The sequence below is a fragment of the Arabidopsis lyrata genome, assembly GCF_000004255.2.
Source record: "Arabidopsis lyrata subsp. lyrata unplaced genomic scaffold ARALYscaffold_4, whole genome shotgun sequence".
NCBI lineage: Eukaryota > Viridiplantae > Streptophyta > Magnoliopsida > Brassicales > Brassicaceae > Arabidopsis > Arabidopsis lyrata.
The window spans coordinates 11,778,146-11,917,082 of record NW_003302552.1 but is presented as its reverse complement, the minus strand read 5'-3'; the positions used below and the strand labels follow the sequence as shown (position 1 = coordinate 11,917,082).

The 138,937-nt window shown below is 33.7% G+C and overlaps 16 protein-coding genes and 3 long non-coding RNA genes across 39 annotated transcripts in view; 14 read left to right on the top strand and 5 right to left on the bottom strand.

The window, feature by feature from the left end:
• LOC9317007 (receptor-like serine/threonine-protein kinase NCRK) overlaps positions 1–2,379 on the top strand; it is a 4,336-nt gene extending 1,957 nt beyond the window's left edge. For 4 of the 5 annotated variants that reach the window (XM_021028137.1, XM_021028134.1, XM_021028135.1 and 1 more), the window contains exons 4-11: positions 12–104; positions 181–285; positions 362–616; positions 700–944; positions 1,024–1,320; positions 1,394–1,636; positions 1,718–1,951; positions 2,036–2,379. In XM_021028137.1, coding sequence (XP_020883796.1) covers positions 12–104; positions 181–285; positions 362–616; positions 700–944; positions 1,024–1,320; positions 1,394–1,636; positions 1,718–1,951; positions 2,036–2,194 — 1,631 coding nt within the window. In that variant the 3' untranslated portion in view covers positions 2,195–2,379. The remainder of the gene's footprint in view (positions 1–11; positions 105–180; positions 286–361; positions 617–699; positions 945–1,023; positions 1,321–1,393; positions 1,637–1,717; positions 1,952–2,035) is intronic. The other variant, XM_021028138.1, reaches the window with a different exon arrangement.
• Positions 2,380–5,322: 2,943 nt separating this feature from the next.
• Positions 5,323–8,787, top strand: LOC9315175 (putative cyclic nucleotide-gated ion channel 15). Its single transcript, XM_002880893.2, has 6 exons — positions 5,323–5,967; positions 6,045–6,564; positions 6,640–6,852; positions 6,994–7,286; positions 7,579–7,927; positions 8,010–8,787. The coding sequence occupies exons 1-6, from the start codon at positions 5,939–5,941 to the stop codon at positions 8,640–8,642; spliced, it is 2,037 nt and encodes a 678-aa protein (XP_002880939.1). The 5' UTR covers positions 5,323–5,938; the 3' UTR covers positions 8,643–8,787.
• Positions 8,788–25,273: 16,486 nt separating this feature from the next.
• LOC110229525 lies at positions 25,274–27,077 on the top strand. The gene has a single exon (XM_021029979.1). The coding sequence runs from the start codon at positions 26,211–26,213 to the stop codon at positions 26,970–26,972; it is 762 nt and encodes a 253-aa protein (XP_020885638.1). The 5' UTR covers positions 25,274–26,210; the 3' UTR covers positions 26,973–27,077.
• A 1,833-nt stretch (positions 27,078–28,910) lies between these two features.
• LOC9317006 (F-box/kelch-repeat protein At3g16740) lies at positions 28,911–30,542 on the bottom strand. The gene has a single exon (XM_021028015.1). It carries the CDS (start codon positions 30,524–30,526, stop codon positions 29,288–29,290), a length of 1,239 nt encoding a protein of 412 aa, XP_020883674.1. The 5' UTR covers positions 30,527–30,542; the 3' UTR covers positions 28,911–29,287.
• Positions 30,543–30,615: 73 nt separating this feature from the next.
• LOC9317005 (chromatin structure-remodeling complex protein SYD) lies at positions 30,616–47,229 on the top strand. 7 transcript variants are annotated; one of them, XM_021028014.1, is made up of 35 exons: positions 30,616–30,713; positions 31,150–31,288; positions 31,380–31,441; positions 31,826–31,941; positions 32,056–32,445; positions 32,584–32,639; positions 33,149–33,309; positions 33,398–33,462; positions 33,545–33,937; positions 34,050–34,210; positions 34,898–34,995; positions 35,224–35,409; positions 35,523–35,703; positions 35,789–35,980; positions 36,061–36,104; positions 36,306–36,362; positions 36,458–36,554; positions 36,663–36,835; positions 36,915–37,128; positions 37,255–37,380; positions 37,483–37,572; positions 37,694–37,810; positions 37,890–37,970; positions 38,073–38,180; positions 38,550–38,719; positions 38,899–38,977; positions 39,067–39,141; positions 39,448–39,545; positions 39,626–39,733; positions 40,130–40,187; positions 40,262–40,492; positions 40,581–41,550; positions 41,630–41,827; positions 41,912–43,252; positions 43,607–47,229. In XM_021028014.1, exons 2-35 carry the CDS (start codon positions 31,184–31,186, stop codon positions 47,017–47,019), a joined length of 10,014 nt encoding a protein of 3,337 aa, XP_020883673.1. In that variant the 5' UTR covers positions 30,616–30,713; positions 31,150–31,183; the 3' UTR covers positions 47,020–47,229. The 7 variants fall into 7 exon arrangements, with proteins under 7 accessions (XP_020883673.1, XP_020883668.1, XP_020883670.1 ...); XM_021028009.1 differs by having other exon boundaries at positions 41,912–45,631; positions 45,722–47,229; XM_021028011.1 differs by having other exon boundaries at positions 41,912–46,102; positions 46,193–47,229.
• A 7,449-nt stretch (positions 47,230–54,678) lies between these two features.
• On the bottom strand, positions 54,679–56,820 carry LOC110229266. Its single transcript, XM_021029023.1, has 2 exons — positions 56,790–56,820; positions 54,679–55,022 (listed from the first exon to the last, which is right to left on the bottom strand). The coding sequence occupies exons 1-2, from the start codon at positions 56,818–56,820 to the stop codon at positions 54,709–54,711; spliced, it is 345 nt and encodes a 114-aa protein (XP_020884682.1). The 3' UTR covers positions 54,679–54,708.
• A 1,424-nt stretch (positions 56,821–58,244) lies between these two features.
• Positions 58,245–61,855, top strand: LOC9317004 (cytokinin riboside 5'-monophosphate phosphoribohydrolase LOG1). Its single transcript, XM_021028856.1, has 7 exons — positions 58,245–58,508; positions 59,535–59,632; positions 59,795–59,825; positions 60,519–60,618; positions 60,725–60,795; positions 61,203–61,346; positions 61,430–61,855. The coding sequence occupies exons 1-7, from the start codon at positions 58,404–58,406 to the stop codon at positions 61,520–61,522; spliced, it is 642 nt and encodes a 213-aa protein (XP_020884515.1). The 5' UTR covers positions 58,245–58,403; the 3' UTR covers positions 61,523–61,855.
• Positions 61,856–62,628: 773 nt separating this feature from the next.
• On the top strand, positions 62,629–65,260 carry LOC9317003. The gene is made up of 13 exons (XM_021029898.1): positions 62,629–62,757; positions 62,916–63,016; positions 63,137–63,245; positions 63,321–63,434; positions 63,544–63,648; positions 63,741–63,824; positions 63,915–64,030; positions 64,114–64,215; positions 64,293–64,406; positions 64,494–64,550; positions 64,638–64,704; positions 64,803–64,856; positions 64,941–65,260. Exons 2-13 carry the CDS (start codon positions 62,997–62,999, stop codon positions 65,142–65,144), a joined length of 1,146 nt encoding a protein of 381 aa, XP_020885557.1. The 5' UTR covers positions 62,629–62,757; positions 62,916–62,996; the 3' UTR covers positions 65,145–65,260.
• A 570-nt stretch (positions 65,261–65,830) lies between these two features.
• Positions 65,831–67,855, top strand: LOC9315172 (UDP-xylose transporter 1). The gene is made up of 7 exons (XM_002880889.2): positions 65,831–66,176; positions 66,293–66,477; positions 66,562–66,629; positions 66,721–66,853; positions 66,936–67,097; positions 67,260–67,529; positions 67,616–67,855. Exons 1-7 carry the CDS (start codon positions 66,056–66,058, stop codon positions 67,703–67,705), a joined length of 1,029 nt encoding a protein of 342 aa, XP_002880935.1. The 5' UTR covers positions 65,831–66,055; the 3' UTR covers positions 67,706–67,855.
• A 3,407-nt stretch (positions 67,856–71,262) lies between these two features.
• LOC9317002 lies at positions 71,263–72,615 on the bottom strand. Of its 2 annotated transcripts, XM_021028915.1 has the most exons (6): positions 72,467–72,615; positions 72,351–72,389; positions 72,218–72,273; positions 72,015–72,042; positions 71,866–71,945; positions 71,527–71,790 (listed from the first exon to the last, which is right to left on the bottom strand). In XM_021028915.1, exons 1-6 carry the CDS (start codon positions 72,584–72,586, stop codon positions 71,556–71,558), a joined length of 558 nt encoding a protein of 185 aa, XP_020884574.1. In that variant the 5' UTR covers positions 72,587–72,615; the 3' UTR covers positions 71,527–71,555. The 2 variants fall into 2 exon arrangements, with proteins under 2 accessions (XP_020884575.1, XP_020884574.1); XM_021028916.1 differs by lacking the exon at positions 72,351–72,389 and having other exon boundaries at positions 71,263–71,790.
• Positions 72,616–76,019: 3,404 nt separating this feature from the next.
• On the top strand, positions 76,020–81,024 carry LOC9315171 (protein ENHANCED DISEASE RESISTANCE 2-like). Its single transcript, XM_002880888.2, has 22 exons — positions 76,020–76,277; positions 76,404–76,586; positions 76,664–76,738; positions 76,822–76,875; positions 76,971–77,036; positions 77,118–77,176; positions 77,335–77,465; positions 77,538–77,584; positions 77,684–77,781; positions 77,922–78,017; positions 78,090–78,154; positions 78,247–78,318; positions 78,683–78,829; positions 78,914–79,206; positions 79,279–79,342; positions 79,428–79,624; positions 79,712–79,813; positions 79,896–79,946; positions 80,033–80,176; positions 80,275–80,370; positions 80,505–80,606; positions 80,723–81,024. Exons 2-22 carry the CDS (start codon positions 76,425–76,427, stop codon positions 80,813–80,815), a joined length of 2,214 nt encoding a protein of 737 aa, XP_002880934.1. The 5' UTR covers positions 76,020–76,277; positions 76,404–76,424; the 3' UTR covers positions 80,816–81,024.
• Positions 81,025–81,330: 306 nt separating this feature from the next.
• Positions 81,331–82,163, bottom strand: LOC9317001 (cyclin-dependent protein kinase inhibitor SMR11). The gene is made up of 2 exons (XM_021028514.1): positions 82,108–82,163; positions 81,331–82,019 (listed from the first exon to the last, which is right to left on the bottom strand). The coding sequence occupies exon 2, from the start codon at positions 82,006–82,008 to the stop codon at positions 81,577–81,579; it is 432 nt and encodes a 143-aa protein (XP_020884173.1). The 5' UTR covers positions 82,009–82,019; positions 82,108–82,163; the 3' UTR covers positions 81,331–81,576.
• Positions 82,164–87,990: 5,827 nt separating this feature from the next.
• LOC9317000 (putative GATA transcription factor 13) lies at positions 87,991–91,982 on the top strand. Of its 2 annotated transcripts, none has more exons than XM_021029181.1 (3): positions 87,991–88,105; positions 89,092–89,344; positions 91,050–91,982. In XM_021029181.1, the coding sequence occupies exons 2-3, from the start codon at positions 89,099–89,101 to the stop codon at positions 91,764–91,766; spliced, it is 963 nt and encodes a 320-aa protein (XP_020884840.1). In that variant the 5' UTR covers positions 87,991–88,105; positions 89,092–89,098; the 3' UTR covers positions 91,767–91,982. The 2 variants fall into 2 exon arrangements, with proteins under 2 accessions (XP_020884840.1, XP_002880933.1); XM_002880887.2 differs by having other exon boundaries at positions 89,089–89,344.
• Positions 91,983–104,810: 12,828 nt separating this feature from the next.
• On the top strand, positions 104,811–107,755 carry LOC9316999 (auxin response factor 10). The gene is made up of 4 exons (XM_021028740.1): positions 104,811–106,258; positions 106,346–107,211; positions 107,293–107,358; positions 107,444–107,755. The coding sequence occupies exons 1-4, from the start codon at positions 105,176–105,178 to the stop codon at positions 107,520–107,522; spliced, it is 2,094 nt and encodes a 697-aa protein (XP_020884399.1). The 5' UTR covers positions 104,811–105,175; the 3' UTR covers positions 107,523–107,755.
• Positions 107,756–112,003: 4,248 nt separating this feature from the next.
• LOC9316998 (defensin-like protein 149) lies at positions 112,004–112,911 on the top strand. Its single transcript, XM_002880885.2, has 2 exons — positions 112,004–112,166; positions 112,602–112,911. The coding sequence occupies exons 1-2, from the start codon at positions 112,103–112,105 to the stop codon at positions 112,769–112,771; spliced, it is 234 nt and encodes a 77-aa protein (XP_002880931.1). The 5' UTR covers positions 112,004–112,102; the 3' UTR covers positions 112,772–112,911.
• Positions 112,912–116,959: 4,048 nt separating this feature from the next.
• Positions 116,960–117,650, top strand: LOC110228825. Its single transcript, XM_021026996.1, has 2 exons — positions 116,960–117,168; positions 117,250–117,650. Exon 2 carries the CDS (start codon positions 117,265–117,267, stop codon positions 117,595–117,597), a length of 333 nt encoding a protein of 110 aa, XP_020882655.1. The 5' UTR covers positions 116,960–117,168; positions 117,250–117,264; the 3' UTR covers positions 117,598–117,650.
• A 2,681-nt stretch (positions 117,651–120,331) lies between these two features.
• On the bottom strand, positions 120,332–120,996 carry LOC110229555. Its single transcript, XR_002332965.1, has 2 exons — positions 120,753–120,996; positions 120,332–120,642 (listed from the first exon to the last, which is right to left on the bottom strand). It is a non-coding gene; the product is annotated as an uncharacterized LOC110229555 (long non-coding RNA).
• Positions 120,997–130,876: 9,880 nt separating this feature from the next.
• Positions 130,877–132,896, top strand: LOC110229547. 9 transcript variants are annotated; one of them, XR_002332956.1, is made up of 5 exons: positions 130,879–131,337; positions 131,855–132,298; positions 132,447–132,511; positions 132,611–132,669; positions 132,792–132,896. It is a non-coding gene; the product is annotated as an uncharacterized LOC110229547 (long non-coding RNA). The 9 variants fall into 9 exon arrangements; XR_002332953.1 differs by having other exon boundaries at positions 130,877–131,337; positions 131,855–132,171; positions 132,249–132,669; XR_002332954.1 differs by having other exon boundaries at positions 130,878–131,337; positions 132,447–132,669.
• Positions 132,897–133,377: 481 nt separating this feature from the next.
• Positions 133,378–134,312, top strand: LOC110229546. The gene is made up of 2 exons (XR_002332947.1): positions 133,378–133,867; positions 133,986–134,312. It is a non-coding gene; the product is annotated as an uncharacterized LOC110229546 (long non-coding RNA).
• The last annotated feature ends 4,625 nt before the right edge of the window (positions 134,313–138,937 follow it).

Genomic DNA, 138,937 nt, shown 5'->3' with positions numbered 1-138,937 from the left:
TTTTTTGTTAGGTGTAAGCAACTATACGTGTACGTGTTTCTCTTCGGGCAATCGAAGTGATATCCTGGAATCTAACTGTTCGACATCATGTAATTGCAGACCAGGTTAGTTTTCTCTTTACCAACTAGGAAATTTTCAAGATTGTTAAGAAAACTAAGTTTGTAACTTTCTTTATGTTAGCAGAAAGAGACCAATGGGTATGTTTGTGTCCTGCAAATGGATTTCCAGTAATAGCCATTGGCGGTTCCAATTCTTCATGCTTCACTTCCTGCAACTGCTCTGCTGGTATTGTACTCTATCCATTGTTCTATGGAAAGATCAGTCGATTATATCATACGTTTGTTTGCTTACTTGTTTCCAGGAGCTTCAAAATCTTCAAAGAGGCAATATTTATCGAGGAAACTCGTTATAGTTATAGTCCTCTTCTGTGGTGTACTCACTTCACTAGCATTCCTTGCCTCTATGATTTGCTACATTTGTAGAAAGAACAAATTTTCTGGAGAAAGCCCTTCAGTTTCTTCAGATAGAGAATCAAGTTGGCATAGCTCTGCCAACTTAATAAACCGTAAAAGCTCGGTTTCACAATCGAAAATTAGCATCAGCTCCTCAGTGTCAGGTGAACTATTTTTCACCCCTTGAAAACTCTTTGATACATTAAACAGATGAGGAAAAATGAACTTGTATTTTTCTTTTCTTCAGGTTGCTTCTTTCAGAATGTTTCTTTGTTTTGTGTGAGCAGACCTGAAACAATCCATGGATCGATTGTTCAGTTCTCATATACAGAATTAGAGCAAGCAACCAATAAATTCTCCAGTAACAGTGTAATAGGACATGGAGGAAGTAGCTGTGTTTACCGTGGACAGCTCAAAGACGGTAAAACCGCTGCGATCAAACGTCTAAATACCCCTAAAGGAAATGACACTGACACTCTATTCTCAACAGAGGTATTAATCTTCTTTCTAATGCTTCTCATTTGAGGATTACGTATTTGATCCTGTGTTTTCTTTATTACTGTTTTCACAGGTAGAGTTATTATCAAGACTCCATCATTACCATGTGGTTCCGTTAATTGGATATTGTTCGGAGTTTCATGGCAAACATGCAGAGAGGCTTCTGGTTTTTGAGTACATGTCTTATGGAAGTCTGAGAGATTGCTTAGATGGAGAGTTGGGGGAGAAAATGACATGGAACATTCGAATATCTGTCGCTCTTGGAGCTGCAAGAGGTCTTGAGTATCTTCATGAAGCTGCTGCTCCAAGAATCTTACACCGAGATGTAAAATCCACTAATATTCTCCTTGATGAGAATTGGCATGCAAAAGTAAGTAACACTAACATTTTCAGTGTTATAATGAGTCTAAATTTGAACTTTAATGCGTATAAAATTGTTGCAGATAACCGATCTTGGGATGGCTAAGTGTTTGAGTAGCGACGGTTTACAAAGCGGTTCAAGCTCTCCCACCAAAGGACTACAAGGAACATTTGGCTACTTTGCACCTGAATACGCAATTGCAGGATGTGCTTCACAGATGTCAGACGTTTTCAGCTTCGGTGTTGTTCTACTCGAGCTTATAACCGGAAGAAAACCGATACAAAAACCAAGCAACAACAAAGGCGAAGAAAGCCTCGTTATTTGGGTAAAAACACTAGTTAATGAATCTCTCTAATTGGTTGCAGCTTTAACCATTCTTAAACTTATTTGTTGTGTGTTGTGTTAGGCTGTGCCGCGTTTACAAGATAGTAAGCGGGTGATCGACGAACTGCCTGATCCGCGGCTAAACGGGAAGTTTGCTGAAGAAGAGATGCAGATAATGGCGTATCTTGCTAAAGAGTGTTTGCTTTTAGAACCAGAAGCTAGACCAACAATGAGAGAAGTTGTTCAGATTCTTTCAACCATCACACCAGACGCATCATCCAGACGTAGAAATTTCCCCATTAATTATCTTTTCCAGGTATGTTTTACGTGAAAACAACGCATATATATATTAGCGTTTGAAACAACCGAAACCTTAATATCGGTGCACTATTTTTCGCAGAGCAACGAGAAGAAGAAAGAAAGCAAAGTGGGATGGTCAAGAGGTGGGAGCAAGAGTGGACATGAGGATGAAACAGTGGACTTGACTGAGCCACGGTTCGAGTCCTTCTGCTTGCCGAATGTGAAGCCGGTCTTGCTTGAACCATCTGCACATATTTAAAAAGTAGATAGAAAAGCACAGAACAAAAACAGCCATCTCTCACTGTGTAGATAAAAGCTCACTAAGAAGAAAGGTAGTGAAGTGTTGAGACTTGAGAGTTTTCTATAAGTGAGAGTGTCAAGATTTGTTCTGAACTAGAGAACTTTTAATTTATAATCTTAATAAAATATTTTTAACAAAATTTATATAATAGTTAAATTTGTTAGTTTTTCTCTTTGGATGAGAAAATGTTTAAGTTAGAAGGACTGATTGTTGGAAGATCAACACCTATGTACATAGAATGAAAATGTAGAAATAAATGATACAATACAAAGATAATATAATCTCTTTGTATGAGAGCTTCAAGTTCTATTCAACATAGTCTTATATGATTTGCTCATATGGTGCTATAAACTTTCTTGTATAGGTTTGATTAGTATTCAAAGGAAAGAAGTTTTCCTATGCTATGAGAATATTGCATGTGAATAATCTTCCAACCACATATACTGATTGTGTTCCAATATAAATTTAAAAGAACTATCTTGAATCGTTTGCAAAGATTTTAAAGATAGTCTAAAGTTAACCAAAATCTTTGATCGAAGAGAATCGTACGTCATTCCATATGGTGAGTTTATACGTTGTGAGTTTGTGACTGATTTTACAAATGTCTAATTAATTGAGTAGTAGTAACATTAGCATTTGTTGGATAATGGAAGAAAGAGAAGGTGGGGGATGATGGGATCAATCAAGAAAAGCCCATATGGTGTGTTCCACAGACTGGACGAACCAAACCCATTTATTCCAAATGTAACCGTCCATTAATTGCCAACCCAAGCTTTGTCTCTTAATTTATTCTTTACCCTATAAAAATGAACCAAATAAAGATATAAGGAAATATATCAAAAATGTATACTCTTACTGCATTGTTGCCAAAGCAATTACAATATATAGGGGGTGTCTCTTTAGTCAAGTCGTTAAAGTCCATTTGACTCCACCTTCTCTACCAGAATTCGACTCCATTAAGTCGTGTTACCCCGCGTAGTATGATTTGGTTATAGATCGGGATTTGTCGATCCAAAGATATAAAACTATATTACTTTTAGTTAAACTGAAAAAACGTCGTCCGTCCGACCAAAAATAAAAAAAAACGTTGTCCAGGGCTAAAATTTTTTTAGCAAAGTGAACAATGTATTATACGATTACTAATTCTTTGTCGATATATAAAACTTATAAACTTGTGAGTTTTATTTGCAATTCATTATGAATGTATAAATATGTGAGTTTTGCAGTAGAAAATAATTAAAATGCAAAACTAGATGGAGTTTTTTTTATGTATTACCAAGTGGTGGAAGGTGTATCCAACTTGTTTTTAGTTTTTAAAATCTGTCCTTTTGCTACTTCGAGACTACATTAACCTATTCATATTATACTAATTTTAACAGCTTCAATCTCAATATAATATATTAATATGTAATATATATTTCAAACATAAAGAAATGCAAATAGCCTTCGTATTTTGAGGGGTGTTTGATAATTTTCTAATATATTCTTATGACACGTTAATAATCTAACGAAAGATACATTGGTGCAATTAAAGCAATCTAATCCAATGAGGAAATGCGTCGAGATTTGTGACCAAATTGTCTAAATTGTAGAGGTTATTACACACTACATGTCTGTAATTTGAGATAAACATATGCGACGAAGCAAGTATAACACTTCCACGAGTAAAAAACTCATTGGTTTGTCAGCTTCAACATATGTATATTAATCAAAACATCATCAAATGCATGTATGTATCAAGGGCTTAGGGATTGATTCAATTCACCAACACGTACAAAGGGACATCTAAAACATGAGAGAAACTGGAACCTAACTTTAGCGTGGACTAAAATGCTCTATAACAAGATGTATCTAGAAAGAAAACAAACAAATTGCAAAACTAATTAGTACTTAGTAAAAATGGAAACAAATATAAAGAGAAACTTGAAAGTCAAGCAGTGTGGTCCGTGCAAGAACTGGTACAAACACATGGTTGGATTTTAAAACTAGTCAACTCCTCGGATCTTACAAAACCCACCATCTTATTAATTGTTTTAACTCTACATGTTTACTACTATTACTTACTATACATGTAGTAGTGACACTCAAACTCAATATCGAGTGTAAATAAATAAGTCTTTCTTTTAATATCTATAATGTAACAAATCAATCACATAAGTCAACACAGACATATTATCTTGTGACTTCACTATTCACAATTTTATAGTCTAAAACACACCTCATGACGTTATTTTTTTTGCTAGTATTACATTAGTTTCCAGCTTAAACATTCAGATTTTTTCGAGATTTGGTTGTAACTTGTTTTTTTATTGATTAATAAATTAACACTTCAACAAGAAAAAACATAAATATTAAAGCTAAAGAAATACGTTTTTCTTTTCTAGTGATTGGCTTTTTTAACCTTCAATCATTCTCTTTTTCTTTTGCTATAGGCTTTTAATCTTGGCTTCATCTTAATGCAAGTTTCTCAACATGAGGTGGCTATTTCATTACATTAGTCAACAAACAATTTATGGAGAAACTATAAAGCAAGATATCTTTCTATTCAAATTTTTTTTGTAATCCAAAAAGAAACCAATGTAACGCCCTGACCGCCATCTCTCTTAATGAGTTCTACGTCATTTGTCGGACCCGTGGGCCCACCATCTTCCGACGGTCGGTCCGCTACGTCCGGAGGCTTTGAAGACTTGTTTACCGACCTTACAAATCACCACATGATCTTTCCCTGTGTTTTGTCCTCACTCACACAGTTCCGACAATCACTTCCCGGAAGATCACCCATTCTGAAACTACTCCAGCCCAAACACGCTTAACTGTGGAGTTCTCTCAGGACAGTTGACCGAAAAGATAAGTGCACTTTGGTGACATAGGTGGCCAAACTAATTCTTTTAAACCTCTCTGCATGCACCACCATATCTCTGAAACCAAGGTGTTACAACCAACTTGTTTTTGTCATTATAATTTAGCTTTGTACTTTATATAAACTACATATGTGTAAACAAATATATAAGTACCACAGTAGCTACGTTTAAAAGTGTATAAATCATGTGATCCGTACAAGAAAAGTTCCACTTTGTCCACACACACCACTGCACTAGAAACTTTTTTATTTCTATATCTCTTTGACTCTTTCTCAAACACAAAAGCTAATTTTCAATCTGCAGAAAGCATATATGAACAGAACAGTTCACGTTACTTTCTTTTGTTCTTTTTCTCTCTCACCACATTGTCTCATTTCTGGTCCTACTTCTTATTCTTACAGCTTCTTTTGTTTGTGTTCTTGTGTCGGTGCCTTAATATTCAACTTCACTTTTTTATGTTTTCACATCGAACATTTCTCCTAAAAGTAGTCTCTGTATCTGTTGGAGGGTTTTACGGCTTCTTTTGCTTGTAGTCTAAGCGACTGAAACTTTTTCCGTAAACCAGATTCATCTCATCTAATTTCTCTTATACATAAAATTTCAAGCTTCTCTCTTATTGCTAATCATTTCTTGATATTATTATTATTATTCGAATTTGATCTTTTTTTCGTATAGTTGTCTACAAACACACGTGTCTGATCCAAATATAGGTTTAGTTTTCTTCCTTTTTTTCCTGGGAATTTAATGTTCCCAAGTTGTCTTAATTGGTCACTTCATTGATAAAGTCACGGTTCAAAATATCAATTCTCGTGAAGCAAGAGGATTTGATAAAGAAGAAGCCATGGGTTATGGTAACTCAAGATCTGTGAGGTTAGGACTTGTTGTCCTCTGTTTTAATCTTTCTCTCTTCTTTTATCAAACCATAAATAAATTTTTTTATGTTATAGATTTCAAGAAGATCAAGAAGTTGTTCATGGAGGAGAATCTGGAGTTAAGCTTAAGTTCAAAATCAATGGAACTCAAATAAAGAATATGAAGATGATGAGTAAAGGAAAGTTCTTGAAAGATAAAGTACTCTCAAGAGTGTTTTCTGAGGATCTTGAGAGAGTAAAAACCAAAATACTCGATCCTCGTGGACAAACGATAAGAAAATGGAACAAGATTTTTCTCATAGCATGTTTGGTTTCTTTATTTGTCGACCCTTTGTTTTTTTTCTTACCGGTCATGAGAAATGAAGCGTGTATCACTATTGGAGTCAGACTTGAAGTGGTTCTTACACTTATAAGATCTTTAGCTGATGCTTTTTACATCGCTCAGATTCTTATACGTTTTAGAACAGCTTATATCGCACCTCCTTCTCGTGTATTCGGTAGAGGTGAGCTTGTGATTGATTCAAGAAAGATTGCTTGGAGATATCTTCATAAAAGCTTTTGGATTCATTTGGTTGCTGCTTTACCATTACCTCAGGTATAAATGATCCATATCCTCCAGCTTCAACGATTCTTCAACTCTTTAAGAATCTTGGTTTGTTACATTTTTCAGGTTTTGATTTGGATCATAATCCCAAATCTAAGAGGCTCACCAATGACAAACACCAAGAATGTTCTTAGATTCATCATCATTTTCCAGTATGTTCCAAGGATGTTCTTAATATTCCCGCTATCTCGCCAGATCATTAAAGCCACCGGTGTTGTAACAGAGACCGCATGGGCAGGAGCCGCCTACAACCTTATGTTATATATGCTAGCAAGCCATGTAAGTGACTCAACTCTTAACTATAGGGTCTACTGTATATAGCCTAGGACTAAATGTAGCAGATTAGAGCTGTTGTGAGTTGGTCAGAGCAGTTTATTCTGTTTATTGCAAAGAACTGAAAATGGAGATAATTGTTTTCAGGTTTTAGGAGCTTGTTGGTATTTGCTTGCGGTAGAGAGGCAAGAGGCTTGTTGGAGACATGCTTGCAACATCGAGAAAGTGGTTTGTCAATACCGATTCTTTGAGTGTAGAAGACTGGAAGATCCGCAAAGGAACTCTTGGTTTGAATGGAGCAATATAACAACAATATGCAAACCAGGAAGCAAGTTTTACGAGTTTGGTATATTCGGAGATGCAGTAACATCAACTGTTACTTCATCAAAGTTTATAAACAAGTACTTTTACTGTCTCTGGTGGGGCTTGAAGAACCTCAGGTGAATTTAAACAGTTTTTGCACATTTTGACTCCATTTGGTTATCCATAAGACCATGATTATCAATAGGCTCTTAGAAGAATCTTAGGTAAATCTTAAGTATTAAAAAATATTTAATTAAATGGCAAATGGTTATTATTGGTAAGAAAGGTAAGAAAGGTTTCTTACCTAAGAGCCAAAAAGATATAAATCTTAAGTATTAACTAAAACTTTTACAATTTTAATACTAAAAAATTACTAAGAACCAAAGTTAACAACCTCCCAATAAATCTTAACATGTATTTATTCTTTAGCTCTTTGGGACAAAACCTCGCTACGAGCACTTACGCTGGCGAAATCCTTTTCGCCATCATCATTGCGACTCTCGGGCTTGTTTTGTTTGCATTGCTTATTGGGAATATGCAGACATATTTACAGTCAACAACAATGAGACTGGAAGAGTGGAGGATAAGAAGGACAGATACAGAACAATGGATGCATCATAGACAGCTTCCACCAGAGCTAAGGCAAGCCGTAAGAAAATATGATCAATACAAGTGGCTAGCGACACGAGGAGTCGATGAAGAAGCTTTATTGATAAGTCTTCCTCTTGATCTCCGAAGAGATATCAAACGCCATCTCTGTTTCGATCTTGTTCGCCGTGTAAGCCTCCCTTTTGCATTTTTATCAATTCTTGATCATTAATTAATTTCTCAAATCTTGCTCTGAGAGTTCTTTAAAACAGGTACCATTGTTCGATCAAATGGACGAAAGAATGCTTGACGCGATCTGCGAGAGACTAAAACCAGCATTATGCACGGAAGGAACGTTTCTTGTAAGAGAAGGCGACCCAGTTAACGAAATGCTCTTCATCATTAGAGGCCATTTAGATTCCTACACAACCAATGGAGGCAGAACCGGATTCTTCAACTCTTGTCTCATAGGACCAGGCGATTTCTGCGGCGAAGAGTTACTTACATGGGCACTAGATCCTCGTCCTGTTGTGATCTTACCGTCTTCCACACGCACCGTTAAAGCCATTTGCGAAGTTGAAGCCTTTGCATTGAAAGCTGAAGATTTACAATTTGTGGCTTCACAGTTTAGAAGACTACACACTAAGCAATTGAGACATAAGTTTCGGTTTTATTCTCATCAATGGAGGACTTGGGCGGCTTGTTTTGTACAAGCTGCTTGGAGACGGCACAGGAAGAGGAAGTACAAGACTGAGCTGAGGGAAAAAGAAGAGTTTCACTATAGGTTCGAGGCTGCGACGGCTAGGCTAGCCGTGAACGGCGGGAAGTATACGCGTAGTGGTTCGGATTCTGGTATGATGTCTTCGATTCAAAAACCAGTAGAACCAGATTTTTCTAGTGAATGAAATTGAGTGTTTTAGTACCTTTTTTACTTATACTCCCCTATATATTATAGGATAAAACATATAAACCGTTGAAAACAAAATAATGACATGTAAGTATGATAGGGTTTTTTAAGGAATTTTACCATGGTCGACCCTCAAAATCTCATTTTGACCATCTATGATCATAAACTAAGTACCCTAAAAATGTCACAAATCTGACTCCAAAAATCATAACGAAACCTACTAACTCTGTAAGTCCCATAACGACCCCGAATGTTCATAAAGGCCTCAAAAAGCTCATAAATTTGTGCATCTTATTTTTTTTTGGGAAATTGTTAAAAATACCCCTTTTCAAAAATGCCCCTTTTATATATCTATTTTCAAAAATGCCCATTTTTAAATCTGAAATTTTTATAAAGTTTTATTAGGTTTATAAGGTACTTATGAATTGTAACTACTACTTGAAGACTCGATCCAAGTATTTATAAGATTTTATAAGGTGTTTACAGGTTTTACAAGTTATTTTAAAGGATTTTTAAGGTTTTTCAAAGGTTTTACAAGATATTTTAAAGGTTTTTAAAGGTATTTAAAATGCATTTATAATGTATTTATAAAGTATTTATAAGATTTTAGATACATAGAAATGTAATTTGTGTTTGTTTTAATAATATTACATACATATTTGGGTAAGTCTTATATTTTTAAGAGCATTTTTTATAAGGTTTTTAAAAAGGGGTATTTTTGAAAAGTGGCATTGAAAAAGTGGTATTTTTGCAAAAGCCCCTTTTTTTATTATTTTTTTTTTGTTGAAATGTTAAATCTATATATATAATGAGAGAGTTTTCTCTCCATCTAGCCTATCCACCTAAGTAACACTATTTATTGTACATTAAAATAAATTTTAAACATTCATTTAGTGCATATTTATGTTACTTATAATTAATATAAAAAATAAAATAAATAGAAACCAAATTATGTAAAAAAAATGAGATGTTAATATAATAAGAAAATAATACTATTAAAATTTTATTAGTTGTAACAATATAATTCAACTTTTAACAGATAAAAATTAAAAATGATCATACTTCAAATTTCTAAATGTGTAATATTTCAATTTAAATGCATGGTAGAATAAAAGTATAAAACTAAATTTATGCAATTTTATATGTAAGATTTTAAACAACAAGACTAAATTTATAGTAAAGCATTAGTTTCTAAGAACGATATACTACATATTTTTATTTATTATTAAATTTTTACTTAAAAAATAAAAAAATTATTGATTCAACTTAAATTTATAATTTAAGCAGAATATATTGTAAGATTCACATTTTATCTTGTAAAATTATAAAAACAAATCTTGAAAATTTTAAAACATTATCATTCATCTTTTAAAAAATAAATAATCAATGATCACATTATTCATGAATTCTACAACAAAATATACAAAAAATAATATGTAAGCTGTTAACAAAAAAGTGATATATAATTTCTGTAGCATATTCTCATGTGGAACTATAACTTTATAACATGATAGAAACAAAAGTTTGATTTTTATATCAATTGAATCCAATGCTTTTAACCCAAAAAACTGAGTATTGAAAGATACGAATTAAGGAGAAAATAGTTATGATATGTCTTGAAAATTAATTTACAGTCCAATATATATTATATGTGAGTCAATAGAAGGTGAAAAGAAAGTCCATGTTAGGAGCCAACGAGTTTATCATAGAAGATGATGAAATAATTGATAGTTAAAAGTGTGTAAAAATAAATTTCAAAAACTTAGAAAGATAATGCACATGACTAAAGTAAAATATTAATCAATGATCACATTATTTATGAATTCTACAACAAAATATACAAAAAATAATATGTAAGCTGTAAAAAAAAATGATATATAATTTGTGTAGCATATTCTCATGTGGAACTATAACTTTATAACATGATAAAAACAAAAGTTTGATTTTTATATCAATTGAATTCAATGCTTTTAACCCAAAAAACTGAGTATTGAAAGATATGAATTAAGGCAAAAATAGTTATGATATGTCTTGAAAATTAATTCACAGTCCAATATATATTTTATGTGAGTCAATAGAAGGTGAAAAGAAAGTCGATGTCAGGACGCAACGAGTTTATCATAGAAGATGACGAAATAATTGATAGTTAAAAGTGTGTGAAAATAATTTTCTAAAACTTAGAAAGATAATGCACATGACTAAAATAAAATCTTTGAGATCTCATTCATTGTGTGAAACAAATGAGTTCTTAGAAAAATACATGACATACATTATTAAACAGATTATTAGATTCAAATTTGGGCTTAACCGTTTAGTCATATAAATCATAGAAAGTAAGATAAGATAGACACAATGATGACTTACTTAAGAATTCTCTTATGACACGCTGCACTTGCTTCGATGGGTAAAACAAGCTCGCTAAAGCTGTTTTAGAAAGATGGTATTATATATGTACCTTTACACTAAATAATGTTCATGAAACTCGTATTTTATATGGAATGATGTTATGTTCGTATCAACATTTAATCATAAATAATATATACAATTGAGTCAACAATCAATAATTAACTTCAACACTTTTAAAAAAATGGCGCGGGGTATAAAATCTAGTTGATTTAAAATGTGAGAATGAAATTTACAAAGAGTTTGGCACTAGCCCACAAAACGTGTTAACCAGGATATAGAGCTAAAAACAGAGTTTGGCACTAGAACGAACTAAAAACAGAGTGTTAAGCCGTTGGTGACGATTGGTTGATTCTCGACCGAAACCAAATCTGAAGAATTAGATAAATATCAAACTTCTCAGTAAGTTTTCTGGGCTTTCTTGACTGATTCTAATATAAGCAAAACACTGAGTTACTTTTTTTTTTCATAATAAAACTTTAAAATACTTATCTTATCTGTTATAAACATTTAATAACATAAGTATTTCAAAGTTTCACCCTTAAAAAAAGCTACTCAGTTTTTAACTTATACTAGGTTGTTTAGCCGCGATTATCGCGGCTTGTTGCATAATTCTTATGTTTTGTGTAAACAATAAAAAAAGTTTTAGAAAATATAAAAATAAGACAAAATTATATATTAGACAATATTTTCAATAAGGACATTGGTATCACATCTAATTAACATTTTTGAAGTACAAATTTGCTCTTGCTAATCGGGTCGGGTTTTTTGTGATTTTGACCCGGAAATAATTGATTCGGATCCTTCCTTATTTGAGACTTTCTTTAAAAAAAATCCGAACGAAATTAAATGAGTCATTTTAATTCTATTTTGATACACTAGATATTCACGAATATCTTCTCATTGAATCTTCCAAAACAATTATGACGATTTAATGCGCTTCAAAAATAATTAAACAAAATTAGGTAAGATTTTCCTAAAACAAAAGAGAGAAACAAACAAAAAACAAGTTTTCTTGTTCTGAAACAAACAAATAACCGGAACATAAAAGAACTGCAGGTCCAAAAACATACATAAAAACAAGCCATGTCTTATCCTACATAACATCAATCTCATACATCTTAACTTGAGCATTCAAACCATGATCTCTAGCCTCCTCTTCTTTGTGAGGTCTGTGGTGCTTGAGAGGGTTCCCACTGGTGTCCTGCTGTCTCTGCTGGTTGCGTCTGTTGTGCTGCACTCCTTTGTGGACTTTGGTTCCTCTGTGGTGGCCGCCTCTGTGATCCTTGAGAGGCTTGTGATCCTCTCTGTGAAGTTCTAATTGAACCGAGTGATCCTTGAGTTGGTTGTGATCCTTCCCATGTTTGTCCTTGGCCAAACAGGGCTCACAAAAGGGGATCTAGGGTTTGTGATTTGGGGATTTCTGGGAATTGGAATCGAGCTTAATCGAATTTGGGGGTTTTCATTTGATTAAACAACGTCGTTTAGCTTATTAACGAATATATTAAACAGACAGATAACAGCGTCTTAATCCTCCGTTTGTCCGGTTAACAACGTGCCTCAATCGGCTTCGTCAACGAAAGTTAGAGATTAAATTGAAAGTCAACTAGAAATTGAGGATTAAAAGCACCAGGCTCAAAGTTCATGCTTTAAACATCCATAAATGGCAAAGTGACGATTTAAATGACATTTTTCCCGAAATGAAATATTTAAGTTGGACGGAGAAAGTGACGTCAAAAAACAAATTGGATTGAGAAGGGCGTTCCCGTAATTTCAGCTTGTTGAGCACAAAATATCCAAAACAAGTGACAACTGACTCATTTTCTACATGATATTTTAATTAATTACTTCTTTTGTTTCTATATAAATATAGTTTAAAGATTTTTAATTTTTTCCCAAAATAACTGTTGTTTTCAACTTTCTATGCAAATAATAAATGTATTTAATACTTTTTAATCAATTATATTTAATCATATATTTTTTTGTTAGTTGAATTGGTTATAATTAATGATGTTTTTATAGTATAAAAGAGGTAGATTAAATGAGATTTTTATGATTTCTTAATATGTGTGTAAAAACCTTAAACTACAACTAATCATCATGGTCTCTGTCACTTCATTGTAGAAGGTTAGCCGCTTCCCGTAGAATCTTACAATGATGTCTCCAATTAACAACGTCTTGCAATAATTTCCTTCCCACTTTGAAGGCCTAAGCCCTGAGATCTTTGTCTCCCAGGCCTGACTTATTAGATTCAGTGAGTACTTAAGGCAAATACCAACATAGAGTCTAAAAGAGTGAATCAAGGAACGAGAGTTCCAGTATGTGTAGGGTGACTACTTGTCTTGTGTAAGAGTCTAAGTAATAGAAGTCATCATTAGTGTCTTAGTAGTGAAAGTAGTATAAGTGTGTTGTGTGAGGAATAAGGATCATCCAAGTTAATCAATGTAGAAGATTAAAGAGTAAATCGTTTCTTGTTTTTGTCTTTAGAACAAAGAAAAGAAACTAAAAACCAAACAAGAGATAGAGAGATTGTGAGAATTACAATACATGGTTTAGACAACGGCTTATGTTATAAAATTGTCCTACGAGTTTTACTTTGGATCATCTCTTGAGCACAATTTGTACAAATATCACATCCTGTTTATGTGGCTTTACTTCCAACATGCACCTTAAAGCTCCCAAATACATTGGATGTGATGATTATCTTAACAAAATAATGTGGCCTAATAGTCACTAAAAGAATAAAATTTGTGGCCTAAAAATCAAAAAAAAAAATTGGTGGCTTAGGCAATTACCTTTTTGCTAACACCATAAATACAGCACTAATTCGAGTACACCGTATCTTTTTTTTTAGGTAATTAACGTCATATTGTTGCCAATTCGAGTACCTCTCTACTACATCAAACCAGACATCAATTTCAATTTTGTGTCCAGTTTGTTCAGTGGTGAGTTATGCTTCTATAGCCTCTCCTCTTGTATGGAAGAATACCATCATCTCCCCAAATTCGTTCCCACAGTTGAAAGTCTTGACGATATACAGACTCGTCTTCTCCATTCTCTCCCCTAGTCACAAAACTTGTAACTTTTTTATATTTCTTCCTCAAGTTCATAATCTTTTCTTTTACTTGGGCTTTCGTAGGTTGGCAGGGAATGATCTTTGGCTTCAAGTGGTCACAAATGCCAGACAGATCGTCTTTATAGGTTTTCCCTTTGACCGAGTGAAATGTAATTATCTCTTGAAGTATTACTAAGGATTGGTCCTCAGAAAATATCCTATCCTTCACCAGCTTGTTCTTATTTCCCTTTGGTTTTGATAGCCTTGCTTGTTTCGTCACCTTCTTCCTTTCAAGAGTACCCTCTGCTGGTTGTTTTCTTCTAACAGTACCCTCTGTGTAAGAGATCTGCTTTCGTTTCCTCATATTACGCAGAGGAGGGTAAGAATCCTGCTGTGTATTGCTCTTATCATCAAAAGGAGTACCACCAACATCAACAGTATCAATAGGCTCATCAAGAATATTATGTGTCTTGTTTTGTTCCATACTCGTAGAGGGTTCTTGATAGCTCTTTGAAACTGATTTGTCTGGTGCAGATTCTAATGTACCTGTTTTTGGTTCTAAGACCCCATCATCAGTATTCTTCATCATCTTTCTCTCACCTTTCTCAGGTTTAGTCGATTCAGCATTTCGATCACAATGAAGAGACTGCGCCATAGCAAAGTCACCATCTGGCATCCTATTCTCTCCCAATGTGTTTTCCCTAGAGGCCTCTTCCTCGTTACAGTCCATTTTCTCATTATTATCCTCAACAGTATCAGAATCATCAAGATCAATAATGTCAATGGGCTTTCGTGTCTTGTTTTCTTCCTTACCCATAGAGTGTGCTTGACCACTCCTTGAAACAGATTCTGATGCACTCATAGAAGCATGGACACTTACTGTCGTCGAATCCCGCATGAATTTGCCTAGACTTTGAAAAGGAGAGTTTGGATCACCAGCAGAGCGAACCATTAGGTCTATCCCAAAATGATCATCAATGGCATACCAATAAAACATTTTAGAAGCAGTGAACGGTCCCCGAACGATTCCATAAGGATCATCCAAGTTAATCAATGTAGAAGATTAAAGAGTAAATCGTTTCTTGTTTTTGTCTTTAGAACAAAGAAAAGAAACTAGAAACCAAACAAGAGATAGAGAGATTGTGAGAATTACAATACATGGTTTAGACAACGGCTTATGTTATAAAATTGTCCTACGAGTTTTACTTTGGATCATCTCTTGAGCACAATTTGTACAAATATCACATCATGTTTATGTGGCTTTACTTCCAACATGCACCTTAAAGCTCCCAAATACATTGGATGGGATGATTATCTTAACAAAATAATGTGGCCTAATAGTCACTAAAAGAATAAAATTTGTGGCCTAAAAATCAAAAAAAAAATTGGTGGCTTAGGCAATTGCCTTTTTGCTAACACCATAAATACATCACTAATTATATCCCGACAACTCGAACTCCTCTAGTTTGTTTTGTTTTTTCATCTATTGTTAACAACTTTAGCAAATTAACATTTACTTAAACTAGAGGATAATCCGGACTACGCCCGGGTATATATTTGATGATTAAAATTTTCTGAATTAGTTAACTTAGTTTTATTAAAAAAAAATTATTATTACATGGAAAAATGAAATGTGATATATTTAAAAATTTTAAAAATGTGTTTAGTACTATCAATTGTTTAGTGTAATTTATATCTATAATTTATAATTTATTTTTTGTTTTTTAATCAACTTCTTTGGCAGTTGGGAACGAGCTATTTCTTGATATTTCTCATGAAGTTTAATGTAAATGTTACTGTTGTAATTTTGCTCGCGACGAACACTTGAGTGTTCATACGACAAGACCTCTACTTTTAAAAAATTAAATTTTTACCATCTTTTTTGTCGTATTTGAAAATTAAGCGTTTATGAGAAATTTTAATTTTTTATATTAGTAGCTGTGATAGTTAAATGGTGTTAATACTTAATACATATGTATATTACATTTCTTGTCTATATAACTATTAAAGCCACCCTTGCTATATATTAATGGTATAATTTGTACTTTGTAGGCTTCTAGCTATTTCTTTTGCCATTTTATTCGCAGAGGGAGCACAAAGAAAGAATCCTCCCCTTATGAAATTACAGTGTGATTTTCACACGATCTTGTAGATGATTAGCAAGACTTGGCCACTCTTATGGTTATGGAGAGCTTCATACAAGTATCTATAGAATTATGCGTTTTTCATAAACATTCCAGTGTTCATTTCCAAGTAGGGGTAGTGACTTATGGTAAAGTAAGCATGGCGATTATGGTAAACATGGACTCCAATATTTTTATTTCTAAAGATCGAGACTGTATCTTACAAAAGTTGGAGTGCATTATATCGGAGAAAACATGGTTAACGATGTTCTTACAATAGGTTAAATTGCAAGGTGGACACATTACGGGGAAACCATGTAAACAATGCCACTGAATCCTACGACTACTGACAATCATTTAGATAAAAGATATGACCCGTAGTGCTCTTACCATCGTCTTCATCAACATTGTGACTACTGTCACTGAATCCTACCAACCTTGTCTCATCCCTCCGGTTAAAGCTAAGGCCATACGACTGAGTTCCTTTTAAGTACCTAAGGATCTGTTTCAACGCTACTCCATGTGACTCTTTTGGCTCATTCATGTATCTACTTAGGACTCCAACGCTATAAGAAAGGTCTGGTCGCGTGTGAAGCAAGTAACGAAGACAGACAATGTTTCTTCTATACTCCTTTTCATCAATTCCCTTTTCTCCGTGTCCTTTACACATCTTTACATTTGCGTCCATAGGTGTATGAACTGCGTTGCATTCTTGCATCCCGGTTTCTTCTAAAATCTTGCTAGCATACCTCTCTTGTTTTAATACAATCCCATTCTCATGTTGAATCACCTCAATACCTAAGTAGTATGTCAACTTGCCTAGATCACTCATCTCAAATTGTGCTGTCATTCCTTTCTTGAACTCGAGTATTAAGTGTAGACTCGATCCTGTAACAAGCAAATCATCTACATAAACCGCCACAATAAGAAACTCGTCATTCTCTCTCTTTTGGTACAGTGAAGGTTCTTTAGAGCATTTTTTGAATTTTAACTCCAAGAGAATTTTATTCAGCTTGTTGTTCCAAGCCCTAGGAGCTTGCTTAAGCCCATAAAGTGCCTTGTTCAACTTATACACCTTTTCTTCACTGCCTTCTTTCACAAATCCTTCAGGCTGCACAACATAGACTACTTCCTTTAGCTCACCATGGAGGAAGGCTGTCTTTACGTCTAGGTGATGCACTTCCCAACCATTTGAAGCAGCCAATGCGATTATGAGTCGAATTGTTTCAATGCGAGCCACCGGAGCAAACACTTCATCATAGTCAATCCCATACCTTTGAACATATCCCTTTGCTACGAGCCTTGCCTTATGCTTATTAATGCTTCCATCTGAGTTTCTCTTGATTTTAAAGACCCATTTTAGTCCTATTGGTTTTGCACCATTAGGAAGTTCAACCAAATCCCATGTTCTATTTTTTTCTATTGAGGAGATTTCTTCAATACATGCTTCTCTCCATTTTCTTGATTCTTTAGCCTCATTGTAATCCCATGGCTCATCATTTACAGCAAGTAACAAGCGTTCACATTCAATTTCAGCTAGCAGAACATAGTCATTCAAGTACCTAGGCCGTGTAGTTTCTCTCCCGGACTTTCTTAGTGTAGCTTGCGGTTGTAATTGCCCCTGTCCTTCAGCTATTTCTATGTTATGAGTGGGAGAAGTAGCTGCATTTTCTTCTATCGGTTCATCATCATTGTCATCACTAGTCTCTCTTTCTCCTTCGATGTTCTCTGTTTCTCCGGTGATGTTTTCTTCTCTTATTCCGTTATTTCCAAATTCACCAAAAGTAAGACCAAACATTCCCGGTTCACTAGCTGTTTCATTTTCACCATTGCTCCATTTCCAGCCTTTATTTTCATCGAACACCACGTCCCTGCTTACCACAATTTTCCTCTTTGACGGGTCTAGTAACCTATAAGCTTTTGATCCAGGCTCTGTTCCCAGGTGAACAAGCATCCTTGAGCAATCATCTAGCTTCTTTAAATGAGCAGCCTCTGCTTTTGCGTACCCAATGCAGCCAAAGATCCGTAAGTGTGCCACATTTGGTTTCTTGGACTTAAAAACTTCGTATGGAGTTTGTTTCAACAATGTTGTTGTTGCTACTCTATTGATGAGATATGTAGCATGTATCACAGCCTCTCCCCAGAGGTAATTTGGTACACTCATATGCTTCATAAGACTTCGTGTCATTCCCATCAAAGTTCTATTACGTCGTTCAACTACTCCATTTTGTTGAGGAGAGTATGGTGCGGTTAAGTGTCTCTTTATACCATTAGTGTCACAAAAATCTTGAAACTCTTGTGATACAAACTCTCCTCCTCTATCTGTTCTAAACGTTTTGATTGTGACTCCGGTTTCTTGTTCTACACAAGCTTTAAAGATCTTGAATTTCTTGAAGGCTTCTCCCTTCTCTTTCAAGAGAACTGACCACATATACCGTGAGTGATCGTCGATCAAGACAAAAATATACCTGTTTTGTGCTGTAGTAGGAGGTGTTATAGGGCCACAAAGATCCCCATGAACAAGCTCAAGTATATTTGTTGCCCGAAACGAAGTTGCTTGAGGGAATGATTGTCTGACTTGTTTGCCAAGTAAACATGATCTGCAGGTTTCCTTTTCAATATCAATGTTTGGTAGTCCAGCAACTACTTCATTTTTCATCATTCCTTTCATGGTGTCCACTCCTATATGCCCTAGTCTTGCATGCCACAATTTTGAATCGCTTGACACTACAAGTTGCAAACACTTCGAGGTTTCTACTTCCATGATCACTTTGTAGAGTCTGTTTCTAGATCTTTTTGCCTTCACAAGTAGCTTACCGTTTCTATCAAATAGTGTAAGATAGTCTTCTCGCATTTGAACATCACACCCGGCTTCAGTAGCTTGTCCAAGACTCACGATGTTACTCCTTAACTCGGGTATGTAGTAAACATCTGGTAAGGATCTCCGTTCCCCATTTTTGGCTATGAAAGTGATCGAGCCTTTCCCTTTAATGTCGATTCGAGAATCATCTCCAAAGCGTACCTTTCCCGTGATATTTTGATCAAGTGACTCAAAGTAGCTCAAATTTCCCGTCATGTGATTACTTGCTCTGTTATCCAAATACCACACATTTTCCACATCTAAATTTGTCTCAAAAATATTTGGTATTACATTCTTTTCATTAAGGTACACCACTTCATGTACCATCAATGCATCCGCCTGTTTTGTGTCGTCGTTCTTGTTCTCTTGAGTTTCTTGAAGCTTAAGCAATCTATCGGGGCAATCCGATGCATAATGACCTAGTTTATCACATCTAAAGCATGTGATTTTGCTTGCATCTCTGTATCCCCCATTACCCTGTTGAAAACCATTCCCTTTTGAGTTTCCATACCTACCGCGTCCTCTTCCTCTTCCATAAACACGTCCACCTTGGCCTCTTCCTCTACTCGTAAACCAATTATTCTGATTTTGTTGATTTTCAGATTAGTTTTTGAGTTTCAGAATTTGCATACATTAGCTTTCCTTGATCATCTTGATGATCTTCATCATCGCAAATTCTCTCCTCGTAGACCTTTAATCGACCAAAAATATCCTCAAAGCTAGTAGTGTTTAGATCAAGGACTTGTTCTAGTGCAGCTATTATATGAATGTATCTTTTCCGCGGTAAGCCATTGAGAAACTTCTTTACCAGCTTTGGAGCTTCAATATCATGCCCAAGGGATGCTGATTTTGTACAAAGTTCAGAAAGCCTACCAGCAAAATCGTCAATGTTCTCGGCCTCTCTCATCTTTATCCTCTCAAACTCTCCCATTAGCGTCTGAAGCCTTGCATCTTTCACTCTAGCAGCTCCTAAGTGTCTTGCTTTGATGGCGTCCCATATCTTCTTTGCAGTCCCAAGCTTCCCGACTTGTAAGGTTAAGGCTTCGGGAATAGACTGAAGAAGAAGAGCACTCGCCATGTTGTTCTTGTCTTCATCCTCTGACCCGGGTTCAACTGTTTCCCATACCTTATGGGCTTTAAGTGCCATCGTCATGCGTATAGTCCAAAAAGTATAGTTGGTTGGACCTAGCATTGGGCATTTAATGGACGAAGAACCTCCCCCTTCTTTGTCGTTAGTCACCGGAATCACGTCACTCATGTTTCTTCACCGGAATACCTTCTCGTGCTCCGGTTGTCTAAGTATCGTGGTTGTGTTTTAATCAACTCGCTCTGATGCCAATTATTGATTTAAACACAAGAACACGATTATGAAATATAAGAATCACTCTTTATTATCATAGGAAAATAACTCAAAACCTAAGCTCTCACAATCTCAATCTCTCAAGACTCACAAATCTCTCAAATCACATAGGATTACCACACCTTGGTACCTCTATTTATATTAAACTCTCAAGACCTAATCCTAACTCAAATAGGACTTACAACTTCTAGAATATTCTAGATAACTCCTAGAATAACAAACTATATCTCTAAAACTTTATCTCCAAATAAAGACTTATTTCTCAAGTCTTAAATTCAAGCTTATACAACAATATATTTTTAGACCTTCCATTGAAATTAATCTCTATAGTATTTTCCTCGGGAAAATTAGAAATAAAGGAGCTCTAAAAAAAAGTTTGACCATATACACTTTTTTTTTGAGAATGTCACTTTGGACTAAAATACCCATACTCTCTATTTTAAGCATTTTTTGAATTATTTTACCAAAAAAAACATGTAGATATACAAGATTATAGTTGATTTGAAAGAAAAAAAAATTGATGATTTAGTTGAAAAAAAGTTGATTTTTTGATGGATAAAGTTTCCTCTAAAATTATTAGAATACGTTTTCTAGCGTTCTACGAATATCAGAATTTATATTCTAAACTTTTGTACATGTTCTACGAAAATCAGAGTTTGTATTCTAAATTTTTGTACATGTTCTACGACTTTTAGATTAGATACATGTTCTAACAAATTCAGAAGACCGGAATACAATTTCCAAAAGTCCTTAGAACATGTATTCTACGCTTTTCTTCATGTTCTAATTTTAGTCAGAAAATCCATTCTACGATTTATAACATGTTCTAAAAACGTTAGAAAACGTATAATTATTTTAGAATCCGTTTTCTAATATAATATAGATTTCAATTTCTGAAAAGTTTTAGAATTCCTAAATATAGAAAGTGAATCTTTCAAAAAGGAAACTGAATATTTATTAAATATTACTTTTTTATTGTTTAGATTACGATCTGAGGATGGTTAGAATACGTATTCTAATATTCTCAGATGAAAAAAAAAATAAAAACGAAAATCTAGAGGGTGAAATTGTTTTTTAGCCCTAATCGTCAAAGTCTTCTTCTTTCACCTCTTCCTTTTAAGTCCACGTTGAAAGAATAGACTAATTTGGTAGATTTGTCGTTGTTTTTCCCCGTTCTGTGCCACGTTTTGTCATTTGGTATATACCCATATGCTGATGATGTGTATACAACTGCCACTTGGAGATCATTATATGAGGAAACTATTAATCCAATAGGTGTTCCTGAAGATGAATGGCGCGTCCCAGAGGTTGTTGAATCTGCAAAAGTTTTACCACCAGAAACAAGAAGACAACCTGGTAGACGAAGAAAACGAAGATATAAATCAGCTGAAGACAAGATAAAAGCATCACAAGAGTCACAATTATCAAAAAAGCATAAATGCGGTCGTTGTGGTAAAGAAGGCCATAATCGAGTAACATGTGATGTAGCAATATAAGGTTTGCGATCGTGATCTGACTACTAGTTTAAAACTTAAGTATAGATTCCCTACTTTTATATTTTGTTTTGATAATTGTTTTCTTTATCTTTTTCAGGATTATGTTGCAACTGCTCCCATTGAACGTTTCTAGTTACCACTATATGGATTTTGAACTTCTTTCTCATTTCATGATTATTTTCGCATTTTTTATTTCAGATTTGAATTTCCTAGTACTCTATGTTTGAATTTTTGTTCTCATAATTGGAATCCCTACTACTCTTATGTTCGTGGTTTTGCTTTGAGTTTCGGATTGACTTATCACTAAATTAAGTATATACAGCATAAGTTCCAAGAACAATTTAACATAATTTAAAAAGAAACGTAAGAACCATAATCTCAACCTACCAAGTAGGAATTTTCATTTAGTTTATTGTTTATCGATGTGGGAAGTTGATATGTTGTGTTTTTATCGGTTTTGAGTCATTGTTTTCTTTCCTACATCATATGTTTTATAGAGTCAAAGTGTGTTTTTAGAGTATTTTAGTCTTTTATCGAGTCTTTACAGGTTTTAGATTGCTTTGGAGGAAAACGAGCTGTTTTGGGTTATAAACACACTTTTGGAGATGCATTTTCGTTTAGAAGTGTCATACGTTTGGTCTCAGATGGAATACTTCACACCGTTAGATCTTTCTGAATTTTTGACACAAGCTAGATGAAGATGTTAGCTTGATTTTCCAAGTAGTTTGAAGGAAATCTAACGGTAAATTTAAGAGTTATACCCAAATTAGTGAAGACTGATCAATCTGGCGAAAGAATGAGGGTATCTGAATTATGTAAATAAAATAGGAAATAATTTTTTTAAAATTTTTTTAATTATATTTTCGAAAATATGAGGGTAAATTTGGGTTTTGATTTTTAAAAAACCTATTTCACCAAACTTTATATATAAAAGTATATATGGACATTTATCCATTAAAACATCCTTTATTTCTAATTTTCCCTCTTTCATCTTAATGACCGTTGCAATCTCTTTCATTTATTGAGTTTTTCAATACTTACTTATTTTTCATATTCACATTCATGTAAATCATGCTGATGCAATAATTTTCAAATTCTCAATTTACCATTTCTATTTCTTGTTTTCACGTATCTTTCATTATTTCCATCTTTTCCTTTCACGCATTTATATTTTTGTATATTTCTTTGTTTCTGTATTCTTTTATATGCTTTTTGTCTCATCTTTTCTTCTCTGTTTTTGATATTTTGTGATCTCTTAAATTCTTTATTAAATGTTATTTTGTGTCTTATGCTTTTCTAGTTTGATTTCTCTTCTTTAGTTGTTTACAACTTTCTCAACCTATTGTTTCGGTTTCCTAACTTGTTTTATTTTTACCTCACTTGCACTGAGATTAAATTATCTTTGTTAATTCGAAGATGACGATTAAAATGATATTTATATGTTTGTGTTGTGTTGTTTTAAAATAAATTTGAGCTTCATTTATTTTATGGTTATGCTTCAATACTTTTTAACATAGTTAATTTCAGAATAAATGGTTTTTATATGCAGTAGTAATTGGATACATGTTAATTTTTAATTGCTCTTACATGATGGGTTAATCCCTAAAAATTTTCTTCATCTATGTTAGAAGTGATAAACGAAGAAGAAGAAGAATCGTGAATTTGTGTTAATCTTCTTAATCCAATCTTATTACATGAGAGGCTCTTATATAGCCGATACAACTGATTTTACAATGACTAAACCAATATAAACCAATGCTAAACCAGTACATATTTGATTACTCTAATACTCCCCCTCAAGATGAGAAGGGAATCTCATCTTGGACATGAAAACGTCAGTCCAAAAATGCCAATGTCCATGCTATGTTCTTGTATGCAGAGTTAAGGCAAACTCTGTGTAAGCTTCATCTCATGTGTTGCATTCAAAGCAAACACTTCAGCAGCAAAGATTTGTACTCTGCCACATCCAACAATAATCACTCTTGGCATCAAGAGGATCAGAGGATCACCGAAAGAAATGTATAGGATTTGTACTCGAGAAGCTAGTAACTGGAACAACAAACCAGTCAAAGTAACAACATGCCGTGGACAACCACAAGACATTAACTGTTGTAACTTCTGCAAACACGAGCCAAATTCAAGAACATTTCCTAAAGCTAATCGTTTAGAACTCTTAAACCAATTGAGAAGTGGTTGTAGCAAACTCTGTGTCATCAGCAACTCATGTGTTGCACACAAGGCAAACACAACATCATTGTGAAACTCTGTTATACTACATCCAATCACAACAAATAGAAAACACTTCAACCAGCCAAACAACTCTTGCATGAAGCAAAATCCCTTTCCAGCAAAAATACAAACTGCTTCATGGATCAAAGTAGCCAACCTTGACCAGATTTTCTCATGTCTTGAGACACAACTCTGTGAACCAATTATGACATGTAGATCTAGCCATTTTGAGGAAAAGCTATTAACCTTTGTCAAACATGACAGCAACATGACCTCCATAACATCAATTGATGGAGACCTTTGTTCCATTAGTCTCATATGTGCTGAAACATAAGAGTGAAACTGCAGGAATCTTTCAACGGCAAAGTTCTCAACACCTCAAAACAACAAGCTTCTTGCTTGACAAAGAGGCTTAAGTGCTGAACCATCACACCATTTTTAGTGACATGAAAATCAGTCGATGAACCATCATAAGGAGGAGCTATCATTCGCAACCTCCGAAGCTCATTAACATCTTCACATTATTTTCATAAACCAGTGATTCCAATTGCAGAAAGCTATAGCAATCATTTCCATAGAGGTCTAAGCCGCATATAACAACAACAGACTTAAAATTCTCCCCCTGTCTTAAAGGATTCTGATGCCTAAAACCACTTTCTGAAACTATATCTAGGGCATGAACAACACCACACCATAAGGATGACTCAACAAAGAATCTGAACCTTGTGAATTGTTGTAAACTTCTTAAAGAAATCTGCATCTCTCTAAGAACACATCGACATTCCAAAAATCTCCATATTGAAACAACATCATCAATAGAGATATATCTTGAAGCTATATGTTTAGAGAGAGATTTCAGAAACTGTACCAAACCAGTAAAATTGCATCGTTGAAGCAAAACAGAACAATTCTCCGGTGGCCGAGATAGAGATCCAAAGATATAACCATCAAATCCAGAAGAAACACGATTGATAATAATCGAAGAAGAATCACGACACGGAATCTCTCGATATGAAGAAGATCTACTACCGCGAGGTGAATCATTCTCTGGATCAGAAGTTGAGTTGCGATTTCTAAGTTTGGATCGTTTCTTTGTCATCGGAGGAAACACACGATCAATGGACAGAAGAAAGATGACTACAACAAGCTGAAATCGCATCATGAACTCAAATCTTGACGAAAATCGAGCTCAAATCTTCGAAATTGACCGTACGACTCCGTAATCTTCGAACGGACGCTGTCGCATTAACCGGAATCGAGATCGGAGTTGAATCGCCGAAGAATTTAGGTCATGAATCGGTTGAGCTTGGGCTCAACGCTCTGATACCATGTTAGAAGTGATAAACGAAGAAGAAGAAGAATCGTGAATTTGTGTTAATCTTCTTAATCCAATCTTATTACATGAGAGGCTCTTATATAGCCGATACAACTGATTTTACAATGACTAAACCAATATAAACCAATGCTAAACCAGTACATATTTGATTACTCTAATAATCTACTCGCCACAAAGAAGTCATCTACTCGACTCGAAATTGGCCGCTTCTGTTTTGTTTCATTATTAGGTGATGTGGCAACTTAAGAAAAATGTTTAGGATCTGATGTAGATATTCTTAAAAGACTCAAATTGTCCCTTTATTAGTATAGATTTCTTCCCAAACTTAGAATTATTTCCCACAAAGTTCCATTGGTCACGTTAGTAGCATTAACCCTTACCTAGTCATGATCCTCACAACCAAAAAAGGTTATAAATTATGGTTTTTCTTATTCAATGGAGGGTGGAGAAGATAAGCATTGAGTAGAAGAGACTGACCTAGTTAAAACCCTATATATAATATATTCCCATGTTGCTAATTAAATATGATGTTAATTAGAATATATGTTTCAGCATCTCAAATTTCAACTCTCTTTTATAAATATATACCTTATATAGTTGGCTAAGTTACAACTTGGTCAATAACTTCAGTTTTTGGTATTTATAGTTTCCAATGATATTCTCCCACAAGGCCTCAAAACAACCAAAATCACATCAAGAACATAATGGGTTCAGGAAAAACTAGGGCTAAACCGACTAACCGTCCATCAGTGAGACACCCGAGTCACAATCATCCGTTGCGGGTCTTCAAATCCAAAGAAGAAGATGAGATCATTTGCTCTGGATGCGAACGTGATCTAATTGGGCAAGCTTTCAAGTGTACAAAGTCAGAGTGCGATTACTTCTTGCACAAGTCATGTTTCGACCTTCCCGGTGAGATCCATCACAAGTCTCACACAAATCACCCTTTGACCTTGCTCCATTCTCCACCGAATGGCCTATCCACTTACACGTGCGATGCGTGCGGTGAATACGGATCTGCTTTCACTTACCATTGCTCGGAGTGCAAATACCATGTTCACGTGGGATGTGCGTTTGTCCCTGAGAACGTGGAGCGTGAAGATCACGAACACCCACTCACACTACTTTACAACACACCATGCAAAGGTCGTAAGGACGGAGTGATGTTCATATGTGATGTTTGTGAAGTAGATATGTCGGAGAATCTTTGGGTGTATTACTGCAAAGAATGTGACTATGGGACGCATGTACATTCATGTGCGACATATGAAGATAATGAGCCAAAGAAAGGAGAACAAGAAGAAGGAGAATCAAGCGCATTATCGGCTTCAAGGATAAAGTCACTAATGGAGGCTGAAAAAGAGATGAGAGAGATGGCGATAATACATCAACTACAGTTAGATGCTCTTGACGCGGCGGGTAGTTATGTCGGTTCATGGGAACCAAGGAGAAAATATTATTGGTGAATGATGAATGTTGGGAGGACCATCAAACTTTGTATAAATTTTTCTCTTTTGTGAAATTTCGTTTACGAAATAAAACCAAGTATATGTTTTAGATTCTGATCTCGTTCTTTCTTTGTATGGTTTGCAAATTATTATTTTTCATTGTGGCTTGTTGTAATGTTATGAAATATAAATAGTTATATATATTTTGTTGTTTGATTTACATATATTCACCGATTTCGATTACTTAGCTTATTACTTTGTTTCTATAGCTTCTAAATGTCAAATGATAGTATTCTAAACTCATATATAGCAATTGAGATCACATGCTTAAACAAAAACAAAGGCATTTTTTTTGACGAATCCAATCTAATTATTAAGAGGAATAACAATGAATCAAGAAAAGCTTGTTAGAGAGAAGAAGAAACAAAATAATTCTCATTCATCTTAATTGAGAAAACATTACATCGGAATCTCTTATATATAGTAAGAGGGCCTAACTCCTAAGAGGGTTTTGGTTTACAAACATTATTAAACCAAGATTGTATATACACGGTTAACATAAACCAACTTAATCAAATTCTAAAAAAAATACTTGGGTTCATTCCTAGGTGTAAATCTTTTTATTCACCCTTTTTTTTAACCAATTGTAAAATCTAATCTGCAATCAAACCGAAGTTATATATCAGTTTGAGTTTATAAGGGAGGGTTAGTGTTTAGATTTATAATAAAAAAACGAGGTTAAATATAGTTTGGGTTTATAAATGAGGATTATAGTTTCGATTTTATAATTAAGCGAGGCTAATATATCGGTTTGAGTTTATAAACGGATTTAGTCATTTAGGTTTTACAATTAAACGAGGTTAAATGTCGGTTTGAGTTTATAAAAAAGGATTAGGGTTTAGATTTTGTAACTGAACGAGATTATATGTCTGTTTGGGTTTATAAAATAGTGGTTAGAGTTTAGATTTTAACATTAAATGAATTTGTTTTTTTTTAATTAGGTGGTAGATTCTGATTGCGTAGAATAAGAGGGGTTGAGTTGGACAATAACATGATGAACAAAACAAAAATTAATAGATTAGGTTGTGTTTCGAATTTTCACCGAGCTTGGAACATAAGAGCACAAAAGTGGGTAACAACACCCTTTGTCTCTTGATTTGCCAAGATCCACTTTTTTCGAGATTCCATTATTTCCAATGATGTAAGAAATGTTGCGACCGGAAGGGACATTTATCTCTCTCTTTATCAAGAACCACGGCGACATTCTTCTCTCGTCAACAAAGAAACTCCCAACGACATTAGTAAACCCAAGACCAATGACTGGTTTCATATCAACAGCTATATAAGTACAAGTTGCTCCACGACATTACATTGGGCTCAATCTTATTAGAAATCCATATCTTGACGGTGGACGATGCACCTAGTTTCTGAAACAGCACCGCAAGCTGCTCTTCTCTAACACTAGAAAGAGTGACAGTATCTCCAAAGAGAGCGTGGAAAGGCAGAGGCAGACGCGGTCCAAATCTCTCTCTTGTGAAATCAAATAATAGTAGGAAATTAGGGTGATCTGGTGATATCCGACCATCAAATGGGATCTTCTATTGAGCATACCAGTAAGTGTCAATGTGGTTAAACGAAATACGCCAGTCCTGAGTGAAATCATTAATGACACATTCTATGAATTGGAGTTTAAAGTGTACATCTCAAACTCACAAATTTGGTTGCCACTGATCCCGTCGTACTCATTCACAAATCTCAAGACTTTGTACTTCTTCTTCTCGTATCCGAGAGCGTACTTCTCCCGTATGTGGTAAGAAGAATTGCTGGGTGATTCGATCCACCTTGTTTGTCCCAAATAAGGATTCAAAACAACAACCCTAAAGGAGTCTTTTTGTCTTTGTCTTTGTTGATGATGCATAAGAATAAACAAAGTACATGTTTTAAATTCTGATATCGTTTTATCTTTGGGTCATTCACCGATTCTGATTGATACCATAACAGAGTCATGATCCAAAACAAAAAATATAGATACTTTCTAAACTACATATAACATGAAGAACAATAACTTTCTTTTCAAATATTTTTCTTCTTCTTCTTCTTCTTCTTCTTTTTGGTCTGCATTCATATATGTTCTGATCTGGGACATGCTAGTTTTCCTTGGATCTGAATGTTAACATAAAATTTCGAGGATATGATGCAAACATCACCACTACAAAGTCCACGGTGTTTCGGACCAAGAGAGAGAGTGAGAGAGTCTAAGGTTCCATGGATTAGTAGAGTCCATGATGAGAAAAGAAAACAATAAATAAACACCACAATACAAAATTAAGAGATTAGGGTGTGTTTGGGATTTGCACTGAGCTTGGAACATAAGAGCACACAAGTGGGAAACACTTGTTGTCTGTAGATTCGCCTAGATCCACTTTATTCAAGATTCCATTATCTCCAATGATGTAAACTATGTTGTGAGGGTGACATTTATCCTCTTTATCAACCACAACCGCGACCTTCTTATCCTCGTCAACGAAGAAACTCCCAGCGACATAAGGAAACTGAAAACCAGCGACTGGTTTCATATCAACAGCAAACAACAAGTTGCTCCACGACACTGCATTAGGCTCAATCTTATTAGTAATCCATATCTTGACGACGGAATCAAGTTCATATCTTGACTGAAACAGTACTGCAAGCTGCTCTTCTCTAACACTAGAAAAAGTGACATTATGTCTATAGAAACCGTGGAAAGGCAGAGGCAGACGCGGTCCAAATCTCTCTTTTGTGAAATCAAAGGATAGTAGAAAATTAGAGTGATCTGATATCCGACCATCAAATGGGATCTCATCTTGAGCATACCAGTAAGTGTTTCCCTTTAGAGACACGCCACTGTATTGATACGAAATATACCAGTCCGGAGTGAAATCATCAATGACCTTCCATGAATTGGAGTTTAAACTGTACATCTGAAGCTCACAAATTCGGTCGCCACTGATCTCGTAGTACTCATTCACAAATCTCAAGACTTTGTGATTCTTTTTCTCGTATCCCAGAGCGTACTTCTCCCGTATGTGGTAAGAAGAATTTCTAGGTAATTCGATATACCTTGTTTGTCCCAAAAAAGGGTTCAAAACAACAAGCCTAGAGGAGTCTTTGTCTTTGTCCTTGTTGATGCATAAGAATAAACCTTGGCAGTGAAAGATTTTAGATATTTTGATTCCATCTGCATCGAGATTACCGATACGCTCTATAGACGGATAGAGTAAATCGACGGTCATCAAGGAAACTCTAGATTCCACCAGCATCACCACCTCAATTCCATTCTTCTTTAAAAAGCTCTCACCTTTCGTTAAAGTGTTCCACTTTTTACAGGTCAATCGCAGTTTCCCCAGAGATGTCACCGGAACCCTAGAGAGCACCTCCTCCTCCATATCACTTGGAAGATCTAACATCTTCGGATCCAACCCTAACCTCGCAAATCTCTCTTTTCCGTGTCTATCAATCCACCATCTCTTGCGGGTCTTTGGTGATATAAGCTCTTTGAATTTGGGCTTTATAGTAATGGGCTCAAGGCCCATTAAGGGGTCTCGTTTAGAACTTGATGATCAATGGCTGAAATGCGACAAATGAGTCTTGCTTGAGTACATTTCATTTGGAGAGTCATTTCGCAGAGACGACGCATAGCTTCTTCACTTGTCAGCTCTCAACGTTTCTCACCTGAAATTTCACTTCTGCTTCGTCTCCTAGAGCCCGATCTCTAATTTGGTAAAGCTCCCTCTCTGTTCCTTCTTCTTCATCTTCACTGATGGATCGTTATTTAGCTATTTAGGGTTTTGTGGGTTGCATTAACTAGAGTAAGTCGCGAATTCTTCTCCTTTTCCTTACGATTCTACGAATTTTCAATCTCTATCAGCCAATTTTACAAATTTGTATGTATCCCGTGGATTAATAACATGAATTTTTGACCTTTGAGTTTTTTTTTTTTTTTTTTTGTTAGGTTCTCGCTTTAGTTTTGCTTTTATGTTCATAAATTTTGCTCCTTTGTGTTATTTACTTTCTCTTAGGCTATTTTTTTTTATCTGTTGGTATAGACTCTAGAGTTTAGGGTTTTTTCTTTTTGGGGCACCATTTCTTTGATTGGAAATAGTCTCGTTTAATTCTGAATTGTGTAATCAATATTTGCATGCTTGTGGTGATGCAGGGAGTTCTTATGCGATGGTGTAATTTAATTTAAGATGACGCCTTCGCATAATATTGAGTTGGAGGCAGCTAAGTTTCTGCATAAACTTATTCAAGATTCTAAAGATGAACCTGCAAAGTTAGCAACTAAACTTTATGTGGTAATGTGGCTTAACCTGGTGCATGCTTTACTTTGTAATTTTGAGGTTTATCCCTGTCTTTTAACTTTTTTTATTTTTTTTATTACTCTAGATATTGCAGCACATGAAAACCAGTGGAAAGGATAACACAATGCCGTATCAAGTCATATCTAGGTATTGTTTTCCGTAGATATCACTAGTTATTTGTTAATGAATTACTGATTAGGTTGATTAAAATGAGATTATTTTCTTATGCTGTGAGGACGTGGGGTTGCTTCTTGCTGAATAAGATGCTGTAGTGTAGCCTTTATCTAACTCAAGACTTTGATTTAGTTTTAAAAAGCACGCCCGAGGCTTTTTAAAAAGATGATTTGGGATTTCTTACTCTATACTTCATCCTGTCTTGTATTTTTGTCTCAGAAGACTCACTTAATTCATTCGAAGCTTTTTCTACTGTGTCTTTCAGCCTCAAGCTGTTTCTCATGCTTTTGAAAATTATCACTCTTGGTCCTGTTTTTCATTTTAGTTCTACTGATATAATCTTTCTGAAACTCCAAGGGCCATGGACACTGTAGTCAATCAACATGGTCTTGACATTGAAGCCTTGAAGTCATCGTGTCTTCCTCATGCTGGTGGTACCCAAACAGAAGATTCTGGGTCTGCACATTTGGCTGGTATATCCTTCTCTCCTTTGTTTCAGTTGATTTTTTTGTTTATTATGTGGAAAATTTGGTTTGGTTCCTTTTTTTTTTTTTATGTTAAACTTCTTGCATCAATGTGGAATACAGGGTCTTCCCAAGCGGTTGGAGTTAGCAATGAGGGCAAAGCAAGTTTAGTTGAAAATGAGATGTCAAAATACGATACATTCACTTCTGGTAGGCAGCTTGGTGGATCAAATAGTGCGTCACAAACCTTTTACCAAGGGTCTGGAACTCAAAGTAACAGATCATTTGATCGTGAAAGTCCATCCAACTTGGATTCTACATCGGGAATTTCTCAATCTCACAATAGGAGTGAGACAATGAATCAAAGAGATGTCAAGTCAAGTGGAAAGAGAAAGAGAGGTGAATCATCACTTTCATGGGACCAGAATATGGATAACTCTCAAATATTTGAAAGCCACAAGATTGATGATCAAACTGGAGAAGTAAGCAAAATAGAAATGCCTGGTACTTCAGGTAGGGATATTTGCTTCAACGTTGTTTCTTACAGAACAAAACATATCCTTAATAATCTAGAATATAAGAAGCACCTTACTATTTTTTATGTATGCTTTGGTTAGCTTATTTGTATACATTGTTGCCATTAAACCTCAGGTGACATTAGGAATTTGCATGTTGGGTTGCCATCAGATGCATACACGACTCCCCAGGTACACATAACACTATTAAGTTTCCTGAATCCCTCCAGATTAAATATATATTGGGTACATACATCTTGTTTATGAAATCATTTTGAGCCACCCTGACTCTGCCAATTTCTAATATATTGGGACTTTGTGCTACACATATCTGATGCACAAAAACTTTTTAAGAATGTATAAGGAGATACAGTACTGGCACATGGTGGCTTATTTTCCAAAACATTTGTCTCTCCTTAGAAGGATTTTGTATTGGTTTTGTTTCAGTATTGGAAATATGAAAAAATGCTTGCATTTCCGTGATGATTTTCTTTTTCTCAAAAAAACTTAGATTCCACTAAATCCATTATTTCAAAAACGTGATTCGATTAATCCTTTGCCTTCTATATGATGTTTTGAATCTTACTTGCATTTAGTCTGACTTTGGCTCTGCAAAATGTCCTTTCCCCTTTTATTTCCTTCCAAAGATACCTTGTTGGAACTCATCCCCTCTATATGTGGCATCTTATTTTCTATGGCAGTGTGGCTGGCAGAGCAGTGAAGTCACAGCAATCAGGCCTCCAGTTCATAAAGAACCTGGAAATAATGTTGCAGCAGAGGGATTACTGCCTTCAGGTTCACCTTTTAGAGAGCAACAACTAAAGCAACTCAGAGCCCAGTGCCTTGTGTTTCTAGCTCTCAGGTATTTTACAGTCACCTAGCCTCTTTTATACTCATTTTGGTGTGGCAATTGTAACTCCGGAAATCTCTGGTTGATTTTCATCTCGTAGAAATGGTTTGGTGCCGAAGAAACTGCACGTAGAGATCGCCCTTCGAAATACTTTCCGCGAAGATGGTAATGTTGGTTCTCACTGAAGTTACTTTCAAATCCACTTTTTACATGCTTTTCCTTGGATCATAATTGGCCTTCATTACAGACGGTTTCCGCGGAGAACTGTTTGATCCGAAAGGGAGAACACATACGTCCAGTGATCTGGGTGGCATTCCTGACGTCTCCGCATTGTTATCAAGAACAGACAATCCCACTGGAAGATTGGATGAAATGGACTTCTCATCCAAAGAAACTGAGAGATCAAGATTAGGGGACAAAAGTTTCGCAAGTACTGTATTTTCTGACGGGCAAAAGCTTCTAGCATCGAAAATTCCCGGCTCTCAAGCACAAACTCAGGTTGCTGTTAGTCATTCTCAACTGACGTTTTCTCCTGGTTTGACCAAACACACACCATCAGATATGGTGGGGTGGACTGGAGTAATCAAAACTAATGACCTCTCAACTTCTGCTGCTCAACTCGACGATTTTCATGCTTCTGGTTAGTGGACTACCTTAGATAAGTTTGTTTTGATGGGTCTTTCCCTTTTGGAGTGTAGTATTGTGAACTAATTTGATTGATAACTCTTCGAACATGGATATATGGCACATAGCAGATGAAGAGGAAGGTAATTTGCAACCGTCGCCTAAGTACACCATGTCACAGAAATGGATTATGGGTCGACAGAATAAGAGACTATTGGTTGATCGGAGTTGGTCCCTTAAACAACAGAAAGCCGACCAGGCAATTGGTGCACGGTTCAATGAGTTGAAGGTCTCTCTATAGCCCCCTCCCTTCTTTCTTCTTGTTTTTCTTTTAGTTGGTGATACCTTTTGTTTTCACGAGTGATTGATTTTTCCTGTTGTCAACTTTTTTGCATTATGCTATTGCTTGTTGTCTGTGGTGGTTCTTGCTTTTCTGTGTTCTTGATCTTGTTATTGGAACAGATCAATGATCATACAGATATAGGCGTACCTGACATTGTGATCGGGTAAATTTTTTAGCTATTCCATCTTCGGCTCTGCCCACTAGAACCTGTCGGACTGATCCCGGGAATAATTTTAATTAAGCCAATATATTAAATTTGATCTCAGTGAGATGACATAATCGCAAGTTGTCTTAGGCAAGCATGGATAACCTCTTTTATGTATTCGTCTTCCAATAAGGAACACTGATTTTCTTCAGTTTACAACATTCACTAAAAAAACCTTCCTGTGATGTGGTTCTTATTTTCGCTTTTTCAAATTTTAAATAACTGCGAAGTTAGCTGTTTTGGCCTTGGGGTAATTTTTTGAAATGACCTTCACATTTGACGTAATACTGAAGAACTAGTTGTATTTCACATGTGTAGAAACACTAAGGAACTAGTTGTACTTCTGTCCTTACATTATAAGGTTCTTACTATTGTATATTCTGGAATCTGGATCTGGATAACACTGATTCATGTACCCTAATCTGCAGGAATCTGTGAGTTTGTCTGAGGATATATCTGCAAAAACCAAGAGTGTAATAGAACTGAAAAAGCTTCAGCTGTTAAATCTACAACGGCGATTGAGGAGGTAGGTGTATGTTATTTGCTTTAAAAAATATTAGGAAGGAGATGTTTCGCCTTCTTATATCTATCATGCTAATAAGTCGAACTAACAGGGATAGAACTAGATATTCTGTCTTTGTTATACTACAGAGGACGCAAACTATTTGTTATATCTGTAAAATATGTGCATATACATATTCAACCTGTTGTATCACCTCTCAGCTGCTATTGTTTTGTTGACTTGTTTAAGCAGTGAGTTCGTTTACAACTTCTTCAAACCTATTGCAACTGATGTTGAGCATCTAAAGTCATATAAGAAACATAAACATGGCCGGAGAATTAAGCAGCTTGAAAAGTATGAGCAGAAGATGAAGGAAGAGAGACAAAGAAGAATTCGTGAGAGACAGAAGGAGTTCTTTGGGGGATTAGAAGTTCACAAGTATGTGCAATTAGTTTTCTGACCTAATTCATTCTCTTATTAGGTGAATCGAATAGTAGACGATATTTTTTATATTGCTTTGTACTTAATCCTTGTTTGAAACCTTGCTATAGGGATAAACTAGAAGATTTGTTTAAAGTTAGGAGAGAAAGGTTGAAGGGTTTCAATAGGTATGTGAAGGAGTTCCACAAAAGAAAGGAACGGCTTCACCGCGAAAAGATTGATAAAATTCAACGTGAGAAGATTAATTTGTTAAAGATAAATGATGTGGAGGGTTATCTCCGAATGGTGCAGGTTTGGTCTCTGAACTATGGAAGTTTTAGGTTTATGTTGCTTCTTAGATACTGGTGTATATATATGAATATTGGTGAATATGTAGGATGCCAAGTCAGATCGAGTAAAGCAACTACTCAAAGAGACTGAAAAGTACCTTCAGAAACTTGGATCCAAGTTAAAGGAGGCTAAATCGTTGACCAGTCGATTTGAGAATGAGGCAGATGAAACGCGTACGTCAAATGCTACCGAAGATGAAACTGCGATTGAAAATGAAGATGAGAGCGACCAAGCAAAGGCAAGTTCTATTTCCCAAGTATTCCTTTTTTCTTATGGTGAGCTTTCTTCCATCTGATGGTTACAATACATACTATACAGCACTACCTGGAAAGCAACGAAAAATACTACTTGATGGCTCACAGGTAATATTCTGCATCCTACAGTTACAGTCTAAACATTACCCTTAATGACATTATAACATTTTAACTTTCTGTTTCGTATGTGAGTTGTCATCTTTCTTACCTCTTTATTTTTTCCCGAAAAGGTGGTTATGTTGTTTGTAAATAGAGTCATATGTGGAAATCATTCCTCATTCATCTATTCACAAGAGTTTTTTTTTGCAGTATAAAAGAAAATATTAACGAGCAGCCATCGTGCCTAGTGGGTGGAAAGTTAAGAGAGTAAGTGAACCATGCCCCGCTTTACTATACATTTGAGAACCTTTTGGTAATAGTTTTGCGTGGGATGTTTACAACTGCAAAACCTGACATTTTAGGTACCAAATGAATGGCTTAAGGTGGCTACTTTCACTGTACAACAATCACTTAAATGGCATTTTAGCTGATGAGATGGGTCTCGGGAAAACTGTTCAGGTATTTAATGCTATACCATTTGTAATATAGACACACATGTTAGATTTTCTTATAAGATGCCTTTGTTCCATAAGTTAGAACGTTTTTTTTGTTTTTTCGTTTTTGTAGGTTATTTCTTTGATTTGCTATTTGATGGAGACAAAAAATGATAGAGGTCCCTTCTTGGTTGTTGTACCATCTTCGGTTCTGCCTGGTTGGCAGTCAGAAATTAACTTCTGGGCCCCATCGATTCATAAAATTGTCTACTGTGGGCCTCCTGAGGAAAGGCGCAAACTATTCAAGTAAAGATACGCAAATTTTGTTTTTATTGTCCTTTATGTCTCAGATTTTAAGGTTCACTTATCTCCTTTTTCATTGTAGGGAGCAAATTGTTCATCAGAAGTTCAATGTCCTTCTGACGACATATGAGTATCTAATGAACAAGCATGATAGACCTAAATTAAGCAAGATTCACTGGCACTATATTATTATTGACGAAGGACATCGCATAAAGAATGCATCCTGCAAGTTAAATGCAGACCTGAAACACTATGTTAGCTCCCACCGACTTCTGTTAACGGGGACTCCATTGCAGGTACTGTTTCTTTCTTTCTCCTTCTATCCTCATCTTGTTATTGACGCATACTCTTTCCCGATCATGTTTGTTGCTATTTTCTGCTGTTGGCATTGCCCACAATCTCATTATTTACATCTCTTATAGAACAACCTAGAAGAATTGTGGGCGCTGCTTAATTTCTTGCTGCCTAATATATTCAACTCATCAGAAGACTTTTCACAGTGGTTCAACAAACCATTTCAAAGTAATGGAGAAAATACTGCCGAAGAGGTAACATTACTGTGTTTTTATTAAAGTACTAACTAGTATACAGTATACACTTCTTAAGACATTGTGGTTTTAACTACACACTTATGGTTGCCATCTGACTAGGCGTTGCTATCAGAAGAGGAGAATCTACTGATCATCAATCGACTTCACCAAGTGCTTCGACCATTTGTGCTGCGTCGGCTGAAACATAAGGTTCATAACCTAATATCTCCTTTTTGTTACTTAAATATGTCTGAGATATGGAAGGATACTTTCCAATGCAATTATCTCAGTTACTTTAAGTTTTATTTAACGTACTAATTTATTTTGGTAGGTTGAGAATGAGCTTCCTGAAAAGATAGAGAGATTGATACGCTGTGAGGCTTCTGCTTATCAGAAGCTGTTGATGAAGAGGGTTGAGGATAATTTGGGTTCGATTGGAAATGCGAAGGTGTTGTTTTATGCTCCAGGTGTTGGCAGTTTTGCAATAATGTTGAGTAATTTTTTTAGTTATTTTCTTTTGTTTACAGTCTCGTGCAGTGCACAACTCAGTAATGGAGCTTCGGAATATTTGCAATCATCCATATCTAAGCCAACTGCATGCAGAGGAGGTAATGATTTTCATTTTATCTGGAGTTATTTATGTAAATGCAGTGAAGCGTTGGTTAGCACACTATGGACAACCCTAATGAAGGGCAGTTCACTTTTATTAGGTCAATAACAAAATTCCTAAGCATTTTCTGCCCCCAATTGTAAGACTGTGTGGGAAGCTTGAGATGTTGGATCGGATGTTACCTAAACTCAAAGCAACAGACCATCGGGTAATGATTTCTCCCTCATGATAGAATAGTTTTGATAATTCAATGAAGTTGGACAAAGTGTTTTCAAGTAGTGTGCTAGAGTACCTTGCATTGCCTTCGCCTTTGAAGGATTAACATGACTATCACGAAAAGTTTTTGAAATTTTGTTTTGATTGGATGAAGCATTACTGTTTTTTTTTTCCTTTATTTGGTTGCTTCCCTATCGCTTAACGCAGAACTTCAAGTCCTCACCTATAAAATTATCTGTTATTTGTGAAACGCACATATATATCATAATTTCTAACTTTTTTGCATGCTTACCTTAAATTTAATACAGAAGCTTATAAATGGGTTGTTACTTTAATTTTTGGTATGCATGAATTCCCGCAGGTTCTTTTCTTTTCTACAATGACGAGGCTTCTTGATGTTATGGAGGATTACCTCACCTTAAAGGGGTACAAATACCTTAGGCTGGACGGGCAGACATCTGGGGGTGATCGTGGTGCTCTTATCGATGGTTTCAACAAGTCGGGTTCCCCATATTTCATATTTCTGTTGAGGTAATTCATCATATATTTTGGCCTGGGTTTCTGTAGCTCTAATCTCTATCGGGATGATTCAAGTTCAGTCTTAATAGATTTAGTTATGTTCCAAAATAGTACAAGTTGTAAACTTTTGGACGTTCACTACTACTAGTATGTATTTGTATGTGATTGCTAAATCTTTTATGGAATTTCAGCATACGGGCTGGTGGAGTAGGAGTTAATCTTCAAGCTGCTGATACTGTGATATTATTCGACACCGACTGGAATCCTCAGGTTAGACATAACATTTCCTTCTATTAAGTTATAGTTGAATACTGTGGACATTAGGCCGGATTTGAAGCAGCATTTATTATACATTTCAGGTTGATCTGCAAGCTCAAGCAAGGGCTCACAGGATTGGCCAGAAAAAAGATGTGCTTGTTCTTCGTTTTGAAACGGTTAGTTTTTCATTTATTGTGTTCAAGGAAATTAAACATCTGAATAAATGGGTTGATTTGTGAATGGCTGTAACTTTTGCCTTGGTGATTTAGTTTCTGTTGTTTCGTCATTGGGCTACATAATGTAGTGTTGCTGTCCTAAATCTATGACTGTTCAACATGACTAATGGGGCAAATAGAACAGTGCAGTATTCTTGGGAGATACTAACTGTTTCTTGGCTTGTTCCCTTTCAAGCGACGTGTTATTATATATAATCAAGCTGCCTGAAATGTTTGTTTGTCTTTCGTCCTTTATTGTATCCTAAGGTCAATTCTGTTGAGGAGCAAGTCAGAGCTTCAGCTGAGCACAAACTTGGAGTTGCTAACCAGAGTATAACCGCTGGCTTCTTTGACAATAACACAAGGTGAATCGAGAGACATTTCTTTTATGCTTCAACAAGTTTAAACTACCAATTCTCAAAAAAAAAAAAAAACTTTGTAACAGTGCTGAAGATCGTAAGGAATATTTGGAATCCCTTTTGCGTGAATCAAAGAAAGAGGAAGATGCTCCAGTATTGGACGATGATGCCTTAAATGATCTTATAGCTCGAAGGTGGCTGCTCTTTTTCGTATCATTTTTTATTCAGAATAATTTACTTGTACATATATTAATTTTACAACAGCCTATGCATACATGGTTTTTAAATTATCCTGATAGTTTGGTTCGTTTGCTTGTGCACTGTGATAAATCTAGCAATTCTACCAAGATTACTGCCAACAATTTGTACAAAATATTTGTACTTTCTAAGTACAAATAGTTATCTGCTATCTTATCTTTACATATTATTTTGTATATGCATAGCATCTACAGGGTTTTTTCATTTGTTCTGTGTTAATTTATAGCTTGGCTTCCTTTCTTATTCTTAGCTGACAATCTTTTAACATTTCCATGCATCTCGATTTTTTGTCAACTTTCTTGCAGATCTGACATTTTTTGTTGTCTTTCTAGGGAGTCAGAGATTGATATTTTTGAGTCCATCGACAAACAAAGGAAAGAAAATGAGATGGTATGCTTCTTATAATTTTATTTTTGGGTTATTTCGTTTTATGATGTTTATCTGAAAAAGATATGCCCCTGCAGGAAACATGGAATAACTTGGTACATGGGCCAGGGTCAGATAGTTTTGCCCATGTACCACCTATACCCTCTCGGCTTGTTACTGAAGATGATTTAAAACTACTATATGAGACAATGAAACTAAATGATGTCCCGATGGTTGCAAAAGAATCAACTGTTGGCATGAAACGGAAGGATGGTTCGATGGGAGGCCTAGATACTCACCAATATGGAAGAGGGAAACGAGCAAGAGAGGTTTGTTGACTTTTCTCTTCGTAATATGATACTTCATGTAGCATTTTTACTTACTACTATAAAATGACAAATATTGCAACTTCATTAGGTCCGGTCTTATGAAGAGAAATTAACAGAGGAGGAGTTTGAGAAGCTGTGTCAAACCGAGTCACCTGATTCTCCCCAAGGCAAGGGCGAAGGAAGTGAAAAGAGTTTGGCAAATGATACATCAAATATTCCGGTTGAAAATTCTAGTGACACACTACTCCCTACATCTCCGGTACAGGCAATAACTGTACAGCCAATGGAACCTGTAAGGCCACAGCCACAGACACTGAAAGAAGAAACACAACCTATAAAACGGGGCCGTGGTAGGCCGAAGAGAACTGATAAAGCCTTGACTCCGGTATCATTATCAGCTGTAAGCAGGACACAGACAACAGGGAATGCACTATCATCGGCTGTAACTGGTCTTGATTTTGTTAGTCCAGATAAAAAGCTAGAAGCATCTTCTCATTCTAGTTCGTCTCTTGCCCTGACTTCGCCTGATTTATCTGTTCCTCCTGGTTTTCAATCGCTGCCAGCATCTCCTGCTCCTACGCCAACAAGAGGTCGAGGTAGGGGAAGAAGCAGGGGGCGTGGAGCAGGAAGGGGAAGAAGAGTTGAAGGTGTATTGCATGGTTCCAACAGTTCTATCACTCAGAGAACTGAAACCGCTACATCTCTTGCAAGTGATCCAGACGCCACAAACTTTACTCTTCCTCGTTCTGCAGCTGAGATTGTTTCTAGAGTCCCTAAAGCTAGTGAAGGAAGTACTTCATATCCTGACCCAGTACCTCCCGTGCATTCTGCTACTACTGCAGTCCGATCAGACAAAGCAGCAGATAATGACCTAGATGCACCACCTGGTTTTGATTCAGGATCCCATGTTCAGACGCTAAATGTACTTGAGAATTCATTTGAAAGAAAAACAGCTGCTGTAATGAAGAGGCCTTTGATTCAAGGTGTGAGCCCCCAGCATCCAGGACTTAATAAACAGCCACTTGACTTGCCAGTCTCCACTAGCTCTACTTTGTCGGGTAAATAAATCAAACATCATTTTGTAGTTTTCATATTCATCTAGGAGGTGTAGTTATAACTTGCATGATATTTTGGCAGGTGGTGGCCCAGTGCAAAATCAGAGTGCTGTCTCTTCTGTTTGTGATGGATCCAAAAGTCCTTCAGTAGCCTCTGTAGAGGCTGGAAGAAATAAAAATTCAGAGGGTCGAACATATACAGCTTTGCCAGGTGTGAAAACTGCACCTTCTGATGCTACTGTGCCAGTGACTTCTCAACTTGTTGGTTCTACGGTTGTAGGTATAAATCTATAAATCATCGTAACTTTCTGGAAACTGCTCTGATTTCTAATTTTTTTCCGTGTTGTACATATCATCTTTGTAGCTCAAGAAGCCAATGTTCCTACTCTTCCTGCAGCCCTGCCTGCTAAGAGGCGAGGGCGCAATTTGCCAAGCAGAGGAGAAACTCCTAAACGCCAAGGAAAGAGGCGTGGCCAACCTTCACCTGCTACTGATGGCTCTTCTGCAAGGAGTACAGGATTAACACCACAAATAGAGGTCACGGTTGGTAATTCATCAGGCACCAAAGCTAAGTTTGATGCTGTTGCCAAAGAACAACCCCAATTCAGCCAGGCAGTTGCACCAGATATTCACTCTTCTGGCAGTTTGAGTCAGGAGAGTAGAAGAGACATCTCTGGTACTGGTGGTTCTACTAGGAAACAAACTGCTGATGTAACTGATGTTGCTCGTGTCATGAAAGAGATCTTTTCAGAGACTTCCCTATTAAAACATAAAGTTGGAGAGCCGTCTGCAACAACGAGAACAAATGTGCCTGACGCACAATCCCCATGTGAGATGAATTTGCACACAGTTGAGACCCACAAGGCAGAGGATTCTTCTGGTCTTAAGAATCAAGAAACTCCATATAACCTGAGCAAGGCAGAAAAACAGGTCTCTGATGTTCCTCACCCTGTTACTGGTGATCTGACAACTTCAGGATCAGTTGCAAACAAGGATGGTGACACTGGGTCGTCTAAGGTTGCTGCCGAGAATGACCTTGTCAAGATTCCGGGTGGTGAAGTAGATTCTTCTGTAATACAACTCTCTTTCGGAAATGCTTGTGCTGCTAAGTCGTCTTTGGAAAAGTGTACTGCAGATCAGCTTGTGGAAGAAAAATTGTCTCAAGAAGGTGAAACCACGCATGCTAGTCATGGTGAAACATGCCACGTGGGTGTAGACTTGATAACAGAAACAGCATCTTCATTGAGTTATGATCGATCTGAGCCTATTGCATCTGCGTCAACAACTGCAAAACCTCTACCTACTGAAAAGTTGGAAACAAATATTTCTTTTCCAGATGAATGTAAAATTCTCAATGCTGATAAAGGAGGAGCTATCCTCCTAAGTCTGGAAGAACAGACGAATGTTAACTCCAAGATTGTGACAAATTCTAAGGAACTTCAAGCCAGCAGAACAGATGAAGTTACACATGTGGATGGAGAATCTGTTGATATTGTAGATCAGATGGTGAAAGAAGATGAGGCAAAAAATTCTGTTGAAATTCAATCGTCTATGCTGGAGACTGATGAGCTGTCAAATGTTGGACAAAAGGGTCACAGTAGCATTGCCATGCAGGCATTGGTTTCAGTTACAAGCAGTGAGAACTCCATGTCTCTTGACCAGAAAGATGATGATCCTATATCTAAACCTGCTGATACAGAACAAGATCCTGAAGAATCTGTTTCGGTACAAGGTGATGATAGGCCTAAAGTTGGTCCTGATGACACACGGATGGAGGATACTGATGATGCCAAACATCTTGTGGGTTGTTCAGTTGAGAGTGAGGAAAAGGAGAAAACTCTTCAATCCTATATACCCAGTGATAATGCTGATACAGAACAACGTCCTGAAGAATCTGTTTCGGTTGATGGTGTTGATAGGCCTAAAGGTGGTACTGCTGACACACAGATGGAGGATACCGATGCAACCAAACTTCTAGTGGATTGTTCAGTTGAGAGTGAGGAAAAAGAGAAAAATCTGCAATCACATATACCCAGTGATGATGCTGATACAGAACAAGATCCTGAAGAATCTGTTTCGGTACAAGGTGATGATAGGCCTAAAGTTGGTACTGCTGACACACAGGTGGAGGATACTGATGATGCCAAACTTCTAGTGGGTTGTTTAGGTGAGAGTGAGGAGAAAGAGAAAACTCTTCAATCCCATATACCCAGTGATGATGCTGATACAGAACAAAATCCTGAAGAATCTGTTTCGGTTGAAGGTGTTGATAGGCCTAAAGCTGGTACTGCTAACACACAGATGGAGGATACCGATGATGCCAAACTTCTAATGGGTTGTTCAGTTGAGAGTGAGGAGAAAGAGAAAACTCTTCAATCTCATATGCCCAGTGATGATGCTGTTAGCCATAACCCTTTTGAGAAGATAAAAGACAATGAAGGAGATGACTTACATGGAAAGTCTCTTGTTTCCTGTCCAACAATGGAAGTGATGGAACATAAGGGGTTTGAATCAGAGACACATGCTCATACAGATTCAAGTGGTATTGATAGGGGAAATGAGGTATCAGAAAGTATATCTGCTGGCGAAAAAATGAATATTTCATCTGGGCAGGTCCCAGATGCGTCACATGATTTAAAAGTATCACTGGATCAAACAGACATTCCCCTAGTTGGTGGGATAGACCCTGAACACTTACAAGAAAATGTGGATGTACCTGCATCACCTCACGGAGCAGCGCTGAACATTGTGGTTTCCCAGTCTGAGGGAAATCAGTCTCCAAGTATCTTACCGGACGATGTGGCAGGACAACTAGCAAGTATGGCTAGTGACGAAAAAATGAATATTTCATCTGAGCAGGTGCCAGATGTATCACATGACTTAAAAGTGTCTCAGGATCAAACAGACATTCCCCTAGTTGGTGGGTTAGTCCCTGAAAATTTGCAAGAGAACGTGGATGTGCCTGCATCACCTCATGGAGTAGTGCCAGGCATTGTGGTTTCCCAGTCTGAGAAAATTCAGTCTCCAAGTATCTTGCCCGACGATGTACCAGGACAACCAGACGATGGCAACTGTGAGCAAATGGATTCCATGCAGAACAGTACCTATATCGATGTTGGCAAAAATTCAGGTAAGACGTGTCAGCCTTCGTCTTCTATCCAGTCTGAGGATGAGAACAGAAATAGCTTATCACACTGTGAACCGTCAGAAGTAGTTGAACAAAGGGATTCAAGAGATCAATTTTGCATAGGGTCTGTGGAATCTCAGGTAGAGATCAGCTCTGCTATGCTGGAAAATAAATCAGCTGATATCCAGCCCCCGCAATCCATTTTGGTTGATCAAATGGATATTGAAGAATCGAAAGAACCTGGTACCGAGAGTGCTGATGTGTCTTTACACCAATTAGCTGATATCCAGGCCGAGCCATCCATTTTGGTTGATCAAATGGATACTGAAGAATCCAAAGATCCTTGTGCAGGTAATATTTGCAAAACTGATATAAGTGCTGATGTGTCTTTACACCAATTAGCTGATATCCAGCCCTTGCCATCCATTTTTGTTGATCAAATGGATACTGAAGAATCCAATGATCCTGATGCCGATCATATTTTCAACACTGAGATAAGCGCTGATGTGTCTTTACACCAATTAGCTGATATTGAGCCCTCACTGTCTCTTTCAGTTGTGCAAAAGAGCATTGAGGATCAAGATCAAAGTCAAGTCGAAACTACTGGATCTGAGTTAGTTGATGTCTCTGCCGCATGTTCGACACAACCTCAAGTTCAATTACTGCCATCTGCAGAGCCAGTGGGAGATATGCACGTTCATTTAGGGGCTAACAAATCAGAAGTAGTTGCCGAAGATACTGACTTCTCTTCATCTCTCCCAAAGACAGAGGAAGAAAATGCCAAGAGCCAAGTAGCTGACACTGAGCCCTCATCGTCTCTTACAGCTGTGCAAAAGAACATTGAAGATCAATCTCAAGTTGAAACTGCTGGATGTGAATTTGTTGTTGTCTCTACCGGATGTTCGACAGAACCTCAAGTTCAATTACCGACATCCGTAGAGCCAGTGGTTGCTGGAGGTACAGAATTCCCTTCTTCCCTCCTAATGACTGGGGTAGAAAATGCCAAGACCCAACTCGCTGATATTGTGCCTTCATCGTCACCTACAGCTCTGGAAAAGAACATTGAGGCTCAAGATCAAGTTACAACCGGTGGATGTGGGCTAGTTGATGTCTCGACCGGATGTTCGTCAGAACCTCAAGCTCAACTGACACCATCCGCAGAGCCAGTGGTTGCTGAAGGTACAGAAATCGCTTCACTCCCATTGACGGAGGTAGAAAATGAGCCCTCATCATCTCCTACGGTTGTGGAAAAGAACATTGAGGATCAAGATCAAGATCAAGTTAAAACTGCTGGATGTGAGTTAGTTAATGTCTCTACTGGATGTTCGTCAGAACCACAAGTTCAATTACCACCATCCACAGAGACAGAGGGAGATATGCACGTTCACTTAGAGGAAACAGAGAAATCTGAAATCATGGTTGCCGAAGGTACAATATTCCCTTCATTTCCCCCAATGACAGTGGAAGATAATTCTGAGAGCCAATTAGCTGATATCGAGCCCTCATCGTGTCTGACAGCTGTGCAAAAGAACATTGAGGATCAAGGTCTAGTTGAAACTGCTGCATGTGGGTTAGTAGGTATTTCTACCGGATGTTCGTCAGAACCTCAAGTTCAATTACCGCCGTCCGCAGAGCCAGTGGAAGGTACGCACGTTCACTTAGAGGAAACAAAGAAATCTGAAACCGTAGTTACCGAGAGCCAATTAGCTGATATCCTTCCCTCATTGTCTCCTATGGCTGTGCAAAAGAATATTGAGGATCCAGTTCAAATTGAAACTGCTGGATGTGATTTAGTTGACGTCTCTGCTGGATGTTCAACAGAACCTCAACTTCAATTATCGTCATCTGCAGAGCCAGAGGAAGGTATGCACGTTCACTTAGAGGCAGCAAAGAACTCTGAAACCGTGGTTGCTGAAGGTTCAGAATTCCCTTCATCTCTCCCAATGACAGAGGAAGAAAATGCTGAGGGCCCATTAGCTGATGTCGAGCCCTCATTGTCTCTTACAGTTGAGGATAAAGATCAAGTTGAAACTGCTGAATGTGAGTTAGGTGATGTCTCTACCGGATGTTCATCACAACCTCAAGTTCAATTACCGCCATCCCCAGATGCAATGAGAGGCATGCACGTTCACTTAGAAACCATGGTTGCTGAAGGTACAGAATCGCCTTCATCCCTCCCCAAGACGGAGGAAAAAAATGCCGAGAATCCATCAGACAGACTTGACGGTGAATCTGACGGTACAAGTGTTGCTGTTGCTGTTGTTGAAGAAAGTTGTGTTGAGTCGAATTCATTAGTCACCGAAGAGAGCAAAGCAGAGGATTCAAAAGACAAGGAAGATGTTTAGTTCATTTCATCTAAGATTAAGTTGTAAAACTTTTAATATCTAATATCACAAACTCTTAAGCAACTTTATTTTCTTGTATCATTTTCAAGAATGAAAGCCGTAAATCTAGACGCTTGTATCGCCTAAAAAGATATCCAATGTTGAAGATGTATTGACTGCATCTTAGTGTTCATAAATATCTATAAGAGACTCCGCATTTTAAATCTGAAATATTGTCCCTTGCGTCCAAAGATCGAGTGTACTTCCTGATCAGGAACAATGTCGGCACATGACATGTTTTGGTTCTTTTCTATTGTTTCAACGACCCTTGTATTCCGACCAACGGCTCGGCTTTAACTTGAGACAATCAAAGTGAAACACTCTAAATGCTACAATGAGTTCTTTATTTCAATTATCTACCATTTCACACGGTATCTTTCCCTTATTCAAACCAACTTTCACATTTAGAGATCAAAATTTTGTTTAGTAACTTAATTTTCACCGAAGAAGAAGAGTAAAACAAAACGTGAAAGTTTGGTTATATAATGCGATAAAAGAATAAGACAGAAAAGTATAATATGTGATAGTGCAGACTGAAGATTGTGACTCTTGCTTTGAGGACCGCATTAATAACCAAAAATGATGAGTGTAACAGATGTGGATAGTTGAGACAGTGTCCACAAACTTAGAGAAGAGACGTGGGCTAAGAGAGAGGTGGCTTTGATATATTTTATTTTTTTCATTTTGTATGACATTGGAATATTCCCTCCCTTGTTGTTCTTTTCATAGAAATCAGAATAGATAATATATAACTTGTTTTTATTTTTCACTTAATATATATATACTGTATAGATATATTATTTTTTACTCCAATCAAATAGATAAAAAAAAAATGAATTGATCAATAGAGAGTCAGAGACGATCGCCTAAATTGCTCTATAAAATATTTTGAAAATTCCTTTAAATACTTCAACCAAAAAAAAAAAAACTCATTTCCAAGTTTAATAATTGAAAATTATGTCAAAAACTTTGTTTGGATAAGATTAAAAATAAAAATAAAGGCAATATGGAGTGGAGCAATGGCTCCAACAATCCACCGGAAAAAAGTAGGTTAGTCCATCTAAAGCACATGCAAATTAAATGGTGAGAGAGATTTCAATTCCCACACAAACATAAGGTTAGTGACTTTACACAAATATATAACAGTGGATTTAGAGACCCATGTTACATCATCATTAGTCTTTTGGTCGACATACGTTATTTTATAGGACACAAAAGTGAATTTTGGAGAAAGGAAAATAAAAGTCAATTCTCTTCTTAAAAATGAGGATAAGATCCAATTCAAAATTAATATTAGATTTTGACATCTACAAGGAAAATTAGAGATAGTGAACTAGAAGTTGTAGATGGAGATGTGAAAATGTCTCTTACAATGACACATATCTATTAATTTCATTTAACACGTCTCTTTAATCTCTCCATTCACTTTATTGTCTAACGAATATTAAGTTATTGAATTGTGTATCATACCTCTTATTAGAAAAATTCATCTACTATTGGCTCTTTTTTAGGCTGGTTGTTGATCAATCACTATGATGTTGCTAGCTACAACTTTCTTTGTTACATTTTGTTCCGTGAGAAAATCATCTTTCTAAATTTCGGATAAGACGACCATTAAAAAGGACAACACTCGTTAAAATACTTCAAATAGAAATCTTAGAAAGGTCATGTAATTAGGTACTTCGTCAATGGTTTCACAATAATTAAAATTAGAAATCATTCAAAATATAATTTAGTGTATAAATATCACGAATTAAATTTTCTATCAATTTATTTCTATAAAATAATTTGGGTTTGGTTTGGTAATCTAAGAAATTATACAATTCATCAACTTTAAAATATATTGCCTTAATTTAAAGGATTAAATATTAAATTCATATTTAGTGTTATGAGTAAAAACATTTTTGTGATGAATCTGTATGAGAATATGGATATTTTGGTATTGATTTGATTCAACTTTTTCCACACAAATCTTTTGGGATAAATCTTCTTTTTTTTTTTCAATTTTGTTTTAAGAATTTACATTGGTATACAAGAAATGTATGGAGGATATAAATAATTGTTCTATCTTCTTTCTAATTAATAAATAATACAAAATTTCAGAAAATAATTCAGACATATTAGCTCACAAATATTTTACCACTATCGCACTTTCTATTTTAACTTAATATATCCAATTTAATGTTGAACTGAATTAAACCGAATGAGAAACCAGTAATTTTAAACTGTATAGAATAATAAACTGTGCAATAATAAGAGCAAATTAGTCAGCTACATAATTATTAGGGAAGCCAATTATTATTTTCCAAAAAAAAAAGCTGGAGGATAATAAGTGAAGATGATGGATGATGTTCCAAAGGAAATGAGGGACAAGATGTGATTTGCAAAGAGATGTAAAAAGATGTTTCATGTGGGAACATGTCTTAGTGAAAATAACCTTAAATAGAGACAAAATTTTGGATTAAGGCCTATTTTGCCCATTGCACCCTACCAATTCTTAATAATACTGTTTCGGTGGCTTCGTAGTTGGATTCCCACCAATTTCACATAATTTTTGGGTCTGCAAATAGAAATATCTAGAGACTTATCGATTATTCAACTTGATGATGAAGTGTTGTACATTGTGTCATTGTGTGTGTGCAACTAATTTGACGATGAGTGATTTGACTTCAGACAAAAGAGCAAAAATAGAGATGGTAACACGGGATTTCCACTTCTTCTGTCTCTATGGTCTCTTACACATGTTCCGTTTTATTCGAATCCCATCGTTGGAACAACTTATCATTGTACGTACGTAAAACATTCATATAAGTAGATACAATGTGTTTTTGGTGTAGTTAATAACTAATAAGGAGATAACCTAAAAGGTAATTAAGTCGTTGCAAATTCATCACTTAGCAGAGAGAAAGAAATCTGCAAAGTCGAGGTAAATTTATCATAGACGTGTTGTAGATTTGTGATGAATTTTTTGTCGCATAATCTGGAAATATAAAATTCTATATCGTTCTCACTCTATTTCATATATATAATTAAAATTTAAAAGAAAAATATTACAAAACAAAAAGAAATAACATGTTGATGAATTCAAGAAATTACATGTAGAAATGAATAGGTGAGTTTGCAACGGGATAGCTGGTTTTCGGAGTTCTTACATGGCTTTAAATGGTAGGGGTGATTTTTACTGCATCTGTGCATCATGCAAATCGAAAAAAAGTTTTGATTGGTTAAAAAGTTTGCAGTAGTATAAAAGATCTATGCCCATTGGAGCAGTTTAAGGTTTGTGAGAAGTCAAGACATCGTCACGGACTAATAAAAACATTATTTAGTCATATATGGTATTTACAAATAGAGAAATGGTTAAAAATACCCCTTTTTCAATACCCCTTTTCAAAAATGCTCCTTTTGAGAGTTTACTTTTAAGTTTGTCCTCTTTTAATTTTTAATGATCATTTTACCCTTATTTGAAACAAAATTAGGTCCACAAAATACAAAATATCTTTTGGCGGGAAAAGTGATCCCGCAATTTTCCCGCCAAAACACTTGTAAAAACCTTTAAAATACCTTGTAAAATTTTCCCGTAAAAATTTTTTCCGCCAAAAAATTTTCCCGCCAAATTTTTTTTTTTGCGGGAAAAGTGATTCCGCAATTTTTTTGGCGAAATTTTTTTGGCGAGAAAATTTTTGGCGGAAAAAATTTACAAGGTATTTTAATGGTTTTACGGAGTATTTACAAGTGTTTTGTAAGGTTTTACAATGTATTTTAAAAGGTTTTACAAGGTACTTATAAGGTTTTATAAGGTATTTATAACTTGTAAAACCTTATAAAAAACTTGTAAAATCTTATAACTTGTAAAACCTTATAAAATAGCTTGTAAAATCTTATAATATCTTATAAATACCTTATAAATACGTTGTAAAACTTTTTAAAATACATTGTAAAACCTTATAAATACCCTGTAAACACCTTTAAAATACCTTGTAAATTTTTCCCGCCAAAAATTTAACGCCAAAAAAATTGCGGAATCACTTTTCCCGCAAAAAAAATTTTTTGGCGGATAAAAATTTTACGAGAAAATTTTACAAGTTTTTACAAGTGTTTTGGCGGGAAAAATTGCGGGATCACTTTTCCCGCCAAAAAATATTTTGTATTTTGTGGACCTAATTTTGTTATATTTCCTTATATATTTGTGATATCTTTTATTAAAAGAAGGGTAATTTAGTCATTTTGTACATAAAAAGGGGTATTTTAAAAAATGGACAGCCAAATGGGGCATTTTTGAAAAAGGGTATTGAAAAAAGGGCATTTTTGTGAGTCTCCCTTACAAATACTAACACGGACTATATTAATTTAGAAAAACTTCATCGTCTACGAGATGGTATGTTGAACATTTTTCACAATAAAATAAATTATATCACTCACTAAATAATAGGGGACACAAGTTTACATTGCTAAAAAAAAAAAAAAAGTTTACTTTGCTTAAAGCCGTGAAAAAACAAATCTTTTTAAATATGTATAAATGGTTTAAATCTTTTTTGACGTATGGCTATGTATTTACTAAATCATCATGAAATTGAAATACGATTTTGATAGCGAATATATTACAGTTGGTAATGAGTGGATTAGGAAACAAAATGCAAATAGATGAACAAATTTAACAAAAAAATTACGTTCAGCGATTTTTTTTTTAATTTAAAAAAAAAAACTGTTTTAATTAAGCAGTTCTTTCAAGAAAATGCAAACATCAAATCTAAATAATATTTTTGTCAATTGTACTCATAAAATCCTACTCTCCGGTGAATTAGTGCGAGAAGAATTCGTGATAACTGACCAATAGACGGTTGAAAGGAAATATAAGTGGTAAGAGACATTGTAGCAGAGGATGCATGCAGTATTGTAGTACATAGGACAATGATTCAATTTATTATAGTAGATTTTTGTAATCAACCAACGTAATTTAATGATATAACAATGTACCAAAAAAATGTAATCTCGTAAATATACAAATAAATATATTTTAGGAAAAAAAAAAAATCAACTCTGCCTTTTACAGGACAGCCTCCACATGCAAAAGAATAATGATCTAACTTTTATTCTTCAACTCCTCAAGTACATCATTTTCCTGTATCTGAACTGTGTCTTTGGGAAAACTTGAGATGTCAAAGGTTGTACATAAATATGAAGCAACAAAAGTCAAAGTTATAAAACATTGAGAGCAACAATTCATGTAAAATGTTGAAACTTGATTTGCTCAATAGAAGATAGTGTCACAACTCTCACAAGCACTTAATAAAACTCATTATAAATTGAAGACAATGACTCTGTCGAACACTAAGAAGATAGAATAGGGGTCCCTTACGACGTACTCTGTACCTCCCTCTCCAGCTCTCCTTCTTCCTCCATGTGATACGTTTCTTACATTTTTGTAGTTTTGTATTTTCCTTTTTTTCACAATCATGCATTCTTAATTTTGTACATATATTGTGACATTTGTTTTGAATTATATATCGTGGGATGATTCAGCTCCAATAATGAAAATCATACCAAAACCGGACTAGTTTTTTTCCTTTTGTATTTAGATTAGTACAAGATATTCGGTTGAGGCACCCGCCACCCGGCTTTGAGTCCCGGCCACTGCACAATTTACCTGCGGAGCGCAGCGTCCCAGACCACCAGTTCTAGGGGGCCCTTAAATGGAGGCTTAAAAATCTCAGGCACGCGGACTTAGGCCCAGTGGGCTAGTCGGATCACAGTGTGGTCTGGACACTAGGTTATTAAAAAAAAAAAAGATATTCGGTTGCCGACCAGTCGGAGCTAAGGACCACTACTCATTGAGGTGAATAGACGACTCTTTGGCAAGAGTTTTCCGCAAACCTACCCACAAGTTAATTATTTAAGCTTCAAATCCAGAAGTTCAAGTTGTCCAAACAAAACGACTTAGTTTGTAGTGGAAATCGAACTCAAACACACTATAGTCAGAGGATGTTATCCCTTTCCCCTAGCTCATGGTCCAACGACCACTGCACCATTTTGCTTGGGCTAAAACCGAGTAGTTTTAGTTTGATTGAAATAATTAGATTAATTAAGTATTTTTCGGTTATCAAAAAAATTAAGTATTTTTCGATAGTCATATAACAACAATGAAAATGAGAAATCTGATATATTAACTACGAATTAAACTGTTTCTTCATTTCGATTAATAAAAATAAAATAAAATAATTAAAAATACGATTTAAAAAAAACTCGGTTTTAGTATGTGCACACAACGTTTTCTCTTTATTACCCTCCTCTCACTATTTTGGAGAGCACTCTCAGCTTGCTTATAATAATGGAAACGTATCTACATGCATAAGTAGGATAAGTTTCTTTTAATAGTCAAAAGTTTTTTAGTCCAATAAATAATCGAAAAAATATAGTTCGTTGGTTTTTTAATCGATCGTACAGTCAAGTCATGGAGCCGGTAATATACTACTAAAAGAATTCATACATTTACCAAAGAAAATAAATTCACCACTACATTGAACAACACACATAAATTATCATCGCTAGTTTATTTCCATGCCTAAATGGTGATAAATAAGGACGAACGTAAATTCAACCATAAATCACAATACATTGACAAAGTAGCTAAATTGCCATAAAATTAAGAAGACTCTAATTTTTCGTTAAACTGTCAACTATAGAACTTTCATCACTAAATTGCTATTATTTGGTCGCCATATTCCTTCGTTAAAACGTAGCTTTTAAGTTATGTTCAATATAGGGACTTGCTAACACTTTGATTGCGCTTTGTAGCATATAAATATATACTACATTTCAACATTTGTTCATGATATTCATCTATTGAGCTCGTTATATATCCTGGCCATGTGATGGTAATTAAACCATTTTACTAGTTTTAGACAAGTTATATTCAATGCTATAGTTTTACGTACTAATTATACTCAATGCATATAAACATAAATTCGAGACAGATTCTATCATTTATATGAACTTGGACCCTTTGGTGTATCTACTAAAATGAATTTGATGGAAACAAGGTGGTAGACCATACTTTCCTAAAATGGGGAGGCCACAAATGGTTAGTGTATGAGATAGGTGTCGTTATATCTTTGGTTCTTTGGCAATTAAGGAATGTCCATCTATATTGAAATTGTCTTAAAATAGAAAAGGCAAACCGTCACTAATCACTACAACAAGTGTGTTGTAATTTTTTTCAATGTTTATTAATCTTTGAATTGCATTTGTTATGTACACCGACGTTTGGATTTTAGAGTACTCAAATATTTTGATGTCCTATATGTACATATTAAGGTGAATCATAAATCATTTTTTTGGTGAAGAGGTGAACCATAATCCATAAATCATAGTGAAGGTGAATTTCAGTATCAAATTTCAGAAAACATCAGATTTCTGGGTAAGTCTGATGTTTTCTTTCTTTTTGCCAAGGAACCAAATATTTTTGGTAATCAACATGTAATCCCAAAAACATTTCATTTATATGATATTTACTCACTTAGCAAAAAAAAAAAAAACATGTAAATATCATATAAAATGAATAGAAGTTTTACAAAAGTAATATCTAAACAAGAGTAACCAAAGCAAAAAAAAAAAAAAAACAAGGTTACAATAAAAAAGGGAAGATAAGAATAACTATCGAATCCAGAGAAGCATGAGATCACGCCACCACTTTCGCTTTCTCCTAGCAGAAATGATATTGCGAACTTCATGATCAATCAGCTTAAAGACAAGAGGAGGAGACAAACGCTGAGAGTTATGTAAAGCATTGTTCCGCTGCCGCCTGATGTTGTAGACCACCACTTGAGCGATTTTCTTTCTGAGGATAGAAGGAGCCGTGGGGGAAGCTTGACTTCTCCAGGAAAGGAGTTCCGCCCAGGAGCAGAAAAGACGTTGGCGAGGGGAGATTCTGCTGAAAACCAAACTATCGAGTTTTTTTAGATCAGATTCTTTTATCAAACATTAACTTCATCATTTTTAAAATACTCTTCAACTCTATATATATATAACTGCCAAAAGTGAGTATTCAAGTCTCTTGGTCTATTTTAAGATAATGTGAATCAATTTCGTCCAATGGTTGATTCGCTATCTTAAAATTTTGACAAGTTTTATTGTTTTTGTATGACCCTGTAAATCATTGTCAAATAAATCATCTGCTTATTTTAGAATCTGTTTTTGGGTCAAAACACTTAATTATTGTGTGGCCTAACAGAAAATTTTCTTAAAAATACAGATTTTATACAAAATATGAGCTAAGACTTGTGAATTTATTCTAACTTTTTAGTTAGTCATGATCTTAAATTTTCCATATTACATTTCCCCATGGCATTTGCAATTGGTACACTCTATAAAAGTTTTGAATTAAACGATTTTTGTAAAAGGGAGCATGGATCACCTTCAAGAAATAAATAAATAAACAATTGATGCTAAATACTAAGGAAAATTAAATTCATCCAAAACAATATGCTAAATACATGATTTACTATTGAGGAAGTGGGAAATTTACATATATACTTCAACCTAAATTTGGCTGATTTTTTCTAAAAAAAACTGGATACTATACAAACTAATTCTGACAAAAAAAAAAACAAATAATTTAAAATAGTCGGTATTTATAAAAGAGAGTGTTGTTCGCATCAATTTAAAGCATTCATTTAAACCACCATGTTTTCACATGTTTAACTCTCTCTTTTTTTGCTTTTCGAGTGTCCACAAATTTGGACCATACATCTCCTATCGACTTTCTTAAAATGAAGATTAAATTTGTAATGTTAGCCAAGTAGTCTTCTCTTGGGATTTATTAGTCACTTTTGCAACGTTAAGACATTAAGTGGCCGAAAGAAAAAATTAAGAGAACTTCGGTTAGGACATGGGGAATAACAGTACTAAATGATTGCAGTAGATAAAACATTACAATCTATAGGATTAGTACGAAACAAATGAGGTTATTGTGTTTAGTACGGTTGGTGGAGGATAAATAAAACAATCAAAATATTACTCCAACAGTTTGCATATTTCAACAATAGTTTAAAAGCAGGTTAACCCAGCACATTTGATTTGCCACTGAGTTTTTTTTTTAATGTTACGAATTTATTACTTTTCAATAAAATTACAACTTAAATTACCCATTAGGCCATTACAATAACAACTCAAAATAAACCAAATGTGGAATTATATTGTTGATTTTGAGACTTTTACCAATTGTTCCCCTAAATTTTGCGGTCCTAATTATATTTTTCTGTTATTTAAGTTATATTGAAAATCATTATTGTTTAGTGATTTGAATAAATAAAATATCGTAAACATCAATAATAATAATAAATAATTTGCTAATATTATCTTAAATTTTTATTTTCGAGACATTTTTTACACTATTAAGAATCATATTAAATTTTTTATATAAAAATAAGTAACAAAAAAAAATTGTTTCTTGTATGTTATGCAGTAATAATTAACAATGAAATCTAGTTTATTGATTTATAACAATTTTAGTTTTGACTTATACAATTTTCTATGCAGATAGAAATTTTTACAAATTTACAAACTTTATGTACTAAGCTACATCAATATTATATATACATAAATGATTTTCTTAGATAAAAAAAAATATTTTTTGCGCATGGCTTAGGTTATTTCTAGTATACATGAATTGGTAACATATGTGTCTATTGTGATAGAGCCTCATGTTATTTGTGTTTTCCATTTGTGGTACGTACGAAATTTAGTGCAGTTGATCGCCTCATCCATTTTTATTCAATGAACTGTGGCTAAACAAGATTGGTTAGGATCAACCCATACAATAAATTTTCAAGCAAATGAATAGAGCTATGCTCTTTTCGCAGTTGGGATAGTATTGCGCTGCAACCAGCACATTTTATAATTTTGTTGTTAAGAGTCACAAAGACGTTCTTTTTTCTTTTGAAAGTAGTTTGGGTGATAGATTCTATTCTAAAACGGTGACCCACAATAATCATTTTCTTATTTTTCTTTTAACATATCATATACTCCTAACAATTTTGTTTCTTTTTTTTCCAAAATTCGGTAAGTTATATATTATATCAAAAAATTCGGTAAGTTATTATTATTTAAACAATTCTCTCCTAACAATTTTGTTTCTTTTTTTTCCAAAATTTCAAAAATATTTAATATTTTCTTAGATATTATACCATTTAAAATCGATGTTCAAACTATGTCAACTTGCATTTGTTTCGTTAGTTCTAGTTTGATGTTTTCATAGGGTTTCAACAAAACTTTAACTAGATGATTACATGGAGAAAATATGTCGTCCCGATGATGAATTATGACTTTTATTTTATTTTATAATTGTGCCTTGTGAAAGGTTGTTTAAGTATCCTTGAAAAAGGATCAAGCCATCCATAGTTCGAATTATAAATGTGGTCTAACTCGATGACGAGCTGTTTTGTATGTGTATTTTCTATGCATTTTCAATGAATTTTCTTCTATTTATATGCATACTAAGTCGGTTTATTTGATCTAGGATTTACTTTTTTCCTAGCGGTTTTTTTTTCTTTTTCTTAAGTTGGTGATAATGTCATGGGCCGAGTTCCGTGGATTTTATGAGCTTGGTCGACAATAATCTTAATTCGGATCGGGCTAGAGTGAATACAACCTATCTCAAACACTTATTTTGTTTGCTCAACTCATTTTCTAACCAAAATGTTGTGGGGATAGGTCCATAGTTTCTTCGGACTGAGACCAACATAGGTTAATTTAGCCCCTTTTTCGTTTGCGTGCTCAAACTCGGGACATTTCTAACTCTTCTCTTTAATATGTGTAGGTGATCCGTCGGTTAGGCTATCAAAACCGGATTTTTCTGCTTGTTTTATTGCTTTGTAGTTTGTACTAAGTCCTCTGATATCACAATTTAAAATCTTAATCAGTGGGAATCAGTCGGCAACTTTTAAACATTACGCATCCACACACACCGTGTCAACAAGTACTTTGTAATATTAAATAGAAAGTGATATATAATGAATGTGAACTTTTTTTTCAAGACATTAAGGAATAAGACAATTTCGATTCTAAGTTTTATTTTTTCTTAACCATTTCTAATCTATTTATTATGGAAGAGTCAAACTCGTGTTATAAAAAAAAGAATGTCAAACTCATGTAGCCACTATTTATTTATTTATTTTAAATTTTCTTTTTGAGATATTCTTATTAGGAAGCGTATGAGCTAGGGATATACCCCACCGCCCAATATTCTATATATATGAGCAAAGAACATTCATACCAACACACAACGAGAAAAATAGATTCATCTTTCAATCTTTTTTTTCCTAAAAACGAAACTTTGTGTGAAGAGAGAGATGGAGATAGAACCAAAATTCAAGAGAATATGTGTGTTTTGTGGAAGTAGTGCTGGTAATAAATCCAGTTACAAAGATGCTGCTATCGAACTCGGAACTGAACTGGTAAATTTTCATTTTTATTTCCTTTGTTTTTAGAATCTTGTTTTCTGCCTTATGAATATTTTTCTTAAAATTTCGTTTTGAATAGAAAAGAAAATTGGTCTTTTCATTTATTCAAAGCTTAAGAGCAACCCAGAAGAAAAAAAAAGTTTTTTTTCTCCACTTCCAGTTTGAAAACAATTGAGAATTAGCAGTTCCAAGTTTTTGGGAAGACTCATATCTTAGACCTAATTCTCCTATGAGTTATATAGGACTTAGATTCTTTTGTTTTTGTTTTTTAAAGACTTAAGATTTCACGTCTTGGTAGTAAATTTTAAAACCGTAAAAATACAAAAACTACATGAATAACATAATATAGTTAATTAAACCTATTTTTGAGGAACATAATATAGTTAACAAAAAGAATTCATTATCATTTTCTTTTTGACTAATTGACTTCTTGTGAATACCTGAATATCAAAATGTTGGATGGATCTCTAATAATTTAATTTTTTTCCGTTGACTCAAATAAAGGTAGTATTACAAGTTGCTAGGAAATGGGTTTAATCATTTGACTTGTCATAACTAAAGCATTTTAAGCCATTTAGAGTTAGTGGAGTTCAACTATTCATATCAAAACATTTCCCGTTATCTTCTTTAGATGATTATTGTTTGAAATATCATCTTCAATCTGTACTTACTGTGGTCAGAGGTAGAAACATAGTTCCAGAGCTGAAAAAAGAATGAAATTCAAAAGTAATTTAGTTGAATTTTTGATGGGAAAGTTCATACTTTATTTTTGTTTTACCATCTTTTTTTTTTCATGTACTTTCGTGGGTACTTTTACCAGAAAATGTAATTATGGAGTTTCCACCTTTATAGTTTTTCTACAATCTTTTATCCACTACTACTATTTGATAAAATGCTTTGTTTTTTTTTTTTTTTTTTCTATTTTGTCGACACAATTCCATTCCTTTTTTATCAATTAACTATGACAACGACCACTAAATTAACACCAAAAATTACTAAAACCAAATGCTGTTTTTGTAGGTATCGAGAAATATCGATCTTGTCTATGGTGGAGGGAGCATTGGTTTAATGGGTTTGATTTCTCAAGCTGTTTTCAATGGAGGTCGCCATGTCATTGGGTTCGTTTTAACTTTGTTTTGTTTATAAAAAAATTTCAAAGTTCTGTAGTCATTAAAGATAAAAAAGAAACAATTAACAAAGTGGATAATTTTGGCATACGTGTAGAATTCGTGACGTTTACTTTTTTAACCAACTTTTTTTTGTCTTGTTACTGTCTTCAGGGTTATCCCCAAGACACTAATGCCAAGAGAGGTACGTCCGAAATATAACTCCAGAATCATATTTATGAATTGTTTTTATCTTACCACTTTCATAAAAACAAATTCTAGAGTTTAAAGAAATTGGTGGTAGATAATTTAACAAGAACATCAACCTCATAAATGTTATCTTTAAAACGCGTATATCACATTTGTCTCATATTAGAGAGTGTTTCAATTGAGACAAAACAGGCCAATTTATTGGCCGGTGATATTTTCATGTTTCCCTTATCTTATTCTTTTTTAGTTATAATTAAATTATTTTGTCTGTCTTTGAAATGTGTAGTTAATTTCTAATGAAAAATAAAAATAAAAAGGCCACCAATCATGTTGCTCCAAAATATGATTACCTTTTTACGAAAGGGGTCAAAGTGATAAATGTAAGAGAAACACCTCGAGAGACTAAATCATCATTACCTCTATCCTTTCTCACAACATAATGGGCTAAAATATGATTGCACAAAGATAAAACTAGATTTGTATATTACATGTTGAATCTAAAACAGTAGCATTAAGAGTCATTTTGTTAGATTCACACATCTTTGGAGGAAGAAAGCATAAAACAAGTGGTGTGAGTCTGTAAGAGATTTGTCTTTTTGTTTTGGAATATATAGAAGACCACAAGTGGTGAGTGAGTGGTAATAAAAATAACAATATTAGTAACAATAATGTGTAAATGTGAATAAAGATAACAGGAGAGACAGTGGGAGAAGTGAAGGCAGTAGCAGACATGCACCAAAGGAAAGCTGAGATGGCTAAGCACTCTGATGCTTTTATCGCTTTACCTGGTTGGTTCCTTTTCGTTTTTCTTATCCACAATTTTTAATCATTGAATTTTATACAAAATTTTTGATTAGTAAAATTGGAATTAAAATGTTGGATGTTATTATGTAGGTGGGTATGGGACACTTGAAGAGCTTCTTGAAGTTATCACTTGGGCACAGCTAGGCATCCATGATAAACCAGTAATCATTTTGCTTCCATTTCTATTTACATTATATACTCCCAAGTGATTATCTAATTACTTGAAGAGTCTTGGACTGAATTAGGTAATTAACAAGGAAATAAAATGTTAGAAAAATAAAAATCATATGACTTATTGTCAACAAATAGTGAAAGAAAATCTCCTAAGAGAATACATGATATTTTCGGTGACACGTTATTTTATTTCTATTAGATTGACATCTATTTTTCACATGTGTTCGAAGAAAAGCAAAATCGCGAACTCTAATTTTTCTTTTAATAAATTAGACGTTCACATAAAAAACAATATATAACGGAAAAAAAATTATTTAACTCATCACTACTTTCTTAAATACCAGGTTATACATTGTTGTTTTTGCGAATAATTCTTAATCTTATCAATGTGAAGGTGGGATTGTTGAATGTGGAAGGATACTACAATTCTTTGTTATCATTCATAGACAAAGCAGTGGAAGAAGGTTTCATATCACCAACTGCTCGTCATATCGTTGTCTCTGCTCCTTCTGCTAAAGAACTTGTCAAGAAACTTGAGGTTCCTTTTTCTTTCTTTCTTTCTTTACTTGTTTAACTATTTTCTATCAAAATTTTTAACTTATGTGGATTTTAAAAAATTAGGATTATGTACCAAGGCATGAGAAGGTAGCCTCAAAGAAAAGCTGGGAGATGGAGCAAATAGGGCTAAGTCCCACTTGTGAAATTTCAAGATGAGAAAGGACTAATTAAATTTCTTTAATTAGGACAACCCAATTGAATGTTTCTCTCCAAAATTGGGATCCTCTTTATTGATTGTAAAACGTAGTCCAAGCAAACCGGAAAACAGATTGACTTTCTTCTTTTTGTGTAGTTGATCCTGTTATTTAATGTATTTTTTTTAGATTTTTATCTGGGAAAAAGAAAAGACAGAAAATATGTTGGTTTTGTTTAGTTTGTATTTTTGTAATATGTCCCCTAACGAACAACTCAATCTTAGGGGGTTTTTCTTTCTTTCTTTTGTTAACGAGTTTTAAATTGAATTCTTGTTCTTAAGATTTCTTTTTTTTTTTGTCGTGATTATAGTAAATTGAAAATTAATGGATATGCATATTTGAATTGAAGTTACAAGTCCATTTAACCAATTTGAAACCGCTAAAACTAAAGTATAATGTTATACACCATTAAACATGTTTAACCATACTAGACACCTAAATTTTGATCTGTAACCACGAATAAAGAAATCGTCTTGTTAAATGATTTACTACTTCTAAAATAGTTGTAAAATAGTGAATTGACTGTGTAAAATGCAGGAAGCATATACACTTTTGTTAATCAATTCGTAATGTAAAACTAAAAGCTAATATAAATATGATTCCCTCAAAATTTACAGTTAAGAAGTAAAAATAAGTAAACAACTAAACAACACACAAAAAAATATTTATATAATACTAAGCCCAATCATGGAGTTAGTGCATGTACATGGATCATCTATGGGCCGCTCACTCTCAAACTTAGCCCATGTGTTTCCATTATCATATTCTTCTTATTCAACACATTTTTCTCAATTATCCTATTTCCTTTGTTTGTTACACAAATGACATTAATTAAGTTTGACTGACTAAGATTTTTAGTATTTTACTAACATTAATTAATCAACAAGGAAACAAAGATTAATTTTCAAATCTTGTTGGCTCCAAAGAATGTAATAAATGAGTTTGAATAAATAAAAAGACAGGAACAGTTCACAATTGTAATGTCGGAATGTCCTAATAATAGAGGTTATTTATTTTGATTAATTAATTAAAAAAGTTTGGGCCTTTAAGAATTTAAAAACCTCCAAAATTCATCACGAATAGGCCTCACCACCAAATCTCTCTCTGTCACACTCTTTCTCACTCTCTGCTCTCGCAGATCGGAGAATCTCCTCTGAGAGCTCTAATCTCTCACCGGCGTGTTCAGATCTAAACCCTGTAAGCAATCTCATTTCCATTTCAATTCTCCGTTTTTTCAAGATTGTTGATTCGTTTACTATGCAATTGAATATGATGCTTAAGAAAATTGTAAGATTATTACTAAAACGTTGAAATTTTTCCTAAATCTGTAGTTTTTTATTTTTATTGTTGGTCAGTACTTTGATTGCTTAAACAAGAAGTTTTGCTGAAGACTGAATTTTTAGTATTTGGGTGACTAAGTCTTGTTGCAAACCCTAATGGGAACAATGCACCGCAGGTAAATCTCCTTAACTGTTTTGATTGTAATTACAAAAATCAGTTTTTTTTTTTTTTTTTTTTTTTTTTTGTGAGTTTGGTTTTCAATATGAAGATTACTACTTAGTGGTTAGCTTTGCAGTGGTGCTCCTCGAAGAACGAATGAAAATGCAAAGGTTATTATCACTACTATTTTGGGGATAGTGTTTGGAACTTTCATTGGTATCACATTACCTTCACTTTCTTTTAAGGTATGAGGTTTGATCTTTCTTCTTAATGTGTCCCTTTCACTTTTCACTTGTTGATTTTACTAAGTATTCTTGCAGATTAACTTACCCTCGCGGCTTATATCATCTCTTGATGTAGCCATATCAGATGGGAAATTGTTGTCTGGTGGTGACAAATCGCCTGAAGATTTCGGTTCAAGAAAATTTCCTGAGGTTTATAAACCTTTTAGTTTGGTTCTATTTCGTTAGCTTTTCGATTATATGTACTAGAATAGTGCCTTATTTCGGATGAAGTGTATCGTTTCTGTTTATGTGATTGCAGATATATGTTCCAACTAACCCGCGTGGTGCAGAACTACTACCGCCAGGAATTGTTGTGGCGAAAACTGATTTTTATTTGCGTAGATTATGGGGAGAACCTAATGAAGTATGTGTTTCTATATTTATTTTCTCAACAGATATGGTTTATCTCTGAAGATGATTAGAATTTTTTGATATGGAAACAATAATCTTTTGCAGGATTTGAAGAAGAAGCCAAAATATCTTGTGACGTTTACAGTTGGATTTGAGCAGAGGAACCATATTAATGGAGTTGTTAAGAAGGTTCTGCGATATCGGCATGTGTTTTAGGGATTATTGTTATATATTCTTTGCTGGATACACTCAGATTTTGTTTTCTTGTCATATCTTCAGTTTTCTGAAGATTTCCAAATTTTGCTCTTCCATTATGATGGCCGGACAACTGAGTGGGATCAATTTGAGTGGTCAAAGAGCGCGATTCATATTAGTACGAGAAAGCAAACAAAATGGTGAGCATCTGACCGGTTGTTAAACATTCTGGAAAATCTTTGTCAGGTATGTTTTTATCGATATTCTTGGCTGGTTTTGGCAGGTGGTACGCGAAGAGGTTTTTGCATCCTGATGTCGTGTCAGCTTACGAGTACATATTTATATGGGATGAAGATCTTGGAGTGGAGCATTTCAATGCCGATAAGTAAGTTTTATACTTGTATGGAGTAGCAGAACAGTGTCATCTTTTACATTTGTGATGGAATTCTATTAAAAATTCAGGTACATTGAGTTAGTTAAGAAGCATGGTTTAGAGATTTCTCAACCAGGCCTAGAGCCCAACAATGGACTCACATGGGAAATGACAAAAAGGAGAGGTGACCGAGAGGTCCACAAGTAAGATCTCCCTCTCTAACCATACTTCTTTGCCTTTCAGTTTTGGTTCTGAATTAAGAATGTGTTTTCTTTTTTACTGTTGAACAGAGATACGAAAGAAAAACCAGGATGGTGTAAAGACCCACATTTACCTCCATGTGCCGCGTAAGTCCCTCTTATGTCTCTTTAAAAACCAGGATGTATTTAGTCATTGTCAGTACTGAGCTTTCTGAACTTTTTTCCCTCCCACAGATTTGTTGAAATAATGGCGCCTGTATTTTCTCGAGAAGCATGGCGATGTGTGTGGCATATGATTCAGGTTTGTCAATCTGTAGATACAGAGAACTAGAGAATCAGTGCTAGTCTTAGTCCTTCAAAATTTAGAACTTGTTCAATTTTTTTATCTTTCTGATACAGAACGATCTGGTTCATGGATGGGGTCTTGACTTTGCGCTTAGAAGATGCGTTGAAGTAAGTAGTTGTTGGCCTTCTGCTTCATAACCATATATATTCTCTTGACTGATGATGAAAATTTGTGTGTTTTGCTTTTTGCAGCCTGCTCATGAGAAGATCGGTGTTGTGGATTCGCAATGGATAATACATAAAGTGATACCGTCACTTGGAAGTCAAGGAAAGTCAGAGAATGGAAAAGCTCCATGGCAAGGAGTGAGAGAGAGATGCAAAATGGAATGGACAATGTTTCAGAATCGTTTGGCAGATGCTGATAAAGAGTACCTTGGGAGGATGGTTAAAGGATAGATTTTTTTTTTCTTTTTTATATAAAAAACATGTACTCTGTATATCAAATATTTTACCCTAATTATTGATATTGTGTGTGATTTATACATTTTGATTGAGCTTTTTTTAATGTTGTTTGTTACTTCCTCCATTTCACAATCTTAGATGTTTTAGAAAAAATATGCTTTCACTAAACAAAGAATAAACATGGTGTAATAGTGGTTATTTCATAATCCTTTTTGACTTCTGAAAAAGACAATAAGAAAACAAGACTTACCAGTTTCATGATTTATCTATTTCACCCAATTTCATAAATTGGGTATTTTATATTTGCTCTCAATAGATAACGTAAATGGTAGAGAAATTAAGGAGATGAGAAGGGTATTGGTTTGGACTTTGGAGTGAGTGTGAAGCTTTTACAATATTCAATATTATTTTTAATTTCTGTTTACAATATTTTCTCCAATAGAAAAAAGTATGAGAAATTCAGTTTCACCTTCCTTTTTGCTTTTAATTCAAGTCAATTGTTTGTCCACAGAAAACCATAATGTCTCCCCCTATTGGCTGTTCAATATCAGAGTCTTCTTTTTTATGGTTAAGAATTTGCTTTCATATATCATTAGTAGAAGCCTCTTATGAGGAAAAACATATATTAAGCAACATGATCATAGCTTTTTCTCATGTATCTTGTGTGTAGTTATATATATGATATAATTAAGAAAACATGAAATTAGGAAGAACAGAAGTTTGGTGTTAGACACCAACCATTTTTATACAAACAAAATAATAAAAAACCTCATTATATCACCTTTGCATTTCATCACTCATCACATTCACAATTCTTCTCTCTCTCTCTCTCACACACATCAATATATATTTGTCTTTCTCTCTCTTCATTTGATAGATTTGAGAGGAGAGAGAGGGAGAAAAAAATGGGAGAGATGAAGAGTATGCAAATGGGTGTGATTGGAGCATTGTTTCTATCAGTTGCATCTTCTGTCTCCATTGTCATTTGCAACAAAGCTTTGATGACCAATCTTGGTTTCCCTTTTGGTAATTACTACTTTCCTCTTTATTACTTTGTGACAATATATGTTGTAAGATCTTTATCAAAAACCCGATTATTCGTCTTAGGATTGATCGTTTTTTTCGCTATGGTTTTGTTACAGCAACAACACTTACAAGTTGGCATTTGATGGTAACATATTGCACACTTCATGTGGCATATAAACTAAACTTCTTTGAGAATAAACCAATAGACATGCGAACTGTTGTTCTCTTTGGCCTTCTCAATGGCATCTCCATTGGTCTCCTCAATCTCAGCCTCGGCTTCAATTCCATCGGCTTCTATCAAGTATATATATGTTCGACATACTTTTGATCCTTATTATGTAACATGTATATGATTGAAAAATTTGATGTTTGTCCATAATGGCAGATGACCAAACTTGCTATCATACCATTCACTGTTCTTTTAGAAACCCTCTTCTTCAACAAGAAGTTTAGGTGAACCAAACTTGCTATAAAACTATTTCGATATTTTCTACTGTTTACATATATAAATTATTTTTAAAAATGACATATTTTGGTTTTGCAGCCAGAAGATAAAGTTCTCTTTATTTTTGCTACTGGTTGGGGTTGGTATAGCATCAATCACAGATCTTCAGCTCAACTTTGTTGGCTCTGTTCTCTCTCTCCTTGCCATTGCCACAACTTGCGTCGGCCAAATTGTATGCTTTAAGTTTCATTAATCGATGTTTAATAGTTAACCCATAGTATGATTAATATGACTAATAAAATGTTGTGGTGAAGCTAACAAACACAATCCAGAAGAGACTGAACGTGACATCAACACAACTCCTATACCAATCGGCCCCGTTCCAAGCCGCTATACTCTTCGTCTCGGGTCCGTTTGTCGACAAATACCTCACTCGCCTCAATGTTTTCTCCTTCCATTACTCTCCCATCGTCGCGGTAATTTTACATCGTTAATTCTATTTATTGTCGATTGGTGTTAAAATATAATTAGAATCATAATGATGGATTAGTCCGGCCCATTTTGAGCTATGATTGTATCATAACATTCCTAGATGGGTACTAGAATTTTGTGAAATTTGACGATGATGAATCATGCAGGGGTTCATAACGTTGTCGTGTTTGATAGCGGTTTCGGTTAACTTCAGTACGTTTTTAGTGATTGGAAAGACATCTCCAGTGACATACCAAGTCTTGGGACATCTCAAAACGTGTTTGGTGCTCGCATTTGGTTACACTCTCCTCCACGATCCTTTCACTCCTCGTAACATCGCAGGAATCCTCATCGCGGTCCTCGGCATGCTTCTCTACTCCTACTTCTGCTCAGTTGCTTCTAAATCCAAACAAGCCTCCTCCGAGTCTACTTTTCTTGTACGTAACCACACAAAAATGAAAAGATAGAAGTAATGAGTCTTGAAAGTTTCTAAGTACTTTGGTTTTATTCCTTTTTTTGACAGGGGAAAGATAGAGATACGACGCCGCTTTTGGGTCAAGAAAAAGAGAACCATCATGAAGCCAAGAAATTAGACAAGCATTCTCCAGTGTGAATAATATAACTCTTTCTACATGTTTCGTCTCTATAATTCTGTCCCTTTTTTTGTTCATTCATTGATAATGTTTTTGTAATTGAGAAAACATTGAAATAGCCAGTGGGCATTTTCTCTTCTTTTTTATATTACATTACCTATTTCATTTTCCTCCTTTTTGGATATTACAAGGATAAAGTTATCTTCTCTCTAGTGGTTCTTTGGTTTATGTTAGTGTTTTTCAAATGATCAAATGATTTTTTTCTAGTAAGAAGATAGATTAAAATAGCATACTAAATAGAGTTTAAAATACAATTAATTTCAAACTGGTTTTTGACATTTCGGTGATTAATATGTGATTAGAAAGTTTTTGAGTTTATGGAAGAAAATGATGGGCGATTTCTAGGATACTAGGAACCATAAATTTCTAATAATTGAAATGCTTTATACTCTTTTTTCCTTTCCATAAATTTTTCAATAAAATATTATACTTCTTTATAATCTATATTTATATCTATGCATATTGACATATTGTTATATATTACATGTGCGTGATACGTCTAACGTCCCGAGAATTCATCCTCTGTTCACATGCTAGGCTTATGTGAATGATAAGAATATGAGAGATGGTTTATTGAAGGTGGGTATGCAAAATACAATCCTCTGAATTTAAAAAATGGTAGATATAAGCTAATGATATAATTATCATTACATTGAAATTTTTGAAATCAATCTACAAATAATGGATGCGCCGAATTATTTCTTTTTTTCTTTGTCTCCGTCCTTGTTCAGCAGGCCCGGCCCAGAGGACAAGCCTCTGAAGCCACTGATTCAGGCCTCAAAGTTTTGAGGGACTTTTCAAAAATAATTTTGTTCATACATATAGTTATAATCTGAATTGTTCTCTAAGGCCTTTTAAAGAAATATTGTGGGCCTTTCCTATACAACTAGAGACCTAAAAGCTGAAGTAAAACAAAAAAAATCTGAAAAAAAAAAAAAAAAAACGATGCTGCATATATGTGAGTTTTTCTTACAAGTGAAAATCATAGGATTTAAGGTTAATTGTTAGTTTTGCTTTCGAATTTGTTGTTTTTTCCTTTCGTTTTTGTCAAATTAGTAAAATAGAGATGCAAATCTAATGATTTGTTAAATTCCAATTTTAAATGGATCGATTATTGTTCAAATGATTTGTTAAATTCCTTTGTTAAGCTATGAGACAAACACCGAAACACTTCCACCAAATTTCAAATCCGTTTGTATTAGAAAACTGTCACAGTTCAAAGTTTTATATAGTCATATATATCTTATAGCCACGAACAGAGAATACTTGATGTATCTTGACTTTTGGTTTGGTTTTGGACTTTGGTTAGAATTTAGAAACCTTTGACCTCACAAAAACGTTGGTTTGATATCATGTATATTTGTTGGAAAAATTGCCCCTTTTCTTTTGGGCATAGTTTCCAGAGATTTGTTTTCGAAAAACATTGCCAAGTCATAACTTTTATCAAGATTTTGACAAAGTTGTCAAGCCCTTAGTCGACACTCAACACCCCTGACATTAAAAGAGCCAGCGCTTTGTACATGCTATAAACCATATGTAGTGGAGTAAATGTGTAAAAAAACAACACAACCATTATTTGATCATTTGGTGTATTGAGAGGATATGTGGAAAGTTGATTTGCTTAATTTCAAAGGAGTCTTAAAACCTACAGAGTCAATGGGAGGAAGAGAATTACCTTAGAGGACATGTTCCGAGCAGCAGGTGCCCATTCCTCCACCAAAATGTCGAAACCAGCTACCGCCTCAGATGGTATGTCATCAAAAGAGGTCCAAATTCTGAGGTTCAGTTACAGAGATAAAAGTCTGGTCATCAAGTTGTAAGAAATATTTCAGAATGTAAGAAATGTTTCATTTCTCTATTATGTGGTCGTATAGTCGTCGTCGGTTTTCTATCAGAATTGTTATTCCGTAATGTATAATTGGTAACCTAAACGAGTTTTCCGCTCATGGACAAGTGGTGAATATGCAAGAGCATACGCATTAAAGGCGAATGACAAATGTCACAGAATAGCGACATGCGTCGCATAACGGCGACAAGTCTCGCGGAACGGTGGCAAGTGTCGCATAAAGGCGACAAATGTCAAGGAGTCGCGACAAGTGTCACGGTTACGATGTGCATGCGCGACAAGTGTCGCGATCATGATGCGCATGCGTGACAAGTGTCGCAATTACGACATGTGTCGAATTCCTATGCTTCCACTTGTCACACATGCCTCCGGCTCTACTTTGATGGACGGTCGAGATCAATCCGGAGAAAACCCTAAAAGCGGATCTTGGTCCTCTCTCCACCTATAAATACAAACCTTTAGTCCATCATAAAGGAAGTTCCAAAATCTGCAACACTTAGAGAAAACGTTTGTAGGCCAGGGGAGAGAAACCGAGACTCCGACCTTAAGTTTAAAGCTTTAGTCTTCTATTCAGGAAACCGTTCAGGAAGATTTTTTCCGCTGCAATGAAAGGAAGTATTCCACTAACCCTCTTTATGTTTCTATTAAGTGATTAATTCAGATGTTTAAAGATCTTGGGGTTAATGTAAGTTTACACTTACATGTGGTATCAGAGACACAGATCTAAACATCTGTTTAATCCATTAAGTTTAATAGATCTATAGTTTTAAATATCATAAAGTAAGAGATCTGGAACTAAAGAGCTTTTTCCATATCTGAATTATGATTATTTTATAGTTTATTTTACAATTAGTATTATATGCATTTTTTAGAGTTTCTTCGAATTATGGTTTATCGAAGATTCCATTTTATGCATAATTGTTTTGTTCATTATTAGAACAAAAATCATTGTTTTATTTAGAAATGCATATTAAGGGTTTAGATATCACCACGGTGACTTTACCCTATTATGAATTTGCATATTCGATCTATTTATGTTATAATTAGTTACCCACAGGTAGACTATAAACATGAAATATGATTGAAAATTAATGGAGTGGATGTATCTGTGAAGCCTAAGGATATCCACAGATAATTTAGTCTAAGTAATTTAGTACATCACTCATTAGCGTATTTAGAATATTATGACTTTAATGAATTTATGGTGACTACCCACATGAGCGCCATAATTTCTTATTGTATTATTCAATTAATGTAATGTGTTGCTTATGTTTTAGAACTTCTTTAAAACTTGTTGTATCTCTAAATTGCAGCATTAATTCATGATGGCTTGTCATCCATGGTCTCAAATGTTCCGATCCTCAGTGGTACCAACTTCTCAGAATGGAAAGAGAAAGTTGAGTTCACATTAGGAGTACTGGACTTGGATTTGGCACTTCGTGAAGAGGAACCAAATCCAATAATGGAGGACAGTACTGAGGAAGAATGTATTTTCCATAAAGATTGGGAAAAATCGAACAGATTGAGCATTATGTTTTTAAGGATGACAATTGCTAATAACATCAAATCTTCCCTCACGGTTGCTGAGAAAGCTAAAGCTTATCTCGCGGCCATTGAAGAGAGGTTTAAGACTGCAAACAAATTAGTATAGAAAAGATCAAAAGACTAAAAGAGACACAAACATCCAAAGCTAATTATTAAATTTTACGGCTAAAAAGGCGGTGGGAATAATTCGCCAAAAGGTGCTCTCAGACAACGATTCGATGATCTAGATTCTACACACATCCATGACATTTATTTAAAGAGGCGAGAAATGAAAGATTTGATATTAATGTCATAAAGATACACAAACCTAAAGTTGGTCTAATGCTAACATAAAAACGACATCAACTCCCATAATAAGCAAATAGAAGACTCTCTGTCAAGATAGAAGCACCCAAGCCACTTAGTGAGAGACTTTCTCCTCATTCCTTTTTCTTGGCCAAACGAACAGATCTCCTCAGTTCCTTGTTCTCATCAGTAATAGGCTTACCATAAATCTTCACTACATGCTTGCCCAGCTCTGCCTTGCAAAGTTGTTCCTCTAGTGGTCTTGTCATTTGCTCCGATAAACTCATCAAAGCGTAAGTTATCTGAGAATCAAGCTGGACCACGTCATGGTAGCAGCTCATACTCTCGATACCTCTACCGTTCATTCTCCTGTGATGGTGACAAAAAACAAAAATTAAACCCAAATGAAAAAGAAGGAATAAGAGCAAGAATCATGCTTATTACTCGTTGTAAATCCTTAATCTCTCGAACTCGCTCTGCAAGGATTCAGATTTTCGTCTCTCGAATTCCCTCTCCATTTTCAGCTGCAAGAATTAATAACAGAATCTGAGGCAAGAAGAAGGAGAGGACCAGAAGAGTATAAATTCACGCACCAGTTCTTTATCCTCTCTTTGTTCAGAGCTATATACAGAAAGAGAAACTTCAAATTGGTATAGTGATACAAAAAAAAGCAATTGCAGCAAGACAGGTAGAGCAAAAAAGTGATCTCTCATAAAACCTGATTTTGGTTTACAAGTCGAGGTTTCATATCTGATTTACACAAGCACTAATTCAACCCTCTATTTATTCGTTTTACCTGCTAGTAGAGGGAACCGGAATACTCGTAGCAACATCCTCAGCTTTATTCTTCTTCTGCAAAATCATGGTAGGTAGACTGGAAAGGGTAAATCTAACTGAACTAGCTAATTTTATGAGTTAAAAAACCTTACCTGTTTGCTTTCAACTTGGTCTGGTGGCATTATCTTATTCTGGAATAATAGTCAAACAAAATGTGACAACATTTTCAATAATAGGAGAAGGAAGTCCCTGAATGAAGTTTCCTCACCATATGGTCCTCCACAATGCGCTGGACATTCTCGAGATGACTTGTAAGTTCTTGCAGCTCAGTGAAGCTCACATCGTCGTCTCTACCAGTCATCCTCCTGATCAGGGATCGTAATCTCATGACTTGTTTCCGCAGCTGCAAGCAAGAACATAGAGGCAAGCATATACATAGAAATTCATATGATGATGAGAAAAATTGTTGCCAAGGAAGGAAGTGAGATATACATACATACCACTATTTCTTCCTTGTCTTGATCCTGTAGACTTTGGTCAAATCCGTATCTGGAAAAAGGTTAAAGACGGTCTTAAGCTTAAAGCGTATACTATTGGCGAAAACTTACATATCGAGTTTACTAAAAAATCATTCGTGATTATCCTAATCATGTCGAGATCCAACAAAGCCCAGTAATCGCTAATCCAGAAACATAAGAATCGAAGTTTGTGATTACGGTGAGATCTACCTGCTGCTGGAGAATTCGCAGAAATTGCAGGGAACTCTCGTCTTCTTCTTCTTCATGATATCTTTTCCCTTCCTGTTCAGATTCATCTTAACCCTCCCTGGAACCATTCTTGGGTTCACCTCTAGAGTGAACCATTGTATTTACCTCATTTGCTTGTAACCAATGATTGTGCCATGTCATATAATACTTAAATAAAACTAAAAAATTAAACAAACAAAAAAATAAAATTAAAAAATAAAATCATTAACAAAAAGATTGATTTAGTTAACGCCGTTGTCTCTTCATCGTTTGTGTTAGCATTAATAAGTTAGGGTTTCGATTTGTAGGTTCATTAAAATTTATACGAAGCCTCCACGGCCATTGATACGTCGTCATCGTTTGAAGAAACGTGAAGATCTGGAAAAGACGGCGACAACGGTTTTCCATGGCAATTTTATGATCTTCATCTTCTAGGATCACAATTCTCCAGATCTTTTCATATAATTGCTTCTCAAGTTTGAAGTGGTATAAGAGTATCACTCTCAACCCTACAATACGTAACGTTTCCTAACCGAACAACGTAGAGAACAAAGTTAGAAAATAAGAGCTTTCTCAAAATCAAGTTTTTGTTTTTGTTTTTGTTTGTTATGAACTAGATCCTCGGTCCCAAAAGCAACGACAGTGGCAACCTTTACCATTAACAGAAGTCATACCTTCAGCAGCCGTAAAGTGAGCTTACAGGAAAGCAACACTTTGTGTTCATCCAGACAAATTTCAGCAAAAGGGTGCAAATATTCATTAGAAATTTTAATGAACCTACAAATTTCAATGGCCGTGGAAGCTTCGTATAAATTTTAATGAACCTACAATCGAAACCCTAACTTATTAATGCTAACACAAACGACAAAGAGATGACGGCGTTAACTAAATCAATCTTTTTGTTAATGATTTTATTTTTTAATTTTGTTTTATTTGTTTGTTTAATTTTTTAATTTTGTTTAAGTATTATGTGATATGGCACAATCATTGGCTACAAATAAAGGAGGTGAATACAATGGTGATTCCCTCCCTATCTCTCACCACTATCTCTAAATGTAACTTTCTTTTAAATGTGGCCCAAACCAAACTCATCGAGGCCCAAACCACTATCTGGCTTTCAGAAATCTCTACACTACTTCCTTCTTCAACAATCTCTACACTACTTCCTTCTTCAGGCATACGTTGTCCATGTTGTTTTATTTTTCCATGAATAGTATATGTATAACATTTTAATGTTATGGACCTACAAAGATAATTGGTAATGAAACTTCCCCTTAAAACTAGTGGTTGTGAGACTTGCAAGTTACGAATAACAAAAAAGGAAAAAAAGAAAAATTAATAAATGAGAAATGGTCTTCATTTCGACAAGCCTTTTAACAAAAAAAAAAAGAGAAATGGTCTTCAATCTTCATCATATTTGTGTTTTAAACAAATTTATGTGATGATGACTTGTTCCTACAAATTACTACAATTTTGGCCAACGATACTGTGATACGTTCTTACAAATTTCTCAATCAACTCGAATGCTTATTTTTCACAATTACTATTTTGTCTTAACTTGTTTTCTATATAACTTTTTGGATTGGTTTCACTTTCTTTAGCCAATTTTTTTCACTCTCAAATCGTATTGAAATAGTCAACTTAGTATAAGTAGTTTCTGTATGTGAATGTGATCAAGCTCCAAGAGTGTTTTTTTTTGTGATATATATGTTTATTTATTTGATTTTCTTCATAATAAAATATTTTTAAGGGATGTTGTGGGTCACAACATCCCTTAACAATAATCCTATATGACTTTTTTTTTCCGAGAGCCAATGACTGAGTGAAACATAATCTAAAATTATAGAGTTAAGTCGATAATAAGAATACTAATTAACATCCTATAATAACTTATTCTTTCGGGTCATATTAAAATTAAGTACAAAACTTAATAGAAGTTCAAATAAAAATTTTTAAATGTGAATATTTTTTAATCTGCATGCTATTAGTTAAAACATTTTATATTTTGAAATGGAGGGAATGTATATCTAGTGTTTACTGAAATTCTAACTGTTTTTTCCAATACAGTTTTCCATCTTCATTTCTCTCCCAAAACTTATATTTTTCTATTTTTATTGTTTTAAAACTTTTAAACTTTAAAGCAAAAGTGAAACCAATAACAACAGTTGCGTTTTGTCTAGAAAAGCGAAAACCGGTTTTAACCCTATAGGGCCAGACCAGGCCAATGCTGTATTAGGGAAAATAGCCTTTTTCAATCTGAACAATTTCTAAAGTGCGATTTTCAATCCGAACAAATGATCAGTACTGATTTATACCCCAACGCTTAAAAATTTTAAATTACCTACCTCAACTTTTATTTTAGTGCGTAATTACGAGTCAACGTTAACGGAAATTAGTCAACTGTGACGGTTTCTGAATCAAATGACACATATTGGTCGAGGTGACATGTTTTTCAACAAAACAATGTTCTTTTGCGTTTTAGAATTCAAATTTTTTTAAAAAAATACAAAATCGGAGACTCGAACACGCAACCTCTGATTCAATGAGACTAAGATGAGATCGCGTGTTTGAGTCTCTGGTTTTGCATTTTTTTAAAAAAATTGAATCCTTAAACTTAAAACTAAGTCATTTTGTTTTAAAAAACATGCCACCTCAACCAATATGTGTCATATGATTCAGAAACCGTCACAGTTGACTAATTTTCGTTTACTATGACTCGTAATTATGCACTAAAATAAAAGTTGAGGTAGATAATTTGAAATTTTTAAGTGTTGGAATATAAATCAGCACTGATCGTTTGTTCGGGTTAAAAACGCATTTTAGAAATTGTTCATGTTGAAAAAGGCCCTTTTCCCGGTTTTAACTCTATAGGGTCAGACCAGGCCAATGCTATATTATATCAAAAAGACCAAAAACGAGTGAAATTGGACAAAATCCAAACCACCAATCAGAAATTTTGTGTGGTTAAAACTTAGAACACATCAAAAACACAAAAAGGGTAATAACGTCATTTCCTAAAATTCGTAATCATTCGTCCTCAAATCTTTATTGTCACTTTTCTTTCCAAATACTCCCAAAACTTTTTCCAGTTTTCCTCTCTAAACAAGAGAAACCTGTTAGATAAAAAATTGGAAAAAGTGATGATGACGACGAGAGATCAATTCAAATCTGAAGTTCTCCAATTTTAAAAATCCGATCTCCACTACCTTCGTCTACTCTCGATTTTTTCTGGGTTTGTCGTTTTATGGGTTGATTTGTATCGTAAAACGGAGAAAACAAGAAGACTTCTTATTGCGAAGAAGATATTTCTAGGGTTTCGAGATTTTTCTAGAGGTGGGTCTTTCTGGGTTTTGTTTCTTTTATCTGTTCTTTGATTGGATAATTTCCTTGGAAATCAAGAAACTTCTAGGGTTCTTAAAGTGTAAGTTTTCTTATTTTGGTTTTATTCACACATTCTAGGGCTTTGGTTTTGGAGTTGTAATGGCTTTTGGGTCTGAAAACGAGAGCGAAACGAAGATGGAAGGTTGGTTGTATATAATTCGATCTAATCGATTTGGATTGCATTTCTCTAGGAAACGTTACTTTGTTCTTAGAGATCATCTTCTCAAGAGTTTCAAGTCCATCTCCGATTCTAAAACCAAGGTCAAAGTTTTCTCTTGGTAGTTTATAATCTCTTAAGGTTCTTGTCACTTAGAAGAATCTGAATTTGGCTTTTACAGGATGCTGGAAGAAGTGCGGTGATAGATTCGTGTATTCGGGTTACTGACAATGGGAGAGAAAATGTTCATAGAAAAGTATGAAAGTTCTTGTTTCAAAGCTTTAGTTGTGGAGTTTAGTTATGCTTTTGTTATAATGGGTTTGTCTTAATCATTTGTAGGCATTCTTCATATTTACACTGTACAATACCTCAAATCACAATGATCAGCTCAAGGTAAGGTAATTTCTGTTTGTTTGTTGGAAAAACTTGTTGTGATGATGAACATTTCTTTTTCATATGTTAAGCTTCTTGTTTTAATTGATGTATAGTTAGGAGCAAGCAGTCCTGAAGATGCAGCAAGGTGGATCAATTTAATTAAGGAGGCGGCTTTAAAGGTTATATTAGGGATTTATGTAACAAGTTAAGAGCTCTTCTATTTGAAGGATAGAGACTTAATAGTGATAGTTTTTATGCAGGGTGCCCCTTTTCCAGGAGATGTTTTTAATTGTTCGAGGAGCCGATGGGACTCTTTGAGGTACCTCTATTTCCACAGTTTACTATAATCAATGGAATGCAACTCTAAGCTAACTGTTAAATAAATTGCTGAGCCAGTAGTTTTTTCAATTTTTGTTAGTTACTTAGTACCTGTTATGGTTTGTGGTTACTAAAAGAGAAGAAATTTTATGAAATCAGATTGAGTAGCTCAGTTCGGGACCGTCACTCAAATTCTATTGACTGGACACTTCGGTCGTCTGCACGTGTGGATCCTGTTACAACTGATGTTGTTGCGCCTTCTCCGTGGACAATATTCGGTTGTCAAAATGGTATGGTGCATACTCAATTTGATTGCTTTTTGTGTGGCTGGAATGCATAGTTTTAACATTTGCTGTATGCAGGTCTTCGGCTTTTCAAAGAGGCAAAAGAGAGAGATTCTCTTGGAAGGGTTAGTATCTTTTTCAGTCTTAATCTGTTGAAAAGGTATGTTCATTGTGTTTTTTTGAAGTGAATTATGTTTTGATAATTCTGTTGCCTGACTTCACAGTGGGATGATCATCCGGCTATTATGGCTGTTGGTGTTGTTGATGGAACTTCAGAAACCATTTTCCAAACTCTTCTTTCTCTTGGACCCTCAAGATCAGAGTAAGTACCACTGCCACTTTCCAGACAAGCAAGCCTAAGATATAAAAAATCATAAAACATTAAAAAAAAATGCGGGGTTTGGGTTATTTTTGTTTAAGCGTTGTTTACTTTTTCTGAACTAAATTCTCGAAACTTTGCAGATGGGATTTCTGTTTCTACCAAGGCAGTGTGGTCGAACATCTTGATGGTCACACTGATATAATTCACAAACAGCTATACAGCGACTGGTTACCTTGGTCAGCTACTTAACTTTTCCTGCCAGAGTTTGTGTCTTTGTTTGTCTTATTACTAATGTGCTGTAGTAACAGGGGGATGAAGAGAAGAGATTTTTCGCTGCGGCGTTACTGGAGAAGGGAAGATGATGGCACATATGGTTTGTAGCACTTTATAGAAATAACTGTTCATTTGATTCTGCCAAATGTTTCATTAACTAACTTGTTTCCTCCTTTGTTCATTCTGTCGCAGTTATTCTTTATCATTCTGTATTTCACAAGAAGTGTCCACCTCAGAAAGGCTATGTCCGTGCGTGCCTTAAAAGTAATGTACGCCTAGAATTCAATTAAAAAAGAAGTTAGTTACTGCATTTCTTTACATGTTCATTTGTGCACCTACCTTGGTGTATGCGGAAACTTACTTATCTCTATACTTTTTTATAATTAGTTAGAGTGTATTGTAAAGAGGAGATACAAATTTAAAGCAAAGTTTTACTTCTCATTTTCCACAAAAGCCTGCTTTTGTTTCAGTTTCTTAAAAGAATATACGTCTGCTGGTTTGGGGCAATACATATTGATCACTATGCTTTCCGTTGCAACTATTGATCTCTTTTGTGTAACTAATGTTTCCAATTGAAATTTTGGATTGAGAATCAAAGCAAAATGACACTTTCTCCTTTGTATCACAGGTGGCGGTTATGTGATTTCTCCCATAGACAACGGAAAACAATCAGTTGTGAAGCATATGCTTGCTGTTGATTGGAAGTCCTGGAGATCTTATGTGAAACCATCCCTAGCTAGATCTATTACCGTGAAAATGCTTGGAAGAATTTCTGGTAGTTGCCAATTCTCTCTTAAAAAAAAATTTCTCAGTTTAAGCACTTTTCTTTTTATCATAACATCTTTGTTGGGTGAATCAGCTCTGAGAGAGCTTTTTAGGGCAAAGCATGGAAGCTTTCCTCCTAATCTGTCGTCAGGGGAGTTGTCAAGAAGTGCAGGATTGACTCAGAACGAAGATGGTGTGTTTGGTGATTCTTCCCTGAGGGAAAGCGAAATGTTTAAGGATACTGCAAATGAAGAGAGAGACAAATTTCCCTCAGAGCGCTCAAGCCTTGTAGACTTGGATGAGTTTTTCGACGTTCCAGAACCATCAGATAATGACCATTTGGATGACAGCTGGACCTCAGATTTTGATTTGGATACATGCTGCCAGGTAGCAACATCAGACAGAACTTAAATCTGCTTGGAAAGATAACAGTTCTGATTTTCCGTTTGCCAATTGCAGGAATCCCGCCAGCCAAAACTAAATAGCGCTACGAGTTTAGTGAAGAAATTACACGATCTTGCAGGTGATCCTAAGTTTCATGGATAAATTCTGCTCTTTTTAGTTGTGTCTTGTCTTTTTAATGATTATAATATTTTTTTCGCGAGCAGTTCAAAAGAGGGGTTATGTTGACCTGCATGAGAGGGCAAGGGAAGAGAGTAGCCCGCACGCAGCCCGCAGCCCGCCTTGCTGCTATGGAACCACGCTTCCAACTGATCCTAGTTGTGATTTGCCCTGTAGTTGGACAACAACTGACCCGTCTACTTTTCTCATTCGAGGAAAAACTTATCTTGATGACCAGAAGAAGGTAAAGAAAAGCAAATAACTTGTGCTTGAATATATCAATATGTATAATGTTACTCAATTTGTAAACATTCCCTTGTGGTTGATCCAGGTCAAGGCAAAGGGTACACTGATGGAAATGGTAGCTGCAGACTGGCTAAAATCTGACAAGCGGGAAGATGATTTGGGGTCCCGTCCAGGAGGCATAGTTCAGGTTTTGATTATTATTGTTTGTTCTGATGGTATTAGTCTCTCTCTTTCTTTTTATAAGAAGTCTTACAAGTTCTTAAATGCAGAAATATGCAGCAAAAGGTGGACCAGAGTTCTTTTTCATCGTGAATATACAGGTAAGAGGACATTCTGGCGACCACTGTATTTTTTATTCAGCCTTTCCATTTGTCCGTAAAGAATCAATTAGTTGTTGGAATAATAGGTGCCTGGATCAACAACGTACAGCCTTGTGCTTTATTACATGATGAGCACTCCCATTGAAGAGCATCCTTTGCTAGTTAGCTTTGTTAATGGTGATGACGCATATAGGAATTCAAGGTTCAAGCTCATTCCCTACATATCCAAGGTTAGCGTAAAAGATTACAGTACCTCTTTTTTAGATAGTTTTATTCTTTGTCTGTCAAATGTATTCATACCTGACTTTTGGTTTTGCGATATTATCAGGGCTCTTGGATAGTTAAGCAGAGTGTGGGAAAGAAAGCATGCCTTATTGGTCAAGCCCTGGAGATCAATTACTTCAGGGGAAAGAACTATATTGAGGTAACAAAGTAGGATCGGATGTAAGCTCTCCTAAGAGGAATTAGTATTTTACCGCAACAGTGAGACTTTCCACGTCTGGTCCGAGCATTGTTACGAAATCTTAATATTTTACATGCCTCATGTGTTATTTTCAGTTGGGCGTTGATATTGGGTCATCAACGGTTGCAAGAGGAGTTGTGAGTCTTGTTCTTGGTTACCTCAACAAACTTGTGATTGAAATGGCATTCTTGGTACAGGTAAACCAGTTTCCAATCTTCTTTCCTGCTTTAACTCTTAAGCCAATTTCGGTTTTACCTCTTACGTACTGAAGCGATGGATTTGACTTTGAGTGTGCAATTTCTTTTTTGTACAGGCGAATACCGAAGAGGAGCTCCCAGAATATCTTCTTGGAACCTGTCGGTTTAACCATTTAGACGCTTCCAAGGCAGTTTCAATTATTCCATAAAAGACCAAAGCAAAGATTAAAAGTTCAGACAAAGTATTCTTTGAATTTCTATTGAATGTCATAGACACAGTTAGGCACTTCTTATGCAACAATTCCATTGATAAGATCTTGGGTGATACTGCTGAAGTCCTTTGTATAGTAACCTATAGACTTAGTTCTTTCATATTTTAAACAAGATTTATTTTATACAACTCCATGTTCAGCATTGATTTACCTCTTCAGTACTTATAAGTTTTGGTTTTGGATTCCACCATTGGTTTATGCACGCGAAAGACTCGTCAAAATGGACGACCGAGAGTGACAAACCGAAGCCTGTTAGCCCACAACAAAGATCTCAGTGTATCCCTTTTGACACTAGATTCATCACCTTGAGAGTTGCAATCATGTCATCTATAAAGCAAAGACCTTGATTCTGTAGTAACCTTTTTCTACAAATACCAATCGATATAGGCGCAAACACAACTACATATTAACAAAGACATTACCTTTGTGACATACATATGTGTAAGTTTGAATTCAAAAGAGGAAAAGTTGAAACTTATTATAGATTCCTCACCATTCATAAATTACAGACAAGAAAGAAAGAACAAAAACTGAATGTCTCCCACAACAACTAGCTTTAGCTAGCAATTACACATAAAAAACCTAAGAAGACTGTACAAACAAAAGTCAAATCAAGAGTCATAAGAGTTATAACCTCTAAAGCTCTTATAGCTACTACAACAAGGTCACACCACAACAACAAATTCAAGGTCAGATACTCAGAAGAGTTTTCTTCTTAATCCAGAATCAATATTCCTAGCTATCTTAGTGAGCTTCATAGGAGCTCCAGGACAAGTATCACTAACCATATTCGAATCGAGATTCCGAGACGAAGGAGGTGGTGTCTTACAACCATCAAAACACCAAATCTCAGTAGAAGAAGCAGAGACAATAACTCTCAACAGATTCTGATAAATTGACTCTATAATTTCTTCATCAGATACCAAAACACAATCTGAGACTGAAACAGAATCAATACACAAAGGAGACAAAGTGACGATTCCTCTGTCTTTCTTTGTGGTTATTTCTTCTTCCGATAGAGAAGAATCAGAATCGATAGCCGGAATCGAATCTGGGACATTAGGGTTTGGTGTTTTGGGCTCTATCGAAGAAGCTGTTTCTTTTGCTTCACATGGTTCTTCTTGCTCCATAATAATCGAATCTAAGAACAAGAAAAATCGAATCTATCAGACGAATCTAAATTTAGGGATTTTTTTTGCAGAGAGTAAAGGAAGAAGAAGAGAGTGTACCTGACGGCCCTTGCTTTTGTTTGCGCCATTTTTTAGGGATTTTTTGTATTTATATTATTATTGGCAATGAGAAAGATAAAATAAAGTGAATCTTAGCCGTTCGATTGTTTGCGTTTGAGATCTGACGGCTCTCCTTTAACATCCATTTCTTCAGGAGACTTTGGAGTTCTCGCCTATGACACAGATAGTTGTGTTTGTGTGTCCGGTCTTTATTTTTTCTGAGGGGAGAATTTGTGAAATAAATTTTAAAACGGAATAATTGGTGAAATGAACAATACGGCCTTGTACGTTTTATTAGTAGTTGGGACTAGCAACCAGCGATTAGTATGTTGTTTGTTTGACGATTGCTGCGACTGGTGGATTCGTTGTAGTAATCGCTAATATATATATTTTAAAATTTTAAATTTTAAAATAATTATTTTATAAAAAAAATTAATTTTAAATAAAACTTAAGTTATATACTGTACATTCTTAAGAAACTAATTGATTTTTTTATAAGATAGTTATTTAAATAAGTTATTTATTTTAAATTAGTTTTATTTTATTAAATTTAATCTAATCTAGTTTTAATTTTAATTTACCCTAATAGAAACCAATGTAATTAAAAACAAGTTTATTTTATTTTTATTTAATTTATTTTTTTGTTTTTTGTTTTACTTTATTTGTTTTTATTTTAAATTAAATTAATTTTATTGAAATATTAATTATTTTATTTTGTAGTCGCCATGTGTTCGTTTCGCAGTCGATGGCGACCAACGACCAATCGCAGCTACCAGTTGCTGAAGATTTCTGAAAATTTTAACGACTAACAATTTGGTTTGCTGATCGCTGTGATTGGTCGCTGGATCCATTGACTGTCGACCGAAGAGTCGCTAGCGACTACCAAACGAACATGACCGTTTACAAAAAATTAAGGGAATTCAGTTCTTGTACTAAATTAAAATTTAAAATTATTGTTAATTAAACTTGTTCAAAAACAAAATCAATCTGATTTAAACAAGAAGGACAAGAGTCATGAATAATGCGATAAGAGAGTTTCTTTACAAAGCTTATTGTTGTTAGGTGGTTTTGTGTAGGGATGTCAAATGGCTTGTCCAAGTCCAAATAGGTATGTTCAACTGGACATTTTTTGTTTTTTGGACATTAATATTCAAAGCCTAAATAGGACCATAACCAACCGGACTGTTCGAGGGGGCCAAGTAATATGATTTCCTATTTTCTGCTAAAACCACAAAATCGAATTTTCCAACCAAAACTACGAAATCATATTTTCCTGCAAAAACTGCAAAAACACATTTTCTGCCAAAATCGAAGAGTTGCATTTTTCCCCGAAATCGCAAATTTATATTTTCCCGTCGAAACTGTAAAAAAAATATTCTCGTAAAATTCGCAGAACTGTAACTTTTAGTCAAAAACACAAAAAAAATGTGTCATGATCATGCACAATAAATTGCCATAAGGAAAACGTGCAACCAAAAAGAAAATGGTCTATGAACTTAAACGAAAGAGGATAAAACACCTCAAAAAAAAAAAAAGGATAAAACACCAAATTCATAGTGTTCTGGATATGATTTATACCACAGTAAGACATCGTTTAATGTCCTAGTGTAAAACACCAAATGGTATGATCTAGTTGAAAGAAACCTTGTTTAATGTCCAAGAATCTACTCAAACAAAAGAGTTTTCAAGCTGTTATTCTACAGCTGCAGAAGTGGGCATATTTTGCAAAAGTGAGGATGTGATAAGTGGAATTAACCACAATGACTATCTTTTAATTTTTTTTTCTTCCAAAGTTGTTGAGTATATTAGTAGCTATATGATGGATGGAGTTTAGAACCATGATGATCGGATATTATGTAGAGAGTTTTGATGCCATGATACCAAACTATGTGCCAGAGTTGAGTGATAGGATGGTCATAATCAATCCCGGCCCAACAATTTTTAGGGTCTTAAAGCAAAAAAAAAGTTTGGACCCTTCACACACACATATATATACTATATATTTTTATATATTTATAGAGTTCTAGGGTATATTTATACTAAAATATAATTGTTTGGACTCTTTAAAAAATAAAAATTTAAACAGGACATACTATACTGTAACACTCCGACCGTCCCTACCAGTGCGCCCCACATCCTCTCTCGGGCCCATGAGCCCACCCATGTTCGACGGCCGGTTCGCTACGTCCGGGAGGCTTTAAAGACTTGTTTACCGACCCTACAAATCACCACATGATCTTTTTCTGTGTTTTGTGCTCACTCACACAGTTCCGACAATCACTTTCCGGAAGGTCACCTATCCTAAAACTACTCCAGTCCAAGCACGCTTAACTGTGGAGTTCTCTCAGGACAGTTGACCGAAAAGATAAGTGCACTTTGGTGATATAGATGGTCAAATCAATTTTTTAAAACATCTCTGCATGTACCACCATATTCCTGAAACCGGGGTGTTACAATTCACTTAAATGATAAAAATTGGGCTATATTTAAAAATTTTTTTAAGGGACCCTTAAACATAAGAATTTTTTTTGAAAGTGTGTTGGGCCTCTGGACCATTGCTCCTCTGCCCTACCCATTTGGGCTGAGCCTGGTCAGAATTTATGAGTTCAGTGCCAAGATGGTCGGAGTTTGCCATTATAGTTTTGAACCAGCATGGTCAGCATGTTTGTTTAGAATTTAAAGTGAGGACGGCCATATTTTAGGGTTCAAACAAGGAAAGTTGGACTTCATGAAGTGACGAGGCTTACGAACTAGGAATATGATACATGAGATGCATGTGTTAATTTCATGACAATAAACTATATAGATAGATCATGTGAGAGAGTATAAGATTGAATGAATTGAGACGTTATGGCATGTCGATAGTAAGACGCTATAAATTGTTTCTAGACGTTTGAATGTGTAGTAAGATGAGAAAATGTTTGGATGATTGTTGCATTAAAATTGTTATGTTTGTTGGATGTGTGTATGAGAAGGTGGCGTATAATTCTATGATGAGTAATGATTATTGGGTGTGCTTTGATTGTGGTTTTTGTGTTTCATTGTTTGACTCATGTCTCTTTTTGAGTTTTTTTTCAAGTTAGTGAAATTCTAGGATATGATGGTTGAACTTTGTTCGTTGGTGAAGTTTTTAAAAAAGCGTTTTAGGTGAGGGCAAACATGTAAAGCGTTTTCCAAGCCTATGTGGTAGAGATAGGTATCACAGCACACATTTGAACCATCTAGTGTTCGGTAGCTTCTTTCTTTGAGTCCTGTTTATCTTGCGAGCATTGGTGTAGCTACTAATTTTCCTTCACCTTTCTTCGTTATGGTGCAATATATTTAAGACATTTAGTATATCCATTATTAAGGGATGGTCGCCGCAATATAGCTTTTAAATATTTCTTTCTTTCTAGGTTCAAACTATTTTTGCAATAATTATGGTGTAGTCAACATACAATAACTTTCTGAAATTATTAGGAGTCGTTTGACTGGTAATAGATAAACCTCTATCAAAGAACAAATGGGTGTGGTGTCTTCCATCCTTCGACACTGTAGTTTAGAAAGTATATATATTGAGCTCTATCGGAATGGTTTATTAAGTAAATTGTTCTATCTCTTTTCTTAGTCTTTTTATGAGTTTAACATGTAAGAGATTTGTGTACCTAGGTTTTGGCGGCTATTCCCTTTTTTAGTTGAATTCGGTAAATTAGAATAACAATAACTAGAGCTTACATTATTCATGTCTGAATATCGGCATACCAAATCTTTAGATAGATAGATACGCATGTTGGGTCTCATCGTAAACTTGCCTCATGTTAGATGTTAGATGTTAGATGTTCTCGAGCACTAGTCACTAGTCATTTTTGAGGCTGTTAGGGATCATTTGATGGAAAGTAGATAAACATAAGAAATGGTTGCGGTGTGTTCCAAAGATCTTCCAACACCCAAATTTGAAAAGCGTCTATTAAGCTTAATAAGAATGGTTTATTAAGTCAATTGTTCAATTTCTTTTCTTATCACCGGACAACCTTTTACTCGACACACGACAGTCGCGTAAGTTATCAAACCTAATAATAGTGAATCAAATCGTACGGTTTCAGAAAACCATGTTATATGATTGCGTAAATTATCGAACCAAATGCCAATAAACTATGCAAATTTTGGTGGTGTTATAAATTTAGGAAAACAATAAAACTCTATTTTGAAATTTAATAGAACCATCATGTGGAAGCTAGGCAGAAGGAGACCCGCTTTCCCATAACGAAACTCCATAAGACCATAATCATTAAGTTTTGGTAATCGTCGGTGACCTCTCCATCTCATCTTTAATTTGACATAGAATGATAATACTTACAAAATTAAGAGTTCAGTTAGAAATAATCAAAAAGAAAGCAATAATTGAATCAGATCGGATCTACGAGCAATCCTTGATCAAGGCATGTCATCTGATTTGACATGTGGGCCGTTCATGTGCTTGATTTTTTGTATCCCTTCTAACTACTCGACACAATCATATTCTATATTTAATATTTGAGACTATAGCTTTCTCTATTATCATCTTCATCAAATTGGTACAATTTATTTTCTTTGTAATATGTTGTTGTTAACTTGTTACAACGACATATATTACTTTGATCGTATTTAGGTTTTCAGAAGTTGCAAACAATATAAACTGAATTTCATGAAATTTTCAAGAACAAAAATGTCAAAAACATAAATATCAAATTTTTGGTTTTTAATATATCTAATATCAAAATTAGAAAAGAGTCTATAATTTTATGAGTTAAAAAAATGAAACCTAAGTTTATGTAAACCCGGCCCAACCCTAAACCTTAGATTTAACCTAATTTTAAAATTGTAAACCATATTAAGAGTAGAGTAACTATAGTTTCTTCTAATTTTTGAGCATCATTTTCACTCACCTAATAAGTATGCTAATGAAATCCGTTTTATTGTGAACTTTAAATTTATGAAAGTCGTCTTGACAAATAGGTTATTGAAATTTTATATTACATCCCCTAGACGATTTTTTCAGTGTCAAAATAATATTATTACCATCGCTTGTTCAACATTTCTTGTCTATGTCGAAACCGAAAACTTAATAGCATCCAAAACATTAGTATTACCTTAATTAGATACTCACAACTCGATTTTTTTAAACTCCTATGATTAAATCTATTATTATAGTTAATTTCATGCTAAATTTTTCTTTAAATTAAAAAATACTAATTTATTATTTCATTAGTATATTTTTAAAATTATAAAATACAATGATCCCAACAACAATAAAAAAGAATTAAGTTAAAGTTTTTGGTTTAACTATCAATTAATTAAAAATTTACTGTATTTCTATTGTGTCTTTGTCCGAAAAGAAAAAAAAACAATAAAACTACTGAGTTTCTTACATATATTATCACTTACCCATATTGTGAATTGTGATCAAATAAGATTAGGTTAATATATTATTCAACCTATACCATTGGTGCAAAATCTCAACATTAAGATAAGTTCTGATAACAATAGCTGTTTTTGTTTTTTGTTTTTTTCCTCTAATAATAATGAGTGTATATAAAAATCTTGTATAAAATACAGAAATTTTTTTGAATGAAATCTTTTTTAATTAATTGCTTAATATATACATTTTGAATAGAAATCCTTCCATTAATCTTTGTCCTAATTTCCTGCAAGTGTTAAAAATGACAGAAGTTATTTCCTTTCATACATACAAAATGATTAACAATTTTCTTTAAAGTGAAGAAATCTTTACAAATATAAAATATAGAAATTCATTTTTCCCAAAAAAAGACACACTGAAAATCCCATGTACATTACCACACATTATAACTCTCTCCCTCTCTCTCTCTCTCTCTCTCTCTCTCTCTCTCTCTCTCTCACAGATCCCTAAATCCCCAATTTCGGACAAATTAGATTCTCTTCTCTCTTTGTCTCTCTCTATATCTTTCCCTTGCTCGTGCTTGGGGAATGTGTTCTTTGTAATCAGCTACTGTATCAGAAGGTTCGTGTGTCTCTGTCTCTCTATCTCTCTCGTGGAAATGGAGATTTCTCGTTGTGTTTTTTTGTTGTTTTTGATTATGAGACAATATACATGTAAGAAGATGATGACTTGTTCTTTGTTTTGATTCTTCTTATCTCGTGTTTTGTTGTTTTGTTTGTGCCCTAAAATGTTAAAAGGTGATTGTTCTTATGATTTCTCGAAATGGGTTTGAATTCAAATGATGAAATGAAGAAATTTTCCATCTTTTTTGTCTTAAAGTTATGATTTTTCTTATAGATATTGACTCAAATGAATCTTTTGCCATTTATGTTGTGAAAATTTGTTTTATTGTTTCTTACCCTTGAGTCAACATATTGAGTGAGAGCTAATGGTAATTGAATTCTAATCTTACTCCATATTTAGGTATATACTCATTCATATTAGTTATTAGTGAATTTGCAGGTTTATGTCGATTTTCGCCTTCATAATTCAATTGAAATCTCTGAAAATGATATTTGTTAGTTGTTACTTGGCTTGGCTTTCTTACTTTCTTATATGTTTTATGTTGTTTTTCTATACTTGTCTATGGTTTTTGGACAGTGGGTGAAAAATGAATCTTAATGCGTTTGAATGCAAATGATGATATGAATATCTAAAATGAAGAATTTTTTTTTATCCTTTTAGGCCTAAAATTCTCAGCATTATCTGTAAGAGGAAATTAAAGTTATAGATATTGACTCAAATGAATCTTTTGCCATTTATGTTTATTGATGTTCACTCTCGAGTCAACATATTAAGTAAGCTAATGGAAATTCATATTTTAGGTTAATTCTCATTCAACGAAACTACTGATTTTATTAATCAATTCATAGGATGATGTCGATTTTCGCATTCATAATCAATTGAAATCTTTGAAAATGATATTTGTTACTTGGCTTGGCTATATTACTCTTGTGTATTGTGTTAATGTTGTTTTCTATATTTGTCTGTGGGTTTTTGGACAGTAGGTGACAAATGAGTAACGGTTCGTGGTTACCTGAAGAGGACTTCAAGGGTCTATCGGATAACTTCTTTGATAATCTCATTGATCCTAATGATGATTTTTCTCTAGAAGACATCGAGACTGCCGATGATGAGGGAGATTGGGATGCCGGGTTTCAAAACCTCGTACCTCCACCATTGGATGTGCTAACGAGTTTGTCCTCTGAGTTTTCTTGCAATGGACAGCGTGTGCCAGTCCAGAAGCCTGTACCCAGTTTGGTGAGTCACCATTATCCCCATTTGCGTTATGTTCAGATTTAGCCTTCTGACTACATTATTTTAGAAAGCACGTAAAAATGAATCAAGCCTATATACATCATTTATGCATATGCTTGATAGATTATTTACTCATTCACTGCGCACGTTTACATTTGAGCATTGTTTGGGTATAGGCGTATAGTATAACATAATGATTCTTCTTCGATTTAAGTTTTGGTAACTTTTTCCCTGCATGTAGGTTAGAAAAGTGTGTACAAGAGAACCATGTTTCTATGCATGTAACTTATTACACTATGCCGCATTTACAGTACGCATTTGAGTTAGGAAGTGTGTCTAATGTTACAGAAAGATACTTTCCCATTCAAGCTTTGATAGCTATTTACCACGTAAGGTTAGTTAAGAGCGTAATAATAGTCACGCTTATATTTCATCACTCATGCATATTACGTGAAAGATTTTTACACGAGCACAACACACGTTTGCTTTAGGACAATAATTTAGTATAGTATTACATCTTTGTTCTTTCAGATTCAAACCTCAATAGCTATTTTACCACGTAAGGTTAGAAAAATGCGAGAATAGAGAGTTCACTTTGCATCACTTATGCAACCTGATGTATTGTTCACACATTTGCATTTTGAACATATCAATTCTTTTGTATTCAAGCTTCGGTTTTTTTATATTGTATTTGTTTCGAAATTGCTGTTAAAAAGAATCACTCATATCTGCATTAGGAAAGTGCATCATTTTGTTTTCGAACTTCATCTATTTAAGTTACTTGATCATTCACACATATTAGGTCACGTACACAATATTTATTTGCGTTAGGAAAGAATTTGGTATATTGTCTGTTAGATTCAAGTTTCCATAGCTTTTTGCTGCTTTATGTTAGAAATGAGTGTAAAAGTCGAAGGATCATGCGTACTAATGTAGATTGTCTATGCATTTTCTTATGCATATTTTATACTCTTTATGCATCAGTCATTGCTTTAGTAGATTATCAACACAATCACGATGCATTTGCAAGAGGAGAATAATTCCTTACAGTACTAGCGTAATTCTTGTATTGGGTTTGAAACAAAATTACTATATTGGAAAGCACATGGAAAAGAATCCTTTCGTTATGGTGCACCCGAGTGTGTATATATTATGTTTATGAAACTATATGAGAAAAGGACTGTGCAGTCTCTTAGGTCTTTCACTTTAGCTTGTTGTTTTCAGTCAAATGCTCATTGATATGAATAGTTCCCAGCTCGGCAGCTGGTATAAATGTAGGATGTGGTAATAGAGGTAAGGGTGTTGAGTGTTTGTGTAGTGGTTTGGGGCCTTTGTCGCAGGGAGAATTTTGGGATTCTCGTCGACAAAACTCTAAGTTGCCTTTGTTAGTTTAGTGCCTGTTTTTGTTATTGAGAGATGAATAAAGTCGTTCTCTGAATCTATCCGTGTATATATATATAACACAAGAAGGGTTAGGCATAGTATCATTGTCAATCTGATATGGAAATTTGTTGATCTATATGGAATCATGCTCATGCTTGTTTTGGTTGTCTACTTTTTTAGTAAATCTACTGAGTTGATAAGTGGTTGAAGTGTCTGGATTTCTTTGTCTGAAGAAGTCTTGGTGCTTTCTTTTTTTGTCGACTATTTGGGTGCATTATATATGTTTCTGAATTTATATTCATTGGCTTTGACTTTGTGCGTGCAGAAGCAGTCGTGTTCTTCGGAAGTTTCTACTGTTGACAACTCCCCTTCTGATGTCAAAGTCTCAAAGCTATTTCAATCCTCAAGCCCAGTCTCAGTTCTTGAGAATACCAACGGTTCTGTCTCATCCCTAAACCTACACAGAGCTCTGAAACTGGCCTTTCCCCTGAAAGGCATCAGAAGCAAGCGCAAACGCCCCACACTGCTGAGAGTTACATTCCTCCAGGCATTTGGATTCGAAATGTCTCAGCAGTTTGCTCCGGATGAATCAGAATCTGAAATTAACCTCTCTTCTGAGATATCCGCCAACAAAAAACGCAAGAGGAACAAGAGTCGTCCCACCCACCAGGTCCATAACACTCCAAAACCATTTAACTCAGGTGGGAGAGTCCAGAAATGCACTCATTGTGAGACAACCAATACCCCCCAGTGGAGGGAAGGACCCAGTGGTCCTAAAACCCTCTGCAATGCTTGCGGAGTCCGGTTCAGATCAGGCCGTCTTGTCCCAGAATACCGTCCAGCATCAAGCCCGACCTTCATCCCAACTGTGCATTCAAATATGCACAGGAAGATCATACAGATGAGAAGCAAAGATGAAGGCCAGTTTGATACCAGAAAGATCCGTGCTGTGACATCCGGAGCAGAGACTAAACCAGGGCTTTGTAACTTCGGCAGACCAATGAGTTTGGTCAATGAAAAACAAAATTGTGAGGATCTGTAGAATTGGTTAACTATCTCTCAAAGACTGATGTTCTCATAAAACTAGGGTCTAGTGTTTGTCTTTTTTCTTTTCGTTTTTATCTGATGCTGAGAGTTTAGGATTTTTGTTGAAATTTAGGGTCTTAGACTCTTAGTGTTGTTTAATTATATGGTTATGTTTGAAAGAAGATGTTTGGCTGATATCTATTTTATCATAATGTAATGCTCCTTAGGTCCAGGTTCGAATCTCGTCTTTAAAAAGGGGACTAATTTACCCGCTTCGGTCCCCGGCCATGGCCAGCCCGAGGGGATTACTGGTCTATTGCCAAATCCTTTTGGATAAGACTGTAAGAGTAGCTAGTGTAATGCCATTTTTCTTTTGTTAAGCTATTTGAGGAACAACCATATTATTTTATTTTTCAATGTCATTTTTACTCTTTCTCCTTTACTACATTATCACACAAGTCACAACAAAGAGAAAATGTATGTATGTGTGTTTCATATCGCAAAATGATAAAATAACCTCGCAAGCCTTTCTATTATGTAAAATGAAGCATATGTCAAATCTTTTAAAGGTTTTAAATTTTCGAGAATTGTGAAATTAATCATGTCGGTCCACAGAAGTCTTAGATTAATTCCACTAAAACAAACAGTCAGTTTTGTTGGATTTCTAATCCGTTAAGGTATCCGACCATTAAACCCTCTAATAAATCATCTAGATCCTTATAAGTATAGTGTTAGTGTTAGCCAAGTGAAGTGAATGTTATAGATTATTGAAAAAGCAAGAGGTCTCGAACCAACTTAGGTAAGTTCATTATATATATTTTGAATCAATGTGGCTGCCGTAAGCAAGTTCAAACTCGAAAGTGTTCGTCTGTAAGTTTGTAAACGAGGTAAAATATTAAATATATCGATATTAATATTAATATAATTCATAACAATACTATCATGTATGTTTTAACAAAAAAAATTTTAGCATCATGTATGTATAATGTTTTGGTAAATATGTTATCTAAAAATCTATGATCTGATTGTTGTGCTTTTTGCAGGGCATGATTTAATTACGATCCAAACCTGGTAATAATTTCCAATGTTAAAGATGTTTAAAAGATAAAATAGATTCTTATGAAGAAATAGATAAGTGCACTCAAGATTCCAAGAATAGACCGAATAAGGGTGAACCCACATATTTTTCCGAATTTTGGTTGTTTCTAGATTTTCTAAAGAGAAAATCATATATATGAAAGTTGGCAAACTCTCTTTATATGAGTGTCACATCATCACTTTAATATTTGACATGTGTCAACTAATAATTAATGTAAGCTAGTGGAACATATATTATTTAATCATACATATTATAAAAATTAACATATTTAATTGTATTAATACTAATTATATTTAATTATTATTTCTTTTTTCTTCAATATAATTATTTTATTGGGGTTTCTCATACTCCGGAAATTTTTGAGTTGATTATTCTCTTAAAAACTTTTCTATATAAGATATTAAAAAATGGTGAGGAGAACGTCAGAACCTCTAACATCAAATTATTGGACTAAAATCTTCAATGATAGAGTTCTTCAGTGACGGAGTTTGTATTGTTTTAGTTGTTTTTGCAAAAGTGGCAACGATAAAAATTTAAAGACGAGAATTATTTTACATTTATGTTTCGACAAATCAATAAGGCTTATCAAGGTTTGGTTCTATTTGTTTATTTGCTATAACCAGTGTTCAAGAAAGCGCTAGGCGCTAAGCGGGCGGTGACCCAGTGCCTAGCGCCTAGAACGCCTAATCGGGGCTTAGACGATTTTTTAGGCGGTTTAGACGTTTATAACATAAAACATTATCAATATGATATTATATATAAAAGTTATATAAAATATCTATATAAAACTAAAAATTAGATAAAATATTTATTTATATTTATATTAAACAATATATGAATATTTATAACTATATATATAAATAAAACTCTAATTAAAATTGAAAAAATACATTAAACAAGATCTATGTAATTTTAGGCGGTCAATACGGTTATCTAGGCGTCGCATGAGAGTCTAGCGCCTAGTCGGGGCCTAGGCGACCGCCTAGACCGCTTTTTAGAACACTGGCTATAACTAATAACATCGTTGTTCAAACAAAACGACAGCCCATCAATGCTTAACATTTGTACCTAAATACCATGATTATTGATTTTAGTGTGGGTACTCCAATCTTCTTTGCATTTTGTCTTCTTCTTTTGGTTTAAGGATAAAAGTATTGAAAGAATATTATAAAAAGATAATGTGTAGCGAGAACAGTTTTTTATTAGGAATCTAAATGTAAATGCAAAAAAAAAAGTAGATTTATATGCTTAGTATCAGGATAATCTCGTTTATAAGGGAAATTTTGTCTTCTTACCTATTAACAAAAACTAACCTAATGTTTACATTTATATACTTATAATTATGAAATATAAAGTGAAAGCCCGCACGTAATGCGGGTACTCACCTAGTTTGAAATAAAAGATCTTTAAAATTGTATTGTTCCATCTATATTTTTTTAACTAATTAAAAGTTTGAAGCAAATAATCTACAAATTTAGAATATCTTTTCTTTTTTATTCCGCAATTAGCGAATTCGGAGTATCTTACTTCATTTTTATTCATACTTTATTTCATTAGTAAAAACAAATATCAATTCTGTTTTTCTGTAACTCTTTAAATGAACCGACTATAATTTATCTAAACATTTTTTACCATTTAAACAAGAGTAATTACACTACATACCCTAAGACTGAAAAGTATTTAAGTCAAAGGAGAAGTGGCAAACTTGTAAATAAATGATCATTTGAAAACATGACAAAAAGACTAAAATACCCCTAAAATTAAACACTTCATTTTTTCTTCATTCCTTCTTCGTTTCTCTTTCTTTTTATTATTTTTTTTCTTTTTTCTTTACTTTATGAAAACCTCAAACAAATGATTCTTCTTAATTGTGAAACTGATTGCATCTAAAATTATGATATTTTGAATTCATTAAACTCGTCGTATTTTTCTGATTAAATTGTATTCCATAAATCTTAAAAAAAATTTCGATATAGAGTCGTCGTATGTTTGGGTGTCGTTCGTTATTATTGAGCTTCTGTTAGAGATGATTTGAGACACCGTCAACCGACGACGCTAAGAACAAATCTAGTGATGGTTAAGCATCTTTGTCTCTCAATTCATTTATCGTCATAGTCTCACCTATGTCATTGCCAATATAATTTCTATCCCGTTCACTATCACCACCTTCTCTTCAACCGCAATATATTCTTCATTCACATCACCATCACCTCTTCCGCCACTAACATACAATTCAACACAACCACTACAATGTTAAATTTACTTCACTCACCTATCACAACCACTACAATGTTCTATAGTGATATATCATATGTAAACAATATTAATAGAATATTACGATGTATTGATATATATCCATGTATCCGATAAAAACAAGATATGACGACATTTAATTATGTAGTAGAATATATTATCGATGGAAGCATTTAATAAGTGATGGTCCACTGTAAGTTCCATGACGCATATATCTTCTACAGAAAATTTCCGTTTTTAATTTGAGGAGCAATTTCGTCCGAATTTTACCAAACCAAAGTTTTCTCTCTCTTGTTTTGCAAAAGAAAAAACTTGTGTATGCCACACCTAATTATTTCTCAAATAATTAGCATGCAGCTAATGGACTCTTTAAACAATTTTTCTGCACTATTTGCTATGTTTTATTACCATTATATTATTATATATTTTTATCACCTGTTATGCTCTAACTACAATTGTTTTGTTTCTTGCGTTGGATTCTTTTGTTTCGTACCATCAATTTTTATGTCGCCTTTGAAGTTATATTTTTCTATAAATGTTTATGGAACATAGCACTGCAAAATTAAACATTTGTAATCTTTTTTCCTAAATATATTGTAAAGTTTAGAGTTTAGACAAATAAAATATATTTCTTCATTTTTCTGTTCATGAATGAATCCTTTTTCTTGTTAAGCATGAATCAAAACATCATTCAAATCCATAGTTTTACTAAACTGCAAATTGAATTATTATTCTTTTTCGAGGAAACGAAGTTTAAAGTAAAAAGAATATTGAGTAACAAATATGAATTAAAGAAGAAGAAAAAAAACATAAGATATATAAATAGATTAGTTCGGGCTATTTGTTTTCTTCCCTTCATATGGGATTTCTACTACTATTGCTTCTTTCTTGTTGCTTTGTAGTATTACTTATGGTTTCCCTTACATAGGGTTTTAGACTCCGGGGAAATCTCGTCTTCCTCCGATTTATGGTTGTATTTCATCAAGTATTTCACAATGGTTTATTAATAAAAATTCAGATGACAAAAAGAAAAATAAATAGATTAGAAAAACGAGAGATGAGAGAAGACAAATCTGAATCTGAAGACATAACGACACAGACATAACGACACAGATTCCTCAGACTTCGTTGTCTTTCTCCTTCTTGTAGGTCCCTTTACCCCCACTTCTCTCATTTGTCCTCATCCATCATTTTTTTTAAACAATAATTTTAGAGTTAAGGGACAAAAACAAAATCATTTAAGAGTTGAGTGAAAAACAAAAACATCATTGGAAAAAAAAAACAAAGACAACAACAATAATCATGACCCAACTTATCATCAATTATTTGTGTGTGTTTTTTTATCATCGATTATTGTTGAGGGCTATTCGAATAATTTGTTTTTTCCCCAAAGATATATATAGTATGGTATTAATTTGCATTCAATTATTCAAATACATAGAGTCTACGTGCGCATAGGAGCCACATTCCATAACATTTGACGTCGTTCAATAAAATTACTTAAAGTTTTAAGTATTATAAGTCAAGTCTTTTTGCTAACACCGGAATTACAAACCAAAATCCAAACTAATTTACTAGTCTAGTATATAAAAGATTCAATTTAATGTTTTTTTAGCATAGTTAGAGTTTTCCTACGGGGATTTCAATTATTTTTTGCCATTAAATCTCGTATTTCTATGAGTTTCGTCAATTAATATGTGTTTTGATTTGAGATTTTTTTTATTTATAAAAAAAAATCTTTTTACATTTACTAAAATTTAATAGGTAACATAATCAAGTGGTAGGTGTTCAGATAATTTATTAAAAGATAGGTCAAGATTCTGTTTAGAACTTCTTAGTAATTAAAAGTATTTACTAAAATCATAATTTTCTTCGTAAAATGGTTTTAGACTTTTAATATTAACAAAAAAAATGTAAAAGAAATAATATTTTTAGTGGCTGAATTGCTGAATCTGGCTGAATTTTTAGTGATTTTTAACTGAATCTGGCTGAATTTTTACATTTTCAAATGGTAACCGCTGAATCTAGCTGAATTTTTTTGTGATTTTTAGCAGAATCAGTCGAAATAATTAAGACTTTAATTGAAAAATATCATCAAATAATTATGAATATTAATATAATAACTAAGAAAAATATCTAAATAAAATAGATAAAATTATCTAATAGTCTAATTAACTCTTATACTATAAATAAATACTATAATTCATATTATTATTAAAAATATATTGTTAGCAAAATTAAGTTGTTCTTCCAAATTTAATTTTTTGAACTATGTAATTAATTAATAAAAAGCTTTGTCAAAATTTTATTGAAAATTTAATTGAAAAATAAACATGATATATAGTATAGATTATCTAACTGATTGTTAATTGTTCTCTAGTAGTTTTAAATCATTAATATGATTAGGATGATTAAGAATTTTTTATAAATTTGATATTTTAAATATTTATTTTAGCATAAGTATGAGTTGTTTTTGCGAAATTTTGAAAAAATATATTTAATTATCTAAAAGTTATTTAAATTATCTAAAATTATCTACAGTTATCCGAACATAAATTCGTCTCTTGTCTATTCTGATAATGATTTTATGTATCTGAATTATTCATATATCGTATTTGTATGATCTGACTTATTTTAAAATATAAATTTGATGTGTAATTTTTGATATCCAAAATATTTTAATTCGAGTTGTGTAATCGATATAATCCGAATTTTTACCTGAAATAAACATATTACGTATCTTTTGGTGTTGGAAGAACTGTTGAATATAGCTGAATTCAGCTGAATTTAGTTTTATGCAAATGATAACTGCAGAATTGCTGAATCTGGCTGAATTCAGCTGAATATTTTTTCTATGTTATCATTTACACTCTAAGAGATGAGTGGACAAAAAAAAAATCTAAAGATATAAATGGAATCAGTTGGCCAATTATAAGGATAGAGAAAGGACTTTAACGTGGGAGACAAAGCAAGGCGTCATGATCATGCCACGTGTACATCAAATATGTGCCGCCAGGTCAGCAACTAACAGGTCAACTTTCGTAGAAAACAGTTTAGTTGTCTTTAGCTGTCACGAGCGTAAGTTAACGAGTCGTCAACAGTGTGTGTTTTAAATACGCGTCAGGCGCAATATAATAGTCTTGCTAATGTCCTTATCGTTTGGGCCCAAATACTTTTAGTTTTGGCCCACTTTGTTTTATTGACCCATTGTTGGTTCTTCTCTACTCTTTTTCAATGTCCCCAAGACATTTTCATCTACAATTGGATGATTTTGAGCTAAAAAATAATGTTGATGGAATTTGGTGAATGAACGCCTAAAATTTTAAATGATTAAATTTAACTGATTAATTCAGAATAACTAAATTTTGGTTTAGTTAAATAACTACAAATGAAATAATTCCATAAGTCCAAATTATTTAATAGATTAATGAAACAAATTATTTAAAAATTCTGGTCCAATGTTTTTGGAGGTCCCATGCAAGGCAAAACTTTTTGTAATTTTTTGTTTTTTTGTTTTTTTGTTAAGTAAGATTATATATATCCAAATTTATATTCTCTAAAAATTGGCAACAAAATATGACCCGAAAATGTGGTTTCTTTCTTCTTTTATCTATGGTATGGATCGTGCATCTCTCATGTATGTATAACCACAACTATTTCTAAAATATTTCTGATGATCTCGAGTTCGAAATACAGAAAGACCACAAAAAGTTTCAATATTTGGGATTCATGACCTAAAAATCTTTTTTTTTTTGTTGGATTAGTGATGTTTGTGTGGCCGGAAATTGATATATATATATATGGTCTTGTTCGTTCTAAATTTTTGGGAGTCTTCCAACTTCAATAAAGTACTGTTAAAACACTTTCAAACCAATCGAATAATTTTAGTTGACTTTTTTTTTTGCTTTCTAAATAAATTAAAAATTTGCGAAAAACATAGTCGACAAGAATATGTACATATTGTGTATTGAGAAAAGTTTGAATACCTTTTTAGATTACCAAAAAGTTTTAGATCTTTAATCTGTAATCTCTTCGAATCAGAGATATTTCTTAGCCAATCATCCAGAAAATTATAATTGTATGACATGTATATTAGAGAGGACTTTCCACAATATATATGCTATTTTGTTGGTGAACATACGCATCATGTTTTCTCTTTGTAGGTGAGAACAAAATCCTCACGAGTACCTATTCTTAAGATGTGAAACAAGAAAAGCTTTGTGGATATCATTTGAATCTTGATATTTTATTCCTCTCCAGAAAGCAATTACAATGTTTAGCATAGTTTCACTCGGGACAAGATCAAACTATTTCTCTCTTTTTAGAGTATATACACTAAATCACCTTTGACCAAGAAAGAATTAAGAAACTAACCTTGAGCTATAGTAACATGTTGGGAACATGTTGGGAGGGTAGGGAAATTACCATTTAATCTTTAGTCACATGTGATAACATGTGTTTTCCATATATCACATCTCTCTTATATTTGTTTTCCATATATCATGTAGAACATTTTAAATCTTTGATTTGGCTTTGATTATAGTATAATTAGTGTATATTAATTAGGAGTAGGGTTTAGTGGAATACAAATGATATAGACTTTTAAATTTTTGATTTGGGTTGATTATGGTAAAATTAATGTAATTAATTAGAGGTAGGATTTAGTGAATACAAATGATATAGACTTTTAAATCTTTGGTTTGGGTTGATTATGGTAGAATTAGTGTAATTAATTAGGGGTAGGGTTTAGTGAATATAAATGATATAGACTTTTAAATCTTTGGTTTGGGTTGATTATGGTAGAATTAGTGTAATTAATTAGGGGTAGGGTTTAGTGACTATAAATGAAATAGACTTTTAAATCTTTGGTTTGGATTGATTATGGTAGAATTAGTGTAATTAATTAGAGGTAGAGTTTAGTGAATATAAATGATATAGACTTTTAAATCTTTGGTTTGGGTTGATTATGGTAGAATTAGTGTAATTAATTAGGGGTAGGGTTTAGTGAATACAAATGATATAAACTTTTAAATCTTTGGTTTGGGTTGATTATGGTAGAATTAGTGTAATTAATTAGGAGTAGGGTTTAGTGAATACAAATGATATAGATTTTTAGATATTTGGTTTGTTCTTGAACATAATAGCATGACATCCAATCAAAACACTTGTAATGTTTGTAAAAAACATGCGAAATTTAGCAAGGCTAAATGGTCTTTTCTCTACTCCTGGCCCACCATTAAAAGAGTTATTCTCTCATGTTTTCTGACACAAGGTCATTTTCTTAATTTTTTTGTCTTTTTTAGTCATTCTCCTAAATCACCTATCTTTTTATCTATTTATTATCTAATCAACAGTATATAAAATATTTGGAAAAAATGGTTGGCACTTTGATTATATATTTAATTTTGTATAGAGCATTTACTTAAATTAAAATTAAAAAAAAAAAAAAAAAATCATGACACTAGTATGCACATGCAGTTCGTATTATCTTTTCATAAGCAAGCTATAGTTTAAATTCTTTGATTTGATATGTCTCTTGTTTTCATTAGCAAAAACATAAAACACAAAAATTAATCATTTAGGGGATGGGTTTTCAATATCCCAATTTTATCACAAACATAAACTTTTGTTTCTTATGGGATTTGTTGACCAATAAAGGAATTGTGAGGGTTGGGAAATAAATGTTTTTAAAAAATAAGTTAATGGTGGATTTAAGCAGTTGACGGTGAAACATGGAAAGAGACGTTTGGGTGGTTTGGTTTGGTTGTCTGAGCAGTGACGCTTCTGTTTGATTTGGAAGGTTTGGCGGACAGTGACACAACAACTTAACTACACCCATCTTCCCTTTTGTCACATCTCATGTCTTTCAACCATCTCTCTCTCTCTCTAAATAAGGACTTGTTAGGATTGAAAATCTACCATACATGATTAAATTGTTTGAAATATAAAAATGACTTTGTGTTTACTAGCTTTGACGTATGCATTATGATGGTATATATAGCAATTCTAACATGAATAGAACTCAAAATACTAATTTGAAATTGTGGATTTATATTTTTTTTTTCTAAATAGCATATTGTAGCCCTGTGACGGATCTAGATATTCGCTAAAATTAAGTGTATCCGGATCCGGATCCGGCGGATCAAAAATTATTTTATTGTGTTCTTTTTTAATCCAACAATCTTGTGGTAGGAAAAATTGATTTGCAGGTCTACCTTTAGTATTCATAAATTATATTGCTGGTTTTTATTGTTTATATTCTTACGTTTGTAATCATTTATGAATGTCTACTCTCAGAATATTAACATAAAAGATCATATGTAAATAATCAAAGTGTTTTATAAAACATATATATTTTATAAACTTCTGTGAAATAGTTTTAATCCTGTAACAAAATTTATAGAGGGATATTCATATATGTCAGTATATTTTTTGTAGATGAGCATTGTGTTTTATTTATTAATATAAATAAAATTAATTCTTAATGGAAAATAAACGTTAACGTCACTGTTGATCTAGACCAAGTTAACGTTTTGTTTTGTGTAGTCTAGAGCTCATCGGCTGTTTATTTTGGTGATGAATGGGTCATATACAAGTGTGTATTTCTATATGATTTAGTGTCTAGTGTATCATCTCGGATAAATGTACAAGTCGAATCGTTCATGATTAAATAAATTCCTTAAAACAAACGAATTTCTCGGCAAGTTTGGGTATAGAAAAAAAACTGTGAATGCTAAAGAGAAAACTATTACTTCCTCTAATTCACAAAAAATGTTATTCAATACTTTTCACATATATTAAAAAAATTATTACAAGCTCTATTATATCTTTAATTTTTTTTGGTGAAATCTCTATTATATCTTTAATTAATACACTAAATAAAATTATCTCTCTTATTAATAATTAAAAAAGAAGGTCAAAAATGAAATTTTAATTAAAATTATGTATTGAAAATACAAAAAAACAAATCTTTGTGAAAAAAACAAAACCTTAAAACGATTCTTTGTGAAACAGAAGGAGTAATTGTTGGTATGTGTAATTTATTTACGGTGATAAAATTAAAACTTTTCTTTCTGCATAGACAACTTAAAAAATATGCATAGATCAAGAAAGCTAATGTAATAGACTTTGGGATATTTTTAACCCATAAAGAAAAAACAAGTTGAAGATAGGATAGGTAGGAGTCATAGAACCAATGGACCATTCATAAATCATAATGCAAGACAACCCACCAACACATTATTCACCTTTCTAATTTTGTGTTGCTTCTTTCTAGCCATGTCAAGTCCACATATTAATTATATATCATTTTATATACACATTTACATGTATATCAGTGTGTGTATTCGAGATAAGATGAAAGAAGTATATGGCTGAAATACACTTGAAAGACAAAGAAACTGTGTGTCTTGTCGACGATTTTATGTTTTTTTTCAGAAGTCATGCATTAATTGATCCTTTTGTTTTCTTCTTCTCTCCTGGTCCATTTATTCTCTATTAACTATTTTTTGTTTTGCTCCTATTTTTTCAACCTTGTTTGCTCATTCTTTGAAAACGAACTTACATAATATTTAATTTACATTTTATGTTAGAATAGTCATGTGATTTATCTCTTCAAACACAAGTCGACAAAAGGAATTGGTTACTTCGTTTCATATAAAGTCAATAGAAGTAAATACTTACTTAAGTTGCTTTTGTATAGTTTAAAGAGTAAATCGCTACATATATACAACTATTTTTGTCCTCAAACTTTTTAATATTAAACCAATGGATCAGCCAGTATGAATCTTTTATCTAGTTAAACGTGACTTTAAATTTTTTAGAAGAAAATACTTCCAATATTAGAATATTTAAGCTAAAATTTGTCAAATATAAATAATTGTTCTTGTAGTCAAAAAGTGATTTCGTACATTTTTTTAAGTTCAACACTTGTGAAGATAAGATAGAAAAACATAACTGAAAATACATGTAAAGTTGGTCTTTGACTAATCTGGTTGCGATTATACTGTGAGGTTTTAAAAATATGTATTTTCCAACTAAAATAGACAACCTAAAAGGAATATCTACTTTAAAAAAAAAACAAGATCTAAGTTAATAAAAAAAAAACAGTTTTTGTAGATTTTAGGAAACTAATTTCGAAACATGCGACAAAAACATTTGAATTATTTTCAAAAAAGAAGCAAAAACCACAACAAATATGGACCATTTCAAAGTTTAAGGGCCTGATTGGCAAGTGCTTTAGAGTCTTTACAAAGCAAAAAAATTTCTAAAGATTTGAAATACATCCAATCAAGCTTTGGAAGCTTTGGCTTTCCTTTTTTTTCTCACAGCCAAAATATTTCCTTAATTCATTTTTTTGGCTGTAGAAAGCCTTTTTTCCTAAAGCACATAATTTTCAACTTTCCAAAATTTTAAATTCTACAGCCAAAATACTACAGCAATAAAATCTACAGCCACATCAAATAAACATACAGTCATATTTCAACATAAAAAAAATGTAAAGCTACAGCTGTTACCAATCAGGCCCTAAAATTGTTTAAGTAAGTATATTTTGTTGGAAAATAACTAAATATTGTTGCAGATTAAAAAAAAAAGGACCAATATACGGATGAGTTGGGTATGTCGTGTCAGGTTATAATTGGGTAATATTGACCCGACAAAACATCGAAACTTCAACGAACTCACTCAAACTCCAAAATCCCTTTTTAACAGCCGCGTTTTCATCTCTCGGGTCAACCCCCTTCTCCTACTCCCACGTACAATTTTTATGACGTCATTACCACAACTTGTAATAATTCTTCTTTTTTCTTCCCTAAAATAATAATTTTATTTCAAAGTGGTGGATCATAATTCGTTTTCCCAAAAAAAAAAAAAAACCATTTCCGTTATTATTTGATACTCTTTTAGTTTCAAAATAAATATCGTACGTGGGAGAATTTCCATAATTTAACCTCAAATTATATATTTGAACAATTTATGGAGAAGAAGATCAATAGTCAATTTATTTTTAGAGATAAAATTAAACTTTAATTTTTTATTATTATATGTGAAATGTATCATAAGATTAAGAACATTAATTGTGAAATGAGGGAATATTATGCAACTATTTATTTTCATTAAAAAAAAAAACATTTGCATGAGTTTAACCTATCTTAGTTTTTACCCCAGTGTAGTGAAATATATACTGTTTATTTTGCATATTATTTTAAAATCATTTATTTTACCAATGGTCTTAACTATTTTTTGTTTTACCACAATCGTGTAATGGAACCCATCTTTCACTAACGGGCAAAAAAACAAAGTCAAAGTGAAAAGCAGAAAGTAAAAAAAGAAAAACACACTTTACCTGATAAGAAAAAGATTTAACCGTGGTTAGGTTTGTATCTGGTCAAGAATGGTTTCTGAATTTTCGAGTAAAAAATTAAAAATTTGTTGGTGACTCAAATTCTCGCGGCTCGTGATACGATAAATTGCTAATTTAATTTTTTTTAAAACTCACTTTGTTCTTCGACCTGATTACTGAACCAAACAAGTTAGTTGCAGGTCTATCTTATCAAACAAAAATCAAAATTTATTTATGTTTTTTATATTGCAAATAAAAATAAAAAGAGTTATAAAGTTTGTGTTTGAGATAATCTCTCTGGTTTGTTTGGTTCTTGTTTCTGTATACATTATTACTAAAGAGAAAAAAAAAAAGTGTTTATTATTACTATTATTATTACGATAGTCTTGTCCGTACTTGATTATAGCCTCTCTCTCTTCTTCTTCTTCTTCTTCTTCTACGATCTGATCGGCCATTAAAGCTTTTTTCACCTTCACTATTATACCTCTTTTGTAGTGAAACAAAATCATAAAAGACCAAACTTTACTGTTTCCTCTGCAAATTTAAACTCTAATCTTTCTCTCTCTTCTCTATCTCTTTCACTTCGCTTTCTCTATTTCCCCTGAAACGGTTCTTGTCTCTCTCTTTCTTCTTCTTCGTCTTCTCTGCTCAAGACAAGACAAGAACTTGATGTTCATGTCTTGAAACTTAATAAAGGATAGTTCTTCGTCTTCTTCGATTGAATTTTGAGATGGAGCAAGAGAAAAGCTTGGATCCACAACTATGGCATGCTTGTGCTGGATCAATGGTTCAAATCCCTTCAGTGAATTCAACGGTTTTTTACTTCGCCCAAGGTCACACAGAGCATGCTCACGCGCCTCCTGATTTCCACGCGCCGCGCGTTCCACCGCTTATCCTCTGTCGTGTCGTCTCTGTGAAGTTCCTCGCCGACGCTGAAACAGACGAAGTTTTCGCTAAAATTACGCTTTTGCCACTACCGGGAAACGACTTGGATCTAGAGAACGACGCCGTTTTGGGTTTGACTCCTCCGTCTTCTGACGTTAACGTTAACGGTAACGGTAACGAGAAACCGGCGTCTTTTGCTAAAACGTTAACTCAGTCTGACGCTAATAACGGCGGTGGTTTCTCTGTTCCACGTTATTGCGCTGAGACGATTTTCCCGCGGCTTGATTACACGGCGGAGCCACCGGTTCAAACCGTGATTGCTAAAGATATTCACGGCGAGACTTGGAAATTCCGGCATATTTACAGAGGAACGCCTCGCCGTCATCTCTTAACCACCGGTTGGAGCACTTTCGTTAACCAGAAGAAACTAATCGCCGGGGATTCAATCGTTTTCCTCCGTTCTGAATCCGGTGACCTCTGCGTCGGAATCCGTCGTGCTAAACGCGGTGGTCTCGGATCTACCGGGCTAGGATCCGACAATCCTTACCCTGGATTCTCCGGTTTCCTCCGTGACGATGAAACATCAACAACATCGAAGCTTATGATGATGAAACGCAACGGAAACGACGGAAACGCGGCGGCTGGAGGGAGAGTTAGAGTGGAAGCAGTGGCGGAAGCGGTGGCGCGTGCAGCGTGTGGACAAGCGTTTGAGGTTGTTTATTATCCACGCGCTAGTACACCGGAGTTTTGCGTTAAAGCAGCTGATGTGAGATCAGCAATGAGGATACGATGGTGTAGTGGTATGCGTTTTAAAATGGCGTTTGAAACAGAGGATTCTTCAAGAATCAGTTGGTTTATGGGTACTGTCTCCGCCGTTCAAGTCGCTGATCCAATTCGTTGGCCTAATTCACCATGGCGTCTCCTTCAGGTTAGTTAGTTTAGTCACCTCACAGTCTCTTCCTTTAACAAAACGTTAGAAAACGCTTAATGTTGCGGTTATATTTGGTTGTTATAGGTAGCGTGGGACGAACCGGATTTGTTGCAAAATGTTAAGCGGGTTAGTCCGTGGTTAGTCGAATTGGTATCGAACATGCCTGCAATACATTTATCTCCTTTCTCTCCGAGGAAGAAGATTCGGATACCGCAGCCTTTTGAATTCCCTTTCGACGGTACCAAATTCCCGATTTTCTCCCCGGGATTCGCCAACAATGGCGGTGGCGAATCCATGTGTTATCTGTCAAACGACAACAATAATGCTCCTGCAGGGATACAGGGAGCCAGGCAAGCTCAACAACTCTTCGGATCACCGTCTCCGTCTTTGTTGTCTGATCTCAATCTTAGTAGTTACTCCAGTAACAAGTTACAATCTCCGGCGATGTTTCTGTCCGGTTTTAACCCGAGGCATCATTATGATAACATTGTGTCTCGTCAGGCTAGGGATACAGAGAATAGTAATAACATTTCGTGCTCTTTAACGATAGGGAATCCTGCTATGGTTCAGGACAAGAAGAAGTCTGGTGGTTCGGTTAAGACTCATCAGTTCTTGTTGTTCGGTCAACCTATTTTAACCGAACAGCAAGTTATGAACCGAAAACGGTCTTTGGAAGAAGAGGCGGAAGCGCAGGAGGAGAAAAGTTCAGCTGCTCGTGGGTTAACATGGAATTACGGCTTTCAGGGACTTGAAACGGGTCATTGCAAAGTTTTCATGGAATCTGAGGATGTTGGACGCACACTCGATCTCTCGGTTATTGGCTCGTACCAAGAATTGTACCGGAAATTGGCTGAGATGTTTCATATAGAAGAGAGGTCGGATTTGTTGACTCATGTTGTGTACCGGGACGCAAATGGTGCTATCAAACGCATTGGAGACGAACCTTTCAGGTAAACATCTCAAAGAATTCTTTCAATTAACGGCTAGTTTTCGATTTTCCTCATTGATTGAAATGCCGGTTTAAAATGCAGTGATTTCATGAAATCAACGAAGCGGCTAACAATCAAGATGGATATTGGTGGCGACAACGTGAGAAAGTAAGTCTATCTCAAGCATATTTCAGCTTTGTTTATGTACCGATTGGAATACCAATTTCGGTTTGGTTTTTCCGGTTTTGCGTAGGACGTGGATAACCGGAATCAGGACTGGTGAAAATGGTATAGACGCTACAAAGACCGGTCCGCTCAGCATCTTCGCTTGAAGCATTGCAGAATAAGTGGCCTTTGTTTTGAACCTAATTTTATTTCCTGTCTTTTTTTCCTATTTTAAATCCGTTTTGTTGGTCTTTTGTGTGTAACAGACTATTTCCAAGTTTTAAGAAATTCCTCTAATTTGGTATTTGGATTTATTTGTTTGGGATGTAAGTTGTATATGATAATCCAAGAACCTACCATATCATTTTGGAATACCTAACAAAAGCTAAATTTGTTTGAAGGCTGTAGCATTCTCTTTAATGGAAATTATTTTTTTACTACTCCCTCCGTTCTTTTATAAGTGATGTTTTAGGAGAATGCACATAGATTATAAAATTATTTAATTTTTGTTTATTTCTAAAGTAAAACATCATTTATTATCTAATCAACCAATAAAAAAACAATATACAGAATATAAATTGTCAAAACCAATAAAAGATAAGTAATTTTGTATTGAAAATTGAAAACATCATCTATATATGAACAAAAACAAAAGCTTAAAACATTACTTATTATAGAACGAAGAGAGTATTAAATTGGTTTTCTGTAGCTTGTAAGCGAATTTTTCTGTAAGATAAAAGTGGAAATTATTTTGTCTTGTTAGCTAACTTTTTTTTTGTGATAGCTACTGTTAGCTAAATTATTGTTTCAAAAGCTTCCCTAAACTGTTGGTTATTTTTATATTATTGTTTTACATATTTCTTGTAAGAGAATATTCACCAAGAAATTTCACTCGGATATTTTAACGGAATTTTCCTGCAAGAAAATAAATAATATTTATTGTCCATCGGATCTACATGAATTTCATAATTTGGTCTCCTCCCTCACTCATCCATATTTAATTAGTTCAATGAATAGCAGAGGAAGATCTATTAAATAATAGGCTTAAGATACCTTCAATTGTACTTAAAGTTAGTTGCTTAGAAAATTAACCACATAATAGTTTATTCACACACACGTACGTTTATACAACTTTCTGCTGAGAACAAGAATTGAATCTTTAAAAATCGACAGAAACAGAAAATGATTATAATATCTACAATGTTTCATGGGATATGTTTTACTTCTACTAATAGATTACTTGGAATCTATTTACTACTCCCACCGTTTCAAAATATAAAATGTTTTAGCTAAATGTATGCTGATTAAGAAGATTTACTTTTAAAAAGTTCAGCCAATCATAAAAAAAATTGCATAATAAAAATAATTATAAAATACTCCCTCTGTTCCTAAAAGGTTGATGTTTTAGCTTTTGTTGTTTGTTCCACAAAGATTGATTTTCTAGCAATTTTATTTTATTTTTATTGATTTATAATAGTAAATTGTAAACTTCAAGATACAATGATTATAAATCATTAACTTTCTTAAACTACTATTGGTTGATAATTATTAAAAATATTTAAAATAAAAAACAATGTTAAAATGATCAAAAAATGATTGAGTTCTTAATATGTGTGACAACTCTAAAATATCAAACAATTAGGAACAGAGGGAGTATTAAAGTAATACGTATATAATTTGCATAGAAACTTGAAAACGACTTATATTGTAAAACAAAAAAGTTTTTCCAAAACGCCTTATATTTTGAAACGGAGGGAATAATATATATTAATCTATAAATGTAAATTGTTATGGAATCTCTTTCATAAGATCTTTAATCCTCTTCTTTTAATCGTTTATTTTACAGTTCAATTTGACAAGACAACACATAATTAGAGAAATTTGGGGAAGATAATTAGAAACAAATTAAAGAAAAGATTTGGGGATCTGAAATGAGGAAAACATGACAGCAAAAACTTGACTGTCTCGGTGAAGTTGTCGAAAAAGTCAAAGGAAAAGTCATGAGTTCGAAATTGAAAAAAAAGAACACAACATTAGCCACTGGGTCCCTCACATGACATTGTCTAGGTCCATCTCACGTGCGGTCCCATTTCTGCCGCCGTTTTGGTGCTTGTGCCCTCTTCGTCTCAAAACTAGTAATTTTTTTTCTTAATTTGTTTACTGATTCAAACTTGAAATACATAACACGGTGAAAATTTAAGGGTTAAAAATAAAACACGGTGAAAAATTAGTTCTAAGATATACTTCCTCCGTTTCATAATATAAGGCGTTTTGGACTAAATGTTTTGTTTCACAATATAAGTCGTTCTCGAGTTTCGATGCATATTATATATTATTTTAATATTTTATGATCATTTATATTATGCAGTCTCTTTTATGATGGTTGAATTTTTTAAAAGTAGATCTTCTTAATTGGTGTGCTTTTACCTAAAACGACTTATATTTTGAAACGGAGGGAATATAAGTCTACTTTAGCTTAGATGAATTACGCGGTTCGAGACTTCGAGTCTTAAAAACATATAATGGCAATGGGCAGAGACATCATAGTATTATGGGGGTCAATTGAACCCCTACAAATTTTGAAAAATCAACTATACTTTATTAAAAATAATTATAATGACCCCAATGTTTTATGGTTTTTGACCTCCATACAAAATTAATTTAACTACATAGAATATTATTTGTCCACATACATTGAAACAAAAATATTATTCTTATATAATGTATAAAATTCTTTCATTTTGTTTGATTTTATCAGGTAACTATTTCATTTTTTCATATGGGTAGATTATTTTAAACAAAATTAATAATATTGTTTTTAAATAATGTATATTATTTTATATTAATTTTTTTTTGACCCTTACAACAACAATTTCTTGCTCCGCCATTCATAAACATGAGGTTCTAAACCCAAAAAGGTATATAACTTGACACTGACGAATGATATGGATCTTTTAAAAAATATCTCACGTAAATATGATTGCTGAGAAAATTATAGGGTTAGACACAATGTTATACTTAGATTTTACAATAATTTTTATACGATCTGTATGTAGTTTTATGGCATAAAGGGCTAATTTTCTAGTATATGGTTAAAATGTTTCTTGAGCTTTTAATATACTAAGGAGACTATTTCTTCATCTCCGTTGAAAATTTCTAAACGGTAGATGCCATGATGAGAGTTTAATGTAGATTTCCATATGAGCTCGCATTCTGGCATGATGTATTGATGTCTAGTACTTCGAAATGACCAATATGGTTTCATGTTCTCAAAATGGTATCTTCAATCAATATGTGACCTTACATTTTGATCCAAAAAAGAATTTGGAATGGAAAATGGTAAGGTCTATTTTCCAAGACAGTTTTGATATCTTCCTCTGTTACATACTATTAGTCTAGAAGAGGACTTCTAATAGTCCAAGAAGAAAGGGTTAAAAGACTATATGTGTTGCGTCTTAGGGTTTGTGATATAGCCTATTAGTGTGAGAGAATGTTTCTGAAGACGCTTGGAGTTGTCAATTAGGGCTAAAAATATATACTCCCTCCGTCCCACAAAGATGAATGTTTTAGAAAAAAAATTTGTCCAATAAAGATAGAAGTTTTGGGTTTCCAATGTCAAATTTAATACAGTTTACCTATTTTACCCTCATTAAACAACAATAAATAATATATTCTTTAAAATGTATTAAATGATTAAAAGGTTAAAATTGTCATTATACATTATTTCTTAAAGAATGTGAAATTTCTAAAAAATCTATCTTTGTGGGACGGAGTGAGTATATATAACTCAAAATTTGAGTTTTCATGACCTCACATTCTTTTACTGTCCCCATTGATTTGACATATTCCTACTAGAAAAATATAAAAAGAAAACTAGAGAAAAAGTTCAAATATATACAAAAATTGAAGTTTTTCTTTTCATTTAACCGAAGTAAGATAAGAAATTAGAGAAAAATATTTATGCGATTTCCTTTATTTAATGTTATAGAAGAATTATTCGTCAATCAATATAGCCATTTATTTAATGCAGATGAACATTTTTGTCCAACTTACAGAAGTTGAGGAGAGAGAACTAATAATATAAAAATCATGGGTATATTCTTATTTTTTTGGTCAATTGTGATTTAAAATTAATATAACTCTTTATTTAATGTTATAGAAGAATTATTCGTCAAGCATGATAATTTGTCTTATAAAGAAAGAGAAAATACTGCATTTATGACTTAGATTCATTTTATGAAATCTTTATTTATGCTACATGCGTAAATAAAATAAAAATAAAATAAATTTGATATATATATATATATATATAATCATTTTTTAGTTTCCTTCAAAAGTACATTTTTCTCTTTTTAAATACCGAAATGTATTGTTTTTTTTTTCTTTTCCGATGGTATAGTAGGTACTCTATTCATATACACCTATTATATATATATATATATATATATATATATATATATATGTGTGTGTGTGTCTGTTGTTTTAATTTAATTGAAAAATATTTGTAGTGAAGGAGAAATCACGAGCGAGTTTATAGCTCAAACCTATCATATAAGAAATATTTAGGTCAAACTAGATCCTTAAATTCAGATATATAGCTTAAAATAGATATATTTGAATAAGATATTCATCTAACTGATTATAAATATCACCACATGTTGTTAAGGTTAAACAAAAAAGACAAAACAAAAACTCATTTTATTCATTATTTTTTAGTTTAAAAACAGTAAGTTCATTTATATCATCCATGATGAAGAAACCCATTCAACTCTCGTTAACTGTTATGATTATCTTCACCATTCTTGCTCTAGGTATGTATTTATATTTATTGTCATCTTAATATATTATACACAATTTTCTATAAGAAAGAATGTCATATTAACTCTTTGAAATATCAATTAAACTATGTTTTCAATAATATCGAATTCAGCCTATATATAATCCATATTTGACCTAACAAAAAAATTGAGTTAAACTATTTTGTACTAAACCTAAAAAATAGTTGTGGTGTAAATATATATGGTATTTTCAAATTATTATTATAGTTATTATGCTTTGGTAACAATCTTGTGTTGTTACAAGAATATTTAATGGATCTAAACATATACAATCTGAATGCCTATTTTGTCGGTCGCTTGGACAAAGAGTTGATGTTTTAGACATTTTATTAGTATATGCTCAAAACGTATATTTCCATTTTAAATATACAATATAATATTTTATGTTTCATACATATTATTGAACAGGAGTGGTGGCAAATGAGGGGCTAGGAAAACCAAAACAATGTCATGAGATTCTAAAGCAATCCAACTGTGTTGCTGCAGAGTGTGACTCTATGTGTGTGAAGAAGAGGGGGAAAGGAGCCGGTGTTTGCACTACTTCTAAGAAGTGTTACTGCTATTATCATTGCCCTTAATGATTTTTTATTTACAATAATAAGAGATTTATAATAAAGTAGTAAAATAATGAATTGGGGGGTTTACAGCCTAACGATTGATATAGTTGTCTCTACCAAATAATTATATAGATTAAAAATAATAATAATGACAATCATAATATTTTTATGATATGAATACTTTTGAGTGAGTAAACAACTGTTATTTTACATTTCATGTTGAAATTAGAGATGTGCTGATTTAAAACTTGTTCCATGTTATAATTTCTTATGATAATATTACAAGTCATTGTTTTATTGTTATTATAACTTGTTCAAATGGATAAATATTTTGATTTAAAAATTATGTATGCGATAATTCTACTCTTCTAATTTAGGCGAATCTCTTAACTTATCTGCTTGTGAAAAAATCTTAGAAGAGTTTGAATCTATGCATAAAGGCCCAAACAAATTAAAGTGTGTGGCCACGCTGTTAAGAGATAAGCGGAGAGAGATATGGATAACAGGATGCAAAAAACTATGGAGAGCAAAACACCCGGACCCGATACTCGAACCGATACCCGGACCGAAAAAATCAGGTTGGGACGGGTTAGGGTATTAGAAAATTACCTTATTGGGTAGAATATTGGATTATCCGTGGGTATCGGGTCGGGTCGGGTATTACCCGTTACCCATTTAGGATACCCACAAACCCGAAGCAATACACATATGTTTTATATATGTATATAGATAATTAGATATATAGTCCTATATAGTTATATACTTATATGTATGTCATACGTTTTAGGTTTTGTGACTTTTGTCGTTTGAGTTTCCTTCAGGATCTTGTTCTATGTTTTTCTTTTTCGAATAAGCGGATTTATGTGATTTTGGATTGGAATCTACTCTTAACACTTAAGAGTTAAGTAGTCATCTTTGTTATTATGGATGGGATTTAGTATTTAAATGTCATGTTTGATGTTCTATTCTCTTTATTTGATCATTTGAATATGTAAAGTGATTTTAAACTTCGGGTATTACCCAAACCGACCCGAACCCGACAATACCCGAACCGGACCGGAACCGAAACCATAGAAATACCCGAATGGACCATAAATTCATTATCCATTCAATCCGAACCCGAACGGGTTTTATCCGAACCCGAACGGGTTACCCATATGCCCAGCCCTACATATGATCCTGGTTTTTGTATCAAAAATACAACCAGAAATGTATTTTTCAAACAGTATATTCTAATTATATTAAAATATTCAAATGGTTTACTCGAGTGGTCTCTTTAGGCTATCACGAATCTCTTAGAATACGAGGTTTCTCCAAAGATGATTTCAGGTTAAAAGATTCCAATAAGATTTTAAAAGTTGTATTGCTTTTTTGTTTAAAATCTTTCATAGAACCTTTTTTGTGGATTAATATATTATATTTCACATTTCAACAAAAAAAGAGTTTATTCAATTTTTATTATTAAAGTGTTGTTTGATTATAAAAAATAGTAGTAATAGATTTGTAAACAAATTTTGGCTGTTAAGATACAATTTCTAATGAATGAAATTTATACTTTATTTTTAGTGAATTTTTTTTCGCTCATAAATCTAATTGTAATTAGTATAATATTCAACAAATTATACTTTTTAAATCTACTTAACATTTTTGAAGTACATTTTTGCTCAAAGCCAATCGGGTCGGGTTTTTTTTAAAGATTTTGACCCGATTAGATTTTTTGACCCGACTCATCCTCCAATCAAAACTCTCCAATCCTTTTAAATTCGAATTTCCAAAAAAAAATCAACTATTTCGACTAAATATTCTCTTATAACTGCCCCGCAATAATCGTTAGCCATATAGTTATGATACTTACCTTAACCATTAGCATAGATTTCGGAGTATATCCTACTAATACAACTTACCAAAAAAAAAATCCACATAAAATCTCTCATTCATTTCGATTACACTATCAAGTAGATGTCAACTGCCTCTAACAAAAAAGATATGATCCTTATTTTCTCACAGTATATGCTATAACTCCAACTTCCCAAAACAAAAAATCCACATAATATCTCTCATTCATTTCGATTACACTATCAGTTATTACTCAGACGATTTGGTATCTCAAGTATATGTCAACTGTCCCTAACCAAAAAGATATGATCCTTATTTGCTCACAGTATATGCCAATCAGAATATTTTTTCTGATATTCAAACCGTGGTAATCAAGATATGCGTGGATTCTATCACAAATCCTTAATTCCCTACCAAGTCACTATATATATTGAAACATTTCTATGCTATTCTTCACGCTTCACAATAGAAACACTAACACAGCTAAATACATACCAGATAATTGAAATGGCTGCCTCTTTTGCTTTCTTGAGAGACATCAGGCCTTACAAGACCTCCTGGCGTGTGCAAGTTAAGGTGCTTCACTCATGGCGCCAGTATACTAACCTCACAGGAGAAACGCTAGAGTTAGTAGTGGCTGATGCACAGGTAACTATATGTCTACATATATAAAACTCCTAAAACTATCATATTGATACTTACTTAAATACAGTGATAGTTAATCATATGTCTTTTCTTTTGTTAACAGGGTATGAAGATTCATGCATCTATCAAGAAGGACTTGGTTAGCAAGTATGTGAACCATCTGCCTGTTAATGAGTGGAGGTTTATTGAGACCTTTGCTCTTAATCATGCATCTGGTCAATTCCGACCAACTGGTCATCTCTATAAGATGTCCTTTGTCACTGGGACAACTGTCCTGCGATGTGATCCAGTCTCTGACTCCAGCTACCTGTCCTTGGCTACTTTCCCAAACATTCTGAATGGGGACTTAAATCCTTACATGTTGATTGGTAAGACATTTAAATATTTTAATTAAAGTTGCTATTACTATTTAGTGAATATTACTAACTAGATTGTTTGTTCTATTTAGATGTTATGGGACAGGTTGTTAACATCGGTGAGTTGGAAACTCTGGAAGCTAATAACAAGCCAACTACTAAGTTGGACTTTGAATTACGTGATGAAAAGTAAGTCTTCATAATAAAAGTAAATGGCAGTAGATACTAATGTTATTATGTTTTTATTATTACTTTAGTATAACTGATAAATGATTTGTGTTAGTGATGAGCGACTGTCCTGTACCCTGTGGGGATCATTCGCTCAGCAAGTGTTTAATGCCTGCGATGCTGCTGATGGAGCCAGAGTCATCTGTCTTATCAGATTTGCCAAGATTAAGGCATACAAAGGTTTTTACCTTTAATCTTATTCACTTATTATCTATGAACCTCTCCTATATCTACTCTACAAAGGAACTTTGTTCTAAACCTTTCTTTTCAGGAGTGAGAAGTATATCTAACTCTTTTGATGCTACTCAAGTTCTCATCAATCCACCTATCCCAGAGGTTGCAGCTTTTCTAACAGCGTAAGAGTTTTCAACAGATTAGTGTACTTAAGTTACTGAACAAAAAACTGTTCTGTTCTGATTCAAATAACTATGTTTTACAGTTTACCTGCTGACGGCCTTGCCCTTACATTCCGTGAGAGTGTGCCCAAGTTTCAAATGGTGACAGTGGCAAAGGATGATTCCTATCTGCAGTATGAGAGGAAGACAATTTCAGAGCTATTGAGTTCTATGGAGGTTATATTACTTTATCTGATTTATATCTTAAATTTAGAATTATTCCTGATATTAACTGGTGTATGTTGTCTTTGCAGATTGGTAAAGTTAGGGTTGTTTGTACAATCTATGGAATTGACACTGACTGGGCATGGTATTACTTTAGTTGCCGTAATTGCAACAAAAAGGTAACACACATACATTCTGGTATTAATTCCGGTTCATTGAAGAAGCCAAAACCTAGATTCTGGTGTGATGTCTGCAAGAATGCTGTCACAAATGTTGTTGCAAAGTATGTAAATTCTGTGTTTCCCAACTGTCTGAATTGTACAATCTGTACAGTTTGATAGTTTCCTAATTATCTATTATACCATGCAGGTACATGCTTTATGCTAAAGTGATGGACAACACAGGTGAAACAAAATGCCTTCTGTTTGATAGTATATGTGCAAACATTGTTGGTGAATCTGCAGCAACTGTGTTAGGTGGATCGTTTAATGAGGTAACTATTTGAATCAGTTGACATGAGATTAGGCTTGAACACCACCTGTTTATAATGTTTTAAAAATATTCTATTTAACACTACTAGATTGAGGATCCAGAAGACCTGCCAGATGTGGTTCAGAATTTGAAAGGGAAGACTTTCCTTTTTCTTCTCTGTGTTGAGAAAGAAAACATTTGGGATGGGAAAGATTGTTACAAAGTTTCCAGGGTGCTGTCTAAACACGGTCTCTTAGGAGATGAGGCCCCAGAAGATTCAGATCAGTTGGTCAATCCTGCATCAATTGTTTCTGGAGACCAGGTAATATTTTCTTTTATTCCCTACTAAAGTATGCATCATTATATTTCCACTCATTACTAACCAACTTACTATGAAATGCAGCCACTGTTGTTGACAATGAGTCAGGATACAGAAGACTCAGTTACTCCATCGTCTAAACGTGTTTATGCCCTAAACAGTTCTGAAACTGATCAAGCCTCAAGTTCTAAGAAGGTTTGTATTCAGCCTGTGGACTTGGTTAAGTCCTCACCAGAGTTTAGATTTGAGGTTGAGTCTGGAAAGAAGGATGATGAACATGGTGCTGGAGATGTTAAGGATGGTGTGATCAAAGGTGAAGGTGTTAAGATTGATGATGGTGTATCTGTCAATGGACAGAGGGTGGAGGTCAAGCCGGTGGAAAAGTTGATGAGTGTCAAGATCAAGAGGGAGATCAAGAAGGAAAAGAAGTGATCTCATGATCAGTGAAATGGGAGTGTCGGTTTTAGTCATGTTTTCTTATTGTTTTCCCCTTAAATCTTTCTATTTTCATTTAGTTTAAACAGTTGTTTCCCTTTAGTTATTTAAGTTTCCCAATGAACTTAGTATTTTCGTTATTTCCATTCAATAATAAGTAAACTTTTCATTTTTTATTATATGTGTCTATCTAATTCGGAAACTCTATATACAAGTAAATGCTCCATAGTATATATTGTTAAGTAAAGGATCTTACTGCCTGCAAACATAGAGTGAAATATATATGTACAGTATTTATACCTGTATATGATAATCTACTAAAAAACATATATATAAACTATAGATAATATTATTTATAATCCAAATTAAAGTAATCATTACATAGAGCTGCACAGCTGATATGAGACGTGAGCAGTTAAATCTGACTTTGAATCTCTTTACCATTTATCAAATATGCATCGAAACAAGTAACTATCCATAAATGAATAATTACAATCATTGCTATACTTTTATGATTATTATTTGATTTCCTTATCTCTAACGATTCAATTTCCTCTCTTTATTATAACTTACTTAACATATATTAAGTCGGTTATTTGATTTTCAATATCTTTTTCCATTTTTTTCGTGCCTGCTAGATCTATACACGAAATCCCTTCTATATTCTTTATATATCATGACATAACCTCTAGGTTTCCCACAGTGCACCATCTTTCTATCTTAAAACCTCTCCAAAGTTAACTCTGCAAAAATCCAATGGGTACTATTGACTACATTTCTGATCTAAACCTTCAGAGGCCTAGATGGACTTTGTACGTGAAGATTTTGTCTATCTGGAATCAAGGCATCGACGCTTTTGCAGAACCAACAAAAATGATACTCGCCGATGAAAAGGTATATTATTTTCAGAGTTATTCTTTTGCAGTCTTCTGTGGATAACTAATTTTGTATTTCTTCTTATATGTCTAGGCCAATATGATTGATGCATTTATTCCTCCTGGAAATTACTTATACAATTTTCGTCAAGGTCTCAAGGAGGGTCAGTGGTACTACATGGCTGACTTCCATGTTGTACCATCTGCTAACCCTGTTAAATACGCTTGGAATCGTTTTGCACTACAGTGTATATGGCCTACAACTATGTGGCCTGTTAGTCCTAGATCAAATAGCAATTTCTTCAACTTCATTCATTCTGATGAAGTTGAGTATGCTGGTGCTCAAGATAAAGAATATGTTACAGGTTATGCTGTAATACAGAATTCTCTTTCAGAATAACTGTAACATTGCTTCAGATTTAATTCAATAACTGTTATGTCTTCCCTATCAGATGCTATTGGTGTGATCTCTAAAGTCTCTGCTATTCAAAGATTCCCATTTGTTTGTCGTGAAGGCGAGACAGACTATGAATCTAGATATGTTCTTTTCGAAATCAAAGATGACATGTAAGTTTACTTCATCTCTATATATCAAATCAAGAACTGTTGTAATAATCATCTATTTAATTCTTTCCAAATTTAATCATTTAGGGGCAGGGTTACAAACTGTGTTGCTGTGGGTAGGTCCTGTCAGTTGCTTGTGACTAAATGGTTTAGGCACATAACTTCTGTCACTTACAATTATGACCCAGTAGTCATTGTGTTGCGTTTCTGGAGGGTTTCAGATTTCGAAGGTGAGTTTCACCCTATGTAATGTGCTATATTATTGTTCTTATTAAAAACCATACATAATTAGACTGATTATAATCAAAATGTTTTTGTTTAGGCAAGAACTGTCTAATGAGTGAGTATGGTAGTTCAAGGATTTTTCTTGATCCAACTTTCCTAGATGTTGAGATCCCGAGATACATGTAAGTATATTCATCTGGAATCAACTAAGGAATTGAATATATTGAAGTCTGAATTAATTATTGTGATTCTTTAATTTTTTCAGCCGTTGCTGGACAGATGGACAAACTGATAAGAAGGATGTGGCAATGGAGTTGGATCAATTGAACTAAATGGCAATTTGGTTTGAAGAATGTTTTTTGTTTATCTCAGTGTTGTGGAAGCTACTTTTAATTTTATCTATGGTTTTATTATGTAAACTTCCTTTTGTGTTTAGTTTCTTTTTACTTCATGTTCAATTGACTCAAAACTACTTATTTTTCATTAAGTTAATGGTTATCGACTTTTTATATTCCAACAAACAGTTAACTGTTAGTTTCTATTGTGTTTAGTAGATGTTGTGTTGATAACTAAGTGTATGGTTAATCTACTATTTATTGTTCAATTCTGTTTGTTCTATATCAAGAAGTATACAATATATGATCAACTCTACTTATCATAAAAGGAAGTATTGCTCAGTGGTAAATCGTTTTCTTTATATGATATAACTTAAGACATTTTATCATTAGTTTGGTCTAATTGTACTATCCAGAAATCTACTTTGGAGGATAGTATTTTACCTTTAACGCTATGTAGTTAATGCTGAATTTGAAGAATCCATGGCATATCTTTTTCCAATCTCCTGTTGGTACAAACAATATACAATTTCCTTAGTTATCTCGATAACACTATATATGCGGAAATTTGTTATTCAATCAGTATAATACTATCAATTCAAATATATGTGATCAAAATTAGATAACCATTAAAGATAATATATCCTGTTCCTATATATACTCCAACCGACTCTAAAGGAAATGTGAATATCATTTGTGATAGAGAATTAATAATATATATGACCATGACCATTTAAATCCTAACACCAGATTTATTTTTGCTTAGAGAGTTCTAGCAATTGTTCCAAACAGGAATAATGAGTAAAAAAACAGCACCTAACAATGAAAACATAGAGTTCTATTCCACCCCACCTAAAAGATGGCGGAGGAATGAGGCAATCAATACTAGCAGAAGTATTCCACGTTCTAATACACCTGTCTCTAATGGTTCTGTCCCTCTACGTTCTGCATTCAATACTGTTTTGCAAGATATTACTAACCTTTCATCAACTCCTGTTATACCAACTGTTATGTCTGAGGATCCACCAACGGTTAGGTCTGCACTAAAGAAGACAATAGTAAGAGGTAGGCATTAAACATTTTATGTCATTCACAAGTTTTTTTACATAACTGTACAAAGTGCAATCATTGACTTGATAGAGTAAAGTAGTACCAATTTTCTGGAATTGATACAGGTACACCCCGTGGAAGCCACTTAACTTCTGTCTCTCCCATAAGCATTTTAGCTACTTCAGTATCCACTCCATTAGGACTTAGGGATATGACCCTAGGTACTGGTCAAACTCCTCTTATGCCACCACCCTCTGAAACAAGACCAAGACAAGGTTAATTATTTGATTTTTTTAGATAAGGATACTTTGTTATTTACTTGCTATCATTTTTACAATCTATTTTCTTTCAGGGAACCAATGTTTTGGTAGTTCTTCATGTATAACTACCAAGAAACCATCGAGATTAATTTCTCAGACAACAAACTTGCCCAGAAAAAATCTTCATTCAGACTTTACAGATGCAGGATCATCTTCTTATCATAAAGGTAATATTTGTACCCTTAGTTTTCGACCGATATTCTACATTCATTAACTGAATAATGAACTTTTTTACAATTATATCTCCTATAGGACACTCTACTACAGAAACTAATGATACAGACTTCATGGAAAATAGCAGTGATGAAGAGATGTATGATGCAAATTACTCTGTGGATTTGAGTGAAGATGAAGCAGTGGTGCAAAATTATGACCATAGTAGCAGTGAGGATGAAAGTTCAGTTATACATATTCAGACAATGGACGCAGATGCAAACATTGATGTTTCATCAGAACCTATTCAGACTGTAGAATCAAGAATTGATCCCAATCAGCATCAAACACAACAAACAGATACTCAAACAAAAAAAAAAACACGTGTCAAGGCTAGAAAGAACATGAAATTAAGTATGTCTGAGTTAATTATTGTACTTTGACAAATAATATGGTTATCTAATATCTGCTAACCATATATGATTTCTTTTGTTTCCAGCTTATCTTGATCATGGAGATCCTACTTACCAGTGTAAGTATTGTGGTGCTTTAATGTGGTATGCTGAGCGTATAAACAAAAGACGTAATCAAAAGGATCCTACTTTTACACTCTGTTGTGGTCAGGGTTCTGTTAAATTACCTTTTCTTAAAGAGTCACCAGATTTAATCAAGAAACTTCTTACTGGTAATGATGCACAGAGTAGAAATTACAGAAAGCATGCCAGGATCTTTAATATGGTCTTTGCAATGACCTCACTTGGGGGAAAAGTTGATAAATCTATACCGAAAGGTCACGGACCTAGCATGTTTCGAATGCAAGGAGGTAACTATCATTTGATTGGCAGTTTAAAGCCTGCAGTTGGTGACTATGCTAAGTATTCACAGTTATATATTGTTGACACTGAAAATGAAGTAGAAAACAGAGCAACTGTTATCGGGTATTAATTTCTAAGACTTTTAACTTTTTTGTTTTTACTGCTTCTGTTGTTCTGTTATCTTTTCACTTAAAACTCTTTCATTACTTCCTGTTTTGTAGAAAGGGCAAGGAATCCAACCAAGGTGGAGGTAAACAGAATCTGAACAAGGAAACAATCGAAGCCATTATGAAGATGCTCAATCTATGCAATCCTTATGTCAAGAATTTCCGAATTGCGAAGGAAAGATTTAAAGATATTAACTGCCAGCCATTTCATATGAGGATATGCTCTGGTCGTAAGGGTGTAGATGGAAGGACTTACAGCATGCCTACTACATCAGAGGTTGCAGCTTTAATACCAGGAGATTTTACAAATGATATGCCAAATCGTGATATAGTTATTGAAGAAAGAACTACACGTCACCTCAAAAGGATTAACCAGATTCACATTTCTTATCTAGCTCTACAATATCCTCTGATTTTCTGCTATGGTGAAGATGGATATAGGCCTGGTATCGAGAAGTGTTATAAAGGGAATGTCACTAACAATAAGAAGAAGAAGTGTATTAGTATGCGTCAGTGGTTTGCTTTTCGCATTCAAGAGAGGCCTGGTGAGTGCCATACTCTGCTACTATCTAAGAGGTTGTTTCAGCAGTTTCTTTGTGACGCTTACACAACTATTGAATCTAATCGGCTATGCTACATAAGGTTCAATCAGTCTAAGCTCAGATGTGAGAACTACAGCTCCATCAAAGAAGCTGCTGACTCTGGTGTAAAAAATATGGAAGATGAAGGCAATCAAATCTTGATTCCAGCCTCATTCACTGGTGGACCTAGGTATATGGTGCAAAGTTACTATGATGCTATGGCCATATGTAAACATTACGGTTTCCCAGATTTATTCATCACATTTACATGCAACCCTAAGTGGCCTGAGATTACCAGATACGTTACAGAGAGAGGGTTAACAGCTGAAGATCGGCCAGACATTGTTGCTAGGATTTTCAAAATCAAGTTGGATTCCCTAATGAATGATCTAACAGAAAAGAAAATGCTTGGGAAGACTGTTGCCTGTAAGTTTTCTTCATTTTGATAATTCAGTGGATTAGGTGAAAGATAACATATTGAAAATGATGTGTATTTTTTTTTTTCAGCTATGTATACAGTCGAATTTCAGAAAAGAGGCCTTCCCCATGCTCACATTCTTTTATTCATGGATGCTAAAAGTAAACTTCCAACCGCTGCTGATATTGACAAGATGATTTCTGCTGAGATTCCAGATAAGGAGACAGAACCAGAGCTGTATGAGGTTATTAAAAATTCAATGATTCATGGTCCATGTGGTGCAGCAAATATGAATTCTCCGTGTATGGTCGATGGACAGTGTTCAAAACAGTATCCTAAGAAATATGAGGAAATGACAAAGGTTGGGGCTGATGGTTTTCCTGTGTATAGGAGAAGACGCTCTGATAACTATGTTGAGAAATGTGGTATTCAATGTGACAATAGGTATGTTGTCCCTTACAATAAGAAGCTATCTGTTAGATATGGTGCTCACATCAATGTTGAATGGTGTAATCAAACCGGCTCTATTAAATACTTATTCAAGTATATTAATAAAGGTCCAGATAAAATGGCATTTGTTGTTGAGCCTGATAAACCGCCAACGACAGAACAAGGTTCAAATATAGATGGAAGCTCCGTTACTCATGAATCATTACCAGAGGAGAAAAAAAAGAATGAAATAAAAGATTATTTCGATTGCAGGTAAATTGAGTAATGTGACTTCTGTTTTACTTATTTTTATTCTATAGTCATATACTTAACATCTTAAGATTAATGATAAAATGTAAAAACTGCAGATATGTTTCTGCATCAGAGGCTATTTGGAGGATATATAAGTTTCCAATCCAGCATAAATCAACACCTGTTCAGAAGCTGTCTTTCCATGTTGAAGGGAAGCAACCAGCTTATTTTAAAGGGAAGGAGGATATAACAGAAGTATTAGAAAGAATTATCAATCAGGATTCCATGTTCATGGCCTGGCTGACATTGAATAGGCTTAATGCTATTGGAAAGAATGGAAAGCGTGCTCGAGAGCTCTTATATGCAGAAATCCCTGCATATTTTACTTGGGATGGGAATAATAAGCAGTGGAACAAGAGGTCTAGAGGGTTCTCCTTGGGTCGTATTAATTATGTTCCAAGGAAGCTAGAAGATGAATACTTTCTAAGAGTCCTCCTTAACATAGTCAGGGGTCCAACATGTTTTGCTGATATAAAAACATACAAGGGTGTTGTCTATGCAACTTACAAAGAAGCATGTTTTGCTCGTGGAATCCTAGATGATGACCAGGTATACATAGACAGTTTGGTGGATGCCAGTCAGTTTTGTTTTGGTGATTGGTTGAGGAATTTTTTCGCTATGTTGCTACTGTCTACTTCTCTTTCTAGACCAGAATATGTTTGGGAACAGGTATGGCCTTTGTTAGCTGAAGATATGCAACAGAAGAAGAGGGACGAGTTCAACAATCAAGGTTAATTCAGATATTAATTACTGTGCCTAGATTTAATTACCTTTTTGATTAGTTCTATTTATATGGAAATCCGTTGATGTTAAATCAATCTTTTTGCAATATATGCAGAGCTGAATCTGTCAGAAGCAGAAATCAAAAACTACACTCTTCAAGAACTGGAGAAAATTTTGTTGTTTAATGGAGGTACTCTTACAGATATACAAAACTTTCCCCGCCCAACTAGAGAAGGTATTGATAATTCTAATCGTTTGATCGTTGATGAGATGCGCTATGACCGTCAGGATTTGACTGAAAAACATGCGGAATGGATAGAGATGTTAACACCAGAGCAGAGAGGTGTTTATGATGAAATTACTGGTGCTGTTTTCAATGAACTAGGTGGAGTTTTTTTTGTTTATGGATTTGGAGGTACAGGAAAAACGTTTATTTGGAAAACACTTTCAGCTGCTATTAGATCTAGAGGAGATATAGTTCTTAACGTGGCTTCCAGTGGAATCGCTTCATTGCTGTTGGAAGGTGGTAGGACTGCGCATTCAAGGTTTGCCATACCACTTACCCCCGATGAGTATTCAGTGTGCAAAATACCTAAGAAGTCTGACCTTGCAGATCTAATAAGGAAAGCTAAACTTATTATATGGGATGAAGCACCTATGATGAGCAAGTGGTGTTTTGAATCTCTAGACAAAAGTTTCTGTGATATAATTGGTAATATAGATAGCAAAGTGTTTGGCGGAAAGGTTGTTGTTTTTGGAGGTGATTTTAGACAAGTTCTTCCTGTAATCACTGGTGCTGGCAGAGCTGAAATTGTCATGGCAGCCCTAAATGCTTCTTATCTTTGGGATCACTGTAAGGTACTAAAGCTCACTAAGAACATGCGGCTACTAAAAAACGATTTGAGTGTAGAAGAAGCTAAAGACATTAAAGAATTCTCAGATTGGCTTTTAGCTGTTGGTGATGGTAGAATTTCAGAGCCAAATGACGGTGAGGCTCTAATTGATATACCTGAAGAACTGCTAATTACTGAAGCAGATAATCCCATTGAATCCATTACTCTAGAGATTTATGGAGATCCAGCAAAGCTAAAAGAAAAGGATGCTAAGTTCTTCCAAAAGAGAGCCATTCTAGCACCAACAAATGAAGATGTCAACACAATCAACCAGTATTTGTTGGAGAAGTTGGATGGTAAGTAAATACTTCTGATATATCTAACTTATCTCCTTTTAAGTAAATCGCAGATCTAATTTATTAAGTATCTCTGTTCTTTCCTACAGGCGATGCAATGTTATTTCTCAGTGCTGATAGTATAGATCCTGAAGACTCCGATTCACTTAGAAATTCTGTCATCACACCAGATTTTTTAAACAGTATCAGGATATCAGGTTTGCCTCACCATGCGTTAAGTTTAAAGATTGGTGCTCCAATCATGCTGCTTCGGAATATTGATCCTAAAGGAGGTCTATGCAATGGTACTAGGCTTCAAGTTACTCAGATGAGCCCGCGTGTTCTTCAAGCAAAAGTCATAACAGGAGACAGAATTGGTGATATTGTTTTGATTCCATTAATCGTCATTACACCGTCAGATACAAAACTACCTTTCCGGATGCGTAGAAGACAGTTCCCAGTTTCACTGGCTTTTGCTATGACCATTAACAAGAGTCAGGGTCAATCTCTAGAAAGAGTTGGACTCTATTTGCCTAAGCCAGTGTTTTCTCATGGCCAACTCTATGTCGCTTTATCTAGGGTTACTTCTAAAAAAGGTTTGAAAATTCTTATCCTGGACAAAGAAGGTAAGATTCAAAAGCAAACAACAAACGTTGTTTTCAAAGAGGTTTTCCAGAATATCGATTGATAATTCTGCGGCAATGATATTTCAAACAGGATTATCATAAAAGGTATGTTTACTTTACCTTGGGATCAATATGTTTGCTTTATGGTTAGCAAAACCCACACTTATTTGGACTTATATTTCACTTGCAATCTATTTACCATTTTCTAACATATTGATTATCATCAAATTGAGAGAATAAAGGTTTTAAGTCTATGATTAAGAAAGTAGGAGCTAATTGTTACGATTTGTTTTAATTCCTTAAACTCTCAGATTTTGTGTTGTTCAGTGTCAACAGTTATATATATCGAATTAACATGCATCCACAAACAACCATTAAGTAACAATTATAGAATTTCCTCTTCAATCTACTTAACATTTCATAAACTTCTATATGCAAAACGGAACTAAGTTAACTACCAATTACATCATACTGAAAACTAACCTCAATATATTGTTAGAACATATCGCAGCTTCTCTTGAGGAATGATCCCATATCTGCATATAAAATATTCACACTGTTAGAAATCAGACAAATTCATTGAAGTCTTATTCAACATTTACAGATTCAACCAAAAAACGTGATCAGTTGACACCAACAAAGTGCCAATACTAATGAAGCAAGTAAGAAGAACATAGATACCTCAGGAACAATCCTGTTCAAGAAAGTCTCAGTATCAGCCTGAACATCTGGATCATAATTCTCATTGATTGTCAAAGAAGCACTCGTGTGTTGCACTGAAACCAAAAAAAAAAACATTTACTTAATCAAGAATTCCAAAAAAAAAAAAAAAAGAGAAGAAGCAGAGTAAGAAAGAAAACTCACAGAAGACATGAGCAAGACCACAATTGAAATCTGACAAGTCTTGCCCAATTTCCTTCACTATCTGTTTTCAAAACAAAACAAAACCTCAGAAACCCAAATTGAATTCACAAACCAATCAAATAAACAGCTGAAAAAAGCTCATAAATTGAGTCAATTCAGAAATCGCTTCGAATTGAAACAAAATCATCTACACGAAAGATGAAACCTTTGGAGTAATAAGATGACATCCACGACGTAGCGGTGGAAGTGTGATGGTTTTCTGAGCCCGCGGAGAATTCAACCAAATTCATTGAAATCAGACAAATTCATTGAAGTCTTATTCAACGTTTACAGATTCAGATATGGTAGAAAACATGGCATGACAAACATTTGAATTGCAAACATCAGATTAGATCTTCAAAGATATAATTTGCTGTCTACGCACACATGTTCCAATTTACAAACTATCGAAAAACTAACAACTTTTGTTGATCGAAAAAGAAGAAATCGATGATATATGTTATAATTCTGGAATTAGAAAAACTTACATGTTTAGTTTTCGAAAAGAAATTGTCTTCTAGAACTCGATCATCCGATGCAGCTACAAATTAGATGTTAACTTGAATGATGAATTGGTTTTTAATTTCTGAAATTGGTTAGGAAATGGTGAGTTGAAGAAGCTCAATCAGTCGGTGGAGAAGATGCTCAACGACACGCAATTGTCATTTTTTTTTTCCATCCAATTGTTTTTTTTTCCTTCTCTGGAATATATTGGGCTGCACTCTATTTTCAGTAGATGGGCTTCAGTTAAAATTGTTGGGCTTCTAATGTATTTGAGATTTTGCTTTTTATTATATAGTTAATTTGTGTATTTAATATTTTAATTATGGTTTTACTATTAAAATTAGATGATATAAACTTATTTATATGATCTTATATAAAACAAAATTTAAATATTTTCATACATATATATATATATATATGTCTATATTTCCAATCTATAAAACACAAAACAATAAATTTATATAAATCTAATATTTCGAAATTATATTAAGTAAATAGTTTTAATGTGTCCTAATACTTTTAACAGAAATAACCATATTTAATTACATATTCTTTGTTTATACTGTATCAACTAAAAATATACATTACTGACGGTTGACCGAATTATACTGTTTATATAAAAGATGTTAACTTATGTACGCCATGAGGTTATTATACCTATTAATATAATAAACTTACAACTCACAAGAAATCATCACAAACGTTCTAATAAATTATCTAACAACACAAAAACATAAAAAATTATACACCACTAATACTTAATTTAATAAAAAAAAGTCAATTAATATAATATTAAACCCGCGGTATACCGCGGGTCATATCCTAGTTTATATATATGACTCTACAAGAGACTAAAAAGATAATGACAAAAAGATTGTTGAATAGGTCAAAATCAAATGGTCAAAACATACAGTAAAACCTCTATAAATTAATAATGAGGTTTTATTAATTTATTAATTTAGAGAGGTATTAATTTATCGATAAATTAATAATTATAAATTTATAGAGAGATTTTACTAATTTTGTAATATTTTTAAAAATTTCTATCTATAAATAAAAAATTTTTATATACAAGCAATATTTTTTAAAAACTAATTAAAAATAGAGAAGCAATTATTAAGTTTACAAAACAACACAAACTGTTTTCGAATTATAGATTCATATTTCATTAAAAAAATTATATATAATATTATAAATATATATCATAGTAATTCATATATGACATATATAAATTTGTATCATATATATATATATATATATATATATTGGTAAGTTTATACAATTATTAATTTATGATATAGATGAGACCATATGTTTATATAGGATTTTCAAAAAAAAATATTATCTTATTAATTTATCGATTTATGCCATATTTTACACTGATCCCAACTCGAGACCGGAAGAATTTATTAATTTAGAGAAGTTATTAATTTATAGAGTATTAATTTATAGAGGTTTTATATGGAGAGTAGAGATGAAGAAGAAATCAATTAGCGAAAAAGACAACAAATGGCTTAGTTTTTCGAAGCAAACAAAACAAGTTCCCTTATTTTGCTCTCTTATTTTTCAGTACCAATCTGATTGCCGTGGGATCTGTTTTGTTTTTACTTCAACTCGTTGGGATGATCCAAAGTTTGATTTATTTATGTAATACTTGTCGAAAAAACAAATATGTACTGATTTAGTATTATAAATTTTTTACTTAAAAATGACAGAAAACATATGAACCTTTAAGTAAGTTCAATTTAAATTTGAATTATATTTTTGAACTCACAATTTTAGGGAGAGAGTAAACAAAGTTGTTTATGTAAACGTAAACAAAAATCTTTTGTGATTTGGATATGTAGGTTTACTCTATAATTTAGTATTATCTTTTTTACTTAAAAATGACAGAAAACATATGAACCTTTAATTAAAATTTGAATTATATTTTTGAACTCACAATTTTAGGGAGAGAGTAAACAAAGTCGTTTATGTAAACATAAACAAAAACCTTTTGTGATTTGGATATGTAGGTTTACTCTATAGTTTTGATATATACCGAGATCATTTTTTATTATGAGCTTGAAAATTGTAGAGCAATACAAATATATGATGATTGTAACCGTGAAATTCTAGTTTGAACATGAAAGATTGAATGTTGTAGCTCGCTGAAGAAGATTTGTGCATATCTCCTTTCATATTTTTCTTGACTCGTAATTTAATGTTGTTTTAAAAATTTGTGGTTTTTTTGGTCTAAAGGAGGAAGACAAGAAACATTATACTCCATTCAATAATTATCGTAATTAGTCAGTATATTTTTTTAAAAAAGTAATGTTATCTTAGAGTATATACCCGAAAGGTTAGTTAGGCAGATCTGATTTTTCTTTTCTTTCACAATAAACAAATGTGAGAAGTTTGTTTAATAACTATTAGTTTATTTTGATTACTATTAGTTTATGATTTGCATATTATTGGTGTCAAAATTCTTTTCTTCCATGATCACAATTTTTAGGGTTTTTGGGGCTAAAAATAATTAATGTTTAGGGTTAAGACCCAAAATACTTATACTCTTCTTCCTTTGGTGTTTTATTAGGTCTCTTCTCACTACCGACACCCATCCCTTTATACACAGAGGTGTGCGCTTGTGGGATGCTATCTCCCAAGATATCACAGAGGTTATTGCGGTGATAATCACAGGAAATTAGCCGAGTTTTTTTTGCACCAAAACAGGCCTCATCACTGCTTTGGTGGGTTTAGTGATCTTACCGATATGGAGGCTTTATGCGTGGTTGCTATCTTCAATCAAGAAGGGGGTTTGCCTGTGGGTGTGCCTCTCCTCCATATTGAAGACATCTTCAATATTGCCCCATGGAGCACTACAAAAAATATGAACATATATAGCACATGACGATAGCACGGTTTTCGTAATTGCTATTAAAAATGGGTTTCGGAATTTGGTTACTATACCATAGCATTTCAAAAACGCTAACTATATCATAACATTTCAAAAACGCTAAGACTAATAATAGTAAAGTGGGAAGCTAAAATCACTTTGGACAACCAACACTTAACGAAAATTTTACATTTAGCGCCTAACAAAAAAAAAAAAAAAAAATCATATTACCAACCAAAATCTAAATTTTCTTATCTTTTCTCATTCTACTTCTCCGTGGATACCTCTTCGCTCTCTTCCTCTTCAAATTCTTCTTCTTCTTCATAATCTACTGATTAAATCCGCCGTGATGACCATATCTCCGACTTCTCCTCCTCCCTCAATCCCACCACCTGTTATCGCTTGCGCCTATCTCACCTCTCCAGCTTCCCCCAACCTCGATCTCTTTCCTCAAATACAAATATATCAGATCTACCCTATCATTAGATAATTGGGATGGATAAGAAGTCCTCCGTTGTATCAAGGCAGTGGTAGAGATTCTGGTAATGGTGGATGGGATAACGATGATTCGTTCAGATCTTCATCTACATATATGAGGCATGGTCGTGGTGCTCCGGCGAAGTCGGAATCGTCGGAGGATATAAATTCTCGGTCTCATATGAGTCTTCATGTAAATTTAAAATATGGGGATTATGTAAGTCTCTTTATCTCTTGCGCTTCTACACATTATTTTTATTTTCTTAAATCTGGAGATTTTCGATTTCGATGGCTTAGTTGAAAATTGTGTTACTGATTCGGCGTTTTAATCTAATCAAAATTTCGGGTTAATTTTGTTGTTGATTAGGGTTTATAAGTTTCTGGTTTGGATTTGTAAGTGAATCTTTAGTTTCATTTTTTCTTGTTTTTCTTTTGAGACTTTGTACATTGCTCTTGGTTCTTCTCCGAATTATGAGGCTCTTACACAAGCCGTTGACCACCCTCTTTTGTTTTTATAATTGATAACAGAAAGCATAAGTTCATGAGCTCCATCTTTTGTTATTAAGCCGTAATATGTTTCGGTTTGACTTGATTTTAATATACAACGATGTGTGGTGATAAGAACATAAAAGAATGTGACTTGGTGTTCTCTAATAATTGCTATAAAGTTTCTCTTATGTTAAGTAGAGTGATGTTTATGATTACCAATATATGTTGTGTTATATGTGTGTCAGGAAGCATTGGAGGAAAAAATAAAGCTATATAGGAAGAAAGTCTTTGTTTTTGGATGTACATAACGTAAGCTATTTCTCTAATCTTTTTTTTTTGTTTTGATTATTGGCAGTCACTTTCTTCGTATCGTTGGACTTAATACAACTGTAAAGCTATATTTTTAACATTAATTAAGTGGAGACTTAGCCAAGAGCTTTGCCGGTCAGAACTACTGAAACCAATGGAGAAAGAGTCAGATTTCTTACCGGCGCGTTGTCTCAGAGTTAGTGGTGTTGTTACAGTCACTGGAGTATGCCACAAGGATAAAGAAGTTGCTCAGGTAAAAAACTATGCTTCTCTGTTTATTTCTTTCATGTTCCGAATTGCTTTGATTCCGAAGGTGACCAAAATTCACAGAGGAAAAGACCTCAAGCCATAGCACATGTCTTCTAATTTTGAGTATGGAGGTACTTAAAGCACACAAGTTCAGGCATCTGCTCATAATCATGTTACATAACCTAATGCCTATTTTGATAGTTTCTTTTACTTTTTTTACTTGTTGATTCATATTAACAATTAATGAGATGGAATAATATTTCTGGATTGTTGAATTAGGCTTGGAAAATTAGGCCAGAGATTAAGTAAGATGTTGCGGGCCTTGCGGCTATGTCTGGGCTCAGGTGAGGGAAATTCTGGTCTCGTTTTAATGGGATTTAATTGACAAACGACAAACGTACATGAGTAAAAGGAGAAACCAATAGAAGATAGGCTTGTTGCAGGTGTTATAAAAGTTGTTAAGGTTCTCTGATGGCTCTTTCACCACGAGCTTCATCACAAGGTTTTGAATCTCTTTAACCATGTAAAGTGATTAGAGACTGTGATATATTTATGATTTTCTCTTTTTTTTTTTTTTTTCTAGATGTCTCTCTAAGTTTGTTATCTTTATGACGTTTGATGCAGCATTGATTTTAAGACAAGGACTATAGAGGGATTATGCACGGGAATGCTAACGGCAAGGCAAAACACATAGAGAAAACAAGATGGAAGTCTGTTTTTATGATGTTAGCTTTATTTTGTTTAAAACTTGGTATTATGTTATGAAAAAATGGATAATGTAACAAATACTGTTATGTATGTTGATGATTTATGAAATATAAAAATTATATTATAAATTTAATTAAATTTATTTTGCAAAACAGGATTCAAATATAATAATTATATATAAATCAAATAAAATTTATATTCAAATATAAAATGCTATAATATAATATAAAATAACACTAAACGTGTGCTATAATATAGTATATTAGAGCATTTTATTCCCGCTATAATTGAACGATCAATAGTAGCATGTCATAAAATGCTATCGTATGGGTGACTCCTAACATAGCTGCCGATGTCATAGCATTTGTAAATTCGCTATGTTATATGTATGATAGCATATTTTCCGCGCTAATGATGAACATATTTCTTGTAGTGGAGTCAAGAGATTTTCCAAACTCCCCCACCCTATGCATGGCTTTTCTTCCATTTCAGAATCTCTTACTAATAAAAGATGATAATTGAGGCTTCTAAGTCTAGCCACATCAGCTTAAATCAAGTTTCTTTTAAGCTTGCCACGTGTCATGGGCTAATAATGCTCTATCTTCTTTGAGAAATCGTTCTCGTGTGTGATACCAAATCTCCAATCAAAAGATGCCACATGATCACACATCATCTCCTCTCCTCGTCGCTTCGTTTTCCAAGATGCCATGTCAGCCATTTGATTTCTCCTCGGGTTTGCGACGTCACCAAGAAGCCCTACCTGGACGTTTCCCTTCCTCCGTTTAACGCTCTTGGCCAGGGCACTTGAAACGCCATCTATTTATCTTATAAAAGAGTGTTAGGTCGTCATTCTGTCTCCACTCTCGATAGATCAATAATTTTAGACGCATGGATGCTCTCCTTTTTTGGGTTTACAAATGATTAGGTATAGAAGGATGTGGAGATGGGATCATGGGACTCACGAATTGTTATTGATCTAATAATTGTTTCAGGTACTCGATTACAATTGTTCTTCCCCCTCTATTGTCTGATCTATTACAATACATTAACTTCTCACAATAGATTTATCTATTTTATGATGATATTATGTTTATAATCTTTGTTTCCCAGTTTTGAAATATGGTTTCAGTTCGGTTTATCAATCTCCGACGTAGCCAGAATCGCCAGGTAGCTTGCGCTTGGTAAACACGTGTATTAAAGTCTTGCATTTGGAGAACTTCTATAAGTCCCGGCCAAAAAAGGCTTTCAGGCCAGAGAATCATTTGACTCCCTCTTCGTCGGAGTAACGTACAAGTTCTACATAGAAACCTTATATCAACACTTGAACTTTTATTATATAATTTCCTATGACAAAGATGTGATGCATATATAAATGGTATGTACTGTTATGCAAGGAACTCCTTTTTTATAATCTCCTTCAGTTTGTTGCATGCAAAAGTATGGCAGTTTGATAAACACAAAATTTGAGAACACAATAGAATTAGAGAAAACAAAGGTGTAGAGAATCACATTTGGGGGTATGGTAAGAGGCAGTTGAGGATATAAAAGAATGTAACTAGCCGTAGACAAAAACTAAATCTCAACGAAGAGGTAAATGAATGTGAAAGAAACCTCAAATTGCTTGATAGCCAGAGAGAATCTGTAGAGATTATAAGGTCTAATTAAATTTCTACTTTTCTTTCTTTGATTTTGTTTTCACATTAATACCAAGGTTGACTCTTAAAATCTTTTGATTGTGGTAGCTTTACACATTTAAGTCATTTGCAGGTTTTGAGACAGCAATTGTAGCTTCCTACTCAGGTTCGTATAGTTAAAAAGAAAGTACCAAAAGCTTCATGATTTTTTCATTACCTACTTTTGTGATCTTATGCAATCTGTAGTATCATATTTATCTTCTTTTTTTTTTTTTTTTTTTTTTTTTTGATCAAAGTAGTATCATATTTATCTATGTTTGTCATTTGATGATCCATTGGAATTTTGTTTGGCATTCTTCTAATATTAGTCAAGTTAGCTCAAATGTTTGGCATTCTTCTAATATTAGTCAAATTAGCTCTAATGTTTGATCATAGTATTCGTTAGAATTATTATACTTTTTGTGATAGTTTGATTATTTTATTTGATCGTTTAGTTACTTGCTGCCAGATCGTGTGTATGCTGCTCTTCGATTCAAAATTAATGTTTGTTTATTAACCTCATGGTTCATTCTAAGAGTGTTAACAACCAAACAAATAATTGTGTTCTTAATAATAGATGTCTGGTTTTAGTTGTTCTGATAAATTGATCAAAGTAGTTGTATAATGTTTAACAAGCAAGCAGATGATTTATAATTGATTCAAGAAAAATCAAAAATACTATCTTAATATCTTAGTAGACCTTGACGGATTTGTGCAATGGGTTTATGACTTACTCATGGAGATGATATTTATTTATCCTTAGGAAGTAAAAAGTCAGAAAAAGAACAATATAAATGGAGGGTGTTGCAGGACGTACATACGAAGTGGCACATATTAATAAAATTTGGTTAGGTAGAGGAATTCTTTTGAGAAGAACTTATGAGTTATGATTAACTTTAATTGGCTCATAAACTAATTATTTTGCTTATTCATGAGACGCCTAAAAACAATATCGCTACAAGAACAAGATATATCAGAATAAAAGGCAAGAAGGTTACTAAAATAGAACAATCAAGTATAAAAGATTTATGAGAATTTTAATTATGTATGAATACATAAAAACATCTAATTTAAAACAATATTTTCATATATTTATAATCACATACGAACAAATTGATAACACATAAGTTGATTTTTGATAATTCAAAACTCCAAATATATTAGTTGTCAAATATATACCGGGCGTAGCCCGGATTATCTCCTAGTTAATATAATTAGGATATATTTTTGTTAAACTACTGTTATCTTAAGAGTATATACCCGAAAGGTTAGTTAGGCAGATCTGATTTTTCTATTCTTTTACAATAAACAAATGTGAGAAGTTTGTTTAAAAACTAGCTACATGCTTCACACACATTAAAATCATGATTAATGATTCATTAATTTGGTTAAGGTCCCGATAGATCAGATGGTCCGGAATAATTAAATTAGACATTGAAAACTAAAACAATTGAATGAGTCAAAATTGTAGACACATAGGTTAGTGAACTCAGCAAACGCTGTTAATGACAATGTTAATTAAATACTTAATTAACCAAAGTGTAGACAGAAAGAAAGCACTTGCACAAGATCCAAGACCATATTAATATACAAGGAAAAAAAAAACATTTTGAGTCTTTGTCAATAACATCAAATTCACCAACCATATAAATTAATTAACATAGATGATTCGGTTGGTGTCATCATCCATTTTGCGACATTTCTATTTTCATATTGTTAATAATTACACGCTAATATGTTGATACACTTATTGCAAATAGCCAAATACTAATGTTTCTCTTTTTGTCAACATGCAACAGTTTTATTGTTTCATTGTCTATAAACAAAAACTTCAATAACTAAGATAAAACTAAAAGAATTAACAAAAAAAAAAAAAAGATGAAATTAAGAGAATATAGGAAATCGGGTAGGTCCATTATTTTTTTCAAAACAAATATTTAGAATAATCAAGAACATATGGTTCAGTGGTTTATTCAATCGGGTAAAAAATGTGTCATGTTGATCAAAGTTAAATGATGAGTTTTACCAATTAGGATTTTTTTTTTTGGTTAATATGTATTTCATTTTAAATGGTGCTTACGGTTGTGCATAAATTAAAAATAATAGAAATCTCATTTAATTTAAATTTTTATAAAAAAATTATGAACTAAAACTAATAAACCAATAAAAATAATGTTGTATAATATAAATTATCAAAAAATTTAAATATACAAAATTTTGAAAACATTACTTAAATTAAAATTTAAAAAATCGTAAAATATCATTTTATGTAAAATAGAGGAAATATTTACGAAATGAAATGGAAGAAAAAAAATACGAGTGATTCTAATATAATTAGGGAATTAGTTGGTTCATAAGATTTCAAAAATTTGTTAAAGAAAAAAAAAAGAGGCAAAAGAAAGAGACAGAGATCTTTGATAACGTTGCACACACGTCGCGTTCGTGCGGTAGGACCCACACGTGTGTTGTTTTGTTCGGAGCGGTCTTGTTAAGTTGACAAGGCAGTTACGTGTTAAGCGTGAATGTCTCCCATGTTTTGCCACGTGTATGGTCGATTCTACATCTGACCGTGTGAATCGATCGGTCTAGATTCCTCCATTTATCTCTTTGATCCACTTTTACCGGTTTGTCAAAAGATTTAGCGGACAAGCTAGTTCTGTTTGGTCTGTTTGGTCAACGATATTTTCCCAACTTTAATTTCTCGGTTTTAGATTCTCTCAAAATCAAAAATATCGTATCGTATGTTTTCTTTAATCTTATAGTAGTAATAATACAAGGGAACTGACTAAAAACTCTATATTAGTAATAACGTCATATTCCATTAGTAACATTTGTACAACTCATGAAAAAAATTAGGGAAATTGTTAAAAATATCCTTTTGGTGTGTCTCTTTTCAAAAATATTTCTTTTAGATGTCCATTTTAAAAAATGCCCCTTTTTAAATCTGAAATTTTTATAAAGTTTTATTAGGTTTATAAGATACTTATGGATTGCAACTACTACTTGAAGACTCGATCCAAGTATTTATAAGGTTTTATAAGGTGTTTTTAAAGGTTTTACAAGTTATTTTAAAGGATTTTTAAAGTTTTTCAAAGGTTTTACAAGATATTTTAAAGGTTTTAAAAGATATTTAAAATGCATTTATAAGGTATTTATAAAGTATTTATAAGATTTTAGATATATAGAAATGTAGTTTGTGTATGTTTTAATAATATTACATACATATTTGGGTAAGTTTTATATTTCTAAGAGCATTTTTTATAAGGTTTTTAAAAAGGGGTATTTTTGAAAAGCGGCATTGAAAAAGTGACATTTTTGCAAAAGCCCCAAAAAATTATTATTCAAAAATACTTTATTTGATCTGACAAATTCTGCTAGTATGGAAGATTAAATGAAGTTTTGATTTTTTAGAAACCAAGAACTAATAAACCTAAGCAGTGTTAATTTATTTATCGAAAAAAACAACAACAAAAAAAAAACAAAAAAAAACTACATACATTCAATGTTAATTTTTTTGATGGATTTCTAAAGAGTGGACAAAATTATTTTGTCGAAAACAAAACCTAAACTATACTCCCTCTGTTTCACAAAGAGTGTCATTTTAGAGTTTTACACACAGATTAAGAAAATATTAAATTTTTTATTTTTTCTAAACAAAAACATCATTAACTATATACCTAAATATAATCTGCCCAATAGTAAAACAATATGCATAATACTAATAGTCATAAAACATAAAAAATCATTAAATTTTGCATTGAAAACCTAAAATGACACTCTTTGTGAAACAAAAATAAAACCTTAAAACGACACTCTTTATGTAACGGAGGGAGTACCATACAAAGTATTTATGACGAAAATTGCTGAGCTAAAAAGAATTCTTCTGAGTGGGAATAAAACTAGTCATGACTTGCAAAATGATGTGAAATAACAACTAACAAGGTCATTAAACGAGTGTATCAACTATTTACAATTACTATAAATCTATATATATATATATATATATATATTTTTGGAAATATTTATGAAATAAATCCTGGAGTTCCAACTTATTTACGATCAAAAACTATTGACATTAATTATTTAGATTTTCAAAATTAAATCAAAAATATTAACATAAAAAAATCATTTCCAAAAATCTTAACCTAATATATTAAGCATAGTTAATCTTTGCCACAATTACATCCATATTCAATTCGATTTCCTTAAAAGATCTAAAAAATCCCTACATTTAATCGTGGGCATTCAAATCTTAATCCGATTTTTAATCTTCATACGCAATTAATTCAAAAATCATTATATAGAATTAATTATTATTAACTAAAATTTAAAAATATATATAAAATCAAACTTTTAAATTGACTCAAATTATATGTATATTAAACAAAC

What these genes read in the sequence shown, in the direction of transcription:
- LOC9317002 (XM_021028915.1), bottom strand. Translation starts at nt 72,586, where the DNA reads ATGAGATTACGATCCCTGATCAGGAGGATGACTGGTAGAGACGACGAT. An exon ending in ACCAAGTTGAAAGCAAACAG is followed by an intron (nt 72,274 to 72,350) that starts GTAAGGTTTTTT and finishes ATGATTTTGCAG; the next exon opens with AAGAAGAATAAAGCTGAGGA. An exon ending in AGATTAAGGATTTACAACGA is followed by an intron (nt 71,791 to 71,865) that starts GTAATAAGCATG and finishes TCACCATCACAG; the next exon opens with GAGAATGAACGGTAGAGGTA.
- LOC9317006 (XM_021028015.1), bottom strand. Translation starts at nt 30,526, where the DNA reads ATGGGCCTTGAGCCCATTACTATAAAGCCCAAATTCAAAGAGCTTATA.
- LOC9317000 (XM_021029181.1), top strand. Translation starts at nt 89,099, where the DNA reads ATGAGTAACGGTTCGTGGTTACCTGAAGAGGACTTCAAGGGTCTATCG. An exon ending in AGAAGCCTGTACCCAGTTTG is followed by an intron (nt 89,345 to 91,049) that starts GTGAGTCACCAT and finishes TTGTGCGTGCAG; the next exon opens with AAGCAGTCGTGTTCTTCGGA.
- LOC110229525 (XM_021029979.1), top strand. Translation starts at nt 26,211, where the DNA reads ATGGGTTCAGGAAAAACTAGGGCTAAACCGACTAACCGTCCATCAGTG.
- LOC110229266 (XM_021029023.1), bottom strand. Translation starts at nt 56,820, where the DNA reads ATGGATGAGGCGATCAACTGCACTAAATTTC. An exon ending in GATCAACTGCACTAAATTTC is followed by an intron (nt 55,023 to 56,789) that starts GTACGTACCACA and finishes GTTTGATAAAAG; the next exon opens with AATCTGATCTAAAAAAACTC.
- LOC9316998 (XM_002880885.2), top strand. Translation starts at nt 112,103, where the DNA reads ATGATGAAGAAACCCATTCAACTCTCGTTAACTGTTATGATTATCTTC. An exon ending in CTTCACCATTCTTGCTCTAG is followed by an intron (nt 112,167 to 112,601) that starts GTATGTATTTAT and finishes ATTATTGAACAG; the next exon opens with GAGTGGTGGCAAATGAGGGG.
- LOC9315171 (XM_002880888.2), top strand. Translation starts at nt 76,425, where the DNA reads ATGGCTTTTGGGTCTGAAAACGAGAGCGAAACGAAGATGGAAGGTTGG. An exon ending in TGTCCGTGCGTGCCTTAAAA is followed by an intron (nt 78,319 to 78,682) that starts GTAATGTACGCC and finishes TTTGTATCACAG; the next exon opens with GTGGCGGTTATGTGATTTCT. An exon ending in TCATTCCCTACATATCCAAG is followed by an intron (nt 80,177 to 80,274) that starts GTTAGCGTAAAA and finishes CGATATTATCAG; the next exon opens with GGCTCTTGGATAGTTAAGCA.
- LOC9315175 (XM_002880893.2), top strand. Translation starts at nt 5,939, where the DNA reads ATGGGTTATGGTAACTCAAGATCTGTGAG. An exon ending in TGGGGCTTGAAGAACCTCAG is followed by an intron (nt 7,287 to 7,578) that starts GTGAATTTAAAC and finishes TTTATTCTTTAG; the next exon opens with CTCTTTGGGACAAAACCTCG. An exon ending in GTTTCGATCTTGTTCGCCGT is followed by an intron (nt 7,928 to 8,009) that starts GTAAGCCTCCCT and finishes TCTTTAAAACAG; the next exon opens with GTACCATTGTTCGATCAAAT.
- LOC110228825 (XM_021026996.1), top strand. Translation starts at nt 117,265, where the DNA reads ATGAGTCAGGATACAGAAGACTCAGTTACTCCATCGTCTAAACGTGTT.
- LOC9317004 (XM_021028856.1), top strand. Translation starts at nt 58,404, where the DNA reads ATGGAGATAGAACCAAAATTCAAGAGAATATGTGTGTTTTGTGGAAGT. An exon ending in TCGAACTCGGAACTGAACTG is followed by an intron (nt 58,509 to 59,534) that starts GTAAATTTTCAT and finishes CTGTTTTTGTAG; the next exon opens with GTATCGAGAAATATCGATCT. An exon ending in GGAGGTCGCCATGTCATTGG is followed by an intron (nt 59,633 to 59,794) that starts GTTCGTTTTAAC and finishes TACTGTCTTCAG; the next exon opens with GGTTATCCCCAAGACACTAA.
- LOC9315172 (XM_002880889.2), top strand. Translation starts at nt 66,056, where the DNA reads ATGGGAGAGATGAAGAGTATGCAAATGGGTGTGATTGGAGCATTGTTT. An exon ending in ATTCCATCGGCTTCTATCAA is followed by an intron (nt 66,478 to 66,561) that starts GTATATATATGT and finishes CCATAATGGCAG; the next exon opens with ATGACCAAACTTGCTATCAT. An exon ending in CCTCCGAGTCTACTTTTCTT is followed by an intron (nt 67,530 to 67,615) that starts GTACGTAACCAC and finishes TTTTTTTGACAG; the next exon opens with GGGAAAGATAGAGATACGAC.
- LOC9317005 (XM_021028007.1), top strand. Translation starts at nt 31,184, where the DNA reads ATGACGCCTTCGCATAATATTGAGTTGGAGGCAGCTAAGTTTCTGCAT. An exon ending in GTCTCGGGAAAACTGTTCAG is followed by an intron (nt 36,555 to 36,662) that starts GTATTTAATGCT and finishes TCGTTTTTGTAG; the next exon opens with GTTATTTCTTTGATTTGCTA. An exon ending in TCAAAGCAACAGACCATCGG is followed by an intron (nt 38,181 to 38,549) that starts GTAATGATTTCT and finishes GAATTCCCGCAG; the next exon opens with GTTCTTTTCTTTTCTACAAT.
- LOC9317003 (XM_021029898.1), top strand. Translation starts at nt 62,997, where the DNA reads ATGGGAACAATGCACCGCAG. An exon ending in TTAATGGAGTTGTTAAGAAG is followed by an intron (nt 63,825 to 63,914) that starts GTTCTGCGATAT and finishes TCATATCTTCAG; the next exon opens with TTTTCTGAAGATTTCCAAAT. An exon ending in CGCTTAGAAGATGCGTTGAA is followed by an intron (nt 64,857 to 64,940) that starts GTAAGTAGTTGT and finishes TGCTTTTTGCAG; the next exon opens with CCTGCTCATGAGAAGATCGG.
- LOC9316999 (XM_021028740.1), top strand. Translation starts at nt 105,176, where the DNA reads ATGGAGCAAGAGAAAAGCTTGGATCCACAACTATGGCATGCTTGTGCT. An exon ending in ATTGGAGACGAACCTTTCAG is followed by an intron (nt 107,212 to 107,292) that starts GTAAACATCTCA and finishes TTTAAAATGCAG; the next exon opens with TGATTTCATGAAATCAACGA. An exon ending in GGTGGCGACAACGTGAGAAA is followed by an intron (nt 107,359 to 107,443) that starts GTAAGTCTATCT and finishes GGTTTTGCGTAG; the next exon opens with GACGTGGATAACCGGAATCA.
- LOC9317001 (XM_021028514.1), bottom strand. Translation starts at nt 82,008, where the DNA reads ATGGAGCAAGAAGAACCATGTGAAGCAAAAGAAACAGCTTCTTCGATA.